Genomic DNA, 121,896 nt, shown 5'->3' with positions numbered 1-121,896 from the left:
ATACTTCCTCTGTGTACATCCGTATACTGCACAAGCTGGCATGTTTGAAAATATAAGTGAGATTAAATAAGAATGCTACCAACAAAGAACACAGCCTGGATGCAGCAGTTCATAGGTTTGTTTGCTTTGTTTTGAGTGTATGCAGAACGACGGCTGCGCGGGGATGGGGAAACAAAGATTAACGTAACTAGCTTCAACTTTTTTGACGGTATGCCGTTCGTGTACTCAATCAAACCTCCTTATCCTGCTACCGGCCACGCTCCCCTTCAGACCCCGGAAGTTGGTTTGCATCAGAGGGGGCGTGACCGGCAGAGCAATAGGCAGTAGCGGCGCGTGCAGGGGGAATGCTGCATGTTTTCACTTTGTTTTTACAGCTGATACCCCGCTGCTCTTCTCCTGCTGAAACTGAAATGCTATAAGAAGATGATTGGGAGAGAGGGGAGGAAAAGGGAGATCTGTGAAGGGAGTGGGCACAGCAGCAGGACAGGTAGGCGATGGTTTTTTTAATTCAAATCTGTTTGGGGGGGGGGGGGGGCAGTGGCTCCCCTTGCGCTTTTCCTAGCTACCCCGCCCCATGCTGCAGAGCAAACCACAGATGATGTGGCACAAGTGAAAACCCAGTTTTCCTGAGGTTATAATCACTACATGTTGTATGATTTCAGACATGCTTATTTCTGGTACAGCCTAAAAAGCCTTCAGTGAACTTATTTTAAAGTTGACTATTTTTGCATTGTGTTTGCACAGAACTTGAAGTCTTTGACGTGTAAAATATTCACTTATGTGGTTTGGGAATTATACTAGCGGTTTGAGTGGGTCTACTAGACCACTAGGGTCTATCTCCATAAGCTGAAGTGTGTGTTACTGTTTTGCAAATGTTTTTTTTTTTTTTTGTTGCTATTGCTGGTAACAAAGTTATTGGCTTGCATGAAAACGTGAATATGTATATTTTAATTTCTTTGTGTCAGTAATAGATTTTAAAATACAGAATAAATTTGTTTTCTGTGAAACTTGATTCTCCCCAAATTGTTTTTAAATGAAAAGCAGCGATTAAACTGTATTAAAGTACTATCAAGTGAAAAAAAAAAGATATGATTGTGCTATAGAAATGTTAAGTAGTAGTAGTGGTGCTTGCTGTAGGAACCAAGAGATTTTCTCATCATCACCTTCAAGCCTCCCACTGTTTCCCCGAAAATAAGACAGTGTCTTATATTAATTTTTGCTCCCAAAGATGCGCTAGGTCTTATTTTCAGGGGATGTCTTATTTTTTCATGAAGAAGAATTGCCAACGCCCCCATTACCGACCCGCCGCCACTTTTGACAACCTCCCGCCCTCTCGACCCCCCCCACCCCGCAAACCCTCCCCCGCCGTCGCCTACCTTCGGTTTTGCTGGTGGGGGACCCCAATCCCCGCCAGCCGACGTCCTCGTCGTCCTGCAGACAGTGAAAAAAGTCTTCGTTCTTCTGTTGCATGCTGACGTCCTGCACGTTGTACGTGCAGGACGTCAGACTCGGAGAACAGCGGGGGGGGGGGGGGGAGAGGGTCGTCGGGAGAGGGGTCCAGGAGTTAATCTACGGGGGCTGAAAGGTAATATGTCAGGGAGTTGAGGGCGGGCTCAGCCAGGGGGTGGGAGGCGGAAGATACAATTTGGATTTAGGTCTTACTTTCGGGGGAGGCCTTATATTTAGCAATTCAGCAAAACCTGTACTAGGTCTTATTTTCAGGGGATGTCTTATTTTCGGGGAAACGGTAATTAAAACAAATTTTTGAGCTGGTTCCTTTGAAGTGATTACATTGTTACTGTGTATGAACAGTCTGTATTCTCTTAGTAATTCTCTCATAAATGGTTCTGTTTGCCTAACAAACTCAGGTTTGTTTGTTTTAGTGGAATATTTAAAAAATATATATGTAGTTTCCATTTCAGTGCACTTCTGTGAAGTTGCTAGACTTCTCCAACCCTTCTCCCTCATCCTGCGTGTTTCAGCATCCCTGATAGGGAATCTGTGTTCCTTGGTTGCACAATTTTTTTCTCAGGAAGTGATTTTTCAGTTTGAAAGAGATATTTGAGTTGCATCATGTGGCATGAAGGAAAGGGGACTGAGAGAGTATGTTATAGTTCAAAGTTCTTTTTGTATTTCAAAACCACAACTGACCTATTTGTATTCACATTCCAGCTTTTCGGCATGTTTCTCTAGAGGTAGAGTGCCTGTTCCTGTCTGTAGGTTCATTTACAATTTAGTAGCACTGTTGTGCATTAGTATGTGTATATGGACGCATAGACTTTATCAATAGCAAGGCTTTCAGGGATTTGGGAGGAGAATGGGAATGTGCTGTGCCTCTACTCTTGCGCATCTGTGGCTGCCAGTATTTTTTTTTTTAAGGGGCTCACTGGCATGGAACATAAGCAGGTGTCAGCTTTGATGTCTGTGGTAATTTTCACACCAGGGTCATTCATTCCATGCTAAGTGGTCTAAGCCTTCCCACCATCATGTCTCCAATTTTGTTCAGATTTTATCTGTTGCGCGAGTCAGGTGTTAAACGAAGTTTCCCAATATTTGAGGTCTCTAACTGCAATAGTTGCAGATCTAGACCCCCTTTTCTGAAAGGTTGTCAGTCCATGAGCGCGCGACATTTACCAAAATGCCATTTTTGGGGTTTAATAAAATCCAAACACATTTATAAGAATGGCTAAAAAATTAAAATCCTGTACAGTTTTTGATGCTAATTCCGATGAAATACATTTTAACATTATGGATGCAAAATCCAGTCAAACAAGTTGACTCAAAGTGTGCATCAAAATTGGTCGCGACTCTTCGGAACATATTTGGACCAATATTCAGACCGCAACAACTTCCATGCAAACAAAGATACGGACTTGAAATTTTGAACAAGCATTATGCTTGTGCTGGACATAATAAGTAGGCATTTGAAAAAACGCTCACTGACGATGACTGAATATTAAGGGGGGGGGGGGCTTGTGCTTTGCAGGAGATTCAGGTTTCGTGTCTGGCACAGGGCTGGCCCAACCATTGGGCAAAACTAGGTGGTTGAGCAGGACAGCAGCTTCCAGAGAGCACCAAAGAGCAGCTGCAGTGAAAGCAAAATAATACATCCTGACAACCACACAAACTCAAAGAACCAACAGCAAGTGCTTTTACCCAAATTATTCTGGGAGATATAGTGATTTGTGATTATTGTGTTTGTGTGTGGGGGGGGGGGGGGGGGTGGGGAGGAGGCAGGGACCTAAAGGTCAGTTGGGGTTAGGGATGTAAAGCTGAATGTTTACCTATGGCACTTAACTGCTATATACTGCCTTTGTTGAATCTTTTATATAAAGGTGGTTAATAAATCCCCAAAAATAAAATCCTTGTACTGGCCCTGTCTGTCATGGAAGCTGCTGCTAGACTACCACTCAGCCTCATCCTCACTTCCTGTATTGCCATCTGACTGTTGGAAGGAGCAAGGGAAGCAGCTGCAACCTGCTCTTTCCATCACAAGGAGGTTCCTCAGTACTTGTACTTTTATATATGGGGTGATTGGGAGGTGTGACACTGACTCAACACTTCAGTAAGTTTTGCCTTTTGATTTTTACAGCTGCTTTGTTGGCAGAATCCCAATCTGTTCAGCGAAGGAAAGGCAAAGATGGTGCCAAGGTTCCAAAGAAGGAGGTTCTGAAACCCAGAATGGCAACCTGCAGCTGGATGAAGAGGATTTTTGGGTTTGAGTTGTCTGATTTTTCCAGCTGGAACAGATTTGTTTGCTTGTTGAACAGGCCCACTGATCCAGCATCCCTGGGTGTCTTTCGGTTCCTCTTTGGTAAGTATAGGTTGGAGGCTTCTGGGAAAAAACCCCCAAGAAATTAAGAGGTAGAGAAAGAAGCAAAATGGATGGTAATTATAAGTAATTTCCAGTTGCACTAGAGGAAGATTTTAGGAAAGTCATGTGAACCTTTTTTGAATACAGTAGGGAGGCAATTTTCACTAAAGATTTTGTTTTCCTTCAACCTGAGCCCCCAGTGCATAGGGAGTCTCTTCCTGACTTGATGTGGAATTGCTATGGAAGAAGAGATTCTAGAGTAATGACCACAGGCATTTCTGTGATTGTGACAGTGTCTCTTCCCTTGCTCAAAACCTGTCATCCTGTTGTGAGAAGGAATCTTGAATCCAGTTAACTAGCTGTAGGGTGTGTTTGTTTATTTCACAATACCATGTTTCAGAAGAGAGCCCGAAAAAAAAAAGCAGCCTTGTAGCTTCCCAGTTGGTGCTGTGGACTGCTCATGGATGGGCCCCTGCCCCTTTTGGAAGCCAAGGTTCAACGTGTGGTACAACTATGTGGACGCCTGATCATCTGGTACAGTAAGGAGGGTGGGAAATTTCGTTGTTGAACATATTGAAAATTGAATGTTTGTATCTGCTCACAGAGCAGTGTTGTAACCATCTAGATTCAGCAGGTTTGTTCTACTTATACACAAAAAAGGTACCATTTGTATGCCAAGGTTTATAGAATACGATCTGTGCAAGGTGGTGTTATATAAAATTGGCATGCAACAGCAAATGGGCTGTAGCAGTGGGTGGGGGTGGGGGGGGGTGTCCTGGCCGTGCACAGCTTATAGACGAGTATCAGATGTGCACATTGTTGACCTGGCTTAAGCTTTTGTGCCTGATTTTCATTTCTCCATAGTGGCTTTGCGTTACTATTGTATAACTGTTAAGATGCGCCTTAATGCCATTATAGAATTTGCACTAAGTGCACCGTTTTGCCACATCAATATTTGGGAGCCACTTGATAGAATTATTCCCTAAAAATTTATCTTTGAAAATGCAATAGACATTTAGGGTCTGGAATTTTTTTTCCCCCTGAATATTTCAACAGTTTAAAAAAAGATATAAGGAAGGTGGGAAGAGGGGGGAGGGGGGTAGTTTGGGGGTAGGTCTAGGGAGGCGGGTGGAGGGAATGGAGGTTATTGAGTAATAGTGAGAATAGGATTCTGTACAAAATCATTGTCGCAATGCAGCTTTACATAGATCTTGGTACCCTTAGTTTAAGGGACCATTCAATTTGCTGGAGAATGGACGATGTGGAGAAGGGGGGTACTCCAGACATGTGGAGGCAAGAGACTGGACACATGAATCCGTCTGATTTGTGAACCACCAACACGCCTCCGTAAATGCATAGAAGTATGGGGGAGGGAGGCGCTGGGAGGGGGGCTGGAGGGGTTGAGTGAGGTGACTACCAATAAAAGTTTGGCATCGCTCCAGAGCTTTGATGTTCAGATACTGTTGGTGTTTTATGATATGTAATATTGCATCTAACGAGTTGTATTAAAGTTTGTGATGTCAATAAAACAGTTGAAACATAAGAGGGTTGGGGAGGGTGGGTACTCGTGGAGGGGGGAACAAAAGAAAATGAACAAGTGATATAAAATCTGTTTGTAATATTTGATTGTTCAATAAAAAATGTTTAAAACTAAAAAAAGATATAAGGGCCGGGAGAGAGAGAATGAGTTCCCTGTATCTTTGCAAATTGACTTTTTTTTTTGTTTTTTTGGCCATTGTTTGGCCACATTCTCCATCTCCTTTCCCTCACTCCAACCTCCCTTTTTGTTCCCCTTGGGCCAGCAGACACCAGACACCACATTTTGGGCTCCATGGCGTCCTGGGACTTTTTGAATCTCAATATTTCAGGGTTTTTTTGTTTGTGTGTGGGTTTCCCCCCCCCCCCCCCCAAAGAGATACCGTCTAAGCATTTGAAAATTTAAAATTGAACCTTTTAAATAGCGTCCTAAGAGCAGCGGTGGTTGTAGCTCCAGGGAGCACTAACATTACACCAGGATGATGAAGAGCCATGTGGCGCCTTTCTTATAAAAGGAAGATTTGTGGAGCGTTAGGAAGTTCTGTGTCTTATCCTTAAAGTTGGTGTTAATACAGAAAAAAGGTGTAACTACAAATTGGACAATCTTGGGAAGTGCATTAGCTGCCCAATTTAAATTATGAATAATGTAGTATGGTTGCTATGTTAGTCTGCTTTATATAGAAACACAGAAAATGATGGCAGATAAAGACCATAAGGCCTATCCACTCTGCCCATTCATACCAACTAATTACACTTCTTTCCTATCCCTTAGAAAATTCTCTGCTTACTCCATGCTTTCTTAAATTCATATACAGTTCTTGTCTCCACCACTTCCACTGCGGTGCCATTCCATGCATCTACCACCTTTTTCTGTAAAGGAATATTTCCTTTGATTACTCTTTAGTATCCCCTTTCATTTTAATTCTATGCTTCTCTCTTTCAGAGCTAATTTCTGTTGGGTGAAGCCCGCTTCCTGGGTATTTATACCACAGATACGTTTAAATATCAATATTGTATCTCCTATCTCTTGTCTGTCTTCCAATTGAAATCTATAATTCTGTCCCTATATGCTTTTATTATGAAAACCCCTGACCATTTTAGTGGTCACCCTATGAACCAACTCTATTCTATTTATATCTTTTGGAAGGTTGGTCTCAGAATTCTAATGAGGTCTTGCAAGAGCCTCATACACATATCCTTTTTCCTGCTAGCCATTCCTCTCCCTGTGCACCCAAGCATCCTTGTGGCTTTTAGGTCTTGTTCTTCTTTCATGTATAGAATTACTTTATTGCGTCTACTGTACCATTCCTTTTTTTGTTTGTTTTTAAAGATTCATGCATAGAAATGAAACCAATAAAAAGAAAATAGTGACCTTTTTATTAGACTAACATAATAAATTTTTTGATTAGTTTTCGGAGGACAAAACCTCCTTCCTCTACCAAGTCTGTACTTACAGGCCCTCCAGTGGCCCTGCCCCCACTTGGCTTTCATAAAGGAGGCGGAACCATTGTGTGATGGGCCAGTCCCCATGCAACCTGCTGCTGACAGGCTCAGGCTTCTGGGCTACTTCAAGAAAGATAAAAGAGGTGGATGGGGTAGGAGGGAAGAGAGGTCTGGTTTAGGGGTTAAATAGGAAGGAAATGTATCCCATACAAACTATGTTCACGTGCTGTGTTGTGGCATGCATTTCCAATGTCATCATTCCCTGGGTTTAAATTATCTAATTTAAAATCTAAAATCCAAATTTTGGCATGCCTACTACTGCTATTCACTTCTGAAGTGCCACCAGGTATATGCAGCACTATATAGACACGTATAAGACAGTCCCTGCTTTACAAGATCTTGCAGTTTAACCACAGTTAAGGCATTGCTAAGTAAATGTCTCACTGCTGAATCAAAGGGCTACAATGATTACTGCTCACTTATCTCCTATATACCAAAGGAAATCCAGAGCTCTCTTCCTTACTAAGAGGCAGATGCACTAAAGCTAAATGAGCCTTTAATGACTCTCCAACGAGGAAAATTTGATCCGTTGCATGCATCAAAGGGCTTTTACCGAGGAAGCCAGCAGCTAACGGAATGGAGATGAGCAATTAGTGTGAAAACCCCATTGAAACGACATGCACTAACCTTTTCCGATTGCCTTTACGCAGGAAAAAGGCAGGAAAACTAACGAGAGGTCTGGACCACTTGTTAGGTCAGCTCTGTGGCAGGAAAGATCATTAAGAGAAAAAATAAACAAACTTTGAGCCAATCCCAGCGCATTAGCAGAGCTAAAAGCGCTGTGATTGGTCCAAAGGACGTCAGAAAAACAAAAATAAATAAAAATAAAAAAAGGATCGGGAGGGGGCAAGGGCGCTCATCAGGAGCGTCCTGTACGGACGGCCTTGCCCCCCCCCCCCCCCGCTGCTCGCCACTTTCCGCCGCTCCCCCCACCCCGAAAAAGCAAAATTCGAGCAGCCCCTGCCGCCCTCCCTTCCTCACTACTCTCTCACCTCAGCTCCGCCTCCCGACATCCTCCGTCCTGTGCCCCGCTCCCTTTTGGGGTCGTCGCCGCCATTCCCCTCTTCCATCGGGCCCCCCTCCCTCTTACCGGGCCCGTGCAGCGCCTCTCTCCTCTGTCCGAAGGCGCTGCACGGGCAAGAAGACAGCTGATGCCTGCCTTCGCACAGCTTCGATGGCGCGTCTTTCTCCTGCTGGGCCCGCCCCTGTCTGACGTCAGTAACCTACGTAGGTTACTGACGTCAGACAGGGGCGGGCCCAGCAGGAGAAAGACGCGCCATCGAAGCTGGGCGAAGGCAGGCATCAGCTGTCTTCTTGCCCGTGCAGCGCCTTCGGACAGAGGAGAGAGGCGCTGCACGGGCCCGGTAAGAGGGAGGGGGGCCCGATGGAAGAGGGGAATGGCGGCGACGACCCCAAAAGGGGGCGGGGCATAGGACGGAGGATGTCGGGAGGCGGAGCTGAGGTGAGAGAGTAGTGAGGAAGGGAGGGGGACCGGGGCAGCTAGCATTTTGCTTTTTCGGGGTGGGGGGGAGCGGCGGAAAGTGGTGAGCAGCGGGGGGGGGGGGGGCAAGGCCGTCCGTACAGGACGCTCCTGATGAGCGCCCTTGCCCCCTCCCGACCCTTTTTATTTTTGTTTTGATTTGATTTGGGAGCCATGTGCTTGTGATTTGACTGTGTTTTGACTGTTTGTGGCATGCGCAGAGCAGCTAACATAACGCTTGGCTGCTCTGCGCATGATTTGGGGGCCGATTAACGATGTGTATTGTGATTCTTTGGTACATTGTACGTTTCAATACCGATCTCAGCATGTGTGACTTTTTTTTTTGGTGCATTTTTCGTTATTTTAAAATCGTTAGGGACTTTAACGATTTAGATTTTTTTACGTTTGGTTGCTGCATCTGCCTCTAAGAGTTTTCTGTGTATTTTAAAGTTTCTTTGACGTTTTAATCTGCTCTGAATTTCTTAGGGCGCCTAGTTTCTCACAATGCCACAGCCAGGACCACAGAATCTGTCTCCTTTGACATAATTTGCTGATCTCTTGCATGGGAGACAGAATTGAGAACAGTCTGGTGGCTGTCTGAATGGGTACAGAGTCTTTGGGCCACAATCCCAGTACTTTACCAATACAGCAATGTTGTAATATTTACAAAGTTTCCAATAGATGAGACCTACCTTATTTTGCCTTTTTGTATATAAATTTTCTGCCATCAAAAGTTTGTTTCCTGCTGTTTCCTATAGAATCTACAGATGTATGTTTTTACCACTTTTTTTCTGTATTAGCACCGAACCATCTCATCTGTAATCTACTATCCTGGGCTGCAGCTATTAATCGCTCATCCTTAAATTTCAGCTCACTTCTCCTTAACCATTCATGTGTCCAGTTTTGATCAACGAATAGTTCTTGGAATAATATTTTGTATTTCTCACTGTGCTTTTTATGTGCCCCTTATTTTTCTTAATTTGTTGATCTACTTCTTTGAAGCGTTTCTTTCTCTTTTGCAAATTCTGTTACTTCCTTCCATATGTGTGGTGGATTCTCACTCTTCATCGGAATGTTTGTCAAAGTTTAGCAATGGAGATGGATTCTGGGCATTATTTTCTTCATATTTAAATACATTTTGCATTATTTGGATCTTATGATGCAGTTATGTAAGCCTGGAGGGCCTGTGCTTGTAGCTGTATAGATATAATCTATTTCTGTGAGGCTCATTCCTCCTTTGGCTAGGGGAATGTACAGTCTTGACATGCACTGGTTCTTATGAATGACCTTTTCAGCATAGAGGAATTTTTCTTGTTTGTAGATCCAGTTTTTCAAGATCTTTAATAGGCCTGTCTTCTAGTCTTCCACCTTTGATTTTTTTTCCTGCCTTTCTTCTTTCTCTTCAGTTGACATCTTAGCATTTGTCTCACTTTCTGTTCTAATTCTTGGGGTTCTTTTTACTTACCAAAAAAGAACACAATTCTTACAAACACAGAGTAGCAGACTACTTTAAAAAAAATAATTAAAAATAAAATTTACAACATTAAATGTGCTTCAGAATTGCCAGAGTATCATGTAAAAAAAGATCAATAAACAAAAAAAAAATAATAAAGCAATACCTTTTTTGTTGGACTAGTTTAACGGATTCCTTGTCTAACTTTAATTGAGTAATTTGTCCATGTAAATGATTGAAGGTTAAAGGTTAACAGGTGCCACCTAGTGCCATTGCCTCTAACACCACAACTATCGAGAGTCAAAGTGGGTGGAGGGTCAAAACTACAAGTAGGCCATGGTCTTTGTGAAGTCTCCTTGCCAAATGATAGAGAAGAGAGGAAGAGGCCTTTTGAACAAACACGGACAGCTTTTCCCCCACTATGACACAAGCAATGGTATAGGAATCTGTGGCCACAGGGTCATCCTTCCTCTGCACCCTTTAACACTTCTCTGGAAAGCTTGGTTAATAGCCAAGCTAAATGCCTAACTAGGACATATAGGGGCTCATTTTCAAAGCACTTAGACTTACAAAGTTCCATACTAACTTTGAAAATACGCTTCATAGTCACCATTGTAGGAGATTGTTCAAGGCAGAGATGTGAAAATGGAAGAACCTGATGGTAAGAGTGTAGTAGCAGAGAGACACTCGTATTGCATGAAACTTTTAAGAAGCACATTCTGTCCACACTTATCAGCTGTAATGCTGCTCTTTCCTGACCAGACCGGCAGAATGTAAACAGGAGAGGGGAGTAGTTTGTGAGAAGGTGAGGGAAATTCCACTTTGCCCATTAATGCTCCTCCTTGTGGCTTTTTACCGCAGCGGGTAAAAACCCCCCAGGCACACATGGAGGCATATTTTCAAAGCACTTAGCCTTCCAAAGTTCCATAGGTTTCTATGGAACTTTGGAAGGCTAAGTGCTTTGAAAATATGCCTCATGGCCATGTGGTAAGAGAATTTCCAGGGGTTTTCTTTTTCCCCCAGAAATGACATGCGCTTGGAGTGGGACCTCCACTGGCGGCAGCATTGGGCTGGCAGTAGTCCCGAAAGAGCGAGCAGTAAGCCCGCGTTGGGCTTACCACCACTGTTTAAAAGGGCGCCTGAGATTTTTTAACTGTGAAAATTTCGAAGAATTCAAGTTTATTTCTCTTTGGAGATGTTTAGAATGGTTGTTCTATCGCTGATTTTGTCATATATTGATTACTGTAATATTGTTTATATGGGTAGTACAACAGAAATGCTACTTAAAATGGAATCAGCTCAAAATATGGCATCTTAGTTGATTTATGGTATATCCCATATATGAGCGAGTTACACCAATTATGTTAAATTGCACTGGCTGCCAACTGAAGCCCGCTCTACTTATGAACTTTGTGTGTTAATGTATGGTATGTCACTAACTTACTTGCAAGGTATGTTTAATTTACCAGTACCTAACATTTCTGTTGTTGATGGGGATTTTTTGATACTGCATTATTCTTCTTGTAAGAAGATTGTTTGTAAGTCTGCATGCGGCTTGTTTTGCATGTTTAGCAACAAAATAGTGGAATTTGTTACCGGCAGAAATAAGGACTTGGAGAAGTTATGGCATTTTTCATAAAATGTTACAAACCTATGTGTTTAGAAAATATATGGTTAACTGATTTGATAGGCTATTGGGGCTTGTCGAGGGGCTGGATTTTTAAAAAAATTTTTTTTTTGTAAACCACACTGAAATTTTGAGGTATCTGTGGTATGTCAGCTCTTCATTTAGAGACTGCTGGCACCACCTTAAGCATTGATAACCTCAACTAAATGTTTTCTGGAATTTTGATCCATTCGTCATATTGCCCATGAGTAATTTTGGCTTCCTGAATAACTTGCTTCAGGTATTATCACAATATTTCAGTAGGGTTTAGGTCTGGACATTAACTTGACCACATCTAGAATATTATGTTCAATTTTGGTCACCACATCTAGAAAAAAAAAGATATAGTGGAATTAGAAAAGGTGCAGAGAAGAACAACTAGAATGATAAAGGGGATGGGATGGCCTCTTTAGCTTTTTCTCATAGGGTAGTGCTCTTCAGCTTGGAGAAGACAGCTGAGGGGAGATATGATAGAGGCCTATAAAATCCTGAGTAGTGTAGAACGGGTAGATGTGAATTACTTGTTTACTCATTCTAAAGATGCAAGGATCAGGAGTCACGCAATGAAGCTACTAAGTAATAAATTTAAAACAAATTGTAGAAAATATTTCTTCACAACGTGTATTTAAACTCTGGAATGTGGTAACTTGACCAAATCTTTATTAAACCTTGTTAAGTTCTTTTTTTTTTTTTTTAATTTATTGAAGCTTTAATTTTTACATCAAGCATATATCTTGAATACAGAAAAGATGTTTATAATAGTTCCTTTTACAATTATAAATGAAAAACAATACAGGCAAATACTATAAACTAAATTATCATCTTTAGTCCACAATACGGTGGGAGCCCCTACTAGTTTAAGGAAAAAGAAATTAATAAATCAGAAATACAATTTCTAATTAAGAACAAAGTGGCTGGTGAGAGCAATCAGGATTCCTAAATAAATCATGGGGTTGAAGTTGTCACAGTTATTGGAAGTGGTAACGAGGAATCTTGCAACTTAGCCTCTATGAAGGTATTTAATTGCTTTGCCTCAAAAAACACATACTTTATTGAATTCAATTTTATTACGCACTTGCATGGGAAATTCAGCCAAAAAAGTGCACCAAGCTGTAATACCTTCGGCCTTAATTTAAGAAATTCCTGTCTTTTTCTCTGTGTCGCCCTTGAGGCATCTGGGTACACTCTAATTTGGCAACCTAGGAAATCTTGATTTTTATTTCTTCACAACGTGTATTTAAACTCTGGAATGTGGTAACTTAACAAGGTTTAATAAAGATTTGGTCAAGTTCTTAAAAGTCAGTAAGTCATTATTAAGATGGACATGGGAAAATCAACTGCTTAAGCACCATAAAATCTGTTGTACTCTCTTGGGATCTTGCCCAGTATTTGTGACCTGGATTGGTTACTGTTGGAAGCAGTATACTGGGCTTGATGGACCTTCAGTCTGTTCCAGTATGGCAATGCATCTGTGCTTATGTAAAACACAGTATCTTAGCTATTCTGTGGTAAATTTACTTGAAAGTTTAGGCTTCTTGTCTTACAATGTGACAAATTTCAGCTCAGCTTTAACAGTATGAATGGATGGCCTGACATTTTCCTCTAGAATTTTCTGATAGCAGAATTCATGTTTAAAAAAAAAGTATTTATGCAATTTCAAACAAAAACACGCAAGTATCCACTTGTTACAGCAAAAGCAGGTGAATAATTAAAAAAAATTTTTTTAAGGAGGAAATACAATCTACTCCAAAAGAAAAGAATTTTAGTCTTCCTTAGACCACTAAAGAGCGGGAGAAGTGAGACCTAAAAATAGGAGGATATCCCCAAAATAGGAAACATTTACTAATGCAATAAGGCTTAACACCCTCTACAGCTTCTATATCATTAACCAGTCAGTATCTTAAATAACCATCTTAAGGTCCAGAAAAGCCTTCAGTTGTGGGGGAAAATGTATTTGGACCCCTCCCCCCCCCAGACCGTACCAAACATTTGCAGGGATATGCCAATTTAAAAGTTGCTCCAAGATTAAGCATTTCTTGTCTGAAGGCGAGAAAAGCCTTTCTACGCTCTTGTGTAGGTTTTGTTACATAAGGATACATCTATATTTTATGCCTATGAAATAGTCTGTGAATTACAGAAATAAAATCTCATCACATTATTTAAATCCTGTTCAAAGACAAATGAGACCACCAAAGTGGATCTGAGTTGACTCTGATAAGGATTTTTCCCCAAGATATCCAAGATATTATTCAGGTCCACCTGTTCTTGATTATGCTTGGATACTACCTGACCCTGGGAATTCCTTAAAGGGACATTAACATAAACACTTTATTTAATGGGGGAATAAGCTCAGAGGAAAAGTGTAAGACTTCTGTAAGGTATTTTTTAAAACACATCCACAGGCAGTATCCCAGTGATTCGAAGAAAATTCAAAACCCTAAGGTTTAGCCTCCAGTTAAAATTCTCCATTTGCTCAATTTTTTTTCTATGAAGAAATAGCTTATCATTGACAGCAACATTTTGAAAGTCTTATAGAGATTTAATATTGCCCTGGATTTGCTGGAAATGGCTAGAGGTGTCCCTCTTTATATCCCCTACCACTGTACCTAAACAATCAACTTTTGTTACCAAGGAAGTTACCTCTTCTGAAGACTTCTTAATGGTAGCAGTCAAATCTTGAATTACTTTCTATATGGACTCTAAGGACATCGATGTGGGTGCTAGAGAAACTTCTCGTTCACCTCTGCTGACAACTCCTTGGCGAGTTTCAGGTGGCTCATCACCCGAGGTCTGCCATTTCATATCCAACTGCACTTGCAACTCCTCTGGTGATGCTGCCACAGACGCCAGAAACGGCAGTTGACTGGGCTCCGAGGGAGATAGTAACCTCATATTCCTGTTGAGCAGTTTCTCCTTCAGTCCACCACAAAGTGGAGCAGTCAACCCCAGTTCTGGTGGCTGTAGCCACGGTTGCATAGCACTTCATTCTCTGTTGAACAGGAGAGGAAGTAAGCACTGGCGGGAGAATGGACCTTGCTACTTCCTCCCTCTTCATGTTCGGCATTGTAGAAATAAGGAAATAGTAGGAAATTGCCGTTATAGAAGAAACTTGAGGAACAGCAGAGAACAGCTTGCGTTGCTCACCAGGTACGTGTTGCCATGGTTTGACTAATGATGGCAAACTGATAAACGTCCTTTGCAGCAAAGCAGCTCCAAATAATGATACCACCATGCTTGGGAGTTGGGATTGGGTTCTTACTTAGAAAGGCAATGTTTGTTTTTGATCAAACAAATGGTTTTTATTTTGTGTCTGAAAATTTTAATTTTTGACTCATCTGTCTAGAGAACATTATTCTAGTAAGGTTGGGGGCCAGATGCTCTTCGGTGAACTTGAGGTAGGCAGCACTGTTCTTTATAGAGAACTGTGGATCCTGCTATTATCATAATTCACATTTTTCCCTAATGGCTGATGCACAAATCCTCGCTTCAGCTATAGTGAGAGAGGCCTACTTTACTCATGAGGACCAGTAATGCCTACTGTTGGGCTTAGTATTGGAACATTCTAGAGACAAACATCAGGTTTATCTGTTTGTGAGCAGAAGCTGAGTCAAAAGAGGGCCATGGAGCAAAATGATGACCTTCAACTTTCAAATTAATTTACTAGAGAATAGCTGAAGAAGGAAAGGGATTTGGATTTACCTCATTTATTTTCCAATAGCAGTTCAAAGCGAGTTATATTAGATTTTATGTTTTTGATTGGCCAAGTCAGTCAACTAAACTCTATTGAAATGTTGTGGCAAGACCTGAAATGAGCTGTTCGTGCAAGGAAATCCTCAGTGTCAGAGTAAAACAGGTCTACATGGAAGGACAGGACAAAATTCCTTAAGGGCTTAAAAAAAAATTGTAATTATGGTAAATTTATCTTATACTTAGATATACATATCTTTGTTCTGAATCTAAATTTATATTTACCAGTACTTTAAATCCAGAGCAAAAAATTTAGGGCCCCTTTTACGAAGCTGCAGCAAAAGTGTTTTTGACGCATGCTGAGGCCCCCTTTTAACGCAGTGGGTAAAACACAGGCAGCTCCTTGTGACTCTGGGCAAGTCACAACCCTCCATTGCCCCATGTAAGCCGCATTGAGCCTGCCATGAGTGGGAAAGCGCGGGGTACAAATGTAACAAAAAATAAAAAAACAACATGTCTTTCTTTTTTTCAGGACATGGTTGTGAAGCACGGCAGCACTGCCCGACTACCGCCGGGTACACACCAGCTCTACAAAAATAAAAATATTTTTGTAGCGCCGGATTTGACGCTGATAGATGTAATTACAAAGCTCCTGTGTCTTCACTAAGACTTTTTATTTTATGCCTGCCAGTCTGTCCTAACTGCTAGTCCATTCCATCATTGCAGCCCGCCACACATCCATTGCTATTAATTTTGGCAGCTATGGACACTTAACACATGCTGTGGAATTGTGCTTTCTATTCTATCCATGTTTAGCAATGAATGATCTGTTCCCCTCCTCGCCAAGCCAAATGTACAAAAGAACAAAGATCCACAGGTTGTGTAAACAGAGCGGGGGTGGGGGAGGAAACAGATTATACAACTTCAGGATTCAAGCACCTCACATTCTTTTTTTTTTTTTTTTTTTTTTAAATATTTTTATTGTAAGTATGAAAGGCATATAACAGAACATTGAAATCTTCATACATTGCAGCAAACATAACAGAACAGCAACTTCTCTCCATTAACACTAGAGCAAGGACAGCTCATTTATCCGGTATGATAAATAACTTCGAACTACATACAAATTCACAGCCTATGTATGCATGAAAACTGCAATTACCAATACACATAAACAAAGATCACATCAGCTATTATCACACATAACCTTCCACCTCGCACCTCACATTCTAATACAGTAGATGACAGCAGATAAAGACCAGTTGATCTATCTAGTCTGCCCAGTTTTTTTCATCTGCACAGCTAAGGATATATCTCAGCAGAGTCTTGACTGCTTGAAGAATAACATGCCTTATTTACACTGAGCAGGAAGGGGTATATCGAGCCTCGAGGAGCAATGTCAAATAGTTTTACCCAGGAAAGGTGATGGGAATATAGAATGCCCTACCAGAATAGACAAAGATTAAAACAGTAACAAAGTTTAAGACTGCATAAAGGATCATTCTCTTAAATACCTGCACCAGTCAGCACATGTGGGTGTTTTCTGGCTCAGAAATGTAGGCCAGAGCTGTCCCTTGAGTTGTTAAAGCACAGACTCTTCACCTCCTCCTCTTTGGCTGTAGCACAGGACTCTGTTTTTCTTTGAGTTTTCTCTCTCGTTTTCAGTGGGGAAGGATCATGCTATTACTTTCTTTTTTTTAAATTTTTATTGCTTTACTTATATTACACAAGTAATAACTTGTTACATGCAACACAGGGAAATAATACAAATTCAATATGTCTTCACATACAAAGAAAAAAGGAAAACAACTTTTTAACTTAATTTTTGTTTCGTATTTAACCCTTCCTTAGACCACAAAATTGGAGAATGGCCAAAACATTTAAGGAAATCAAAGTGGAATACAATAAACAAGGAAAGGCCCAGCCCACCCTACGTTAAATCATACAGCCTATTTAACAGTTGTTAATTCCCCAGGTCTATGAAAGCCCTAAGCTGTTCTGGTACAAAAAAAAACGTATTTGATTCCCAAATATTTAACTATGCATTTACAAGGGTAAGCTAAAAAGAAAGTAGCCCCCAACATTTTTGTTTCATCTCTTATATCTAAGAAACTTTTTTTTCTTTTGTCTTGAGTAGATCTAGTGACATCTGGGAATATCCTTAATTTTTGACCACAAAATTTTTGGTCAATATTCTTAAAGTATAACTTCAAAATGGCATTAAAGTCTTGTTCAAATACAAATGATACCAATAATGTGGCCCTTTTTGTTACTTCTGATAATGAGTCCTCCAAAATCAAGGAAATATTTCTTAAATCATCCAATTTCTCCTCTTCCCGGACCTGTTCAATTTCTTCATAAGAACCTACTTGTTTCTTCTTTTCCGAAAGAAAGAATATCTTATTTATAGGAGGAATATTTTAAGCTGAAATTTTCAAATTTTCAGTAAGGTATTTTTAAAATAGTTCTAAAGGAAGAATTCCAACAGGCCTTGAGAAGTTCAATATTCTCATAATTAGACGTCTGTTATCATTTTCAATTTGTTCTACTTTTTGCCGTATAAACGAATTATCTTTCATAACTGCTGAAACATTATCCTTAATAGTTACAACATCAGTTTGATATTTTAGTACCTGATCATTGAAGTGCTGCTTTAATTTATCCATCGATTTTGAAAGCTGCTCCACCGTTGAGACTAGTGTTGATGTTTCCTGGGTTGATTTTGTAACAGAAAAGTTCAGTTTCTCAATTGCCTGCCAGAGGGCATCAAGGGTTACCACCATGGAGAGGGTTCAATACACCCTTCTTATCCAAGGTCTCCACTTCAACTGCCAGCCGCCCTGATGGGGAGCCGCTACCACAGGACCCAATTCCAGCGCTTCCGCATTCTTGGGACCTGTCATCTCCACCCACGACTCGGCAGGACATGGTGGTATCTCTGCTTCCGGTGGGGATAATGTTTCATGGTCCAAGGGTGTCGAGGTTCCTCCCTTGGCACACACAGCGGAACTTCCCCCGGTTATAGTCCGTGGGCACCGGAGTGCGAAGCTGTTGAGGGTTTGCTGCGTTGGGAAAGACGCAAGGGCTGGAAGTGGTAAGGACCTTACAATCCCCTTTCTTTTAGTATGAGGCATAGCGGCAGCGGTAATCCAATTCAATTCAAAAATCTTCAGGAAGCCCTCCTAAACCACCACACTCCTCTCAGCGTGTTGACGCCATCTTGGTCATGCTATTACTCCATTAAAAATTTTTTTTTTCTTAGCCGACCTATTGGATCATGCAGAAGACCTTTGTAAAATTCTTCAGTCAGGTCTTCCAACTCCTGGGGATGTTGCAGAGGCAGCATTTACTAAGGGTTTGGAGCCGGACACAATGCAGGACAAATGTCTACTTTTATTTTGGTTAGGGCCCAGGAGCTCTGATGCATGGCCTTATTTTCTGAGGAATATCACTTCAATGACTGGTCTGAGAAGTTGGGAGAGGATATGAAATGTGGAGGTTGGGAAGGGGAAGGATCCTTGAATAGGTGTGAACGGAGGCTCATGGTGCCAAAATTTATCCCAGATCCCATGGCCATACTGAGGGCTGTGCAAGTGGTGAGGCTGCACAGGGCACAATGGAGGAGGGGATGCCAAAATGGTTCCTCGTCCAGTGAGTCACACAAGGAGCTACTCTGGGTTGGTATGGTCCTGCCTGATCCTGACTGAGCTGGAAGCCCCAAGCAGGAGAAAACTGTTAGGTCAGTTCCCATTCCCAAAACATGAGTTGCAATTGTTTTTTTCATGTATGCTGTTTCAAGATGGTGTTTCTGAGATCTCTAATTTAGTTGGTCTGCCAATGGCTATTTCTGATTTCTTTGAAAGTGAACATCTAAATTTCGGTGATACATACATAAAAAGCCAGCTCTATGACTGGCATAAGCTCTCATGCCTAACTTATGGGCACACAATTTTGCTTTTATGCTAGTATTCTAAAAAAAGAAAGCAGTCACATACTTACTTATAGGTGCTGTTCACGTTTTTTGTTGTTGCGAAGAATGATTAAGTGTTTCTGCGCATCTGTATAGGAGACCTGCACATGTAATATCAAACTCTCCCTTTTCATCTGCCCTGGTGTTTACAAAGGTCTTGGTTAGTCTGATAGCCTTTTGTGTAGAGAGTCTGACTGTCTATCTTCCTGTGCATTTATATATTGGAAGTAACATAATATGACAGTGTATATGGGTTGACATGGTCCATCCAGTATGCCCAGTAAGGTGATTGGGGTTGTAACTGCCACTCCTTGTATTTAAACGTCTCTGTTATTTCTCCTATCCTGCCTTTTTCCCAAATATACATATTTATTAGATGTTTAAGTCTTCTGTCGTATGCTTTACAATAAAGAATTTTAGTAGGCATCATCTAGATTGAATTCACTCAACCAGTTTTTATTCTAATGCCACTTTTGAGTCTGTACTAAAACGCTAAGTTTATTTTATAAGGCAAATATGTGGAAATGTGTCAAAAGTCTTGTTAGAATCAGATGTATAGTATTTGGATTTTATCTCCTGGTCCAATTCTCCGGTCACCTAGAGGCGTATTTTCAAAACACTTAGACTTACAAAGTTCCATAAGTTTCTATGGAACTTTGTAAGTCTAAGTGCTTTGAAAATGAGCCTCCTAGTCAAAGAAATTCTAGTGAAAACTGTGCTCCCTCAGATCCTGTAATTTATTGGGTTCCAGAAACTACATTATACTCTTGTTCTAGCAGCAGTTCCATTAATTTAGTTGCCACTATGGTCAGCTTAACTGACCTGTTGTTCCCAGCCTTCTTTTTAGTTTCATTTTTGTGAAGAAGAGCCACATCTGCCTGTCTGCAGCTCTCTGAGTCTTCTCCTGACTAAAGAAGCACTGACAAGGTAAGACATTGGAGCTACTGTAATTTCCCAAAGTTTTCTCAATAGCTTCAGGCTCCATTGCTATGTCTTTCATAGGAGCCAACTTTTCATAATGATTGGGAGTGTTAAATGCAATGGAGATTACCTCTCCCTGGAAACTGTCAAAGGATTTGTTCAACATTGGGGGTGCTCAAGCATCCACAGAGCTGGTTCCTGTGTCTTTGTTTGATTTAGCCACTGTAGCTGTTCATGAATAGTTTTAAATTCAAGTACCTATTGTTCATACGTATGTACATTTTCTGCAGTCTTACTTCTGGTCCTATCTCTGAACAGTGAACAGAAATATTTAAGCATGTGGTGGGCAATTCTATAAAGTACATGCTAACAGTTACATGCCAGTGACACACATAAATCATTAGAATAATGGCATATAGATGTGTATATGTGCACATATGTACCTAAATGCCAAAGTTCCCCCTGCTCTGCCGGCCACAGATCCTTCTTGCTGTTGCACCCTGTCCATCGGAAACAGGAAGTTGCTTCACAGGAGATGGGACGTGGCAGGAAGAAGGACCTGTAGACAGCAGAGTACGCTTTCATTCGCTGCTGCAGGAGGGGGGGAGCGGCAGCAGCAGGGCCCTGAAGATTGTTTGCTCTGGGCTTAGCTTTGTCTCTCAGCAGGCCCTAAGTGCAGGTGCCTAAATGCAGCAGGGACCTGGGTAACTTGCACTACTCTGCAAGTTACACATATAAATGGGAATCCTGCTCATGCTCCATCCCTGTGTATGACTTGCTTGCAAATATGTGCAACCTAAGCTAAGCAGGTATAGCAGAATAGCACTTAGGCATCCTTCCTAGAACTTATGCGGTGCATAAACCTGAAGGCTTCCTGATAAGTGCCTGACAGGAAAGAGCAAGGTACTGCTGTGTGTAGTATTCCCATATGGGACTCTAATAAGAAGAACCAAGGAGACAGATGATGTGGGTTTTTCTATAACGAGATCCTAGCAGGAAGGGGAGGGGCTGTCCTTGATGCTTCCCTGATGAGAACTGGATAAAGAGGTATAAGAAAAAAGGCTATGTATGACGACGGTTTTGAAGTGATAACTGAATGAGTGAGAGGAAGTAGAGAGGCTGTCCATGGTATTTTCCTGAAGAGACCTTGATGGGGGTGTAAGAAAGAGAAGGCAGGCAACAAAACTTCCCTTTTCCATATCATCAAGCTGATCAATCCATAGACTGGTGGGTTGTGTCCATCTACCAGCAGGTGGAGATAGAGAGCAAACTTTTGCCTCCCTATATGTGGTCATGTGCTGCCGGAAACTCCTCAGTATGTTCTCTATCTCAGCAGGTGGTGGTCACACACAGCAGCAGCTCTGGCTAGGCCTCCAAGCCTAATTTTTAGGTTTTGTTGAGTGCCTGGGGTTGAGGGCTCTTTTGAGCAAGTGCAAACCTGGTGGTGCCAGGTCCCTCCTTTTCTCCCCCCTCCCGCTGGCTCCGTTTAAAAAAAAAAAAAAAAAATTTTTAAACGTCCTTAAAGGCGTTTATTTCGACGTTTATTTAAACGTTCATTGCAGCTACTCACTGGGACACCAGTTCGTTACAGCTCGGAGCGGACAGCAGGTAATTTTTACCTTTTTATAGCGGGCAGGGGGTTCCCCGATTCTTCTCCTCGTGGCATATGGCGTCGGAGGGCGAGGGTGCAAAGGGTCGCTCCCCGGATCGCTTGAGCGCTTCTAGAGGGGATGCGGGGGTCTTACAGCCTGATTCGCCCTTGTTGGGTGACAGTTTTGTGACCGATGAATGTCCCGGTCCTTCCTCCGGCGTGGCGGTTTTTCCCGCCATAAACGCCCATCCCCCGCTCCTCGCCTCCGCCATCTTGGCCGGCCACGCGGCTCGGACGGCTTCTTCGTGGGCCGCCCTTGAGGTTGGAGACATTAATGCCATGAACGCCCTTAATTTGGGCGACGGCACAAAGCGGCTAAAGTTAAGCGCCGTTCTTCCCGCGCGGCTCCTTCGCTGAGTGTCGCGCCGGACGCCATTTTGGATGCGCAGCATGTCTCTCCCCCGCTCTTGCGAGCGCCGGTTGAGGGTGCGTCTAGGGCTGTTGCCCAGGCTGCGGAAGTGCACAGTCTGGGGGGTTTCTCCCCCGAGTTTGTTTTGCTGCTGCATCAGGCTTTCCTCATGCAAACGCTGCCCCTGCTCCCTCGTCTGGTAAAGAGGTTGAGGTTCCCAGAGGTAAACACCCTCGGGTTGAATCCCAGGCCTTGGAGGACTTTGTCTCCTCCGATGTAGATGAGGGCAGCGTGTCTGAGGTCTCCCAACGGTCCTTTGCGGATTCCTTGGAGGAGACGGATCCCCGCTCGGATGGAGCGGATGACCCCTCTGCAGCGGCTCTTTAGCTCAGAGGATTTGCCCAACCTGTTAGTGCAGGCCATGGGCATTTTGAAGATTTCCTCTCCGGAGGACGTCTCTCCCTCAGCCCCTGTTGGCTCCGCCATTATGCTGGGGACGAAGCGCCCGCCTAGAACCTTCCACATGCATGATGCCATGCACTCCTTAATTTCGGCTCAATGGGATGTCCCGGAAGCGAGCCTTAAAGTGGCTAGGGCTATGTCCCGCCGCTATCCTTTGCCTGAAGGTGAACGTGAGGCCTTTCTGTGGCCTACCGTGGATTCTTTAATCACTGCGGTGACTAAGAAAACGGCGTTACCAGTGGAAGGTGGCACGGCCCTAAAGGACGCCCAAGACAGAGGATTGGAGGCGGCCTTAAGGTCGTCCTTTGAGGCGGCTGCTTTAAGTTTGCAGGCCTCAGTTTGCGGCTCCTATGTGGCCAGGGCGTGCCTGACTATGGTGCAGCGGGCTTCCCCCTCGGATCATTCCTTGAGGGCTGTTTGGCCGGCCCTGGAATCGGGCTTAGCCTATTTGGCAGACTTGCTGTATGATGTCTTGAGAGCCTCAGCTAAAGGCATGGCTCAGACAATCTCTGCGCGGCGGTGGCTTTGGCTGAAACATTGGTCTGCTGACCATGCCTCTAAATCCCGCCTGGCTAGATTGCCTTTTAAAGGCAAGCTGCTCTTTGGGGTTGAGTTGGACAAAATCGTGACCGATCTCGGCACGTCTAAGGGCAAGAAGTTACCAGAGGTCAGGGCTCGGGCTAGTACTCGCCCTGGTACCTCCAGAGGACGGGCTCAGGAAGCCCGTCGGTACCGCCCGGGCAGGTCGGGCTCCTCTGCCCTCTCTTCCTTCAAGAGGAACTTCTCCCCCAAGCAGCATTCCTTTCGCAGAGACTGCCGTCCCGGAGGTGCTCCCTCCGGTCCTCCCCCAGGGTCTCGTACCCAATGACGGGGCCTTGGTCCACGCCTCAGTGCAGATTGGAGGACGGCTGTCCTCGTTTATGGGCGAGTGGACCACAATCACTTCAGACGCTTGAGTGCTGGAAGTCATCAGAGACGGCTACAAGCTAGAGTTCTGCCGACCCTTAAAAGACGGGTTTGTACTCTCTCCCTACAAGTCTCCGGTCAAAGCTGTGGCAGTGCAGCAGACCTTGGACAATCTGTTCCGCCTGGGGGCGGTCGTTCCGGTGCCAGAGAATCAGCCTGGCAAGGGACGTTACTCCTTTTTCTTTGTGATTCCAAAGAAAGGAGGTTCTGTACGGCCTATCCTCGACCTCAAGGGGTCCATTGGGCCTTGAAAGTTCGGCACTTTCGCATGGAGACCCTCCGCTCTGTTATAGCGGCAGTGAAGGCAGGAGAGTTCCTGGCATCCTTGGACTTCAAGGACGCGTACTTGCATATTCCCATCTGGCCTCCTCATCAACGCTTTTTGCGTTTTGCAGTACTGGCCGACACTTCCAGTTCAGAGCCCTCCCGTTCGGGTTGGCTACTGCTCCGCGGACCTTCTCCAAAGTAATGGTGGTCATCGCGGCCTTCCTGTGGAAGGAAGGAGTTCAAGTCCATTCTTATCTGGACGACTGGTTGATCCAAGCCCCTCTTATGCAGAGTGCGGCAAAGCTGTGAACCGGGTGGTTGCTCTTCGAGCTCCCTGAGGTGGATCATCAACTGGGAGAAAAGCCAGCTGCGCCCGACTCAGTCCCTGGAGCATCTGGGAGTTCGATTCGACACCCAAGTGGGCAGAGTGTTCCTGCCAGACAATTGGATTGTCAAGCTCAGGCTCAGGTGGACTAGTTCCTAGTAGCCTCTCCTATTCGGACTTGGGACTATGTGCAGCTGTTGGGCTCTATGTCGGCCACGATGGATGTAGTGCCCTGGGCCAGGGCTCATATGAGACCACTTCGACAATCTCTGCTGCTGCGCTGGACTCCGATGTCGGAGGATTATGCTGTGCGCCTTCCCTTGGACCCAGCAGTGCGCAAGGCGCTGAGCTGGTGGACGCAGACAGACAAGTTGTCTGCAGGAATGCCTCTGGTGACCCCGGAGTGGATTGTCGTCACGACGGACGCCTCTTTGTCGGGCTGGGGAGCCCACTTCTTGGGAAGGACAGCGCAGGGGCTCTGGTCTCCTGCAGAGGCAAAGTGGTCTATCAACCTCCTGGAACTCAGAGCCATTCGGTTGGCGTTTTTGGAGTTCATCCCGGTACTGGCGTTGAAGCCAGTACGGGCCCTGTTGGACAATGCCACGGCTGTGGTCTATGTCAACCGCCAGGGAGGTACCAAGAGCGCCCCTCTAGCCAAGGCAGCCATGAATCTATGCCAGTGGGCGGTAGCGAGCCTAGAGCAGCTGTCAGCAGCCCACATTGCCGGAGTCATGAATGTCAAGGCGGACTTCTCAGTCGCCATACCTTGGATCCCGGAGAGTGGCAGTTATCGGCTCAGGCGTTCTTGGATATCACGAAGCGCTGGGGCCAGCCGAGCCTAGATTTATTGGCGTCATCGGCCAGTTGCCAAGTGCCGCGCTTTTTCAACAGAGGACGGGACCCTCGATCTCTGGGAGTAGATGCTCTCCTCTAACAGTGGCCAACACAAGAGCTTCTCTATGTGTTCCCGCCCTGGCCCATGTTGGGCAGGGTGCTAGACCGATTGGCAAAGCATCCGGGCCGGATAATCCTGGTGGGGCTGCCAGTGGAGCAGGGTCTGTTACATCAGGGTCCCGTGGTGATGGAGGATCCCTCCCCCTTTGGGCTTACGGCCTGGCTATTGAGCGGCAGCGTCTGAGGAAGAAGGACTTCTCAGACAAGGTCATCGCCACTATGCTGAGAGCGAGGAAGCGCTCTACTTTTACTGCTTACGCCAGGGTTTGGCGTACCTTTGCAGCGTGGCGAAGCAGGCTCATTTTCTTCATTCACTGCTCCAATTTCTCCAGTGTTGGCATTCCTGCAAGAAGGTCTGGAGAAAGGCCTGTCGCTCAGTTCCCTTTAAGTCCAGGTAGTGGCCCTGGCTTGCTTCAGGGGCCGCCTGAAGGGTGCTTCCCTGGCTTCGTAGCCAGATGTGGTGCGTTTTCTCAAGGGAGGTAAGCACCTGCGCCCTCCTCTGCACTCAATGGTGCCTGCGTGGAATTTTAACCTGGTGCTCAGAGCATTACAGAAGCCGCCTTTTGAACCCTTGTTGAGGGCATCTCTGAAAGACCTGACGTTGAAAGCAGTCTTTTTGGTGGCTATCACTTCAGCCAGAAGAGTTTCCGAGCTCCAGGCACTCTCATGTCGAGAGTCTTTTCTGCAGTTCACTGAGGCAGGAGTGACTATTCGCACAGTGCCTTCCTTCCTGCCCAAGATTGTTTCTCGCTTCCATGTGAATCAGCAGCTCTGTCTCCCTTCCTTTCGTAGGGAGGACTACCCAGAGGAGTACTCTGCTCTTAAATATCTGGATGTGAGACGAGTCATCATCAGATACTTGGAAGTGACCAATGATTTCCGGAAATCGGATCATTTGTTTGTCCTGTTGGCAGGTCCTCGTAAGGGTCTGCAGGCTGCTAAGCCTCCAGTGGCAAGATGGGTCAAGGAAGTCATTGCCGCGGCTTATGTGGCCGCGGGGAAGGTGCCGCCTATCCAGCTGAAGGCTCACTCCACTAGAGCTCAGGCGGCCTCGATGGCAGAGGCCGGGTCCGTCTCCTTGGAAGAGATATGCAAGGCGGCAACTTGGGCATCGGCCCATACATTCTCCAAGCATTACCGCTTGACTGTGGCGGCACGGGCGGAGGCCCGGTGTGGAGCTTCAGTGTTGAGTTCAGGGATTTCTATGTCCCGCCCTGGGTGAGTACTGCTTCGGTACATCCCACCAGTCTATGGATTGATCAGCTTGATGATATGGAAGGTAAAATTATGTATAATCATACCTGATAATTTTCTTTCCATTAATCATAGCTGATCAATCCATAGCCCCGCCCAGATATCTGTATGGTTTCTATTCTGGTTGCATTTCAGGTTCAAGTTTAGTCTTCAGTTACTTCAGGAGGACTTCGGGTTCAAGTTTTTTCACTTGGATTCTTCAAGAGTTGAGACGAGTTTGTGTTACAGTGAGCTGCTGCATTCCTCTCCCCTCCGTTTTACGGGGCTGGATTGAGACATAAATTCTGCCGGCACTCCCTCCCGCTTCGTGCGGTTGTAGGGCAGTTTTGTACCCCTCCCGCTTCGGCGGTGCTAGGGTCAGTCAGCTCCTCCCGCGGTTGCGGTTGCAGGATAAGCCAGATCCCCCCGCATCGGCGGGTGTGGTGTCCCTCCCCCGCTCCACGGGGATGAGCTGGACGGATTCCCCTCCCCCACTTGTGTGGGGATGAGCTGGGTTAATTCCCCTCCCCCACTTGTGTGGGGATGAGCTGGGTTAATTCCCCTCCCCCGTTTCGGCGGTGGTGAGCTGGGCAGAGTGTCCCTTTGTGGGTGTAATTCTCTAAGTGCTGAGTCCTGCAGATGGAGCTTTGATATCGACATACTGAGGAGTTTCCGGCAGCACATGACCACATATAGGGAGGCAAAAGTTTGCTCTCTATCTCCACCTGCTGGTAGATGGACACAACCCACCAGTCTATGGATTGATCAGCTATGATTAATGGAAAGAAAATTATCAGGTATGATTATACATAATTTTACCTTCATAGGGCTCATATTGGGATGTTAACTCTTGGGGCTGAGGCACAAACCTATAGTATCCAGGGGACAGAAATGTTTGTTGTTCTGGCAGTAAGTGCTATTAGCATCCTCCTCAGTACAATGTCTTCTTTTTTTTTTTTTGCCCTTTGCAGGGCTGTTGATGGCCTTGGATATCCCACAAGAGCGGGGCCTCAGTTACCTGGACTATAAGTACTTGGATGGCCTGCAAGTGTGCCGCTTCCCATTGTTCAACTTCCTGGAGCCTCTCCCATTGGATTGGATGTACCTCGTTTATGTAACCATGCTGCTAGGTGAGAGGTCAAAGGTTTGGGGAGGATGTATGATGGCTGCTTGAGAGCCAGTTCCAAAACACATGCATGCATACCAGTGTTTTAAAATCTAGTGAATAATCATTTTGCTCTGCCTTGTTTCCTGCAGTTTTCTTGCTGTTTTGTGGATCCAATGTTTTTCTTCTGGATTCTTCTGATAGTATTCATGTAACAGAATATCTCAACTATCTCCTTCCTGCCTCTTCTATCCATAGTTCTAAATTCTCTAAAAGTACATCCCCACACATTTCTTGCCATCTTCTTCTAACACTGTGAGCTTATTTAAAAAGAGAACACCTACAAAATTTATATTGACAGTATGGGGACCTGTGTGTCTTAATAAAATAGGCTCCTACAAAGACCCCCAGTGGCACTCACATTCTCTTGTACAAATTTACATGTGCTCCAAAGAAGTTATAACTGTGTGCTTGCATATGTGTATTTTATGGCCAGACTATACCCCCTGGAAAGCCTACATCTCTTTTTAGCACATACTTATATTTCAACAATTTTATTGATGAATCAACATATCAAACAGAACCAGAGGGTTGAGTAAACAATAGAGTAAACTGTCCACTATACTCATTAAGAATTATAAAGCATCCTTCCATCATCAAAGTTTTACCCATTTTCTCCCTCCCCCCAGCGGCATACCAAGGTGGGGGCGGTCCGCCCCGGGTGCACGCCGCTGGAGGGGTGCAGAGAGCAGCCGCGAGCCTGTCGGCTCCGCTGGTTCCCTGCTCCCTCTGCCCCGGAACAGGGGGGGTGTCATTCTGCACCCGGGGGGGGGGGGGGGGGGTGCGCATCGGCGATCCGCCCTGGGTGTTAGCCGATCTAGGATCGTCACTGCCTCCCCCCATTATCATATTCCACCCTACCCACAACTAACATCTGTAGCAATACAAATATTACCCAAGCAACTACCCTTCAACATAATCTCTACCATAAACCAACTCCCCCTCCCCCCAATCTCAGAAACCCCCCCCCCCCTTCAGAAGCTATCGAACTTCACCACTCACCATCTCTGAGCGCAAATGACATAGCTCGATCATATCTCATAGAGTGTTGATCATATCTCATAGAGTGTTAAGCAGAAGACTGTGCCCCCGGGGGCTCAAAGTCTGGAGATATGGATTTCAGATCGCCAGGAAGGACTTGCGCCTCCTGGGGGATCCTCTTGCATCCCTAGCCTCCCAGGACGCCAATAAATTAATCTTGAGTCCTCCAATGCCAATATGCCGGAGTGTCAGATGATGTCCAATATTGTAAAATAACTTTTCTGGCTACAAGGGCCAATTTACGGCACAAGAGTACTACAAATTTATTCATATTAATAGGCCCTAGCAGCATCAAGTAAGAGTTGTTCCACCGAACCATCTATGTCTCGAGCCAACAGCCGACTTAAAAATCTTTTGATTTGCTCCCAAAAAGGTTTAACTTTCAGGCAGCCTCAGAAAGCGTGTGCAGTAGTGTGAGTGAACCGTTTACATTTGGAACAATTATACTCTCCCCTCGCCCCCACATGTTCCAGTTGTGCCTTAGTCATATATGCTCTAAGCACTACCCCGTACCCACATTCTCTTAGTCTTGCATCTTTAGTCAACAAGGGAATACTTCTGAGTGTGGCAGCAACATCCCAATTCCCTATGGTCACCCCTAGATCCTCCGCCCATTTGGATTTTAAGGAAGTAAAATCCCTATCTGGATCTCCCTTTAACAGGGCCTTACGCAGGTTCGATACTAATATCCTAACTCTGACACTTCCTGGAAAAAATTCCTGATCCGTGAACCCAAAGGGACCCACAAAGCTTGACCTATCAAGGGAAGCTATATAATGTCTGACCTGTGCAAAGGCAAAGCGATTGCCCCATGAAACACCCACCCTTTCTTGAAGCTGTTCAAAATGTATCACTTCTCCCTCATTCAATAATAAGTGCTCCAGTCTAACCATGCCCCATCGTTCCCAGATCTGAAAAGTAGGATTTTCTATCCCCGGTTGAAAAGTTACATTGCCCCTCAAAGACTGCTGGTTTGAAATATATGCGTTGCCCCCCAATTTATTCACTATCACCCTCCAGGCATCCTGCAATGAATTCAGCAATATATTCTCCTTCAGAGGACCAGGAGTTTGGGTTCTCCCAATGTACAGCAGTGAGTAAAAATCATAGGGAGCATAAAGTGCCCTTTCCAATTCTATCAGAGTATAAACTTGCGTCTGTCCAAACCAATCTCCCAGATGTCTCAATAGGTATGCCCAGTTATATTGTTTTAAATCCGCCTGGACTCCAAGAGCCTTGCAACATGTCCATTCTGAGTTGTGACTTTTTGCCTGCCCAGCAGAATTTGCTAAATAATCTATACACCCCTCTCAGATCTTTCTGCAGTAATCTTAATGGTTAACTTTGAAGTGCATATAACCATCGGGGAAATATGACCATTTGCACTAACCCCACTCTTCCCATGAAGGACACTGGGAGGTCTCCCCAATTAGTTAATTGTTTCCTCTTGGCCTCCATTAGGGCCGTTATATTTAATCTATACAAGGCTCTGATATCCATTGACAGATAGATCCCTAAGTATTTAAATGAACTAGCAGCCCACCATAGAGGAAACTCTGAACCCCATAAGGCCTTTACCTGTGGCGAAGACGGTAAGGCCTCTGATTTCTCCAAGTTAAACCGGAATCCCGCAAAATCCCCATACTCCCGTAAAAGAGTCTAGCAGAGCCTGTAAGGAAGTCCTCGGATTTCTTAGGTGGACCAACAAGTTGTTGGTGAAAGCTGCCACCTTAAAACAATGGGGACCAATCTGAACTCCCTGAACATCAGGGTTCTCCATTATATCTCTTATCAGAGGATCCAATGTTAACACAAAGAGAAGCGGGGAAAGGGGGCACCCCTGTTGCGTTCCCTGAAGTACTCTAAAGGCTCAGATTCCCACCCATTAACTGAGACGCGCCTGAGGATTAGCATATAATGCCTTAATAACTGAGCCAAAACAGCCCGTAAACCCATAAGCCTTCAATGCAGCGAAAAGAAACTCCCAATGCACCCGGTCAAAGGCTTTGTCAGCATCAAAGCTGATAAGAAGTGACGGGAAGTCCCTCCGGCATCTATCCTCCAAAGTGGACAGAATGGTATGCAAGTTCTTAGCTACCGTTCTTCCCCCCCCCCCCCCCCCCAAAACCCACTTGTGCCTCGTGTATCAGATTTTTTTTTTTTTTGTTACATTTGTACCCCGCGCCTTCCCACTCATGGCAGGCTCAATGTGGCTTACATGGGGCAATGGAGGGTTAAGTGACTTGCCCAAAGTCACAAGGAGCTGCCTGTGCCTGAAGTGGGAATCGAACTCAGTTCCTCAGTTCCCCAGGATCAAAGTCCACCACCCTAACCAATAGGCCACTCCTTAGCCAGGCGACTCGCCGTTATTTTAGCAAAAAGCTTAACCTCATAGTTCAAGAGCGATATCGGTCTGTAGGATTCCGGCCTTGTTGAGTCTGTACCCGGCTTAGGTAAAACTGTAAGCTGAGCCATAGTTAGCGAGGGAGGCAATAACTCCTCACCCACACATTTATTGAAAAGATTAGTAAGAGGGGGAATGATTTCAAATCCCATCAATTATAAAATTCTGCCCTAAAGCCATCCACTCCTGGTGCTTTCAATAATGGGCTCTGATTTATCATCACTGCCACTTCATCCTCTGAGAGTGGAGCATTCAAATGCTCCCTCTCCTTCTGACTAAGTGAGGGCAACTTTATGTTATCTAAGTATGTCTCCTGTAAGACCCCCCTCTGTAGGTTCCCTATAAAGTTTACCGTAATAATTATAAAAAGCTTCGCAGATGCCCTCATCTGTGTGGACAAATTGTCCTTTACTGTTCCAAATTGTGAGAATGTTCTGTACCCCTCCTCACGGACATACCAACCACGCCAACAGCCTACCTGCTTTATTACCATGTCTATAAAGCTGATACCGATAATATGTTTGTGATTTAATTGCTCGCTGATGTAAAAGTGAATTCAGTGCAGTTTGTATTTCTAGCAGTTTTTTGCGATCCGTCCCTCCATGGGAATGCCCATACCACTGTCGGGCCCTCCGTAGTAGAGCCCCCAGCCGTAATATTTCTTTATCCCGTGATGATCTTATATAGTGTGAATAGCTAGCTTATAATTTCCCCTCTTTATTGCCTTGGCAGCCTCCCAATATAGCACAGGGTTCTCTAAATGTTCTACATTTGTTAATTTATTCAGAAGTTGCTCCTTAAATGCTGGATCATTATACAACTCTAATGGAAATCTCCACATACCCATGTGTGCCTCAGAAGTCCCCAGAGACCAATCCATCCGTATCCATGTTTGATCTGAAATAGCATAGGGTCCTATTTCGGTTTTTCTCACCCTGCCAAACTCCTTCCTTGATGCCATCAGATAATCTATACGTGCCTGTGCAGCATGTGCCCTAGATAAGTGAGTATAATCCTTGTCTGAGGGATGTAACTCCCGCCATACGTCCACTAAATCCAAAAGATGACTCAAAGTAAACTCACATTCGCATTATATGATGAATTCTGCACCGGTACTGAACGATCTACACTGGGGTCCCATGCCGCATTAAAAGTCTCCACCCACCACTAAAGGGGAATACTCCTCTGAGATTAACAGATACAGGTTACAGGTTACAGATGTAAACTGTACGGTGGTTAATAACAGCTTGGACCAATATAAAATGACCCCCTGAATCCGCTTTTATTATCTGGGCTTTTTCCACCAACCCCTTTATAGACAGAATTGCCACCCCCCCTTCTCCCCTGGGATGCTGCTGCCAAGCACTCTCCTACCCACCAAGTTTTCAACTGCGCATGTTCTAAGGCATTAAGGTGTGCCTCCTGTAATAGGGCTATGTCAATTTTATGTCTCTGTAATTGTTGCAATATTTTTGATCGTTTAATTGGAGAATTTATCACACCCACATTCCATGTCACCGATTGCACCATATCCAAACTTCAGCCAATGCTATTGCCGTAACATGAACTACTGAACCCAATAAGGGGGGACGTCCCAGCCTCCATCCTCCCCCTACCAACGCATGAACCCACAAATCCCCTAAGTCCCCACTTGCACCACATAATAGCTTCTGAGCTCCTATCCCAATCTCTCTAGACCCACTCCCTGCCCCAAAACCTAATGCTCCTCCCAACGGAATGGTCACATTTAACGCCCCCCCCCCCCCCAACTTCCCCACAGATAACATTTTTTTTCAAACCTTTATAACTGCTTGATGAAATTCACAATCCACGTCCTTCCCCCTGTTAACCACTCATACCTCTCTTTCTGTCCCTGCCACCTCTCCTCCCTCCTTGCAACATAGGCCTTAAACCATAGTCCAGTCCTCACCTATCCCAGTGTCCAGCCTAGCCTTATACCTATCCCCTTACATCTCGTTCAAAAATTAAGGAGAAAAAAAATTGTTGGAGTAATTGTTTCACCCTCGTTGCTGTCCCGTTACCACCAGTCCACACGTCACTGTCCGTAGGGTGACCACTGCAAATCAAGAGAATATCGTTCCAAAAGGAGAGGAGGGGTGCCGCAAACTTTACTACTACTACCCTCTCCTATAAGGCACGGACCTTCCTCCATCAGTTTAGTCACAACCACCGCTTCTTTTAACTTAAGTCTCCCCCGGCTTCTCCATCGATGTCTCCAAGCGTTGAAGGAAAGTCCTTGCTCCCTGGACTGTGCCATTGTAAGTGATCCTGAGGGTCATCGGATACAGTAAAGCAAACTTTATTTTTAGAGCAAACAGTTTAGAGCAAATAGGGGAAAAAGCTCTGCATTGTGCTGCCACTCCCGCTGAGTAGTCTTGGAAATACATAATTTTCTGGTTATCATAATACAGCGTTTTTCCTCCCCATATTTCCTGTATTATGGCTTGTTTATGAACATAGTTCAAGATCCGTAAAATTATCACTCTTGGCTTGGACTGTGTTATTTGCTGCTGCTCCACCCTAAATGGGCCACTGCCAGCTTGTAACTGCACTTCTCTGGCTAGCCACTGTTCTAGAAAACTCACCAAGGATTTCTCAGTTAAAGACTCTGGAAAACCCACCAGCCGCAGGTTATTCCGGCGATCCTCTAGCATAGTTATCTTTTTGTGTAATGTGCTATGCGTTTCCTCCACAATTGTGACTCTGTCTTCTACCTCAGCAGTTCTGGTTTGAAATACCACACATTCCTTTGATAGTTCTTCCACCTGAGCCTGCATATGTCCCAGTTTAGAATCAATAGGGATTAATCACCTCTCTAATAGATCTTCCAAGACTGTCATTTCAGATGTAATCTCCGTTACCCACTCTGAGGAGACTGGTGGACCAGCTGTGCTCGAGGGCGCCACCATTTTGTCTTCCCTCGGGTCTTCGCTTTGTGGGCCACTCTTGCTGTCATGATTAGAAAAATAAGCAGCCCGAACTGTTGCAAGTATGTTCCGATGCCCGGTGGACCTCAAATATTGAATCCAAATGCCACTTGCAGTTTTTAAAACATCAGGGAATAGTCAGGAGGCTCAGAGGAACTCAGATCAGCATTGTCCCTTGAGCATCGTGTCACGTGACCTCTTACCACATACTTTTATGTATGCATACCTCTGTGCAGCTTTATAAGAGCCATTTCCCATGTGTAAAACATGCTTTACATGCAGAAAAAGCTTTTATTTTATGACTATATTTATTTAGGAGGTCATTCTGGAATTTGTAAATTGTAATGCTGGGTACTTCCTTGGTTTCTGGGCTCCCAGTTAGACCATCCAGTTGGATACTTACAGTTAGTTTGTTTCACCATCAGCAGTATAATATGAAAAATTAAAATACTATTATCTTTGAATATTGTTCGTTCCCTCCCTCTTTCTCTCACTCTGCACGAAGAATGCGTAGGAAGGCTTGACCCTTGCAGAATCCAGCTCTAAATATACAGCACTGTAAAAATGCATGCCTTTTTATTGTCCTTCCCCCAAGTTTATTTTCCCCTTCATACCATGTTGTCTTCCATTTTTGGCCTCTGGCCCTCCCTCCTCCAGACTTATTCCTGGAATATCTGTGAACTGCATGTAAATTACAGCAAGTGCAAAGTCCACACTGTATCCATACAGAGATTTCAAAACGAAATCTGCATGTGGTATCTGCTGCTGGCTTTGCAGCAGGAGTGGAGAAGTAGCCTAAAGGTTAATGCAGTGAGCTAAGAACATAAGAGTAGCCATACTGGGTCAGACCAATGGTCCATCTAGCCCAGTATCCTGTTTTCCAAATAGTGGCCAAGCCAGGTCACAAGTACCTGGCAGAAACCCAAATTGTGGCAACACTCCATACTACAAATCCCGGGGCAAGCAGTTTATTTCCATGTCTGCCTCAATAGCAGACTATAGACTTTTCCTCCAGGAATTTGTCCAACCCTTTTTTAAACCCAGATACACTAACCATTGTTACCACATCCTCCGGCAAAGAGTTCCAGAACCTGAGGATCTCTGTGTGATTCCTGCTGCAGCTCCTTGTGACTGGGCAAGTCGCTTAACCCTCCATTTCCCCAGTTACAAGATAAGTACATATATATAGTATGTAAATTGCTTTAATTGTAACCACAGAAAGACGGTATATCAAATCCCATCTCCTTTCCCTTTCACTCCCTCCACACTTATTTCTGTCCCTTTGTTATATGAGTACACTTACCTAAGCTTACCATGGGTTCTTATACCTGCATGGAGAGGAAACAGTTTTCTGTTCCTGATTTTTATCCAAGTATGAGGAAGTGAGTGATATAGCGGCATGTAGTAAATGAGGAGGGATAAAAAAACTGTTCACCACCGAGTAAGATCCCTGCTGCAGCAAACGAAAAAATGTATCTTCCTCCAACTTGGTATAAATAAAGAGTTAGGGAGTGAAGGGGTGGCAGTGGGGAAGGGCTCGGCACCATTGATTGTCACTCCAGCTCTAGAACTGCATTAATAGAAATAAAAGGAGCAGTGCCCATCTGAAAACAATCCCCTGCTAAGCTGACACAAAGTTAGCTGACTGAAAAGCACCAGGTAGGGCTACACAGACCATCCGCCCTCCGCTTGGAGACAGAAAAATACAGAACATTCTGTGGCTGCACTTTGCCCTTAAAGGAGACTAATCACACAGAACTACTTTCTGTTTTTGTCTCCATCCACTGGTTGACAACTAATCCCATTAGTCTGGACTGGTCTGGTTGGACGACAAAGAATGTCCTCTTGAGCATCTATCCAGCCCTTTTCTTCCTCTGATTCTGTGATTTCTGTGCAATAGGTGATGATTCTTTTCATCTAATGGCCTCTGAACCACCAGAAATCCAACAAAACCAGGCTTCCATATCTTATGGTGATGTTCCTCTCCTCTTCCATTGTGTTTCTCTTTCCTCTTCCATTTGCAGAATTATATGTGTATGTTTGCCTTTCTCCTCCTTATGTCCTTGCAGTGTTCTTCTTGTAGATGGTTAATTTGCAGTATATCAAATAAAATTATTATTACATATTCCTAAGTAACCACTTTTCCCTGTTCTTACAGGGGCCCTAGGGATCATGCTGGGCTGCCTTTATCGCCTCAGCTGCCTGATGTTTGTCCTTCCCTACTGGTATATCTTCTTTTTGGACAAGACAGCATGGAACAACCATTCCTACTTGTATGGGCTGATTGGCTTCCAGCTCTTCTTCATGAATGCCAACAGATATTGGTATGTGGACTTGGGGGGGGGGGGGGGTGAGGGCAGGTGCGCTGGCTGCTGTGGCACATTTGGCCTTTATTGACATGGGTGTAGGTGGGGGTTGGTATTAACATTGGATTTGTTTTTAATCTGTCTTGAGTGAGCAGTGGATGGTGATGCCAGAGCTCAGAATCATTCAAGGAGCTGTTATGGACAGGGGCAGAGTAGTCTGTTCACAGCAAAACATACTAACTAAAAGTGATAACATTCTCATAATGGTTCTTTCAGGGGTTCTCAATCCAGTCCTTGAGACACACCTAGCTAGTCAGGATTTCAGAACACCCATAATGAATATGGATGAGATAGATTTGCATACCAGGGATGTAGTGCATGAAAATTAGTCTTGTGCATACTCGTGGGTTTCCTGAAAATCTCACTGGCTAGGTGTGTCCCAAGGACTGGGTTGAGAACTCCTGGTTGTCCATGCCTATAAAGGTTACATAGTTCTAATCTGTACATAACTCAGTTGGATTTCTCTCTTCTTTGTACGGCAATTTTCTCCTGCTTCATTTGGTGTTCGGCTCAGTTGGAACTGACATCTGTTGGACTGTGGGAGGGAGGGAACCATGGCCTATGATCCCTGATAGAGGGCTGTCCCTGCAATGGATAGGAAAACTTGGAAGGAAACAGAGTATTAAAATTTGGTGGGGCACCATAGTGTCACGACCTTCATTCACATGGCATCTATTGGACTATGGTGTCATGAGCCGCCTTTCACATCCAGCTGGGATGTGAAAGATGCCCCGCTTATTTTAATATTTTCTTCCCTTCAAGTCTTCCCAGTCATTGTAGAGGCAGTCCTCAGCCAAGGGTCATAGGCCATGGCTCTTTCTCTCTCTCCACGCACCTAGGGTGGATTTTCAAAAGATTTAGGGCCCTGTTTATAAAGGCATGCTAGCATTCGTTTTTAGCACACGCTGTGTAGGTGCCCATAGGAATATTGTGGGCACCTATACAGTTAGCGTGCCTTTGTAAACCAGGCCTTTAATCATCTAACTTTAGGAGTTAGTTAAACCTAATTAGTTAAGTTTCACTCTCTGTCTAGTTAAATGTAATTGGCACTGTAACCGAAATTGAAATTCGGTTGACCTCTGTTTAAGTACTAGTTGGTTAAGTTTCTCAGTTTACTCTGAGCAGGAAAAATAGCAATCTGGATTTAGGATAATCTTCAACTGAAAATCTTAGAATTTGAAAATTTATATTTAGGTCAATAACCCACATCACCATAAAGTTATGCTTAGAGTGTTTTGCTGTGCAGGCATCCAGTACAGTCAGAAGACAAGTGAATGTAACAAACAAAGCATAAAAACAGTAAGAAAGATGAACCTATTTGAGAATATTTTAGCTGTTGCTATTGTGTGGTGGTTGAGACTATGCTTCTCAGGGGTAGTGAATGCTGCCTTCACAGTGCCGTTATACCCAGCACCAGCTGGTCCAGAGAGCAAAATGTTTTGGGATATGTACCTAGATCTGGCCCAGTACTTCTAGATTCTTGACATGAAAACTTCTGCTTAAGAAGAATATACTGTATGTTGTAATGCAGTGACAAATATTAGTAAGAAGTAATTTCCCTCTGGCAGGGCGGCTGCTTTGAACTCTGTGCATCTGGTCTGATATTGTTGGGTTGATAGGGGATGAGCGCTTTCACCTACAGCCCCTGGTGGGAGGAAGATTGTTGTCTGCCTATGAAACAGTTTGTGCTGAAGACATAGGCTGTATCCTGAGCCTACTGATAGGGTTGGTGAAGTGAGGTGGAAGCAAAGAGGAGACATGCCCAGAATTGTTGTGAATGAGCTCCCTGTCCTGCCCTGGAAACATATTCTCTACCCTATGATAAGGGAGAAGCATGGGGCAGGGATGGGGAAGGGCACTGAAAGTGGAATATGTGCCCACTACAAGACTACCCAGAAATCTGCATTCATTTTTGCAGCCCTTAAGCTCTGGAATGATCTACCCAAAATTCGTTTTGAGCTGTCTTTTGTCAGTTTAGGACTCTACTTAAGACTCATTTTTTTCCAATGCGCTTTCGGTGCATCTTTAGAGTTTTGATGGCCTTGAGCTGATAGACTCCTGTAACTCATGTTCCTAGTTGAACTGTTAATTTTATGGTTTATGGTGTTTGTTGTCTTCTTTTACTTTGCTTTTAATAATGTCGTTCCTTTTCATGTCTCTGTTAATATTTTTATAATTATTTGTGAACTGCTATGAACCTTTATTTGCAAAATCGCGGTATATCAAAATTTGTAATAAACAAAAACATGTAACTGCTATGGGCTTTTTTTTAATCTCATAGGTCAATTGATGGGCTGTGGAATGCCAAGAAGCGGAATGCTCATGTTCCATTGTGGAACTACACTGTGCTGCGAACACAGGTGAAGAAGGGAGGAGGAGTCTGCAGCATCTTGGGGGAGGGAGGGAGGGATGGGCATGCATATAGAGTAAGAAGAGATGGGTGGACATAGGGTAGTGAATGAAGTGTATGGCAGTCATTTCAAGGTGAAAGCAAAAAAAAAAAAGAAGATGAAACCTCTACAAATCAAGGCACAGAGCAAAAAGAGAAAGTAGGGGAGGACCAATTCAGTTCTAATTCAAGGGTAAAGGAATCACAAAAGAACATTTCCAGACAGGACATGTCTACTTGTTTGTCTGACATCGTTAGCACGTTACCTTAAGTTTAGAAGCACATTACATATCACAGAACAACGGCAGCTCATGTCCTTTCAGCTATCCTTATTATCTCTCCAGTAACTATTTACATTTTCATCCCTTTCTTTCCCTCCTCCCCAGTGGCGTAGCCACAGGTGGGCTTGGGTGGGCCGGGGCCCACCCATTTATGGCTCAGGCCCACCCAACAGTAGCCCATGTTTAGTGGTAACTGGTGGGAATCCCAAGCTCCGCCAGCTGAAGATTTCCCCCTGATGGTAATGAAAATGCTACTTTCCACAACACCGGCACCTGCGCATGCTTAGTTTTCAGTGCATTCCTGCTGCCAAGGTGGAAAGAAGCGTTTTCCCACCACCTGAGATTTTATTTGGGAGGGGGGGAGGGGGGACACTTGGTGCCCACCCAATTCTTGCCTAGGCCCGCCCAAAATCTGTTGTCTGGCTACGCCCCTGCTCCTCCCTCCTCCCCCTCCCTTTTCTCTCCCCCCTCCCGTTCTCTGTCACAGTCTCTTTTTGCAGACCTCACATTCTCGTTTCTCAAGGCAGTGTCTATCTCACTCCCCTTCCCCTCCTACAATACTCCACTAACCTAAATACTTCAGTCACTGTTGTAATTGAGCCCATCCACCCCTATGTCGCAATGCCCCCTCCCTACGGTAAGCCGTTAGTCTCTCCATTTGCATTAACTACCCCAAATTACACTTCCAGTCACTCAATGTCAGTATAGCTATTCTTATCTTCTTATGGTACTTTGTTCTTTTGGTGGCAGGGTCTGATGTGGGGTTTCAGCTCTCCTATCATATCTCGCACAAATATGTAAATAAATTTGATGTAGTATTCTCCAACCTGCGTTATGAAGCAATTTGCACTAGCAAAATCTACAACCTTGGTAATATTACTTGACCCTGATTCTGCATTTTGATTTGCAGATTTTCATTGTTTACTTTATTGCTGGGATCAAGAAGCTGGATGCTGATTGGGTGGAGGGATATTCAATGGGGTCTCTCTCACATCATCGGCTATTTGACCCCTTCAAGTAAGTGTCTTTCTTTGGGTGTCTCCTTCACTGGCAGGGCTACCGAGTTGATCAAAGTATTGGGCTGAAGTTTGGATTAAAAAAAAATAATAATTTCTTTGCCATTGCACTTTGGGATTTGAAATCCTAATTTCTTTCTGGAAAAAGTTGATGGTGGATCATTGCATATGATAGGAAAAGGAGACTTAAACAAACAAAAAAAAAAAAAAGCAAATTGAGAAATGTATGATCAGGGCAGGAACATAACAAATCCAGCGCGTGCCCTGTGTGACGTGCCCCCAAATGCTGCTGACGCACCCCGCCCACTTTGTAAGAGAAGCCAATGGAAGGGGCGTGATTTTTGTTTCCAAAGCATATCTAAATATTTAATTTAACTGTAAGTTTAGTATGAAATTGTCTATCCCATATAAAAAAAAACCCAAAAAAAATTGTATGGAACACATCAGTCCTAGATTTCTCACTTGCCAACAATAAAACAAATATATTCAAATTCTAGTGTCGCCTCAGTAACAGCAACACAATATCCCTCCACTGCCAGAAACTATGAAACAACACAAAAACTTGCAAATATGCTACTTAAACTATATAGGAAATACAGTCTATGGACAGCAGACCTGCAACATTTTCAGTTGGTGCTGGAGGCAGCAGTTATTATTGAGGGTAGTGGGGAAGCAGAAATAGGGACCAGTTAACAGGGATTTCAAGAACCTGACTTTCAAGAGTGCTGGTCTTCCCAGCTTGCAGACACTGATGGTTGTAAAGGAAACATAGGCTTGCTGTCAACACGAAATGTTTTGTGACAACCTGGTTGAGAACCACTGATTTAGGTGTATTGGTGCATGCATTTACACCAGCTCCATGGCTGGCATAAGTGCTTACGCCTAAATGCTGGAAATGCATGTGTAACATATAGTATTTTGTGTTGTGTGCATGTGAGCCTGCCCATACTGCAGCCATGTGTATGCCTACCTATGAAATACATGCCATTTTAAAAAAATATCTTTTTTTTATTAAAGATGTGCTGAAGAATCCAACAGATAACAATTGTACATTTTACAATAAACCCCCACCCCCAACTTCCACCTCACACCAACATCCCTATCTAATACTAATTTAACCCTATGGGTTAAATTTGAAAAGATTACCTGGCTCCTTCTAGATCTGATGTAGAGACAGTGAGCAGTGCAGTGAAACTGAGTAGTCTGTGTGCATGCGCTGAGTGTTCCGCATGCTGATGGAACTCTCAGGAGAGTGACAAACAGCTCAGACTGGCAGTTGGGAGGGAACTGTATTGGTGAGAACATTTTACTAGGAAAAGACTGGAAGAAAGTTGAACCTGGAGATCATCACCTGAAAGAAAAGGCGCCCACCGTTCAAGAGAGCCAGAGAGAGAAAACAAAGAGAGCAGCTAAGTGACTGGAACTATTTTAAAAAGAGCACATACTAGAAAATAGTAAAGGAAACCTGAACAATAAGTGAGAGATAACTAAAAGAAGAAAAAAAGAGTAGAGGAAAACTTACATGTTGGGATCCTTGGGGGGGTCTCCGGGGGTCTGAGGGACAGGAGAGGGGAGTCTTTGAAGAGTCTAGTGTGTTGCAAAATTGAATGTACTTAAATGATTTATGTAAGTAATATTTATACTTATCTGAAAATGCTCTCAATGTTTCTAGAGACTAAACTAATTTGTGTTGCAAACCTGTAATTGAAATACATATGTTAAATTTGCAAGTTGGTAAGATTTCATTAGCATTTAAATATAATTCAACTAATAAAAAAATATTTTCTTTTTATTGTTAAACTCCCTGGTTGGTGTTGAATCATTTTGGGAAAACACTGTTACATATTTGGTACCATCATTGTAATACCTTGCTCTGCCACCAGGGGGGTTACACTAAGTAATCCAGACATGGTGTAGTCTTAAATTACAAAAAATCAGGAAGATCAAATCCAACCAACCAAGTTAAACCTTAAACTCACTATAGTAAACTTGGGTTCAGAATAATTTATCTTTTTATATATATATATGTATGCACTTAAAAAAATGCTAAAGTGTTTTAAATTGTTTTAAATGTGCTCAGACCATATCCAGGTCTAGAATTCCAAGTTTACAGAATGAGTGCAGGTACTGTACAACAATTTAGGATCCAACTCCGCATTCTGTGCAACAGAACAGTCCAAAATGGTTCCCAAACATGTTGAAACTGCCTCCAGTGACCAGGGTGATCCCATTCCACCTTGGGATACTCCAAAATCATGAAAGCAAATACTAAATTCGACCATTTGGGTTCCATTTGATGGGTCTGCTTTCCACCATTGACGAAGTATGGCACGGTGGGTTAGCAAAAAGAGAGAATGCAACAAGGTATGCTTAGTTTTGTTGGGCTGAAAAGAAAGACCAGCATAATCATCAAATCAATAAACCTGAGGCTGCAAAAACAAACAAAATTTAAATATAGACTGCACCTTTGAACAACAGTCCAAAATTGTACAATAAGTCTGCAAGACCAGAACATGTGTCCAAGAGTGGCCTCTGATTCCAAACATTTAGGACATTGACTTTGGTGTACAATACCCATCCGAAAGGCTCGCTAGAATCCAGCATAGCATTGAATAAATACTGAAAGCATACCACGCTCCACGGTACTGTCTCATCTTTCACTTTGCCTGTTTTAGTTCTTCCTCATTTTTGTGCTTTTTCTGCATTGACTCTAGCTGAACAGTGCAGAGTTTGGATGGCTTCCAGGTTTGGATGGCTTTCTAAAGGAGAAGTCCATAGACCATTATTAAATTGGACTTGGGGAAAATCCACTATTTCTGGGATAAGCAGTATAAAATGTTTTGTACTTTTTTGGGATCTTGCCAGGTATTTGTGACCTGTATTGGCCACTGTTGGAAACAGGAAGCTGGGCTTGATGGACCTTTGGTCTGTCCCAGTATGGCAATACTTATATACTTATGTATTTCATTCAGCCAGAAAGGTATTCGGCAATGGCAGCTGTAACAATGATAAAACCCCAATATTTTGTACCCTTAAAGAACAAATAAATTAGCACCTAAAGAACTGAATTGAAGCTCTAATGATATGTTACTGCACTGTTTAGTTCCACTGTCTTGGTCACAACCATGTATCAAATCATTACTCCAGTGGGCATTCTGCGCAAACAAATTGAAAATTCTGCACACTTTTGTGTAGAATTTCCCTGTTATAAGGGCTGGCATCTCCCCCCAGGCATGAAATACCCCCACCACCACCACTTCAATTTCCCATGCAGTTACATATAGACCTCCACCCCATTCCCATGGCACACACGCACACTCCCCTCGTCCACTTTTTTTCTTCCAACTCCCCTCACTTCATATCACCTTTTTTCTAGTCCCCCTCCCTGCACCCACACTCATAAGTACATAAGTATTGCCATACTGGGAAAGACCAAAGGTCCATCAAGCCCAGCATCCTGTTTCCAACAGTGGCCAATCCAGGTCACAAATACCTGGCAAGATCCCAAAAAAGAACAAAACATTTTATACTGCTTATCCCAGAAATAGTGGATTTTCCCCAAGTCCATATAATAATGCTCTATGGACTTTTCCATCTACATTTTTCCAGACCCCCACCTCCCTGCACACTCACCGGTCCAGCGTGGTAGAAGGAAGAGCTGCAGAGCCGCACATCTGGCTGCTTTCTGCTCCTCTACCATCCTAGGCCCGACTCTTCCTTTGATCTGCTTAGGCCTCTGTACAGCTGTGTGGCTTAAAGGAATGGCCGTAGCAGAGGAGGCAGCAGCCCGACCTGCGGCCGCAGCAGAGGAGGCAGCAGCCCGACCTGCGGCTGTGTAGCTGCTCCTCCTATGCGCTGGACTGGTGAGTGTGTAGAGAGGGTGGGTGTTGCTTTCCAGCTGCCAGTATCTGTGCCTCTCTGCCTGCAAAGACAAAGACTGCACATAATTCTGCACGAGAGAGGCAGAATTCTGCACAGTCTGCAGATGTGGGGAATTCTATGCAAATGCTGCAGTAGTTCAGAATCCCCCAGGAGTAACATTAAGCAGCAGCAAAAGTAAAGGGTTGTGTGTTGGGGAGGGGGGAGGAGAGGGTAATTGCTCCACCTCCATAATACAATGCAGTGCTCAGTTCAGAGAACCTCCACAGATATAACCTAGTGGGGGAAAATAAGTTTTCCATTTTAGTTCCTTCCTTTCTTTTTTTTTTTTAGATTTTTTTGGGGTCCAGCCTCCCTCCCCATCTGCATGATGACTTTGAGGTCCTCTTGTCAGCCAAAAATTGGAAGGAAATTTTTCCATGAGGCTGATCCCCCCCCCCCCCCCCCCCCCCCACACTTCCCTCTTGGATTCTGTGGCCCTGCACCTCCTTCCTAGTCTTCAGGACACAGGCGCACTAGGATGTGGAGCCTGAAATTTACTCTGTCCAGCTAGAGTTCGGTTCAGGTCTTTTGTGCCCACAGCACTGTTGTCTTAAAGGGTAGATGCAGGGCTTTTTTTTTTGTTCCCTATTCATCCCGACCCCCCCCCCCCCCCCCCAATGTCCTGCCTCTCTCCTTTGGCCACAGCCCAACGGAGCAGCAGCAGCGGGCAAAGCACGGAGTAGTAGGTGTGGGGCTGCAGTTCTAGGACACTTGCTGTGGGCTCTGCTGATCCCCTGTCCTAGAACAGGAAGGTGTTGGAGCGGCAGGAAATTGGCAAAGCCAACAATGCATGTCTGAGCATTGTAGCCCTGCACATTTTACTCCTTGATTTGTCTGCTGCTGCGACTTGTTTGGACAAGCAGTAGTGGCCGCAGGAGAGATGATGGATGGGGAGAGCAGTGGGAGAGAGATGCTGGATGGGGAGAGGGGAGGGCAAGGGGGGAGAGAGATGCTGGATGGGGAGAGGGGAGGGCAAGGGGGGAGAGAGATGCTGGATGGAGAGAGGGGAGGGCAAGGGGGGAGAGAGATGCTGGATGGGGAGAGGGGAGGGCAAGGGGAGAGAGAGATGCTGGATGGGGAGAGAAGGGGAGGGGGGAGGGATGCTGGATGGAAGTGGGGAGGAGAGGGACAAGCTGTAGGTAGGCACAGTCAAAAGAGGGAGAAATGCTGGATGGAATTGGGGAGAGAGAGGCAAAAGCTGTAGGTAGACAGTCAAAAGAGGGAAATTGAAGATTGGATAGTAAAAAAGAACTAAATATGGCCAGACAGAAAATAAAATTGAAGAAAGCTGAAAGGAAAAGGAGGAGAGAAAAATGACAAACAGGAAATCCTGGTAGTAGAGCTAAAAGAAGACGAGGAAAGTAGAAACCAGAAACTGGAACCAACACAACTGATAAAAAAGTAAGTGGCCAGAAAACAAAGGTAGAAAAAAGAATTTTATTTTTAGTTTAAGATAAAGTAGTGTGGTAACCGTTAATTTTTTGGCCTAGTGGTTAGGGTGGTGGACTTTGGTCCTGGGGAACTGAGGAACTGAGTTCAATTCCCACTTCAGGCACAGGCAGCTCCTTGTGACTCTGGGCAAGTCACTTAACCCTCCATTGCCCCATGTAAGCCGCATTGAGCCTGCCATGAGTGGGAAAGCGCGGGGTACAAATTTAACAAAAATAAAATGTATAGTTATTAATATGTAATTTAGTGAATGGAAGATGTCAGTTTTTGAAATTTATGCCTGCTATCTTTACAGCAGTACGAGGGGAAAATATTTTTGTTTTTCTGGTGTTGTCCTGCAAGCCAGAGTCAGGGTTTTGGGGGTTTAAGCTGATTATTTTTGTCCAGATATTTTCATTCTTAGGGGTTCTTTTGTTGGACCTGGGGACTTGTGTACTATTTTCAATTATGCCTTTTTATAGGCTCAATGGTTGGTAAATGGGTGTGGCTGCTGTGGGGATGGAGCTTTAGATAGTGACCCCACCCTTAAGGTTGACCCTGTATGAGTACCAATATCTTTTTTTCCTACAAAAAAAAAAAAAGCACTGGGTGGTCATGTCTAAAACACTTATAGGCCTGTCACAAACCAATGGTTTCCAGATCTTAGATTTGAGGATCTGGCAGTGTGGAATCTGAGATGAGAGCTGAGTTTGTTCTAATGAAAGTGAAAATTTACTGAGGAGTGGATGGGGTTGCATAGGTTGTTGACATAACATAGAAGAATAGATTATGCAGGTTGTGATGATGTTACTGCGCTCTTGAGGCTGGCTGTACAACTGAATGACTGCTGCCACGTTCTTATGGCTGGTAGTACCAGTATTTGTGTAGATGCGGGTGGGTAACTGTGCTTTTTAAACTCTCGTCATGGGCTGGTTGTGAATGAACCTTGGTACACTCAATGGAGGCTCATTTTACGAGTGAATGACAATGATGCTGTTGTGCTCTGGTGGCAGGCTTTTCCTTTCGGAAGAGATGACAAACTTGCTAATTGTGCATGGAGGAGGACTGTTCCTGGACCTGACTGCAGGGTACCTGCTCTTCTTTGATGCCACTCGTCCACTTGCCCTTTGCTTTGTTTCCTACTTCCACTGCATGAACTCACAGCTCTTCAGCATTGGTAAGGTGTGAATAATGGAAGGGAAGGGTATCGGGAAGGAGGCTGCTAAATCTTCTGCTGTTTTGTACATATATTCTAGGGAGATGCCTAGAGTAGCCGGTGCATGTTTATTTCTCAGGATTTAGAAGGCTGTAGTTCAGTGCTTCCCATTGGGCTTCTTTCACTCCATGCATCTGCTCCAGGCTGCTCTCTGCCTGAGTGGGTTGAAAATATTGCTGTCCTAACTTTATTTTTTATTTTTTGCTGCACTGTAAATTGTCCAAACTCTGTGCCCAAGAATTCATGCATTGATCCACAATGTATATACTGTTTAGATGTATTGAGAAATGATGTTCCCTGGGGCATGCTTAGGTCAGAGAAGAAAAAGTACATATGTAGATGTTTTCAAACCTGCATGTAATCTTCCATCAAAATTTTCCCTGCACAAAAAGCAGGTATAAGTGCCCACAGCAATTTTGAAATAGAAAGTGCGTGCATTCTTCCACATTCAGAATTGATGCAAAACATGTGATTTTGAAGTAGGAGCTGTCTTTGATCTAGTGCGCATGGTTTTAAAATTTACCTCATTGAGGCTCTACGCTTAAATCTGTAATAAAGGCAATACCATGTGGAAAGATTTTCAAGGAAAAAAAAAGAAACGAAAGGCTAAGCATAGAAATTCAATGCAGGTGCAAAAAGTGATTGCAGAATACTAATAGTATGTGCAGACCTCTAAATAGAATTACAGTATATTTAACAAGTGTAATCACAGGGTTTTTCAATTCATGAAAACTTTTCATACATTGTAAACATTTTCAGTGTTTTTAGTTTTGCCATTTCATGTTTCTGTGCAATGAGACATAGCCCTTGGCTCTCAAGCGTTGGGGAGCCTGACCCTATGGCATCAGAGTTAAGCCCCAGTGCTAACATGAGATTAATAACATAGAAAAAAGGAGAAAATTCTCCGCAGAAGCACACAAACAGCGGAGGTGATCCAGGGAATCAATAGCAGCCGAGAGTTCACCCAAAAGAATTTTATTGGAAAAAGAACCCAACTCGGCCAAGTTTCAGCTTTGCCTTCATCAGGGGGTCACCAAGTTCTTCCAAGCTTAGTTAATGCTTCTTACACTGCATGGCTGCTTCGTATTCCAATAATCATTTGGGTGAGCTCTCGACTGCCATTAATTCCCTGGATCGCCTCCGCTTTCTGTGTACGTATTTGTATGTGTGTATTCATACAAATACGTACACAGAAACACATTTTTAATGATTTGCTGGTATAATTATAGTCCTTAAATGTTTCATTTATAACAATCTATGAGCAACAGAGTGAAGAGAGTACAGGTGAATCAAAAAATTAGATTTCTATTTTGTATCTAAAAAAAAAAAAAAAGGTTATATGCAAGCACACACACTCTTCCCTAAAGTCTTTAAATATTCCAGACATGGGCTGGGGTTCAACCCAACACAACTGAACTGAAGGAGGTATGTGGCACATCTGAATTCCCTGGTCAGAATTAAACCCATCACTGTGCTGGACAGTCACTGAAAATGAAACTAGACTGCACTAGACAAGACTAACCGAGGACTTCTTGATCTTTGAACATGCCAAAGCTTCCTTTGAAGATATCCAGCATGTTGTAGTGAACTACAGCCCATGGAAGAACATCTAGCAGACAATTTTCCAAACTATGTTTTGGTGCAAAACTTCCAAGGATTTTGCATCAGTTAAAAAAAAAAGCATAAGCACATTTTCTCTTTGAAAATCTCCCAAGGAGAAAAGTTTCTCTATCCAGAGATTTGTATCTGCTCTTTCTGTGGATTATTTTTCCAACCAAGACTACGCACATTGCCTCCTCAGCCTAACCCTGCACTGGGAACACCTCCACAGGTAGAAATCTGCACATTACCTACATTTCAGGTAAGAAAGGGGACAACTGTATAAAGCTTTTCCACATGTATCCAGTTTATTTGCAGAAAAGATGAATACACACATTAAAAAGTAGAAATATGCTTGCTTCACATGCATAAAACTATAAGAAAGCCCCTATGCTGTAATTCCTTGTCGAGGTCTGCATAATTGAGTAGGATATTACAGCCACTTTTTGTTACCTGCAGTGATCCAAGTTGAGTGCAGTGACTCTTCCATTGCTGCATGCCTCTCGTGTCCTATATTCTGCAGTCTGGAGGAAAGTGAGGGGGTCAGGGTAACCCTGTTTCTTCACATTCTTCCTCCACTGCCTTGGCTCCAACTGAGGAACTTCCTCTTGTCCCCTTGCTTCCTTTACAGGTATGTTCCCTTACACCATGCTGGCCACCAGCCCTCTTTTTTGCTACCCAGACTGGCCACGGCGGCTGCTGGCGAAATTCCCGCCTGTGCTCAGGAAGGTCCTGCCGCCGGTCAAGCCTCCACAACGCAGTGAGGAGTGTATCTACAAAGAGGGAAGTAGAACAGAGCAGATGCAAGGCCAGAGGAGGGCAGAGAAGAAGCTTGGGCTGAGGCAGAAACTGGGAGCTGTTTTCACAGTGGTTTACATTCTGGAGCAGTTCTTCCTGCCATATTCCCACTTCCTCACACAGGTAGGAGGAACAGTCTCCATCCCTCTCCCACAGCCTGTGCAGAGAGATTCCTGGATAAATCTGCAGATGTAAGCTAAGCTGGTTGTAGCAGGTTCAGGGCAGTGGGTGGGTTAAGGGAGTTGAAGAGAGAAAGGAAATGGTTAGCCATGGCCTTTGTGACTTGAAAAGTAATGTGAAAGTTCATTGGTCCACCTGCAGAACTTCATGTCGTATAAGAGCATCACTGCGTGCAACATTGGGCGAGAGGGGCAGTGAAACCAGGCTCAAGTCCATGCTGACCTTTCCAGCCTTCATCCCCTCTGCCCAATCCATATTCTATGTTTAAACGATTTTATTAATATTTCAGCATATTAATCATACAGTACATTTCACTAAACAAGATTCACAAACAAATTATGCTGTATAAATCCAGTACATTACTAAACAAGTTTCTAAAACTTTTTTTACATTTTCTTCCCCCTTCTACCCCTGCCCCCCCAACCTTATTATGATGATACAACTAAATAGTCAACAGACTCAATATACTCAGTTGTGAGATCACAGTAATAACCACATCATCAGCATTTTACTCATCCCTCCCCTTCTTATCCACTCTCAATACAACTACCGCTCCTACAGGTTTATCAAAGTTCCAACAATTATTATTAATGGCATACTGACTTCAACATATGCAATAAATAAATAAATATTGAGCTCTCTGCTACTACAGTAGCATTTATCTCTTAACATGTATCATCAAATCCTTACATCTTGGTCGTTATCAGACTTTATTTCCTCACTCCTCCCTAACTTCCCCCTCATCCAATACTCCCCCCATTAATACTGCTTAGTTGTAACAGAACATCACACTTATCACCCCCCCCCCCAATCCATATTCTAATAGTTGCCCTCCGTACCTCCTTGGACCTACTCTAGTCTTTCTTTTTTTTAAATTGCATTTCAAATAATACATCAAGGAACAGACACTTAAACAGTGGATTACATCCTATATAATAATTCTCACCACCAACGTTCTAATGTGTCTGCCTGTGTCCGTGGCTCCTTCGGCGTTGCTGAGCTAGGATCTGTAGCCAGGCAGACGTCACTCACTGCAGGACACCGCGCTCAATTACAGACTTCCTGGCGATGCCTCCACCATGCCGCTACCCTCCCCCCCTCCGAGTCTGGCCCCGCCGATCCCCCTCCGTGCACGTGGCCCCCCCCCCCCCCCCCAGATTCGAAGGCTGAATCCGACGGCTGCAAGGGGAGCTGAAGGAGAACAGCAGAACACCCACACAGAAGACCTGAGCATAGCTCGAGACGAACCACACCAGAGCCTCTGCATGGATTACGACCACGCTTCTCCCTGCTGGTTCGGGCCCTGGGCTCTTCGGGAGACTGCAGGGAGAGACTGGATCTGACTGAGCCAGCAGCTGAGAAGAGGCATCCAGGAGGAGCAAACCGATGAAACACCAACCGGTACGCGAGGGCTTGGCCAGGGAGAGACCAACGTCGCAGCACAACGCTGACTACGGAGGTCGTGGTAGGACCAACCTGGGAAAAAGCTGGAGCCCCATAGACAGGGTGTAGAAGTGGCCCAGCGCCGTGGAGCACATGTCGTGCTTCCGTCCGGGCACCTAATTCCTACTCGAGCAGCACTTACACTGACGAACTCCGGACCTATTCCACTTCTGCTGCCTCTATCTGCTGACTGAGGAGTTTCTCTCTCCCACACTCACACTCATACTCTCCCATGCTCACACTCTCTCTCTCACACTCTCACTCACTCTCACTCTGTCACACACACACACACTCTCTTTCACTCTCACACTCTCTCTCTCTCTCTCACACACTCTCTCTCTCACACTCCCCCCCCCTCCGAGTCTGGCCCCGCCGATCCCCCTCCGTGCATGTCGACCCACACCCCTCCAAAATCGCCACGCCCGCCCCTACCCCTCTGTCGCACACATGCACACAAACTTCTACACCCATACTGCTACCCTCCCCACCCCTGACTGGCCCCGCTGATCCCCCTCTGATTTGTACAGGAGCGTTATCACCTCCTCCCTTCTGCTGGTTGCCTCTGTGTATATACAGTCTAGCATCCTTCTGGCCTTGGCTACCTCCTTCTTATATTTGTTTTGCCACCTTGAGATCACCCCGAAGTCTTCCTGTTTGTGCGCATCAGCCCCCCCCCCCCCCCCATCGTATACAGCTCCATTGGATTAATGCACCCAAAATGCATCATTCCTGTATTTCTTTGCATTAAACCTTAACTGCCTTTTTAGCTCCCATTACTTCCCTCACCCGTAACTGTCTTGTCTGTCTACATTATTTAGATTGTAAGCTCTTTTGATCAGGGACTGTCTCTTTGTATCAGGTGTTCAGCGCTGCGTGTGTCTAGTAGCACTATACAAATGCTAATAATAATAATAGTAATATGCTTCTGATTTTTATAGATCATTTCTCATGTCTGCTCCCTCCAGGGTGTCCGCTCTGTTGCAACAGATTAATGTGGTTAAAACTTTGTTTTTAACTATATAACTGTATTAACCTTCCGTACTTATAATTTTAAATGTATGAAATGCTATTTTTAGTGGGTAGGGTAGGTTTTTGTTGTATTGGTAGTCTCATCTTATGCCCCCCCCCCCCCTTGAAATCTCCTCCCTGAAGTCACTATTGTTGCACGCTGGGCCTTCCTGACTTTTTTTCTTCCTGTCTAGGGTTACCATACGTCCGGATTTACCCAGACATGTCCTCTTTTTGAGGACATGTCCGGGCGTCTGGATGGGTTTTGCCAGTCCGCCTGTTTGTCTGGATTTCTGGACAAACGGGCGGGCGGCGGGCCTATCCTAGCCTCCCCTCCCCTTCCCTTACTTACTATCTACTGCCCTGGTGGTCTAGTGAGCTCTTCAGGGCAGGAATGAACCCCCTCTTTCCTGCCTGGAGCGCTGCCTTGCCCTGCATTCTGTTGCTGTGACGGTCTCGGGATTCAAAATGGCCGCCAAGAGTTGAAGCGGCCTCGCAAGACTCCAACTCTCGGCGGCCATTTTGAATCCCGAGACCGTCACAGCAACAGGATGCAGGGCAAGGACAGAGCTCCGGGCAGGAAAGAGGGGGCTCTTTCCTGCCCCGAAGAGGTCACTAGACCACCAGGGCAGTAGATAGTAAGTAAGGGGAGGGGAGGTGATGGGGGGGGGGGGCAGGGAGGGGAATATGTGATAGGGGGCATGGGCGGGACAGGGGGCGGGACAAGTGTCCTCTCTTTCAGAGGACAAAATATGGTAACCCTGTTCCTGTCTGAGCTAAAAGAGGTGTGACATGGTAGTTAGGATAAGTGTATGATGCTGGTATTTGTATGTTATTTCTGCCCTGTTGCTGTGTGATCTTATTTGTTCTAACTTGGGTTGACTTTTGCACTACTTCCTTTCTCGTTGTCCTTTTTTTAAAAATTTGACCTGGCAGTTCCTCCTGCTCTTTTGGGGCTTTCATTCTAAATCCAATCTCTCTGGTGCTACATTTGCATGAGCCTTAATTTAGAGCTACTAATTCTTCTTTTTTCTCCTGTTTTAGATCCACTCCAAAATCACTCAATTCATTCATGGCAGCAACAGTCCTTGTTAGGAGGACATGCACTAGATTGCCTTCTGAAACTGTGGTTATTGCCTCTGTGGTCATTAGGTGGTGCCATTGTGCAGTTTCTGGGATGATCTCCCTGTTGAATCCTTAACTCCTCCAGGACTATAAATGTGACCTCTGCAGCATGCCCAGCAGGACTCGATTTAGGTATAGCAACATAGGCAGCTGCCTCGGTACCAAATTTTGATAAGTGCTGGAATGTTGCTGCTGTTGCCATGCCTTGATTGAAATCTGGTATGGCTGGTACTTTATTTTCAGCATAGGGCCTTCCAGAATGCGATTATTGACAAGCCTTGTGGTGCCCCGCCCCTTGCACAGATTTCCATGGTGACAAGAAGCCCGTACCATGGGAAAGGAGTGGGACTTCCTGTCAGTATATATGTGCTAGAAGGCCCCATGCTGCAGAGAAGCATTGTTAGTTGCTGTGGTACAGCTGAAGAAGGCACCATAAAAAGTGGGATCCAGGCAAGGGCAAAGATTTTGGGAGGGGGTTGTTCCCTCCTTTTACCTAGGGAGGTCTACAACTTAAATCTATCCCTGTTCCCAGCTAACTTGGGGAGCAGAAGCCTGGACTGGCAATCATTATCTACCAGTCTGGTCTCTAGTTTTTACTGCTCCTTCCCCCCCCCCCCCCCCCCCCCCCGCTTTATTTTTTCAATATAAACTTGTTGCTCAGTAATCCTGTTCCTGTTGGATGATAAATAGCAAGATGAGCTGTGTTTGTAATTGAGGACACAGACGGGGATGACTTTCCTGTGTTATTAACGTTGGCATTGTAAAATTGATTGTAGTTTGATTAGCAGCCACATCTATTTCCGGAAAACCTGTGCTGGTAAAAGCAACAGGAACCATGTACCAGTCACGTGCTGCTTCACTGGGGGGGAAAAAAGGGAAGGATTTATTCTTTCTGAAAAGTGAAATTGAAAGGCTGTGTCAAGAAATGACCTTGTGGTTGTCTAAAACCCTGGTTTTAGTTCTTGTATGCCTTTTCTGCTTCTCTTCCTTTCATACAATTGCCTTCTCTCATCTTTTCTTACCAGGGCTACAATAACTGGACCAATGGGCTGTACGGATATTCATGGGACATGATGGTTCATTCCCGTACTCACCAGCATGTGAAAATCACCTACAAGGATGGCGTGACTGGGGAAATTGGGTATCTCAACCCAGGGGTAAGGACACAGACCTGTATAGAAAACACATTCTCTCCTCCCAAGTATGGTGCCAACTCACTCCCCTTTCACCTGGTAGGGCAAACAGTGCAGTTGGTATGTTGGCATTCTTTTGCTTCATAGGGTAAGGTGAGAGCCCAGTCTGTGTAGCACACCCCACCTATTTGCCACCCTCAAGGTCAGAGCTTTGTTTATATGAAATACCGCCTTTCCCCACCCAAGTAAAGTATGAGGTTAGTGTATATGGTACATCCCCCTCCCCTCCCCTCCCCCCAAAAGAATTATGTGACTTTTGGAGAACAGCGCTAGCTTTCTCTGAAATCTCTCTGTGGGTTATAGAGTATAGTTGCAGACATGGACCCTAAAACCTATCTGGTCTGTCTAAATTCCTTTCTGTTAGAATGTTTTTGATACCTAGATTTCCCCTCCTTTCCTGTCAGCTAAGGATCCTCTGTGCTTTCACCACTTTCTCCCATGTTTTGCCTCATTTTGTATACATTTACCTCCCTTTCCTTGCTGTATAGAAAAGGGGGAGGAGAGGGCTGGAAAAGGAGTGAACAGAAAGAGGTCTACTGAATTAGCCTTCAGATTGCCTGACAACTTTGTACTCAGGAATTCAAGGGAAGGTGGGACAACTTTGTAACCAGTTCTGCAACAGTGAATAAATATTCTGTCCACCCCCAAATATAGCAGCTAGCTAGAATTTATGGACTCAAATTCAGTTCCCTAGTGGAGAACTTCATAGAAGCAAGATCACTGTACCCACCAACGCCATTATCCTGTAAAAATATCTATTTACTTCTGAATTGATTTAGTGTTGTAACATTAACAGGTGAAATTAGAAAATATTTTGCCAGAGTAAGAAATTCTTTCTTGTGAAGGTGGTGAAATCCGTTGTCTTAGAGATTTGTCATTCTTTTGTTTCTTTTTTTGTTACATTTGTACCCCGCGCTTTCCCACTCATGGCTGGCTCAGTGCGGCTTACATGGGGCAGTCGAGGGTTAAGTGACTTGGCTAGAGTCACAAGGAGCTGCCTGTGCCTGAAGTGGGAATTGAACTCAGTTCTTCAGTTCCCCAGGACCAAAGTCCATCACCCTAACCACTAGGCAACTCCTCCACTTTGGTGAAAAGGTCACCTGTGAGATTCCTGTGCAGTCCTTTTGATATGTTTGTGAACTGTAATTATTTTCTTAAATGACCTCTTTCCAGTGTCAAAGAGCCCAGTTTGGACAATCCTTCAGCTATGTAACCCCCCCCCCCCCCCCAATGTCCCCTTTAGGGGTTTAATGGCCCTTCTTTATACTTGGAGATCCTTTTTGAAGATGGGTGCCAAAAACTGAACCTCGCACCTCCATATTCTAAATGTGGTCTGACAAATGCTTTATGCAGGAGTAGGCCATTATCCTCACTCCTTTCTTCTGTCTGTGGTTTAGTATTTGCCCAGCTTTGGCTGCTACTGCATGAGTTTTGTATACTCATTCTTGGTTTGTCATCAGGTGATATACCTGGCTCTTGTCCTATGTAGTGTAAATAAATACTATTCAAGTGAAATATATATCATCTGCTTTTTATGTGTTGTGTGCATAGGAAACCCGTTGGAGTGGGATTAGATTCCTCTTCAAAATGCCGAACCTATTGCTCTTCTTAGAGCGAGATGGGGACTCAGAGCCATAACTAGGCATTTTAATGCCTGGGCAATTAAGGATATTTGTGCTACTGCTTCTTTCTTATCCCCTCCACTTTGATCTCTCTGCCTCATTTCCCCTTTATCCCCACAACCTTTTTCTGAGTTTCTCTGCTTCTGACTCATGGCTGGATTTCATTGTTATTCTAAGCCTTGGCCGGTTGTATTTTGTCACCTCTCCTTAACAAGCCCATAGAGGATACTTCTCTCCCCTCCTCTGTCACACTGGTCATGGGAGAGTCTTCATGGCATACCATGATGCCACTAAGCTGCAAGGTCAGACTGTGTGACCTTATCCTAAGTAAAGACTGTATCAGCAGTGAGGCCTTTCTCTCTAACACCCTAAAACCCACCTATGTCGGTTGTCCTTTGATGTGGCAGGTGTGGCAAATGGCTGTTCCCTTGGTGTTAAAAGTAAGCAAATATGTGTGTGCACAGGTGTTCACACAGACCCGGCGCTGGAAGGACCATGGAGACATGCTGAAACAATATGCTACCTGCCTGAACCAACTTCTTCACAACTACAATGTCTCAGACCCTGAGATCTATTTCGATGTCTGGGTGTCCATCAATGATCGCTTCCAGCAGAGGTGAGGGGAGGGTGAAGGGGTGGTTCCTTACTTGGTCTGTTCTGCAAAACAAGGGGCATAGCCAGACTTTGGCGGGAGGGGGGTCCAGAGCCTGAGGTGAGGGGGCACATTTTAGCCCCCTACTGCCACCTTTGACCCCCCCCGGCGCCAACTCTTTCGACCCCCATCCTGCCGCCACCAACCCTCCCCTGTTGCCGTCGTCGTCAGGTACCTTTGCTGGCGGGGGTCCACAACCCCCGCCAGCCGAAGTCCTCTTCTCCGGCGTTGTCGTGTTGCTGATCTGCAAGGCTTCTGTTTCTGTGAGTCTGACGTCCAGATTGAAGCCCCCACCAGCAAAGGTACCCGACGGTGGCGGTGGGGAGGCAGGGCCAAATCTATGGGGGCCCATGCCCCTGTGGCCCCACGTAGCTACGCCCCTGCTGCAAAAGGTCTGGCTTCTCTTTTTTAAGTTGAGTAAACTGACATATTCATAGAAGCACTGGAGTAGATGCAGAAAGTATGAACAAAAATGTTCATCATACAGTACTTCATAAAACATTTTGCTACCTAGTCCTCCCCCTCCCCATCCTGTTCCCTATTGAGGGTCTCTCTGTAATCGGTGGCACTCATTATGTACTCCCTTTCCCCCAACCTACTATGGCAATCAAGTTCCTCGCCAGCTCCTGCCTGCCAGAGGCCCGTCCTTGGTAGATCAGGAAGAGTTGGACATAAAGGGTTAAAACATTGAAGGGTAGGTGTTCAGTGCTGTTTAACCTGGCAGGAGAGACCCCTATCTGGTTAAATAACACTGGCCAAGTGAGGACATAATACTCGGTGACTCACTGAAAACCTGGATACTCAATAGGTGATAGCCAGATACAGTCTGGCACTGAACATCTAAGTCTAATTCAGCCTGCAGTGGTCGGCGTTAAAAAAATAAAATATTCACCATGGGCTGAATATTGCCCTATAACTTACTGTTTCACCTTTAAAATAACTGTACAACTTGGCACCAAAATTGTAAGCTAACAGATAAAAAATTATGAAACACATCCTCTGTCTGCCTTTTTACTCCACCTAACCAGCTACAGGTATCTGTGTCAGGTCTGTATAAGGCATTTGGCACCATCGTGCTGAGGAAAAATTATGATCATCTATTGTTGACATGAAATTCGGAACTTAGGTGTCAGATTACAGGGGGGGCAGATATAGCCAGGGCTCTAAAATAAACCCCGCTTGTAGTACATAATGCAAGTTATAGGTGTAACCCCGCTTGGTAAGGTGGTCTAGGTGGTGGCCTATATTACGTTCAGGATAGGTGGACAACAGGGTGCATACTATTTGTTGGGACCAGGGCGGGACTATGATATACCTAGGAGGCCTAGGATATACCTAGGAGGCTCTGCATCAGACTTCACACTTCATACAATGATGGAGACCAAACCAGTTCTTTTGCTGAAAACCAGATCTTTTACGGTCCTTCAGTTGATGTGGGTACAGCTTCAACCGTTTCAACACAGATGGCCAACTATAATACAGTAGGTTTCTCCTCTCCTCCATAAGCACAAAAATGACAAAACGACTCCTCGTTTTCGTTTTACAAATCTACTCACAGGTGTGGTGGTGAGGGCTTGGTTTGCACAGTTCACTTGCTGTTACACTTAAGCAGATGTTAACTGTTATCAAAAGTCAATTAGTTAGTATTCACTTACAGGCTCCTTGGTATCTAGATGATAGACATTGTGGCTCTGCAACAAGACTGTTTCAGATGTTACAGGATGCCTGGATGTCAGAGCAGGTACCTTGAATGAATCTTTTCCCCTTCTTCCCTGGTCTGCACAGTGTTGGGAAGGTTCCCCATACCTCCCCACTGAAACAAGCCAGCAACCGGGTTTCGGGTCTGTTACTTGTCCCTTGGTCCTTTAGCAAGTGTCTATTAGTGCCAACTCTTGGGAGCTGATTCTGCATTCACGATTACTACATCAGGATGAACAGAAGGGATCTCCCTCTTGGCATGGGTCAAAGGTGGGAGATGGAACCCAAGACAAATTTGGTGGGAAGCAGGGAGCTTATAACGCATAAGGGGGGGGGGGGGATAACTGCTGCCACTAGACCCTCCCCCAAATTATCATAAACCCTCCTATTGTTCCATCAATTTCCAGAGGCTTCTACCTTCTCTGGAAACTTCTAGTGTGAACATGTGATTTCGTGACTGGTGCTGGAACAGGAAAAAACAGGTTCAAAGGCTATAACTGAAACTGGCTCCAAGCTATCTGTCTGCTGAGTGGATAGAAGCCAGCTCCAAGCTATCTGTCTGCTGAGTGGATAGAAGCCTAGAGATAAGAGCTGAAATAAAATATAAGCAGCTTCTTCCTGTTGGCTGTCAGGGCTGCCATAGGCCAGCAATGGAAGCACTAAATGGACTGATGAACTGTGTACATCATAGAGAATTTAAAACATATTGGAATATCATTTTCATACTATTACTAGATCCTATTTTTCACAGAAACGGGCTGCTTATGCTGGCTGTATATGCTCCTCTATTTGCAGTAAATGTGGTACACAAGATAACACAATACAGAGATTTTGGCATCAGTTATCTTATTTGGAGAAGCTACTTGACAAGTTCATCTTACCGTCTTCCTTAGGTATTTTATTTCTGAAATTGGTTGATTGTGGTCCCCTTCCTAGGGGTAGACGTTCTCTTTTATATAAAGCTTAAAAAATATATAGTAGGTAAAAAATGTATTTTGCCAAACTGGATTCAGGACCAACTACCTACTTTCTAGCAATAGTGCACGTCATAGATGTTGGAGGCTCGTGATACATGACACTGATAAAACGTAAAAAACAATCTTGGTCTATTTGGGAACCTTATGTGCAAGCCCTTCCCTCTCTTGCCCCATAAATTATTAAGAACCAATTTACTGTTCTGAACTATGGTTCTTGGGAATCATTTTTTTGGGGGGTGGGGGGAAGGGGGGTTGTGGAATGATTAAGGGAGTGTTCTCTAAATTGCATTTGGATCTGCTGTTATTATGAGAGTTTTATGTTCAAACAATTTTTGAGTTTAGGTAAAGTATAACAAAAGAAACAAAAACAAGCAGTCACGAATTATATAAAACTGGTCTCTCCCCCCATCTTAAACCCCTCCACTTCCAAACCCAAGATTACAGCACAGTGATTCATAGCAAGCAGAACGCTTTAGTTCTTATAGCTCCCGAATACTAATCCCTCCCCCCATCTGCACCTGATGAATTATCAGTTTTAAATGCTGATGGATGATGTTTATCTCTTTATGTTGTTCTATATGATTTATATACTTAAGTAAAAAGACTTGAATCTAACGATTATGAAACATATCCTCTAAATATCAGATGAATGTTAATAGACAAAATTGCAAATATCGTAGGAGTTGTAGACACTGAAAGGCTAATCGTTTAAAGCTAAGGCTGTCCTGTCGGGACATGAAGGAAAGTAAACTCTATGGCTTTGACTCTTGGTTCCACTTGTGTTCTCCTTGATGTAGGCCACGGTCCTCTGGCTGAAATATGTGTCACCATTACCCAGCCTTTAATTCCCTACTTCAGGTTTTATGAGTTTGTTTGTTTTTTTAATGTTCGTTCATAAATTTTAAAAATTACAATGAAAAGAGAAGCCATCGCTTAGTTTTTACTTGTGAGCCGCTCTCTATCGATTTGCTGTAGAAAGAGTTGGTTTAAAAAGCTGCTTTAAATGTATTTATTTATCACATTTGTACCCCACATTTTCCCACCTATTTGCAGGCTCAATGTGGCTTACATCAAACCGTAGAGGCAATCGCCAAACCGGTAAATATACAAATACAATATAGTGTAGTGATCAGGGAGCATCAAAAGAACAGGGTATACAGGGAAAAAGGAGGGAAGGTTAAGAGTGTCTAAAATGGTCCATTAATTTACTGTGTTGCAGGATGTAGGGACGTATGTTGAATCCTTGGGGTAGGCCTTTCCGAATAAGCTGGTCTTGAGTGATTTCATGGAATTAAGATGATTGTGAATATTTTTTACAGCTTTTGTCAGTGCATTCCATAGTTGAGTACTAATAAAGGAGAAGGTGGAAGCATAAGTGGATTTATATTTGAGGCCGTTGCAGCTAGGGTAATGAAGGTTTAAGTATGAACGGGATGATCTGGATGTATTCCTGGAAGGTAGGTTAATTAAGTTGGTCATGTATCCTGGGACTTCTCCGTAAAGAATTTTGTGGACTAGGGTACAGATTTTGAAGGTGATTCGCTCCTTAATTGGAAGCCAGTGCAGTTTCTCTCGAAGAGGTTTAGCACTATCGAATTTGGATTTACCATAAATTAATCTGTCTGCAGATTAATTAAATTAAATTGCTCAGCTAAGTTTCAAACAAGAGAATCGGAAATTAGGGCTGTACACCGAATATCCATATTTGATTTGATTCGACCCTGAATAGTGCCCCAAATACGTTATTTGTATTTGGCTGAATAGTGATTTAAATTCGAATACGAATAATCTGGGGTGCTACTGTTCTCAATCCTACTGAAAACAAACATTTGATCTCTGATTTCACATTGCTTCTTATTATTTGTTATGTTAAAGCTCAATGTGCATTATTTATATTTGGTTGAATAATATTTTTAATCATATTCGGCCGAATAGTAAAATATGCTAATTGGTACAGCTCTATCCGAAATGCAAGGCAAGAACAACAAAAACTTCAGGAAATCTAATTCAAAACGATTTATGCAGTTAAGTTCAGAGTTGCCTACATAAGTTATTAGCTTTTTGTTTGTTCTAAATTAGTGATTGTGTGGGAACAAGGCTGAAAGTTAACCATATAAAGCTGATACCTCAGTGGTATCTAGTTAACTTTGTGATCTTGCTTAAAAAGCTCGTCTAAAGTTAACAGAATAATTTAACTGGTAAATTTTAGGCCACATGTTCCGCAATCCTGGTTTACTGGATAAGTTTATTTTTATTTATTTATTTATTTTATTTGTTTCATTTGTATCCCACATTTTCCCACCTACTAGCAGGCGCAATGTAGCTTACATAGTACCGTAAAGGCGTTCGCCAATTCCGGTATGAACAAATACAGTAATGTTGTTGTAGAATAAGTTTCGTGTGTACAGACACATTAGGGAATCGTAGAGAGGAAGAGTTATTATATGTCCATTACGAGCTTTGGTTTTGTTGTGTTGCAGGGTACAGGCATTTAAGTTGGGTCGGTAAGGTATGCCATTTTGAACAGGTTAGTTTTTAATGATTTCCGGAAGTTTAGGTGATCATAAGTTATTTTTGTGGCTTTTGGTAATGCGTTCCATAGTTGTGTGCTTATGTAGGAAAAGCTGGATGCATACGTTGATTTGTATTTGAGTCCTTTGCAGCTTGGGTAGTGGAGATTTAGGTATGTTCGTGTTGATCCTGTTGTGTTTCTGGTTGGTAGGTCTATGAGGTCTGTCATGTATCCCGGGGCTTCGCCGTAGTTATGAACCAGGGTGCAGATTTTGAAAGCAATACATTCTTTGATTGTGAGCCAGTGCAGTTTTTCTCGGAGGGGTTTGGCGCTTTTGAATCACGTTTTTCCAAATATAAGCCTGGCTGCCGTGTTTTGAGCGGTCAAGTTTCTTTTTTTTTTTTTTAATTACATTTGTATCCCGCGCTTTCCCACTCATGGCAGGTTCAATGCAGCTTACATGGTGCAATGGAGGGTTAAGTGACTTACCCAGAGTCACAAGGAGCTGCCTGTGCCTGAAGTGGGAATCGAACTCAGTTCCTCAGTTCCCCAGGACCAAAGTCCACCACCCTAACCACTAGGCCACTCCTCCACTCTTTATAATTTGTTCTTTGCATCCCACATAAATTCCGTTGCAGTAGTCTACATGGCTTAGTACCATTGATTGTATCAAGTTGCGAAATGTTTCCCTCGGGAAGAATGGTTTCACGCGTTTGAGTTTCCACATTGAGTGGAACATTTTCTTTGTTGTAGATTTCACTTGGTTCTCTAGTGTGAGGTTAAGGTCGATTGTATCGCCGAGAATTTTCAGGCTGTCTGAGATAGAGAGAGTATAATCTGGGGTGTTTATGTTTGTGGGTTTGTTCGTATTGTATTGGGATGAGAGAATGAGACAGTGTGTTTTTTCTGTGTTGAGTTTTAGTTGACATGCCCATGAGTCCATGATATTCAAGCTGAGCTTGATTTTGTTGGTGATTTCTGTCAGATCACGTTTGGGTTTTTTTTTTTTTTTTTAAATAACTTAAATATTGTTTATTGGCACAACATCATACAATGCAAAATATCATAATCACAAAGAAAAACATTCCACAAAGAACTGGCAAAGAAGAGTGTCAGATCTGCACAAAGCAAGTGCCAATCATGGGGTTTTCATTTAGTTTCCCCCCCCCCCCCTCCAATCCTCTCCCCCCTCCCCTCCCTCCCTTAACAGTTCAGAATCCTGCTTTTTGCTGTGGGAGTTAGCGAGTCCCAGAACAGGGACCAGGTCTTACAAAAGTGATCTCCCCTTGCAGAGGCCAGGTCACGGACCCTCTGCTTCTCCACCGAGCAGCATTGCATCGTATATTGTGACATCGTCTGCATAGATGAAAGGGTTAAGGCTTTGGTTGGATAAGGATTTGGCTAGTGGGGTCATCATTAGGTTGAAAAGGATCGGTGATAGTGATGATCCTTGAGGTACTCTGCATTCTGCTTTCCACAGTGGTGATATGTTTGAGCTTGATTTCACTTGATATGTTCTAGTGGTTAGGAAACCCTTGATCCAACTAAGTATGTGTCCGTCAATCCCGAAGTAATCTAGGAGTCTTAGTAATATTTTATGGTTTACCATGTCGAACGGACTGGACATGTCGAATTGGAGGAGAAGTATGCTTTTGCCTGTTGCTATTTCCTGCTTGAATTTGGCTAGGAGGGTAATTAGTACTGTTTCAGTGCTATGGAGGGGGCGAAATCCTGATTGTGATTCATGTAATATTGTGAATTTGTTTATATAATCAGTAAGTTGTTTGGTTACCATGCCTGAAAATCCACTTAAAGATGAGTGGAAAGCAGCCTGCTGAATATTAGGTCCATAATATCAATGGGTAGACAATGGGCCTTTACCACAGGCCACTTTTTAGTGTGGCTTAGTAAGTTTTAGTGCTTGGCTTTCCTGCGCACCGACGCCAGTTTTAGCATGCTGATAAAATGGCTACATTTTTTCTTTTTTTCCATAATGGCCATTTGCTAATTTCCCAATTAGCGCAAGAGCCCTTACCGCCATCTGTTTTGTAGGTGCTAGGGGCTCCTGTGCTAAGCCAGCGCTAATGGTTGGCATGCGGCAGTGCCCCCACACTAACCGATTAGCACAGGGAATGCCTACTCTCTGGCCATAAATACGCTTTGTTGTTTTTTCTTGATTCCTATTTCTCGGGGGTTTGGGGGTTCTTACCTCTCCAAATTATAGACTACATAGTGTCATTTTTTTTGTTTTTTAATTTCCCTGGATGTTGTTATTGGATAATTCTTCTTTTCCTGTATTGACTCTTTATCTTAATTTATTTTGGATGTTATATGAAAATGTAAATTAAAAAAAAATGCCTCTGCTCTAAAAAATAAAACCTATTTTTTTTTAGTGCGGGATTGGCACGTGGGGATCGAACTACCATGGAACACTCAGCACGTCCCGCGGCAGTGCTTTTTGGTATGTGGTAGGCACACGCTAGTGCCTACCAGCGCTTAGTAAAAGGGCCTCAAAGTGTGCACTTTCCATTTATTTAAGTTTATTTTAAATTTATTTTAAATTATTTTAAATTTATTTTAAACCAGAGCATTAATACTGTAAGAGTGCTGGAACTAGCCTTGGTCAAGATCTTTCTCTTCCTAGGAGTAGCCTAAGTGTAGTGGACTGTGATCCTGGGGAACTGAGTTTGATTCCCACTTCAGCTCCTTGTGACCCTGGGCAAGTAACTTAACCCTCCATTGCCCCTGGTACAAAATAAGTACCTGAATATATGTAAACCGCTTTGAATGTAGTTGCAAAAACCTCAGATAGGTGGTATATCAAATCCCATTTCCCTTCCCCTTCCCCTATCCTGTTCATGTATTTTCTGAGTAAGTGAATTGATCAGAATCTCAACAGTGTTAAACTCGTTCAGACTTAATATTTTCATTTACATGGATTCTTTCAACACCACTTCCTGCTTCAAAGTCAGAACTTTTTCCTGAATTTTCCGAGCAATTTAGGAGAGACCTGGATATAACCTAACCTGAAAAATCTTTAAAATCCAGTTCTGGGGAGAGATTCTTCAGTATATAGATAAACTCTGGGGGTGCACATTGGTATTAGACCCATTACTGCTCTTTTTTAAATATAGTTACACAGTGTCTCCAACTGGGGGTTTTAAACGCTTTGGCAGTTGGCTATATTATTTGGAATCTCGACCATTCTGCATGGCTAGTTGTCGGACCAGATCCCCTCCCTGGTGCTGTGGAGAACGCAGCTGATTCAACAAATGAAATTGGAGAGATGTGGAGTTCGAGCCTTAGACACTGCCATGGGAGACAATTTTTGAGCGCAATGGGAACCTCTGTGGTTAACTTTGCCCTCTCGAGGGAGGAGTTATATTTTAAACATATGAGCAGCTCATGTGAGGGAGGAGGGGGGGAGGGAGAGAGGGAGGGGGTTTCATTGTAAGAGGTAGAGTGGGGAAATGTTTAACATCTTTAAATTTGTTGGAAAACACCATTGCTAGAATTGTCAAGTTATGCACTATGTATTGTTTTATGCAAGGTTAATAAAAATGATTGAACATAAAATCCAGTCTTTGGTGCAGCAGAATTAGTCTGTTACAGCAATTGTCAATGTAAGGGGAAAAAAGAAGGTTGAAAGAATGAGGTTGATTATTCAACTGGTGGCGCTCCGCATTTTGTTAACTACTGCTGGCATTTTCCCAGATGTTCAATGCCAGGCCCTGTCCAGGCTTCAGTATTGAATATCTGTTTGTGCATAGCTGGTTAAGTCCGACATTCAGCACTTAACCGGTTATGGATTCGTGCATAATGAGACTGTAGACCTGGCCGATTAAGTTCTGAATATCGGCTTTTAACCGGCCAAGTGCTGACTTGGCCCCTGGAACACCCCCAAAATAGCCAGTTTTCATGTAGTCGCTAAAGAAACTCTTTAATTATTTTGTTACTTTAAAACAGAAATAAGTCATGTTTCCTTCCCTGCACCTGGAAAGCTGCAAATATATTCCCTGTCAGGCTCCACTGTATACATAGTAACCTGACACAAATTCTTAAGGTGACAACTCAGCTTTGTGGTCTCTTACTCTAAATAAAAATGAATCGATTATTAAATAATTTTCTAAAATTGTAAATAAAGCACTAGCTGAAGGACATTCCAAAGTATAGCTTCCACAGATCCCACCAAAAATCAGAATCCCAGACAGACACACTTTCAGATGTGAATGCCCCAGTAACATTATCCAGACATTTATCACTCAAACTATTTAGTTAACTGGCCTATCCCAGTAAGGGATAACCAAAAAAACGTGTATTCTACTTTTATATTCTGCAGGTGGTGTATTTGATTTCCATAGGACTGTGATAACATTTTTATTCAGAATTAGAAATATTGGAGTTGAGTTAATCAACCAGACTGGTTAAGTTGCCTGTTTGGGGCTATTTGCTAATTTTTAGCAAACCTAACCAGTTATCGGTGCTGAAAATAAGCAGTTACATTAGCAAGTAGAGCTGTCGCAAATAGCGTATTATACCTTTCAGCCGAATACGAATAAAGGAAAATATTATTCAGCTGAATATGAATAATGAGCATTGAGCTTTAATGTAACAAATAATAAAAGAAACAACGTGAAATCAGAGAAGTGTTTATTTCACTAGGATTTAGCACAGTAGAGCCTGGCTTATTCATATCTGAAATTAAATCACTATTCAGCCAAATACGAATAATCTACTCGGGGCCGAATCAAATCGAATACGAATACAGCCCCAGTATCAAGTTTTACGTGTTAGAATTTCTCATATACTGGAGAAATAGTGGTTTGGTAGCTGGGCATTATGAGAACTATATCCTTTCAGCTCATCTTCAGATCTCTTCTGTACTTCTACATTTCAAATGTGTGAAATTTCTTTATTATCTTTTTACTATTAGTGTTTAGGGATGGGAGTTGCCATATGATAGGAATAATGCTTTGGGGAAAAAAATTTTTTTCAGATTATTTTAGGACAAGTAACTGGGGACTTTATGCCATTGTTCAAAGAGAAAGTATATGTGTGCTATCACTTGAAGCATGCTGCAGGTACAAAGTACCTGTAGAGATCTGCAGCTGCATTTTCTGCAGATAGATTGTATTTTCAAATCTTTGTATTTTATGTAGACAATTTGTTTGTTTTTATTTATTTTTCCCTTGGGAGTACCTCTGTCTAAATGCAGCTAAAAGGGCACATGCAATGGATTGAAGGAGGATCTTTTCAAACGGCTTGGTTACAATGGTTAATTACTATTTACTAATGTAAATGGGTTTGAAAGTTGCCTTTCCTATAACCCCTTAGTGTGGGAACAGCCAAATAGCCTGCACTATTTATCCAAAACAAAGGGCCTCTTTTACTAAACCCCGCTAGCAATTCCTCTCATTTGCTTTCGGGAATTGCTAGCGCGGTTTGATAAGAGGCCCAAAATGTATAAAGAGATAATTAGAAGGAAAGAGAAATTGTTTCAATCTTTTATTGATCCCCTTCAGGTTGTTTGATCCGAGGGTGGACATCGTGAAAGCAGTGTGGTCACCTTTCAAGAAGACTTCCTGGCTTAAGCCCCTGTTGGTTGACCTGTCACCCTGGAGGTTAAAGTTCCAGGAGGTGGAGAACTCATTGGATAACCAGACAGAAGTGGTTTTCATTGCAGATTTTCCAGGTATTTTGAATGCTGCCAGTGGGGAAACAGTCTCATTACAGGTCCAGCGGCTGGTTTTACTTTTAGGAGCGATTTTGCACAGCAGGCTTCAGAAATTGTCACTAACTTGGTGGGGGTGGGGGGGGGGGGAGTGGGGTGTGGTGAAAGTGGTGGAACAATCCATCTCACTCCCTAGATCTGATGCAGGAAATGTCTGTTTCCATTTATTAGTGAGACACAGAACAGGCCGCCTTGAGGCAGCTTCTCTCCAACCCTACCAGTTGTATGATTTAGATCATTTTGCATACCTCCCGTGCTACTCTCTGATTTAAACTCTGGTGCCCTTGTTTCCTGTTCTGTCGTCTGTCCTTTTATAGAGCTCTTAATAGTGTTTGTTTTTTCTCTGTGTTGACTTCTGGGGTTGTTTGTCCTTTTTTCCCCCTCTTCTCTTCACTTTCCTCTTTCTAGGCCTGTACCTGGAGAACTTTGTAAGTGAAGATTTGGGGAACACCAGCATTCATCTGTTGAAGGGAGAGGTTGCTGTAGAAATTGTAAAGGAAGAGAAGAACTACACCCTGAAAGAAGGGGAGAAAATGCAGGTGGGTGCAGAGCAGAGAATACACTTCATCAGTCCCCACCCTCCACTCTCATATCACCACCAAAGCAGTGTCAGGATCAATGTCTGTTCCTTAGGAGCATTTAGTGCATGCTGCCAGATGTTTTGGTTCTGTTTCCCTGTTGTACATTATAACAACAGTTGGGTAAGGGGTTATTCATGAAATGGAAGAAAAGCAGCCAGGAAAGTATGTTGGTTGGACATTTAACCTCTGCAATCTGTTTATATACTCCCCCACCACCACCTGTTTGACTTTTAGAGGATGAGAAGGAAGGAACAACCATCTTAGTCTGTGTCCATCTTTTTGGTGGCATGACAGTTTTGAGGTTAGATGTGGGAAGGGAAGAGTGATTGGCTGATCTTGTATGCTCATTGGTCCAAGATGGTTGAGTAATGAGAAGAAAGATGACCAAAAACTCTCCTGGAGAAGGAGAGATCTTTCAGGCAACTACATTGTACATTTGGCAGCTGGAGTATATCCTTGGCAATGTGGACAGGAATAATTAGGCAGACTGCATGTGTTGGTTATCTTTTTCTGACATCATCTACTATGTTACTGTGATTCAAAATGAGGGTGAATTAGCATAACTTGTGAGCAGTAGTACTACTCAAGGTTTCAACCCTGGCTACTGACCAGTTACCCTGACACAAAAGAAATGATCACAAATAAGCATACATCTTCATTCATATTATGCTTGGATTAGGAAGGTTTAGGTATTCTAACTGGGCAGTTAGAACTGTTGGTGGAAGAAGAGGTTTGCGTGAAAATAAATTGGCATTACTGATCATGAGTTTCAAACTTGTGATAAATGAACACATTTCTATCCAACATACGCACACGTGAAACAAGAAATTTAACGATTAAAAAAAAATCTGGGTGACAACTCCTTTCCAAACAGAAGGGAATAGATTGTTTATTTTAACAAGTAATCATGAAACAATGCTGGGAGAAACCTTAGTTGTTAAGGATTGTAGTGTGGTGTTAAATTGGGGATAGTCAATGTTCACCAGACAGGGAGTCATCCAGCTGGTTTTCCAGGGAGCTGCAAACAACTTTGAAAGCTGTGATGTATAGTAAAAAAGCATCTTATTACAACTGGTCTGAGGATTGTATGTGCCTTGCAGGCCACCAGTTGGCTATCACCATGTTCAGTAAAAAAAAAAAAAAATCATACCCCTCATCCTTATAAAAATAGCATGTGGGGATGGGGGAGGGAGCCTACACTTTATCAAAGTCAGAGCTGCAAAGGGGGCCTACATAAGCAGGAGATCTAGGGCTCGCCCCGCGGCACCCACGGTAGCTTTTCCTTTCAGCGGCAGCAGGAGAGGCCTTCCTAAAACGTCATTTCCTGTTACCGCAAGAGCAGTGGCAGCAGAAGATCACATTTTTAGGAAGGTCTCTTCTGTTGCTGCTAGGAGGCAGCTCAGTGGGAGATTCCAGATCCTTGGCGGGAGAGGACCTACTACTACAAATCATTTCTATAGCACTACCAGTCATACGCAGCGCTTCACAATTGAACATGAAGAAAAGACAGTCCCTGCTCAAAAGAGCTTACAATCTAAATCAGGACAGACAGGACAAATAAGGGATAAGGGTAGGACAGACAGATAAGACACATAGGGAAAAAGGGACTATTGAAGAGAGGAAGACAAGATAAAGGGTACGAGCAGGTGACAAGTTAGGAATTAAAAGCAGCATCAAACAAGTAGGCCTTTAGCCCGGATTTGAAGGCGGCCAGGGATGGATCTTGACATAATGGCTTAGGAAGCCTATTCCAGGTATAAGGTGCAGCGAGATAGAAGGAGTGGAGTCTGGAGTTAGCGATGGAGGAGAAGGGTGCAATTAGGAGAGATTTGCCTAGTGAACGGAGTTCTTGGGAAGGAGTGTAGGGAGAGATGAGGGTGGAGAGGTAGTGAGGGGCAGCAGAGTGAATGCACTTATAGGTTAATAAGAGGAGCTTGAACTGTATACGGAAAAGTGGGAGAGTTGGCAAGTGTGCAAGATGGCTGCCAGGGATCAAAACTTTCTTCACCCACTCTTAATATCTCAATCAAATGCCTTAGGAAGAGTGTTAATAAGACTACCGCATTGCAGTGCAGTGCTAGTATAGTGACTGGAACTAAGCAAAATAAAATTGAAACAATATTTGTAATGGTGGGATGTTGAAAACGTCCGAAGCAGATCTCCCAACTCTGGTTAAGATTGTGGTGCTTCATGAGGTCCAAGACTTTTATGAGCAAACTAAGCCCAATTGAAACAATGATTCAAGATAGCTCCCATAATGTCACTGTGCTACAGGAGGAAATGCCCAATTTGGCGACCCAGCTTAACAGGCCGTGCTGAAAGTATGATCCAGATAGAGACTTTTTATGAGTAAGCGAATTGATCAGAATCTCAACAGTGTTAAACTTGTTCAGACTTACTATTTTCATTTACATGGAATCTTCAGTACAACTGCCTTGCTTCAAATTTGGAACCTTTTCCTCAATTTTCTGAGCAGTTTGATAGAGACCTGGATATAACCAAACCTGAAAAATCTTTAAAGTCCAGTCTGTGGTGCAGCACAATTAGTATCTCCAACCTTGAAGACTAGGTCCAGATGTGATAAACTGAGAAAGGCAAGATTGTAGAGCTGCAGGGGGAGGTGGAGGAGGCCAACAATTGGAGTTGCAGAAACATTTGTATACTCAGGCTGCCAGAGGGAGCAGAAGGTATGCGGCCTATTGAATTTATAGAAGGTCTCCACCCTAAGATATTAAGACTTACTTTTAAGTATCCCCTTGAAGTGGAGAGCGCACACTGCATCCTGAGTCGCAAGCCAGGGGGCATGAGGAGAGCAAGGCCCTTTATCCTGAAGGTACTCTGACACAAGTAGACAATGGACACACTAGCAAAAGCATGACTGGTGCCATATTTGCAGTGGACTGGTGCTAGATTAAAAATTAATTTAAAAAAGCAGAACTTAAGAACTTAATAGCATCTACATCTCCTGATTTACAATCCCTTCTCCTTCTTCAGAGAGTCCCTTTGCTTGTTCATAAGTTCATGTAGTGTGATGCTCTCCTTAGAGTGATAAAGGACAGGTGTCTCACTCTGCTTGCTCTTACTAAGGAGCGATGTTTTCAATCACTGTCAGCCGTATGGGAATTTGAGGTGTATGGAGTGGCAGAGTTTGGGATCAGTAGTAATTTGGAGTTAAAGTAATAATGGAATAGATAGAGGGAGGAGGCTGCGGTACAAATATAGAGCGAGAGGGGGCTGAGTACTCTGGGATTGATGTATATTCCTCTCCATAATCCCTGTAAGCATGAAGACTGTGAGACTAGTATATGGGAACTAGAGGTTGTAGCTAAGTCTGTATAGAGGGCTAATGCCCACGTTCTCTACCCTCCATCACTACAGGGAGTGTGGGAGAGAGCCTGTAATTTTGAAAGTCGGTAGTGGTGGTTGGTAGTTTGTTGTTGTAGTTTAACCCTTGCTCCTTAACTACCCTGTGCCTTTCTCTGCCCTTCCTCCTCCATTACCCTCTCCATCCACCTTTCTGTTGGGTACTGCCAGTCACAGCAGAGTTTCAGCCACATTGTGTCTTGCAACACTGTATTATTTATCATATGATTAGGCTCAGTGAATTAATCCTGTTGTTTGTGACTCTTCCTCTCTTTCTGTTTCTTATCCTCTTTGACCTACCTGTCTCTCCCCTTTGACTCTTGTTTGATGCATATCCCCTTCTGTTGTTTTCTCTGCATTTCCTCTTGTCTCCCTCTTTATATACCATTTTTTCCACTTTCACAACCTCTTTCTGAATCTGCCGTCTCTGTTTCTTGCTTGTCTGTGATTCCTGTTTTCACCTTCAAGCTTCCAGCAGGAGAGTATCATAAGGTTTTCACAGTGTCCAAGGACCCCTCCTGCTACATGTACATCTATGTTAACACCACAGCTGTGTCACTAGAGAAGAATTTGACCAGGCTGCAGGAATTGAAAGAAAAGGTCCTGAATGGCACCGGTGAGTACTGGCTCCACCATAATTTATACATTCTGCCTCTGCCCCACCATAGCTAATCTGTCTCTGTTACATACCTACAACAGCTGCATGGAGTGGGCAGAGAGCACATCTAAAAAGTTTGAAAAACCTTGCAGTGGGGTATATGGGCATTTTAGACCAAAGAACTGTCCAGACTGATTTCAAAAACATTTCCTTATTGCCCTCATTAGACCAGTTCAGAACCTGTGGGTTTATATCCATCAACTAGCAGTTGGAGACAGAACAAATTACTGTGAGCCCTGCTCTATAAGGGTACATTGCATATTCAGCTCCTCTGTATTTAGTATTTGTCTGTCTCTAGCAAATAATGACAGATGGACCCTGTAGCTCCTAGAATGCTGTGGCGATGACTGCTCCTGCCCAATTAGGGAACTGGTAGCCAGTTTTGCAAGGGGTAGCAGGACTTTTGGAGTCTGTTTTCCTTGATGGGAATACTCTGAGGTTTTTGAGTTCCTCTTCCCCTCCATCCTTGGCTGGGAAGCTTCTTTTTTTTTTTTTGGTCCTCTAGTGCTGCTTATTAAAAATTGGGGTGGGGGGAAAGGAAAAGGAATATTGTTACAGTGGAGCACATCATTTTCAGAAGAAGCAGCAGTAGCAAGGCAGGCTAAAGTGAGCTGGATTTACTCACACCCAGGAGGGAGGAAGGATTGGCTGCCTCCTGTCATTTTAGCTTTACAGAGGGTGGAGCAGTGTGGCCTGTACTTAACACTGGGAGTGGCATAACAGCAGTCTCGGCTGATGTCAAGGGAAGCTGTTTTCACTAAACACTATATGGGGGCTCCAGCAGAGCACATCAAGTGCTACTCCCTCTGCAGTGGCCATCGCAACGCTTTGTGGCAGTGTGAGATGTGTTGAGACCGGTCTCTCATGATCCTGGATTGAGGTGGCAACCCGGTGGGATTGACTCAGGAGGTGCTCAGTGCAGGTGCATCTGTGCAGGAAAGCGATCCCCGCATGGAAGAAGTGGGAAAAAACCATTTGGTCTCCATATTCTCCAACAGCTTCTTTTAGCAGGGCCTTCAGCATCTGATGAGGTGCACCATAGTAGATAGTTAGGAACTCTAACAGGACCTTGAGCCCTGCTAGTAGATTTGCAAATTTTCCAGGAGCAGGGGAATCATTTCCCAAAGTTCATTCTGCTTTTATGTAAAGCATTTTTAGTTTTAATTAAAGAAGACTTAGAGGCTCCAGGACAGTACAGAGGGCTCTTCAGCTTCTAGACTTACTGCAGACATCAGTTCAGTGAATAGACTGTGCTCGGAGCCTTGAGAGGATCGGAACTCCCAATAATTGCTCTTGGTAGCTCAATCAGACCACACTGGGTCCTTTGGCGCCAAGACTGCTACACTGTTAGATCCATTGGAGAAAGGAGAGCTCCCAGTTGCAGAAGATGATCCTTCTGTACTGCAGCTGTCAGCTATCATTGCAAAAACATTAGAAGCGTTAAAATATTGCAGATTTGCCAGTCCAGGAAGTGTCTTCACAAGGGAACCCTATTCTGGAAGACATTAGGAAACTCCTTTGGTGCACCAAGCTTTTCAAGCCCTTATCTTGGTGGAGTGGGACACTCCTGAGGTTAGAGTGTGCCAAGCTACAGGTAAGCTCTATCCCTTAATCCCAGAAGAAAAGGAAAAGTTCAATCAGCCCAAGGTGAATGCTCTGGTAACAGTGGTTACCAAGAAGAATACTCTCCCAGTAGAAGAGAGTTCTGCACGCAAAGATTTCTAGGACCACAAGTTGGAGTACTTGCTGAAGCAGGCATTCGAGGCCTCTGCTTTAGGGCTTCGGGCAGCTGTATGCAATGCCTATGTTTCAAGAGCCTTGTGTTCACTTGGATCCAGCAGGGCCAAGGAGAGTCTGCAGATGATGGCGAGTCTGCGGCTGAGCAGGAACACCTGGAAGTATGGATGGTTAATATAGCAGAGGCCTTGTATGATATAATTAGGGCATTGGCCAGAAATTTGGCCATGACTTTCTGCAAGACATATTTTATAGCTCAGGAACTGGGTGGTGGACATGAGCTGCAAAATGCATTTCAGAAGTTCCCTTTTCAGGGGAAGTTGTTTTTCCAGAGGATCTTGAAAGGTTGGTAAAAGACTTGGGCGATACAAGCCTCAAAGTTTGCCTGAAGACAAGCCTAAGTCTTCCAAGCAACAGCTGGCAGAGTTAGATTGCAGGATATGACATTCTGTTGACCAGTATGCTCTGGGAACTTTCAGCGTTCCCATTTTCAGTTTCTCCAATTCTTTCAAAGTGACAAGAAGGAAGATAGGGAACCAGAATATCAGAAGCATCTAAACAATCCCAGTGAGGACCTCTGGGTGCAGTCCTTGGCATTTTGGATAGATAGCCATCTCTCCACACTCTACAAGAAATGGACTCTTGGTAGGTGCTAGAGATTGTCAGTCAAGGTTAGATGCTGGAGTTTTTCCACCCCCTTGCAGATTTCTTTATTGTCACCTTGTCATGACCTGACCAAAGAAGCAGAAGTGCAGACCAGCTGTTTAGGAGGAGTAGTTTCGGTAAGGACTAGGAAGTAAGAAAAAAAAGGAAGGTGTCTTTCAGCCCATCCTGGATCTCAACAAGGTGAATCGAGCATTCAGGGCTCTTCATTTTAGGATGGAAATCTTGCATCAGTGAGGTATGAAAGGAGGAGTTCTTAATTTTCATGGATCTCGGAGACCTATCTGCACACCCCCATTTTGGTCTCCTCACCAGCATTTCTTAAGGGTTGCAATTCTGGGACAGCACTTCCAGTTTCAGGCAATACCATTTGGCTTGGCTATGGCTCCTAGGACTTGATCCAAGCTGATGGTAGTCATAGTAAAAGTCATCTTTTATTTGAATGACTGATTCAAGCCAGCACGCAGGCAACATTGCAAGTGTACAGTTGCTGCAGTCCCTGGATTGGGTAATTAACACTGACAACAACCACTGTGTACCAATCTAATTCTTCAAATACTTGGGGACACAATTCTACACTGTGGAAGGTAAAAGCTTTCCTGCTGGAGCAGAGGATATGAAAACTTCAAGGTCAAGTTCATTATGTCCTGGGCCTAGTAGTTTCTCAGGCTTGGGAGTACATGCAAGTGTTGAGGAGTATGGCAATGTCCATAAAGCTATTTCCCTGGGCTGGAGAACATATGCACCCTCTGCAAAAATGTCTGCTCAGTCATTGGTCAGCTCAGTCATAGGATTATGAATACCAGCTGTCTTGGACAGCAGACACAAAAAGGAGCATGTGCTGTTAGCTTCTGTCACGCAACCTGCTCAAGGGAGTGTCCTTTGAAGCTCCAGATTTGTTAGTAGTGATGACAGATGCCAGCCTTTATGTTTGGGAAGCCCACTGCCAGGATCAGGTAACCCAAGGGAAATGGATGGCATCCAGAGTATCCTGGTCCATCAATCAGCTGGAAGTGAGGGCAGTTTAGAAAGCATTGATCCCTTTCACTATCCTAGTGATAGGCATGTTGGTAAGTGTTTTCCAACAATGTGACAGCAGTATCTTACATCAACAGACAAGGAAGCATGAGAAGTGCAACAATAGCCCTTTTGTTTTGCAGGTCAGAGAAACATCTTCGCAGTCTCTTGGTGGCCCTATTACTAGATATGTTGAGGCACATTTTTTGAGCAGGCATTCCCTGGATCCAGGGGAATGGGAGTTCATCGATCCAGTCTTTGGTCTCATAAGGAATTGATAGGACTATTTGTTTTTAGACCTGATGGCATCGAGAGCCACCACAAAAATGCCTTGCTGTTATTGAGTGTGAAGGTGCAGCATGATGGTTCGGACCTCTACCCTGATGAAGGAATTGAAACTTGGTCATGTCGGCAGAGAGTCCGATTTCAGCAGCTCTGGAAAGCTAAGTACTCTTAATGAGTTTTATTTAGATTTACTCAATAAATAAGTTTTTCTGTTTTGAGATCTTTTTCAAAAGTTGTATGTCTTCCCACTACTTCCAGTGTTGGGCCATGGGCTTCGAAAGATTGCCACTTATCCCAGGCAAGTGGTCATAGTAGCACCAGACTGGCCCAGGATCCTTTGATATGCAATCTTATTTGACTCAAGGTCACATTACCCCGTCAGGTCCCTCGGAGGAAGGGACTTCTGATTCAGGGACCTGTCCGAGGCAGGTGGCCATGGTAGCACCAGACTGGCCCAGGATCCTTTGGTATGCAATCTTATTTGACTCAAGGCCACATTAGCCCTTCAGGTCCCTTGGAGGAAGGGTCTTCTGATTCAGGAAGCTGTGGTAATGAAAGATCCAGCTCAGCTCTTGAACTGTTGTGCTTAAGGCAGTGAGAGTTACTCTGATGCAGTTATTTTTACTTTGTTCCAGGCCAGAAAATGTTCCACCTTGTTAACTTTTATGAGGGTTTGGTGAGTGTAACAGAGTTGTACATTGTTTTCAAGCTTTTATTGCTCACGTTTTGCCATTGCATCAGGAAGATAAGTGCTTAGCAGAAGGATCCTTATATGATCAAGTGGCAGCTGTTGCATCTTTACCAGGCAAGTTGGCAAGGTGTTCTTTGTCAGCCCATCCTGACATAGTCCATTTCTTAGAGTGATGTGGATCAGGCCTCCACTTGTCCCACGTGGAGTAAATTTGGTTATCAATGCCGTGGGAAAACTAAGCCCTTAAAAAGAGTAACTTTTAAGGACCTTAAGACAGCATTCCTCCTAGCCATTTCTCCAGTTCACAGGGTATTGGCGTTACAGGCGTTATCCTCTATTTTACAGAATCAGGAGTCGTGATCCAAATGGTGTTGCCCTTTCTCCTGAAGGGGGTTTCTCAGTCTTCATCCCTTTTAAGAGAGAGGATTGTAGAGCTGACTTAAAGCATTGCATCTTTTAGATGTTTCCTTCGTCTGCAGGCATTCCTTAGAGGCTACAAATGAGTTCTTTGCTGATTGAACAGATTGTCTTTTTTGAGGGTATTTGGAAAGATCAGGTAGCTACAGAGGCCAACGTTGTTTGATACTCCTAGGTGATTTCTTCTGTCTATATCCTTGTGGGGAAACAGCTTTCTAGAGGTCTATTGGCATGTTCCAGAAGGAGCATAGTGACCTCTTGAACTGAGTTACAGTGACTTGATCTTCATTTCATATATTTCCAAAGCACTATACCTTCGATGTTGCTACAAGGGCAGGTTCTTCTTTTGGAACCTTTGTGAGTACTGTTCTGCTGCATCCCATAGGTTTTGGACTGGTTTAGTGAGGATAAAAAGGAAGGAGAGATTAGATCTTATCTGCTAATTTTCTTTACTTGAGTCCCCACCATCCCAGTCTAACTTCCCTCCCTGTGTCCTACTTCTTTGGAATTTTTTTTTTTTACGTATTTTTTGTTGAAAACAAAAACAGCAAGACAATATTAATCTTAAAGTGTGAGTATAGGAGCGAAGAGAGATTTCGTAAAGAGAGGGGGCACAGATACTATTGATATCTAAATACTGAGAAGCTGAGTATGCAGGTTACCCTTATAGGGCAGAACAATGATTTGTTTCTTCATCTGGTGGATGGCAGACGTTGCGTACAGGTTCTGGACTGGATTTGAGGAACTCAAGGAAAGAAAATTTGCAGGTAAGACCTTATATCTCCTTTTGCAATGGAAAGGTTGTCCCAGTCTGAACAGTGTGTTGGTGGAGGGGATGCAGTGAGATTGGTCTGGGGTTTGCCTCAGACAGGCTGGCACTTATACTGGGCCAGAAAAACAGGGGTTACTTCTAAAAGAAATGTAGGTATAAATAATCCTTTGCCTATATGTGGTTGGTATGATGGAGAATTGCTGACAGCCCTGTATTCAATACCAGTGTTTATTCATGAAGGCGTGTAACTTGCATGGAGTGACAAGTGTGCCTCTGAACCCCTTATTGGGCAAACTGGATGGAACATGCAGGTCTTTGTCCGCCATCATTTTACTATGTTAAACCCCATGAGTAGTTTCTATCTGTGGGGCTTGCTGCTGTAATCAAGCAAAACCATGGGGGTAGTTTTCTATTGATTACTGTCCAAGGAACAGCACCTACACAAATTTTGTACCTGATTTTATTTTTCCAATATTTTAGTTACAACATTTTTTATTGACACTTCAATAAAATACATACTTGACCATATGCATACAGCCTCACTGGTACAGATGTTCATAAAGAAACTTTTTTTTTTTTTTGTTGAGCTAGTACAGAGTGCCAAACAATTATCACATTTTATCCCCTTCCCCTTCTTTAACAGGAAAGATGTCCCCATGTTATGTACACTTTGCTTTAGTATTAACTATATATAGAGTTCTCCTACAGATGTTAGGTCTGAACCTCAGGTAAATATTTAACATGTTTTCCGTGCAGTCAATACAAGAGGTTCCGTATAATCAACTATTATGTGGCTGTTATCCTTATCTGCTCGCTGTATGGACAGTATATAATCCATATACCCTAACAACTACGAAACTGTGTCTTATATAGTCTTTAAACTGTTATTTAGTAAGTCTATTGCGAATCTATAATTAAACAACAGGTTTTCTAATAGCCAGTTGTTCTTCAATCTGTGCATAGTGTTGTTTCCACCTGTATGCCATCAATTTACATGTAGTTGGAGTATGCATCAACCTTTGGCCTCATTGGATGTTGCAACAGTGATTGTCAACCTTAATGAACATGGTATGCTGCGAGCAGCTTAATGTTCTCATCATCCAACTAAACCAACACTCAAAGGAACTTTATTGACCAATTAACAAGTGAACATTCCTTGTAATGCTCATATCCCCTCCCCCCATCCCTTTATCCTCCCCCTTACCCCCTTCCTCCTAAAATCTCATCGAATGTGTGTTTCTAAGAATAAGGTCATACATATGTATTCTCGACTGCTTCTCGGTTATAATGTGTTAAGTATAAGACTCCGTCCTCTTTGAGTTAATATGTCTAATAATGGCCCCCAAAGTTTTAGAAAACGCGCCTTGCGGCGGCATGAACCTTTAGCCTCCCTTGCTTCCCATGTCATTAGTTGATGTGTCTGGTTTCGCCAGTGCCAATAGTCTGGAGGCTTATCTGACGTCCAAGATTGTAATATGCATTTTTTTGCTACCAGACATAACTTTCGACATAGAAGTGTCTCGTCTGCTGTTAAACCCTGGAATGCTCCTGGGTAGTCCAAAACCAATTGCAGAGGAGTACCCACTATTCTACGTGATGTCAGTGAAATCATAAAGTGTACTATCTTCCGCCAATAGCTCTGAATCTTTAAACATTCCCAGAATGCGTGGTAAAAAGTGTTCTCTACAAGATTACATTTCAAGCATCTTGGTGTAAGGATTCCTCCCATTCGGGACAATTGAGCTTGTGTGATGTAGGCTCTATGTAATACCCTGAATGCACATTCCCTATAATTAGCTCCACTGACTAGCCGGGGAATACTTTTTATGTAGGCGTCAACATCCCAATTAGATAAATCTTCTCCTATATCTGCCTCCCACCGCTGACGGAGCTGAGTCAACCCCACTCGCGGCGTCAGGGTCCACAATGTCCTCTGAAGCTGTGAGACTGATGGGGCTTCATCAGAGATATCATCAAAAAATTTTTGGATTTTCTCCCCTAAATGAAATTGTACCGCCTCCTTATCCAAGGATTGAATATAATGCTTCATCTGATTATAGCTAAAAGTGAACCTCCAATTTCCCTCTAATGTGAGTTGTCTTGGGGATTTCAATTTCCCTTCTCCATCTAATATTGTTTCTAATCGTTTAAGGCCTTTTTCCTCCCATTGTATAAAGACCGGATTTTCCAGCCCTGGTGGGAACATCGGGTTTCCCCTTATAGACAGCAATTCAGATATATTCGGGTTACCCCCCAGCTTCTTTGCCAAGCCTCTCCACGCTGCTTGTAGAGGCACTAAAAGTATGCAGTGTTTTATCCTTTGTGGCAGTAAAGTGTTTTTTATATGTAATAAGGTGGTCAAGTCGTATGGGCTAAAATAAGCTTTCTCCATCTCCAGGGGTGTAAGTGTGTGTGAAGAGAAAACCCAATCTCTCACCACCCGCATCAAACTAGCAAAGTTGTAATATTGCAAGTTAGGAAGGCCCAGTCCTCCGTGCCGCCAGGCTCCCAGCAAAAAATGCATCTTGAGTTTAGCTTTCTTTCTTGCCCAACAGAACCGCCCCACTAATTGATAGAATTGTTTGATATCTTTTTGAAATAATTTCAGCGGCAGAACCTGCAGAACATATAACCACCTGGGTAAAATTACCATTCGAATAAGGCTAATCCGACCTATCAATGGCAAAGGTAGGGCCCTCCAGGTGTCTAGCTGCTGCGCAGTATGATTAAGCAACCGAGTGACATTCAGCTTGTATATATCCTCTATCCGCTCTGTCAGAAGAACTCCCAGGTACCGAAATGAGCCCTCTGCCCATCTCAAAGGAAAATTGTCTCTCCAGAAAAGTCGGGTAGTCATAGGGATAGCCAGAGCTTCCGATTTCTCTAGATTAAGCTTAAAACCGGAGTAATCTCCAAATTCTGCAAAAACTTCTAAAAGATCCGCAAGAGACTTTTGAGGACTAGTAAGAGTCATTAATAAATCATCGGCGAATGCCGCGATTTTAAATTCCGCCTGTCCTATCGTTACTCCTCTTATAGTCCTATTCGAAATTACATCCCGGATTAAGGGATCCAGATAAAGAGCGAAAAGCAATGGTGACAGTGGGCACCCTTGTCTAGTTCCACGACTTATCTCAAAATTCTCTGACCATGTTCCATTTATCAGGACCCGTGCTTTTTCCAATATTTTATTAAAGATTTTTATGTAGAATATTTTTATTACTGGTTGTATGCTTAATCTTCACTTCCCCAACTGTAAAGGTTTAAAATACAAACTAACGCATGCGTCAACCTTTTCATACCTGAGTACACAACTCTGGAATGCGCTGCCGCGCAACTTAAAAACGATTTATGAACTAACTAACTTCCACAAACTACTGAAGACCCATCTCTTTAACAAGGTATACCACAAAGATCAACAAATGTGAACTCCTCCACATACATCCAGAATTGTCTTATAATATCTGCTTGTTATACTATTATCATGTTTATCATTATAATATTAACCAAGATCCTTCTGTAATACTAAATGTCTATTTTCTCATATATTTCCACCATTCATGATGTATTGTAAGCCACATTGAGCCTGCAAAGAGGTGGGAAAATGTGGGATACAAATGCAATAAAAAAATAAATACATAAAACGTAACAAACCAACCATTGCAGTATCAAGACAAATTATACAGCAGATTCAAAGAAAACAATCAGTTATTATCTATTCAACCCCCTCCCCCCTCTGTTCCCAAGACAACAGATAGACTCGAAGTCACAACAGGGCCTAGTTCAGTCTTAGGACAAAAAATAAAAAAGAGAGAAGCAAACATTACTTAACTAGTTTTCATAGTGTATAACCCTTTTCCCCCTAGTTTTAAACTGAAACTTTCTCTAGAGGTAGAAATTTTACAGCCAAAAGTATTAAAAAGGATAGTAGCAAGGCTCAGACTTGGTCCTAAAAGAAATTTGTCTCTTCTTTGCCTGCTGGAGAGGTAGCACTGCTGCTGACCTGAATTAGGGATAATTAAGGTGTGGGGAAGTAGAATATTTGCAAACGTTACTAAGGGCAATTTGATTACTGGGTTAGCTTCAAAGGGTTTGTTTGAAGCAGTCCACTTAGAATCCAAATTATATAGAGAGGAAAGGCCCCACTTAACTTTCTTTCTGAGAAGTTCTGAGAGAAGAGGACGTTTTTCTAAGTGATATTATTTTGCTCTCTGCTTGGTAACTTAAAGATTGGGTTTAAAAGAGGAATTGTGGGTTATTGATAAACACTGTTAGAATTTTTAAAAAATGAAAATGAAAAAGATGCAAGCTTTATTAACTAGACTCCATATCATTTTCCCCAGTTTTAAAATTTGAATTTTCTGCCACGGCATTAACAGACTCTAGAAGGCACAGCAAGGCCTAGTTCAGTCTTCATACCTACCCCCTCCCTAGCTCCTACATACCCCTAGCTCAGCTCTTTATTTATAGTCAATTATTCTAATTAGGACAACAAGAGGAGAGTTTTCATTAGAGTTTTAATTACATTTAATTAGTTTCTGAGAAGCAGACACTAAATAAATGACATACTGAGTGGAAGAGTGGCCTAGTGGTTAGAGTGGTGGACTTTGGTCCTGGGGAACTGGGTTCGATTCCCACTGCAGGCACAGGCAGCTCCTTGTGACTCTGGGCAAGTCACTTAACCTTCCATTGCCCCAGGTACAAATAAGTACCTAAGCCGCATTGAGCCTGCCATGAGTGGGAAAGCGTGGGGTACAAATAAAAAAAATATAAAAAATATATATATAATTTTAAGCCTCTATATTCATCTGATATCCCTTGTACCTTAAGTTTTAATTAAACAACTCTATAATACTAAGATGCAGACAGCAGTCCAGTAGCAAGAAGGGTGCTATCCAGTCTTTTGCATTGAGTGTCACATGTATGATTATCTTCCAGTTGGTGAGAGGTTATATGTGTGTGCTCGATGCAAAGATCTCCTAGCTCTCAGTGAACAAGTCTGTTCTCTTGAGGCTAGAGTAGCAGACTTGGAGGAGCTGAGGGAGACTGACAGGTACATAGAGGAGGCCTACAGGGACGTTGTAGAGAAGTCCCACCTTCACTCTGGCAGCCTTGGAGGAGGGAGGTCTTCTAAAAGGAGAGCATCACCCTGGTGAAGCTAGAAGTACTCCTGTAGCCAGGACCAGCCCACCAGGGGATGCAACATCCTCTCGCACCGAGGATATGTCTCCAGGAGCTTCTGCCCAGGAGGGAAGGGTTAGGATGGCTGTTTATAGTTGGTGATTCGATTATTAGGCATTTAGATAGCTGGGTGGCTGGTGGATGTGAGGATCGCCTAGTCACTTGCCTGCCTGGTGTAGTGGCGGACCTCATGCTGTCACCTAGATAGGATTTTAGATAGTGCTGGGGAGAAGCTGGCTGTCTTGGTATATGTGGGTACCAGTGACATAGGAAAATGTGGGAGGGAGGTTCTAGAAGCCAAATTTAGGCTCTAGGTAGTGGAGTGTGGTAGCCGTGTTAATATGTCCAATAAAAAAGGTATCATCTTATTTTCTTTTCCATATTTTATTTTGTTTGATTTCTATTGATGGCTCTTAGGTAGAAAACTCAAATCCAGAACCTCTAGCTTAGCATTTTCAGAAGTGTTCCACACGCTGAGCACAAGAGACAGGCAGAGCTCCAGAGTCTTAATTCGTGGATAAGGTGATGGTGCAGGGAGGAGGGTGTTAGATTTGTAAGGAAGTGGGCAACGTTCTGGGGGAGGGGAAGCCTATTTTGGAATGATGGGCTCCACCTTAACCAGGGTGGGACCAGGTTCCTGGCATCGGCATTTAAAAAGGAGAGAAAGAGCAGTTTTTAAACTAGAACCTGGGGGAAGGTTGACAGTCATTCAAAAGCGCATGGTTTGGAACAAGGAATGTTTCAAAGATATCTCCAAAACAGGGAAGACGTGGTATCCCGATAGGTTACAAAAGAGACCATAGTAGACCAGGAGGCATATTTTCAAAGCACTTAGCCTTCCAAAGTTCCATAGAAACCTATTGTGGAACACAATAATAACGAGGTGATTTCAATTACCCCGATATTGACTGGGTAAATATAACATCACACATCAGTACCCACTATAGACATAAATCACAGTTCTTTATTATGTCAACCAACTCACATTACCTCTATACATACATATACTCATACCTATTGCCCGCAGAACTCACTCATACAAACCTTTCAAATCACCCCCCTCATTCATCCACTTATCCTAATATTACATATACATTATGTTCACATATATCAACAAAACTGTATGCATCATTGTCCAAATCCTTTTAAACGAGCAATGCGTCTGTTAACTCAGTTTTTAAATGTAGGCTCAGTATTGGCTTGCTGTGCACCAAAACCTAGTTTTGTTGAGATGGAAGTTAGTGCAGCTGAAGGAAAATGTGAACCGTGTGAGTAAAACATAATGGCGCAGCAAACACACCCCTCCACCCCCTTCTGTCGTTCCAGGACCACCATTACCCCACTATGTCGTTTCAGGAACCCCCTCCCACTCCACCTGTCTCTGGCCCTCCCCTTCGTAACAGCCATCTGTGCCAAGCTGGAACCCGCAGCCGCTGCAAAGGGTGGTGGCATTACAGCACTGTAATTCTGCTGTGTGTGCAGCAGCACACGGTTTGCTGGCGTCGCAAAGTGGGAAAGTACCATTATATCGCCATGTGTTCCGCATGAAAAGATTGGTCCCTTGCTGTGCTCAGACCTTGCTCAGGTGAGAAAAATTTTGACTTTGATCCTCCCTGCTTTCTCTCGCTGCCTCTGCATCACCGGAGCGACAAATCGTGGTTGTGTGTGTTCAGTGACGGTGAGCGCTGACGCTGCCTTCTCCAGAAGCATTGAAAGGGAACAGTGAGTGCTTGCCCCGCTCTGCGAGGAACATAAATCCGTCTGTCACCTTAGCGCACCACAGCAAAATCAAGAACGGGGAAAAGGAGAAGAGAAAGGGACATGGAGAGGGGGATGGAAAGAAGTGGCAGGGGGGGTCCTGGAACTCAGATGGGAAGAAGTGGGAGGGGTTTCTGGAACTCAAAAAGGGCTGGAAGGGGAGAGGGGGGTGGAAAGGAGGAAGGGGGAAGGGGAGAGGGGGGAAGGGGAGAGCAGGGGGGTAGGGGAAGGGGGTTCTGCAAACTCTCGGTCTAATACACTCGGTCTCACAAACAGTCTGTGTATCACACACATACTCTCACACTCGCTCTCTCTCACACACACACACACTATATCTGTGTGAAACACACTCTCTCTCTCACACTCACTGTGTCTCACATATGCACTCGCACACACTCATTCTGACACACACACACTCTCTCACAGACACACTCGCACCCAGTCTCACTCTCTGACACACACATACACTCGCACAGTCACTCTTCTCTCACACAGCCACTCTCACACACACACTCTCTCAAACATACACACTACGAGGAAAACCTTGCTAGCGCCTGTTTCATTTGAGTCAGAAACAGGCCTTTTTTTACTAGTAATAGATAAATGCTGAAGGGGTACTTCCATTTGGATAAGTCCTTCCTGATCCTAGACAGGCCCATTTAGAATCCATTTGACACTCTGCATTTTATTTTCTGGCTCCCACACTCTGGATTTCCCTACCTTCATACATTCGTTCTGAGCCATCCTTTCCACGCTTCAGGTCCCTTCTTAAAACACATTTTTCTTTGGTCCTTAAGCATAGCCCCCAGTGAGACTTTTGTCAGGTGGGGATGCCCTAGTTGGCCTTCATTTATGTTTGGTCTGATTGAGTCTATCTGAATGTTTGTTCTCCTATTTATGATGACATTCTTTTCTACTATTTTACTTTATTTTATTTCATTGTATTTTAAGTTGTAAACTACTTTGATCCACCTGTTTGGAATATGCGGTATAGCAAGCTTTTAAAAAATTGTAAAAAGAGAGATTCTACCCCATAAGGAGAGTGGTAAATACTACCAATGAGTACACAATGATTTGATTAGGAACATTAGAGTTATAAAGATGTGAGAGATGCCAAGATATATATAGGCCCAAATATTACAATTTGTCATGTGCCTAATGAAGGGGAAAGGTACCGTGCCATCATTGCTCTAAGCTCTCTGTCAGATATAATACTTCCGATTTATCAGCATTGATCCATAGCCCCGAACTTTGCCCATATTCCATCAGTAAATCCAAGGCTTTCTGCAGGGGGGCTCACAGAGCAGTAAATGCTATAAGGAGATATCTGCGAACAGAGCAAGTTTAAACTCTTATGTCCTCACAGGATTACCCTGGATCCCACCTTTGCCCAGTATCTTCAAAGCTGAAAACTCTATACAAATGAAAAAAAAAAGTATGGGGGACAAAGGGCAGACCTGGCACGTACCTCTCTGGATATCAAAGGCGGGAGGAAGCACACCATTTACCAACACGCCCGGGGATCTTTTTATGAAGTATACAAATCACATTAAGAATTGGGCCATGAGAGGACTTGAACGTCATCCAGCTAATGGCAGCCTAGCTGACAAGCAACTCTAAACCCTGAGCAATAAGCTGTCTTTAGCAACTGCTCAGCAGTTTCCTCGGCCAGTTTGGAGCAGTTGTGATTATCCGTGGATGTCTGCAAGTGGTATGTCAAGTCGCGAAGCAAGGACAAATTTGAAAGTTTTTGCCTATCGAGCACAAAGAGCATTGGAGTGAGGGGCAGCCAAGATGGCACAGGCTTCAACTTCGGCGATCTCACCACGAAAATCACCTGCGACTGCAGTGCTGGAGGAAGATCAGCCGCTTTAACTACAGACTGCAGTGGGTCAGACAGACCTCCAAGCCTGAATGACGGATTTAGTCTACCATGGTGATCCTCAAGCATGAACTTCTGGCAGATGCTGTGAGCCTGCATGAAAAGATTGATGATGTGGCCCAGCATCTGAATGCTTTTCAAGAGCATGTTATCTCGCATGACCTGGATGTGGGAGGTTTGACCAAGCGAGCGGACATGCTGGACGAGTATAAGTATCTTCTGACCCACATAGAGGATGGCGAGAACAGGGTTCACAGAAATAATTTTTGGGCATGGGGAGTCCCAGAGGAGCTACAGGAACAGGACCCAGCTACTCTTATGTTACAAGTGTGCCATCAGTTTCTCTGGGCAGTGGATCAGTCTGTGGAACAGCCTTCCATAGATTTTAAAGAGTGCATCGTGCACTCGGACCTAAGCAGGCTGGCAGACCACATGATCTCATTGCTTGTTTTCTGTATTTTCCTATCAAAGAACATGTTCTTCAGGCAGCTCGTAAGGTGGGCCCATATCATCTTGAATTTTGCTAAAATGGAACTGTTTGCGAATATATCAGCCATTACCTTGTGCAGAAGGCATGCGTTTAGGCAAATCACAAGATGCCTCACTGATAATAACATCAAATATTGTTGGCTTTACCCCTTCAGTTTATCCTTTGTCCTCCACAACAGATCAAGGTTTGTAAACCTTCAAAAACCTTAACACTCTTTAAGGAAGCCAAGCTGTAGTGGGAAGACACCTTGGCATCTACTGCAGATGGATTGGAGCTCCCTTTAACCAGCCAGTGGTGGTGGAGGAATGACCAGCAGAGTTGTCTGCATCGCAGCCCTACTACCTCAACCCAGCCTGCTTGATCGACCTCTCTAGTACTAGACGTGTTATTATTGAGTGAGCTTTCCCTGTTTGATAGGGAGCAGTTTAGTTTTTGCAGTGGAGTCTATCGCTGTGTAGAGGGCTAGTTTGGGGTGCCCCTGTACCATGCTCATTGTGAGAACTACCAATGTGTTGCCAAACTGCTTGATGCCATACTTGTTTGATATTCTCAATTCCTTCACTGTTTACTGGTGATTGCTCTTTTAGAAGGAGTAAAAACACAGATAGAACCTCCCTGCCCAACTACCCCCCCCCCCCCAAAAACAAATACCCTTCCCCCACCCCCAACAATAACATTTAACATGGTTTATCAAAAACAAACCAAGCCCCATAGTAATAAGTTAATGCAGTAATCCTCTAAATATAAGACTACAGCAAGATTGAAAGTATAATGAAGAACATTGACATACAGAAAAACGTGCTCAAAGATATTGAGAGCAGCACCGGTTTTTACAGTATAATGCACATAGGATCAAAGAATGCTAGGATACTTGAAGGTCCAGTGCAAAGTATTAAGCAGAGGATCCCTTGGCTCCCCCATTTTCAATAGACTGATGTTTGAGATGATTACTCTGCTCCTGGACATGCTGCCAGCGAGAGGCTGGTGGAGAAGGAGTAGAGGGTGCAGGTATCTCAGGCTCCAGGTTCTTCCAGAGGTCCATCTTGTGCAGGATAGTGCAGGCCTTTAAAGTGGTTTTGACTCTGTATGTCTTCCTACTGATAGAAACGGAGAGGGCAAAAGGAAAGAGACATTTATATTGAATACTTTCTCTCCTAAATAGAAAGGTAATATCTTTGAATTGTACCAGGATCTTTCGACTGCAACTTTATAAAAGTGCTGAGATTTCAGTCCCGTGTTCCTTGACATTTTACATTCACATAAGATCACCAGTTCCTTCACTGCATATGAGTGGAAACATGCAGTTATGTCCCAGGGTCTATTATTGCTCGGGGGGCTCAGTGCCCGGTGAACTCTATCCAGGCGAATATCTTCTGCTGGGACAGAAGTTAAGGAATCCGCTTTTAATGTCTGATGGCAAATATGCCAGATGATTAGTTCATAGTCCTCATTGCCCTCAGATTCTGGTGTACCCTGGAACCGAAGATTTTGGCATCATGCATGATTCTCCAAATTATCAGTTAGAGCTAACTTGATACTATCATTTTTATCAGCATATTCTTCCAGTTGCTGCTTAGTATCATCTACACGAGTTCCAAAGTCTTCTAGGCCTCTGCGTGCAAGTCCTGGATCAAGGCTTTTAGTTTACTTATACGTGCTGTTGAGTCTTTTTGCAATGCATGCTGAAGGTCTTGTTTCATGAGTGGTGCTGCTGGATCTATCGATTCCTGATCTTCCAAGTCTGCATAGACATTTACATCGCCCTCATCAGATTGCACTATCTCCATATGTGCTGCACCACTTGCTCCATTCGATTTGCTGCAGCTGGTGGAACAAAAATATTTTATTTCACTGGGCCACGTTTTAGAATTAGGATCGGCCAGGGGTGCATGCTATACTGCGTTTAAAATGCTTCATATTCCAAAAAACCCATGAGAATAATCGCTGTAATTACACCTTAATACACAGGGCTTGCTTGGAGTCTCAAGTCTAAGCTGGTCACTGGAACCCTTTTATTAAAGATTATTATATATAAACATCATAAAGCATAAAAACAGAAGAAGAAACGTTACAGGAAAGGACACTTATCTTGGGATTATTTATTTGGATTTGCTCACACCTTTCAGTAGCAAGCAACAGGGCTCTCTATATATTGTTTCAGCACATTCTATTTCTTTGACCAGTTAAAAAGATAAATATTTCTTTGTTCAGCAGCAAACTTCTTATACCCATACCTGATTTTTATTAGGCCCCCCCCCTTTTTAAAGGGAAAAATGGGCATGTGATTCCTTTTCATGACCTAACTGGGTGCTAGAAATGCCTCCTAAATCTAACTGGTGGAACAATATGAATACCTTTACCTGTCTTCAAGGTGCGCACTAATTATAAATCCCATTTTCAAAGATAAAACTATTCTTCCCACAGGTAAAGCTTTCATTATTGCTCTCTAAAGATTACAATTAACTTTCTCCAAGTCTTTTCTTTCATCATTTCTCCCTGATCTTTTTTCTTCTCTTCCCCACCCCACCCCACCCCTTGGTCTTCTCTGTCCTCAGAATTTTTCTCTCTATTTTGATGTGTCCTTCCTCTCAGAGCTTAGCTCTGTGTTTGAGTAGTGTTCATTGTATAGGCTCACCAACGTGCTGTAGCAATCAACTCATAGTAATGTTATGAAGCTAACAGCTAATATGCTTCTATGGGCCTCTAAAAAGGAGCATATCTTGGCGGTCAGGGAAGCGAAGTATGGTTCATTTCCAGAAGACTTACCTAGGGTGACTGCAAAGATGCATTGCCTATGAAAGAGCATAGATATCCAAAAACCAGTGATAATGCTGACAGGTCACACCAAAGGCTCATCCAAGTATCATAGGGTGTTTCTCTGGATGCTCTGTCCTCTGCTTCTCAGTCTCTCAGCTGAATCTTTTAAACATAAGAGCAATATCCAAAAGCATTTTACTCATGGAAATAGGGCTTTGAATATTGCCCTACTTGTATGTCGATAAAAGTAAGGTGTGGTTCAATAGCTGGTGTCTTTTGATGAGCAGACCGTGAAGGCATTCCTGGGGGCAGAGACAGGGAGGAGAAAGCAGCAATGCTCATAGATTTGGTGATTCAATACTGTGCAATTCTTTTTTATGATGAAAAATCTGGAGAGAAAGTCGGTACCAGAGTTCTTCGGGCAATAATGAAAGCAAAAGTACCTGTACGGTTTTGCTTTCATTATTGTTCCAGATTTCACAGGCTAAAGTTACTCATGAGGTTTACAAGATGACTGAATGACTGAATGCTACCATTAAGCTTCCTTTTCCCTTGTGTGTTTCCAATTTGAATATCTCCTACTAGTCTCTCTGAATGATCATATTGCTTGAAGGCATGCTGATCCTCTCCTGTTTCTGTTTTCCCCACCTCAGAGTCTGAGCCCCTTGCAGTTGAGCTGCAGCCCATTCTGGCTAGGCCAGGAGAGGATGTAAATGTGACAGATCCTGTTGTCCAGGCCTTCCTACGCCGGCAACGGAAGGTGGAGGAGATGGAGAGGAAGCGTAATGCTACAATTGTGGATAGGTTCCTTCACTTCACCAACAAGAAGTATTATATCTTCCGACGCAGGTAGGAGGTCTTGTTGGGGAGATGGCAGGTTGAGGGCTTTATCCAAGACCATCTCACTAAAACACCAGCTGGAGTACAGATTCCAGAATGCTGTGCTATAGAAGCTGAAACTGGACCAAAGCAACATGACCGGATTGACCTGAACTCTTTTTGGGCAGGCTTCTGTAACATACCCTGGGAGTTTGGATTTCTGGCACTGAGATCCTGTAGCAAACTTTACCCTGATTAGGTTTCCTGAGTCTGTGCCACAGAGCTGAACTCAGCTGCCCTACCCAAGGGTGTTTACCAGAGTATTTATTCTGTGATGATAAGTATCACCCTATCAGCAATTGTTAAATTTCATTCTTTCTGCAATGAAAAAGGTTTTGTCCTGAGTTGACCTGGCCCTACTCCTTAGCAGCTCTGATGAAGAGGTCTTTGGTTAAGTACTGTAGATACAGCAAGTCTCTGTTGTCTAGCATCTCACTGTGGCCGAGGTACTGATTTTCAGCCTTTGATTATTTTTGCCTTTCTTGTTCGTTGATATAGTAAAACAGGTCCTTGCATATTATGGCCAACCAAATATTCTGGGTCCTGATGGGGATTATCCTCCTTAACAAGAATCATTTTATAAGGGGGTGCCTAGTTTAAGAGGGCAGTAAATACCTACATAGGTGTTGTTTTATAAGGACACATGGAGGGGCATAATCGAATGGGGCGCCCAAGTTTTCCTGAGGGCATCCTCGCGAAGGGGCGGGGAAACCCTTATTATCGAAACAAGATGGGTCTCTATCTTTCATTTTGATAATATGGTCAGGGACGCCCAAATCTCAACATTTAGGTCGACCTTAGAAATGGTCGTCCTTAGAGATGTTCGTCCCCGGTTTTCAGTGATAATGGAAACCGAGGACGCCCATCTCAGAAATGACCAAATCCAAGCTATTTGGTCGTGGGAGGTGCCAGCATTCGTAGTGCACTGGTCCCCGTCACATGCCAGGACACCAGCTGGGCACCCTAGGGGGCACTGCAGTGGACTTCACAAATTGCTCCCAGGTGCATAGCTCCCTTGGGTGCTGAGCCCCCCAAAACCCACTCCCCACAACTGTACAACACTACCATAGCCCTAAGGGGTGAAGGGGGGCACCTACACATGGGTAAAGTGGGTTTTTGGTGGGTTTTGAAGGGCTCGCATTTACCACCACAAGTGTAACAGGTAGGGGGGGATGGGCCTGGGTCTGCCTGCCTGAAGTGCACTACACCCGCTAAAACTGCTCCAGGGACCTACATACTGCTGTCAGGGAGCTGGGTATGACATTAGAGGCTGGCAAAAAATATTTAAAATTTTGTTTGAGGGTGGGAGGGGGTTAGTGACCACTGGGGGAGTAAGGGGAGGTTATCCCCGATTCCCTCCGGTGGTCATCTGGTCAGTTCTTGTGACCAAGCCTCAAAAAGGTGCCCGAAAAAATGGACCAAGTAAAGTCGACCAAGTGCTCGTCAGGGACGCCCTTCTTTTTTCCATTATCGGCTGAGGAGGCCCATGTGTTAAGCACGCCCCAGTCCTGCCTTCACTATGCTTCTGACACGCCCCCGTGAACTTTGGTTGTCCCTGCGACGGAAAGCAGTTGAGGACGCCCAAAATCGACTTTCCATTATGCCGATTTGGGCGACCCTGGGAGAAGGACGCCCATCTTGCGATTTATGTCGAAAGATGGGCGCCCTTCTCTTTCGAAAATAAACCTGATAGGCACCTACATATCTTAAGCTATTAACTTGCAAGCATGAACATTTGCACATTCTAGAGCAAGTGTAAACATCAAGCCTAGATTAAGTATGCATGTAAATTAGCATACTTTGTAATCTACATGTGTACTTGTGAATTCCACCCATGCTCTGCCCCTGTATGCATCATCATGTCAGGTTCATACTTCCTCATTATTTTTCCATACTCCCATACTGACTTGTGACATCATCCTATAAGTATCCTATGCAGCCCGTTCCAGCCATTATTTCTCGCCTACCATCCAGCAGATGTGTAGCTTGGACTGATCTGGTAGTCCTTCTGAGCCCTCAGTAGGCTAGGACTGGGGAGTTGATCTCTTCTAATTGAAAAAAGAAAAAAAAGACTTGTACATTAGATCCTGTGCAAGGTGAAGGCTAGGGCAGGTTCGGCCATTCCATGAGCCTAGGGATGCTACACCTGGGAGTATGAGGCTCTATCCTCTGCCTGTTGCAAGTCCTTGTGAGGTGTTGTCTACCTGTACCTCAGTCTTCCTCCTCTGCTATTTGGGAGGGGGGCTTTCGAGTGCCTGATTCCAGGGAACAGTAAAGCATTTTATGTAATAGAAAAAAAAAAAAAAAAGAGAGATAAACAAGAGCAGAGCGTTCGGAGGTCTGGTCTGTCTGGCAGAGCTCCTGCTTCAGCCATAGGAAGTAAAGCTCCAATTGGAGTGGAAGGGGGCTAGAATTGTTGGATCAGATGATTAGGCAGGTACAGGCTGGAGTGTGTAGAGGCTGCACAGTCAGTAGCAGTCAGAGCCGGTTGCACAGTCACATACTGCATTGGAGCATGGCTGTGCATGGGAAGAGAAGTTGATGCTGCCTGCTATGTGGCAGCCACAAGACAGTCGGCTCAATCAGCGACCTGGGCTGTAGGTGCAAGGAGGAGGTGCATTCCAGGGCAGTTCCAGTGGCTGCAACATCAGGTGGTGAGGGGACCCAAAGTAGTGCTATGGCACGTAGGGCCAGAGAGAGGAAATGGCACACTCTGGATGTGGATTTTAAGGTGTGGAAGTCGATGATAAGGCTCTGTCTGATCCTGGTGATAGAGGTGAATGTGCTGGTATGACCAAGAAGATAATTCCTAAGAAATGGGGTGTAGCTTTGAACAGTTTATAAGATCACTGAATGGAGTCTCTATTGAAGCAGGCCTTTGAAGTGGCAACCCTGGAACTGCAGGCAATGGTCTATAGCACCTATGTAGCCCAAGTATTTTATTGCTGGGCAGAGCAGATTTCCAGTGGCTCTCTGGGGCACACCATGGTGGACTTCCCCCAGGTGGACTCCTTGGAGATGGGTACAGCCTTTATGGTGGATTCCTTCTATGACCTCATAAGGGCATTGGCCAAGGGGTTGATGCTGTTGTTTGCAGTACATGATTATCTGTGACTTAGGAGCTGGTCCACAGGAACTTCCAAGGCTTGGCTCAGATAACTGCCTTTTACTGCTTGGTTGCTTTTTGATGAAGATCTGGAGAAGTTGGTTAAGAGTTATGTGGGGGGATTCTAAGGTTCCTAGGCTCCCAGAGGACCATCACAGAGTAAACAATCATGGGATATCCAATAGAGGTTGCTTCTGGGAAGCCAGAAGGTATGGGCCAGGAAGAATGAGTGGCACTCAGCAGAACTGTTTTCTGTGAGTTCAGTTCTTTGAGAGTGATCTCAAGAGTGGACAGGAGTCAATGCCTGGGACTTCGTGGATCACCCAAGGATTGCCATGAAATTTTGGGGAACCACTCTCCTGTCCCTCCAGGAGGAGAAAGGTTAAAGCTGTTTTACTGGAGGTGGGTCCAAATAATCTCAGATCAATGGGTCCTTCAGGTCATCGATGAAAGTTTCATCCTAGTTTGCCTAGCATATCCCTAGCACTGCCTTGGTCTCTTTCTGCTGGTCTCACTTTGAGGGTCAGGTCAACGGCTCCAGGTGATCATTCCAGTTCCTCTAGGCAAGAAGGGCATGAGATGATAGCTATATGGGCTATCATCTCATGCCCTTCTTGCCTAGAGGAACTGCAAAGTGCCCAGAAAGGAAGGGTTGTTTCATCCCATTGTAGACCTCATGCGTGAACTGAGATTCAGGATGGAAACTGTAACTGTGGTGGTGATGACAGGGGGAGTTTTGCCCTGGATCTGACAGAAGCTTAATTCCACATCCCTATTCAGGTGGAGCACTAGCGTTTTCTCTGTTTTGCAGTCTTGAGACAGCATTTCCAGGTTTGTGCCCTCCCATTTGGGTTGGTAGTGGTACCAAGGATGTTTTTCAAGGTCATGATGGTTGTAGTGACTGATCTGTGAAAAGGAGGGGGTGTTGGTTAATCCCTATTTGAATGACTTGCTAATCTGAGCAAAGCCATGCAGGGAAAACAAAGCCAGAGGCTGAGTAGTTCAGGTCCTGCCAGAGTTGGGATAGGTCATCAACCCATCCAAGTGCAGGCTGACCCCAGTGCAGACACTGGAATATTTGGGAATGTTTTTCGATCCCTGGCAAAGGAAAATGTTCTTGATTAAGGAGAGGGCACAGAAGATGTGGCTCCCAAGTCAAAGCTTTTCTGCATAGTGAGGCCAAGAATATTCAGGTTTTGGGATCTGTGGCATCAGCGCTGGAACTGGTGCTGTGGGCCACGGCACACATGCACCCACTACAGAGCTCAGTTGTCCCAGTGGTTGCCCTAGTTGCAGGATCTGAAGATGTTACCACTCCCATTGTGTATGAAGAGCAGTCCAGGTGGTAGCTGAGGTCCACTGTCCTCAGCCAAGGAGTGAGTCAGGAGCCACCAGATTGGATTGCAGTAAAGATGGATGCCAGTGTCTACAGCTGAGGAGCTTGTCAGGCCTCTGGTCGAAGCACCATGGCTGATCAACTGATTAAAAGTGAGAGCCATTCATTTGATATTACAGGAGTGTTTGCCTGCTGCTGGTCCAAAACAAGGTGGTACATATGATGTTGGACAACACAACAGTGATGACATATATGAATTATCAGGGAGGAACCAAACAGCAGGTGGCAGAAAAAGTGAGACTACTCATGAGTTGGACAGAAATGCATCTGCTGGACTTGGCTGTGATGTATGTGGATGGAGTGGGAAAACATCCAGGTGGACTTCCTCTGCAAAAAAGCGCTGGATCCAGTAGACATCAACCGAAACTGGTGGTTTTGGTTCCGGCTGAAACTGAATCCGCAGCCAAAACTGAAATAGTCATGCTTGTCTCCCCCAGGCCTCCCCCCCCTCCCTGAGCATTGGTGGGCCCTACCTTAAGAAGCCCTGGTGGTCTAGTGGCCTCTTCGAGGGCAGGAAAAAACACCCATTCTTTCCTGCCCGGTGCTGCTACTGCTTTAAAATGGCTGCGGGAGGTCCTGACAGACATATTGAGATTGGCACTGGCATAAGTAAGAGCAATCTCAAAATAGCTGCTGCTGTGGGAAGTCTCAGCAGCCATTCTAAACAGCAGAGGCACTGGGCACAGCAGTGTCGCACCGGGGAGGAAAGATTTTGGGTTCTTTCCTGCCCCTAAAGAGGCAACTAGACCACCATGGTTTGTTAAGGTAGACCTAGGAAGGGCCTACTGATGGTTGGGGGGGCGGGTTGGAGGGAGGACTCGTTGGGGGGGGGGGGGGGAGTTGGTCAGTCAGCGCAGGGAGGCGGAGAGTTTGTTTGAGCTGAAAACGCACCAGCATTTTCAGCTGAAACTGAAACCTAGATTTCAGTCCAGTTCCAGTGCTGAAACCGAAATTTGGTTAACCTCTAGGATCCAGGAGAGTAGAGCCTGGTAGAGGTGGTCTTCAAACATACTATGCAGCATTGGAGAATGCCGATTATGGTTCTCATGATGACAGCCAAGAACATGAAAGTTCCCAGGTTCTTCATTTGCAGGCAGGAACAACATTCAGTGGGATAGATGTTCATGTTTAGCAATGGTCACAGAACAGTTTGCTGTATGTCTTTCTGCCATGGCCACTGCTAAACAGAGTCATTGAGAAGATAATTGGGGCCTACTAGTTTTAGTGGCCCCAAGTTGGCCATGCAAGCTGTGGTACAGAGTTCTAATGAGACTGAAAGTGGAGGAACCTCTAGTCTTGCCCATCATAGACAGTTTGTTAGTTCAGGGTACAGTGCAGATGCAGGATACATCTTTATTATCTCATGGCAATGCTCTTGAAAGGGTGAGGTTTCAGAAGAGATGATACTCCATTCGAGTCATAGATACCTGTGACAGAACAGTGTTTTTTAAGCCTGTAAAATTGCCTTTATTAAATCTTTGAAGTGCCTCTAGTTTGGCCAGTAGTTGGTGCATGTTATGTTTTAAGCTGTTACAAAGAACTGACCTTTCTTGCCTTAGTTAACACAGATAAGGAAATGCCTAGCCAGCTTTTTTCAAATGTTGTTGTTGACGGGGCTGTGGCCTGGAGCTTTATTTTTTTTGCTCCATTTCAATTGTACTGGCTTTTGTTTCAGTTTCAGCCCGGGAGAAGAGAGAGAGAGAGCTCTTTGCTGAAGCCCTGTAAAAAAACAGTTATATTTGTTAACTGGTGAACAGCTATATATGGCCTGATCTCCCCAGGTATTTAGGAAGTAACCAAATGTTTAGTTAGTGTTATAGTTGACCCGCATTTCAGTTACCTGTTATTGTTTGCTGATTGCACATTGTTTTTTGTTCAATTTTAAGACAATAAACAAATTTGTTTGTTGACTCTGAGGTCTGGACTGATAAAGAATCCTGGTGGTTTGTGTATTGGGTCTGTGAGTGCTTTCTGGGAACTGTGGGACCACTGGGAGTGAGGCCTCAGTAACTTAGAAATCACTGGAGATAATTTGAAAGCAGGAGACTCGCCCAGAGGCGGTTGTGACCCAGTTGGTGGGAGGCGGGTGCTAGTTAGAGCATGAGTGGCAGGTGCAGGCAGACCTGAGCTGTGCTGGGGATAGACCCTCTAAGTGGCTGTGGGGTAACCCCAGGCGGGTGGCTAGGTGTTTCGTGACAGTACCCTTTTGCATTCCACAAAGAAATCAATGTAGTGTAGATGTGTGTTGTCCTGTGAATTTGAGGCCTGGTGCCTAGAGCGTCAGTTTGTTCCATTGAGTTCTTCTGTCTTGGAGACTTTGGATTATCTGCAGGATTAGCAGAAGAAGGGGTTTTGTTTTAGCCTTCTTGAAAATGCAGGTGGTGGCTCTGTCTACAGAGGCCTAGTGAACAATAATCTGTGGAATCACATCTGGATGTAGTGTGTTTTTTAGGCAGGTTGAAGCTGTTGAGACTCCCAAGACATCCAGTAGTGCCTCCATAGAATCTGTAGTAGGCGCCTTTTGAGCCTCTTAAGAAAGCCTCCTTGAAAGATGTTACCTTGAAGACAGTGTTCCTAGTGGCCAATTTGTTCGGCAAGCAAATTTCATAATTGCAGACCTTATCTTGTCAAGAACCCTTTCTCGACATTTCAAGGGAGAAGGTGGTTCCTTCCTTTTCCCCCAAGTTAGTTTCATATTAATCGCACCATCTCTGTCCTAGTGTTTCAAGAGACAGAAGGTAGTGAAGATGCCAGACATCTTCATAGGTTGGGTATGGGAAGAGCATTATATTGGTATCTGAAGGAGACAAAAGAGGTGGTCTGACTGGCTGTTCTGTTTGGAGGAGCCAAGAAGGAAGAAATGTGCTGATTTTGGTAAAATGGGGGAATACCTAAAGGAAGAGCTGATGGAATGGGTACGTATAGGTGAAGTGGAAGTGTAATGATCCAAGCTGAAAGCTGCTATATGTATGGTAACTGATCTTTACACAAGGAAAGTAAACAAAAACAAGAGAAACAAAAAGCCTATATGGTTCTCCAAACAGGTGGCTGAAAAAATAAAGGCAAAAGAGGCTTCATTCTAGAAATACAGAAGAACACAACAGGAGGATCAGAGAAGAGATTATCGGCTTAAACTCAAAGAATCCAAGAGGGAAATACGGTTAGCGAAAAGTTCAGGTGGAAGAAAAAAAATAGCTAAAGATGTTAAAAGAGGTGACAAGACCTTTTTCAGATATATTGGGGAAAGGAGAAAAGATAGGAATGGAATTGTAAGACTGAAAGAGTGACTTTGTGGAGAGTGATGAGGATAAAGCAAACGTGCTGAGCAAATACTTCACTTCTGTGTTCACAGAGGAGAACCCCGGAGAAGGACTATGATTGGCTGCTGAAGGTATATCTGGGAGTGGATATTGCACCATTCACGGAAGAAAGCTTTTATAAGGAGCTTGAAAATCTGGCAGTGGACAAAGCTATGGGGCTGGATGGGATATACATCCCAGGATACTGAGGGAGCTTGGAGATGTCCTGGCGGGACCTCCTTAAAGATTTACTTAATAGATCTTTAGAGATGGGAGAAGTTCTTCTGGACTGGAGACGAGCTGATGTCCCTTTTCACAAAAGCGGGGACAGGGAAAAAGAAACTACAGGCCGGTAAGCCTCACATCGGTGGTAGGAAAAAAATGGAGTTGCAGCTGAAGGAAAGGATAGTTAACTTTCTAGAAGCCAATGGTTTGCAGGATCTGAGGTAACATGACTTTACCAAAGGAAAGTCCTGCCAAATGAATCTGATTTTCTTTGGGTGGCCAAAGAACTCGATAAAGGACATGCACTAGATGTAATCTGCTTGGATTTCAGCAAAGCCTTTGATATGATCCCTCACAGAAGAATCATGAATAAGCTGAGAGGGCTGAACTTAATTGGAAACTGGTTGACCGACGGGTGACAGAGGGTGGTGGTAAATGGAATCCGCTCAGAAAAAAAGAAAGTGAGCAGTGGAGTGCCTCAGGGGTAGGTGCTGGGGCTGGTTCTGTTTAATATATTTGTGAGAAACATTGCTGGTGGGTCAGAAGGAAAACTTTGCCTTTTTGTGGGTGATACAAAAATAGCCAATAGAGTGGATACACTGGAGGGTGTAGAAACCATGAGAAGGGATCTCCAAACATTAGAAGAATGGTCAGGGGTCTGGCAGTTAACATTTAATGGTAAGAAGTGCAGAGTGATGCACTTGGGGTGCAAAAATCCAAAAGTAATGTACCAGATAGGAGGGGAGTGATTGGTAATCTTGGCTCAGGAGAGGGACCTTGAGGTTGATGGTGTCTGAAGATCTCAAGGTGGCAAAACAGTGCGACAAGGTGGTGGCCACAGCCTGAAGGATGCTAGGCTGCATAGACAGGGTAACCAGTAGAAGAAAGGAGGTATTGATGCCCCTGTACAAATCGTTGGTGAGACCTCATGTGGAGTGTTGTGTTCAGATGTAAAAAGGCTGGAAACAGTTCAAGGAAAAGCAACGAAAATGGTATGCGGTTTGCGTAGCAAGACATACGAGAAGAGACTTGATGACGTGAACATACCTGGAGGAAAGGAGAACCAGGGGGGTGGTATGATACAGGCCTTCAAATATTTGAAAGGTATTAATCTGCAAATAATCCTCTTCTAGAAACGGGAAGGTGGTAGAACTAGAGGACATGAATTCAGGTTGAAGAGGGGCCGACTCAGGAATAACGTCAGCAAGTATTTTTTTCACCGAAAGGGTGGTGGATACTTGGAATGCTCTCCCAAAGCAGGTTGTGGAGATGAAAGCCATAACGGAATTCAAAAATACGTGAGATAAACACACAGGAATCCTGTTTACAAGGAATCGATCGAAAGAAGCTGAGCGGAAGCTAGGTGGCAACACTGGTAACTGTGAAGCAAAGCCAGTGCTAGGCAGACTTCTACAGTCTGTGCCCTGATCGTAACCTGGATAGATATGAATGGACTGGACTGGAGCTTTTCAAGGGCTTTGATGACATCTTCAGAAGTTTTAGAACAAGGACAGTGCCAGGCAGACCTGAAAATAGTTTGAACAAATCAAGATCAGGTATACATATGTTGCATCACCTCATACCTTTATGTAATGAGTTTACCTACTCTGGCAGACTAGATGAACCGTACAGGTTTTTATCTGCCATCTTCTACTATGTTATCGGCAGCCAGGCTTCATGATAAGCAGAGCATTGGTTAATTCCACTTCAGGAGATTTGTAGGGTAGCTTCCTGGTCTTCTTTGCTTTCCTTTGTACAACATTATTGAATGGACATTTAGGCTAATCAAGCTGCAATCTTTTGGAGTAGGCTTGTCTGCTTCCCTCCCTCGGTAGGTACTGCTTTAGTACATCCCATACATCTTGACTGGTCTGGAGGGACAATGAGGAAGAAAAATTAGATCTTACCTGCTAATTGTCTTTCCTCAAGTCCTGCAGCCTAGCTTGATGTGAGGGAGTCAGAAAAACGAGTTTAGGGGTGGTTGTATTAGCAGGAGGTGAGCTCCCTCATTTCAGTCTACTCCTTCCCACATTATGTCTGCACATGATTCTACTTATGATTTGTTCATTGGTTTAGAGGGGGGAAATTCAATTGTTACTGCTTTGATAAGTAAATACTAGCTGGCAGAGAGTTACACAGGATACGTATAAGATGATGTTACAAATCAGGAGTCTATGCACATGCGTCTGGATCTGGTCTGGAGGGATTTATGAAAAGAAAATGATTTGTAGCAGGTAAGATCTAATTTCTCCTTTAATGCACAGAAATGATTTTATAAAATTACTCCTTAGATGTCCTTGTAATGTCAGTCATGAAAGTTATTAGGTGACATGGTCCCTATAGTATCTGTTAAACCACTTTGGATTACAGTATCTAGGTTCATCATTACTACCTGGAATTTGGGTGTTTCTGGTAAAACCAGTCCTCTTCCTGCCAGTTTCTGATCCATGACTCTTCTCTTATTTTTGTTTTAACTGCCCAGTGCCCTGATGACTGCCATCTCACTGCGGAACTTGGTATTCGGGCGTCCCCCACTAGAGCAGTTGGCACAGGAGGTGACCTATGCCAACATGAAAAACAGTGAGACTGCAGGAACTGAAACGAGAAGAAATGAAGATATGCGGCGAGAGGCGGAGCGCTCTGAGTTGTGAGAACAGATGTTGGGGACAACCAGAGCACTGGGGTGAGCAGGAAGTCATTGATCATGACAGTCTGTGTCATATATTGGAAATGGGCTTTAGTGCTGGTGTGGACTTCCTGGATAGTAATCGGACATCCTGGTTTTTAACAGTGGTATAACTGATGGCATTAGCATGTCTCTTCTGTTTTTCAAGAATGTGGTGACAGTTAATGAGTATTTCTGGCTTAGCAATTGCTGGCCATTTGACTCTGGCAGTGGTGGGTTTTTTTTTTCTTTAATTGTCTTTTCTTCAGAAATCCCTATGGACAAAGGGAAAAATGCAGTAACAGAACTAAAGATGCTGAACAGTGACCAAAGCGGTTCCCCCTGTAATTGCTGTGAACCCCTGGGAGTGGCCATATTAAATATAGTGTTGAGGACTAATTAATACTCGCTGAATCCGTTTGGTCCATTGTGTCTGTGATATCGCATGTCTTCTGCATGCATCTTGAACCTGGCAGAGAAGGTGAGCGCTGTGGCTCGCTCTGTGCATGTTGGAAGTGTTGCACAGTTTGCAACTGTCATGCACTCACTGAGACTTGTGAGAGAGTATGTGATGCACTGAGAAGCAGCCAGATGTTCAAACCACTGCTTCTGCCCTCGTACCCGACCAATTGTGATTATAATATGAGCCTGAATGCTGATGAATATGATCAGCTAGTGATAGCCATATGATCAGTGACATCATTGATGTAATATTAACCTAGAAAATCAATACAACCTGATTCCTAGGTATAAGGAGCAACCCCGAGGAAGAAATTCTGTGACATGGGTTGTTGAAGATCTATAGTACATATTCACATATAGAGTAATTTTCAAAGGGAAGTGTGGGGTGAACAAGTGCATACTCGTGGAAAAGCAACTTAAAAAAAATTTCCTGGACACTAGAGAAAGGGATGGAAATGCGCCAGCAGAAGTTTGCCTGTGTTGGTCTGCTTTTTCTGGTATACTTTGCACCTGCAAACCATGCAAGCAAAAGCTGCCTCACAGCACTGGTTGCCCAGTGAATTTTTTAAATGGAATCCTGTTGCAAATCTGTTTGCAGCCACTGCAGTCATCAAGTATCCATGGACCTGCAAGCTAAGCAGAAAGGCTGACAAGAGCCCTCTGTTATATTCTTAAAAACCAAACCAGCTTATCAAGTTCTACTAATATATTTGTTTAACCTTTATTTTTGCATTTTCATAATGTATAAAACTGACATATCTATATGCAGAATATCTAATAAGAAAGTTTAACTGTTTCTATAATTAACAATACTTCAAATCACAGTATACTCACCCCCCTCCTCTCCACTATCCCTCCATCAATAAACCACAACATTGGTAGAGGTCACCTGCTAGTCTTCCCAGCGACCTCTCACTATAGTACCAATTCTGTTCCTCCCCTTTTGGCAGAATCTCGAACCAGCTCCCTTCACACCCCAGGTCAGCATATCCAGCAACTAGGATCTACAGTTACATATTTGATAGAGCACTTAGAGCTTTATGAGCAAGGGCCTCCCATACATAATGCCAAGTCTGTTGAAAAGTCCTCTAGAGTTTTGGCGAGTGCTTCGTAGCATCTCGTCTCTCAAGTTTCAATAGATGATACATGTCGTTCTTCCATTCCATCATTGGTGGCACTTGAGCTGTCTCCAGTTTCTTAAACTACATTTACGGGCCAAAAGAAACGCCTTTTTAACAGACTGCTTGCTCCTTTCCTCAATCCCAGAGAGACAAAATTGGAAAACAATTGTACATCCGCCCGCATTGGGATTCATCTATGCAACAAAATATATAGATATGCCAAAATATTCTTCCAGAATTACAGGACCAAAACATGTGTTAAAGTAGCTGGAGCACAGCGGCATTGGGGACGTTCCAGTTTACACTATCAAATGCTTTATGTGCATTTAAACTTACTAAAAGGGCTGGTATTGTATGAGTTGCACTGTGCCCCATGGTGGCCATCACCCTGCAAACGTTCCACACTACCTGCCTCCCCTGCACAAACCCAACCTGGTCTGTAGTAATTGTAGCTATACAGTGGGCAGCTCTAGTTAGTGGTATGAGCAACAGTGTAATTCATGGCAGCTCAGGATATGACAAGCTCTACCATTTGTTGATTGCAGACCATTCAGGAAATCTTAGTCTTGCACTGGGCTTTTTGAATTTGAGTGCCCTCCAGCTCTTCCTAATATCAGATATAATAAGCCAGTGTGTTGATAATTCATTGTTGCTGTGCAGTAACTGTGTTAAATGCTCTGTTTGCTCCCATGGTAACAAACAAAAGGCTGCATTTTAATTTTCTATGTTCATTCCCATGTTTATAAATAAAACTAAGACATCAATAATATATATACTGTTTTTTATAGGAAAAATGAAGAGGGAAAAGAATATGAATAAATTGTGTACTTTTACATATGTGTATCATTTTTGTATATTTCTGCTTACAATGAGGAAGTTTGGTGTAGCTTTTCTGCCCATCTCTAAGCCTAAACTGAAAGGTGTTTGAATTACTGGTTAAAGCGCGCCTAGACAATGCAGTCCCAGAGCTGAGGTGGTGCTGGATGAAACTCAAGACGGACTGAATGTGTTTGCTCACCTAGTTAATTTGCATAAAGGTGTCAAAACTTTCTCAACTTTTGGCCTTAATTTCTTCAAGTTATGCTTCCAGACCTCAATTATATTACAAGTTCCAGCATCACCACCACACTCTAGAGTTGAGTTCCATCACGTCCACTCACATTTTCCAACAGGAGACTTATGCAACCACCACATTTTTAGGACAAGTCAGGGGAAGAGGAGGATTCTGACAATCTTTTTAATTCACATTTTCCATAAATATATGGGTTGTGAAAGGGCTTTTTTTTTTTTTAAAGAGGGAATTACAATTACATCACCAAATAGCTTTTTGCAAATTAGATCACCTGCCTGGGGTTGACCATCCTGTTGCGTAGGAAGACCTCAGCTTGTCAGGAGTTGAATACTGTTCCCATGAATTCTTACTGTAGCATTGGAATGGGATGTGATGTCTAGTACCTTTTGTTTCTATTTATGCATGTTTGACACATCATCAAAACACTTGAAAAGAAACATTGAGAATTACAAGGAAATGTTTACAAAAGTAATACTTTCTAATAAAATAAAAAAAAATCTAAGATACTCCAATTAAAGTCCACTATTAAGGGAATGTTACATCATTAAGGAGAAAGTAAAAGAAAAATGAAAATAGAAAATGTAAGGCAGAATCACTATCTGCAAAGCTAACCAGGCATTTTACGCAGTTGAATCAACTAGGAGCTTTTCTTCAGATGGTAACACTATGGGATCCTTCTATTAAGCTGTGGTAACCACTGTTGCATGCTTACCACCGCTTAAAAGGACTTCAGTACATGCTGAGGCGTCCTGCAGTGAAGGGGGTCTTTTACAAAGGCGCACTAGTGTTTTTAGACAGTTCAAAATGATAGAAACGCCCATAGGAATATATGGGTATCTCTAGGGTTTAGCGCGCATTAAAAATGCCAACGCCTTTGTAAAAGGGGCCCTAAGTTCCTAATCTGTGCACACTACCCGTGTGCTAAAAATGTATTATTTTTTCATGAAGGGGCGTGTCAAAGTGTAGAGCAGGTATTTCCACACTAATCAGCGCATCTACATTGCTGCACACTTAACATTCCTGCTTATCTTGCCTCTCTAATAATACCATATACTCATTCACGCACTCTTTGTTCTTTCAGTGATAATAGATTGGTGATCCCTATCCTTCTAAAGCAAGGTGGGAATCTACGAGGACCAGTGCCTTCTACTTTCTTTCGCCTGCAATATGGAACTCTTCTGCAATGTCTCCAGTTAGAAACCTCTTATTTGCCGTTTTGTGCCATCAGTTTCTTTTGTTTAGCATTCGGTACATGATTGCAGGCTGTTCCTGCAATGGAAAGAGTTGGCCCTTTAGAGTGATGTGTATATGTGTCTCTAGCTGATATGAATCTATTAATTTTATAGTGTTAATGTATTTTGTTATGTGTGTATTTTGAATGTCTGATCTTTCCTGTCCACGATTGGAGTCCCTTTCTTTCTTTTAATTATTTTTATTTTATTTTATTTTATTGTAAACTGCTGTAGCACTGTGTAGAAGGCTGAGATTTTAGGGGATATACTCACTTGCCTACTCCGTTCCTCTCGGTCAGCGCTTCTTCACCTGCTTCCTCTTCGTATGCACATAGACACAACTCAAGAAACTGCATTTACCTGTGCTACACCCAAAATCTAGAGTACTGTAGAGTAAGGGACCCAGGCTCATATCATCCCACTCTAACTGGTAAACCTGTGGTGGAACATGTGAGCCCTCAAAAAAAACACTAGATACCTATTGTGTACCTACCTACAGGTGAAACCTGCAGGCATAAGGGCTATTGTAGTAGTAGAGTACAGTAGGTTTTTGGGTTTTGAAGAGCTCAGCATACAATATAAGGGGTGAACGGTGAGATGCATACCTGGGACCTTTTTTTGTGAAGTTTACTGCAGTTCCCCACTTGGGTGCCCCACTGCTCTGCTCTGATGTCTGTGTGACCAGTCTACTAAGAATGCTTCCTCCCACCCCGTACATCCCAATGGCTTGTTTTTATGTTTTTTCCCCTTGGATACTTTTTTTTTTTTTTTTTCAAAAATGGTCCTAAAAGACCAAAAATGTCTAGCAAATGGCCATTTTGAAAACAAAAAGACTTTTTTTTCTGCTTTGAAAATGGCCATGTTTGCTACTGGGAAAAACATTGATGTCGTGTTGAAAATACCCCTCTACATCTCTTAAGGTCAAGTAACACTCTATTGTACTTTTTAAAACGCATTCTCTTTTTTTTTTCCTTTATTGGGATTTATTAACCACCTTTATGAAGAAATTTACCGTTTAACATAAAATGTACAGTTTTCTTAACAGCATAGCAATAGTAAAATGACCAAATATAAACATAAATACAATAAATGAGGTAAACTTGGAAATGTCAAATTTAAACTTAATAGTACTAACATGAACCAGTATCAGAAATATACACATTTAACAGCACTACAGAACAATCATATAACAGAAATATGGTAAATGTCAGTACAATACCATAATAGACAGCATGGAAGAACATTCCCAAATAACATAGATATTTATTTATTTATTTTATTTTATTTATTTATTTATTTATTTGTAGCATTTATACCCCGCTCTTTCCCGCTTGATAGCAGGTTCTGTGCGGCTTACAATGTATGGGTACAAAGTGTCATAAAGATAACATATTGTATGGGTACAAGTATCATAGAGGTAATACAATGTATGGGTAAAAAGTATCACAAAGATAATACAATTGTATAGCGAAGGACAAGATGAAGAGAGGTGGGGGGAGGGTTGAGGCATGTTTAATGTTAGAGGTGTGGATTTTGATCGTGAATTAGGTTGGGTCATTTGGATAGGCTTGTTTAAAGAGGTATGTTTTCAGCAGCTTTCTGAAGCGTAGATGTTCATTAGTTGTTCGGATGAATCTTGGTATGGCGTTCCAAAGTTGACTGCCTATAATGGAGAAGTTGGATGCATAGTAGGTTTTGTATTTGAGACCTTTGCAATTAGGCAGGTAAAGATTGAGATAAGTTCAAGAGGATTTGGACCCGTTCCTGGCTGGAAGGTCGATTAGATTGGTCATGTAACTTGGAGATTCTCCGTGGAGGATCTTGTGGATCAGTGTGTGGGCTTTGAAGTTTTTTTTTTTTTTTTAATTTTTACTTTATTAACAATCTATAATTACAAGCACAAATACTTGAATAGGCAATACAGGCTATCCAATTAATTATTACATTAATTCACATAATAATATGAAACATTTGAAGAAAAAATATTAGCCTTCTTTAGACTACTAATAATGGGGAGAGAGTCACGCTATCAGAAGATATATAGAAAAATAATAAGTAATAATGAATATAGCTTAGCACACTATAAGCCTGAACAAACATTGTATTGGCAATCAAACTTAAAAAAGATATCAAGCCTTTCCCAACTTTTTAAGATCAACAAAAGCTTTTAAATGTTCTGGTTGAAAGAAAATATATTTAAGCCCTAAGTACTTAATCACACATTTGCAAGGATAGTTTAGGTAAAAGTGAGCTCCTATTGCTAGTGTTTCTCTCCTTAGGGTCAAGAACACTTTTCTTCTTTCTTGAGTTTGCCTGGTCACATCTGGATACATCCATATCTGTTTCCCATAGAATGAAGTCTTTGATTTTCGAAAGAAAAGCCTTTTTATAGCTTCTACATCTTGTTCAAAAACAAGTGAAACTATTAAAGTCTTCCTTTCAGAATTTTCAGAGATGGATAAGTCAAGAATCTCTGACAGATTTAAATTTAGATCTCTTTCATCAAGTTGTTGAAGTTGTTGAGGATTTTTATCCAAGTCTGCTTCTGGGATCTTTTTTGTAGGCGCATAAAAAATGCGATTAATTGGCGGTATATGTTCGGGGGAATAGCCCAATATTTCTATGAGATATTTTTTTAAAACATCTAATGGTGCAATTCCAAACGTATAAGGAAAATTCAAGAAGCGTAAATTTAATCTGCGATTAAAGTTTTCTATTTGCTCAATTCTTCTATCAATCACATTTTTATCCTTAATAGTCATAGTAGAAACATCTTGAAGTTTTTTCACCTCTACATTTATAGCTTTCATTTGATTAGTAGAGTCTATTTTGAAAGTCTCAAAAGATTTAGAAAGAGTTTCAATAGTACTCACAAAAGTCGTTATTTCCGCCATAGAGTTGGTCAGCTTGGTATCTAACTTTTGGAGAGCTTCCCATATGCTCTCCAAACTAACTGACTCCGGTCTTATTAAAGATTTTCCTTCAGCCCTTAGGCCCAAAGGCCTCGGACCTCCGTCAGCTTGATTTTTCTCCGAGCCTCTCATCCAGGAACATGTATCGCCGACTTGCGGTGCAATTATTCCTGGCGAAGAAAAAAAGCCTTCGGGCAGGGGCGGTGGATTGCGCTCCGGGGGAGATAAGGTGGTATCTGGGCTTTGAAGTTTATTCATTCCTTGATGGGGAGCCAGTGGAGTTTTTCACGAAGTGGTGTTGCACTTTCGAACCGTGATTTTCCAAAGATAAGTCTGGCTGCCATGTTTTGGGCGGTTTGGAGGTTTTTTTAGGATTTGGGCTTTGCAGCCCATGAAGATACTGTTGCAGTAGTCCGCGTGGGTAAGTACTGTGGATTGTACTAGATTACGGAACGTTTTTAGGGGGAGGAATGGTTTTACTCTTTTCAATACCCACATCATGTTGAACATCATCTTCGTCATGGCTTTTGCGTGAGTTTCTAGAGTTAGATGGTTGTCCAACGTTATAATACAATGTCAGCATAATACCAATGAAACATATAATAAGCAGAGAGAACATTCAAAGAACAGATAAGATATTAGTTCTGTTGCACTACTTGCCTATATTTTCATGTGTGGATGACAAATGTACATGGATTTTGCTGTGCAGTTCAGTTGGACAGTCAAAATGGTACCAGATAGTTCATTTATTCAGTTTATTCTCTGAGCAAGTGAGCTTATATTGAGCAAAACATACATTCTTAGTTTTGTTTGCTTTCCAACAATCTTTTACCTGGTAAAATATGTTACAGCAACAGAGATCAGTGTTGGGTGGTGAGGAATGAGGAAAACCTTCACTATAAAATTTTTGCCAGTTTCAGAGTTGCTTTTTCAACCCTGCCCCCCCCCCCCCCCAAAGCATTCCTTTATTCTGTGACCCTGATTAACCTCTTCTGTCAGGATGCACTCTAGGCTTGTTGTCAACTGTCATTGGAAGTTCTAGGAATCTATATTGCATATATGGGGAGGAAAGCAGTTTCCTCCTACAGTCCTCTTTTTTTTTAACTTTAAATTTTGAAAATAAGTACAATAGGATTCAAAATACATTACAATTGAAATGTACCATCATTATCGGTTTTTGATACAGTCCTTTATATCAGTGGTCCAGACAAGCTAGATCTAGGAAGTACTGTTATAAGTACTTGGGGGGAGGAAAGTAGTAATATTGACATTCTTTAAAATAAATCCACATCTATAACTGGTCAATGTGAATTACTCATTTATTTTAGAATTGCATAAAGTAGCCTGTTAAAAGGGAGGAACATCCAGCTGGGACCTTTTAGTCCCTGCTAGATTATCCTAACTGAAGTACAAAGTGATTCCATTGTTATAGCATAAACCAAAGATGATGTAATGTATTCATTCCATTCAGGAATACAAAGATAGGGTTACACAGAATACAGATGGTCCATCTCTGGATCATAAATCTATCACCCTGGTGCCTAATAGGGAAAGAGTAAACATTCCTATAGACAGCTTATCACTTAGCTATTGCCTGTAGTGCCTGGACAAATCAGAGGTTAATAGGCGAAGGCTGAGAGAACAAGTCAGTCTCAGCATTTTTCTACCATCAAATGTAGAATATTTTCCTTAAGTATTGTAGACTAACATTAACCATTTATTTACCAGATTCCACAGAAATCTGCTCATTGATAGAGCCAAAAGATTTATTAACCACCTTTATTTTATTTATTTATTTTTGGTGCATTTATATTTTCCCACATTATGAAGAGATTGGTGCAGTAATACATTTTTAGTCTTCAGCTACTACTTGGAAGCAGGTTCATGCAGTTAAGTTTCAGGTTGGCTCCTGACCTCGTTAAAATTTCCTTGTAAAAGGTAGAGGCTGCATTCTGTGCTTGGCTCAGAATGCTCATTTGAATAGTAATTAGTTATCTTACGGCTGCCTTTGTGCATCAGGGCCCTGGTCCTGGAGGTACCCCAGCCAGTCAGATTTTCAGGATATTCACAATGAATATTCAAGAGAGAGATTTGCATGTAGTAGAGGCAGTGCATGTAAATCTCTCATGAATATTCATTGTGAATATCCTGAAAACCTGACTGACTGGGGTTCCTCCATCATCAGGTTTGGGAACCACTGGCTTATAATGTGGTGGCTCACACTTATTTCCATATAATCCAAGTGGAGTAATATTTATTTTGGGGGGGTTTATTAACCGCCTTTATGAAAGAGATTCACCCAAGACTGCTATCACAATTCTCTGCTCTGGGAAGAATAAAAGTGGAATGTTTAATACAGTGTAGTGGAGATGTTCTCTGATGGGAATTCTATGCATAGGAACTGGCACCTCTCCTCCATTTCCCTTTCCCCTCACAGAATGAAGAGGAGGAGGTGCACAGTGTATATTGGGCTGCATCATCCTCTGTCATCCTAGGCCTGACTGCTTATCTGAATTGCATGGGGTGCTGTACAGTTGTGTAGTTCATTTGAGCAGTCAGGCATAAGAAGATAGATGAGTAGGATGCAGCCTAATACTACTCTTACTGCACAGTCATGGCAAGAAGGGAAGATGGACCAGGCTGGGTGTGGTGGGGGGTGCTTAAGGATGGAGAGCATAAAAAGCTTGGGTCTATGAGGAGTTGGGTGAGGATGTTTTCAGAGCAAGCTTTTATGTGTGGGGGGGCACAGCAAGGCTGATGGTGTGCATTGGAGAGGAGGAATGGGGGAACATAGGGTAAAGTGGGGTATGTTCCTGGGAAAGAAGAAATAGGTGGGAGGCAGGGAGAGAGAGAAGGCAGGATGGGAGTATATGCCAGGTGCAGTAAGAGAGGGGTGGGTATATGTGTGGGTGGGAGAAACAAGGAGAGGGACTGGAAGACCTTGGTGGTCAGAATTAAGAGTCTTGCTGGAAGTTAGAGGAAGAGAGGAGCAAGGAAAGTTGGGAGGTGAAGAAAAAGAACTGCAGTTGGAGCAAGGGAGAGAACTGGAGAGGGTGGGAGTAGGGGATTTCAGGCTTGGGGAGGAGCCAGTCTTTATGGTGTGGGAGGGAATTCTCTGAGGAAAAAACCCTAGAAATAATTTTGCAGAATTTTTAAAATATTGTGTGCAGAATGGGGAAATTAGATTTTTACCTGATAACTTTCTTTCCATGAGTCTCCCCAGACCAGTCCAGATATATGAGTACATGTTCTCCTTATATTTTAATTCTAGGCATTTGGAAACTGCTTGCTCTGATAAGAGCAGCTTCCAAATGTCAAGTTGCAATTCCAGCAGGAGCTGCTCCATAGTGATTTCTTGGCTTTGAGGGTGGAATGAGAATCACCTTGATGCAAGATTTCTAAAGGCATCAGAGAAAGGGTCTTCAGTTTGAGAAGAAATTTAGGATAGGATGAGTCATCCTGCTGGTCGTGGGTTTATGTTTATGGGAGGAAGGGGCAGAGGGTTGTCGAGGAGCATGGGGAACCTCTATACATGGATGTGAGCGGTCCAATATAAGGATGATGTTTATCAGGGTCTCTGAATGTAGCCATGAGTTTGGTGAGGAGCAACCATTTCCCTCAGAGGGAGCAGAGAGGCATATTTTAAGGATAGGAGAGCTGTGAAATCTCCCTCAGGTGAAGTGTGAGGTATTTGGTTGCTGTGCTAAAGTGCTGCCGATTGTGTCAGGACCTGAGGCTAAAAGTGAAGCTGAGTCCTCCTTTAAGATCTTTGGACGAGAGACAGTATGGCTGAACTGTTGCCTTCTTGAACCTGAGCAGCAGGCTGCACCTGGGGTGAAATTAGACATGGCAGTGAGAGCACAGGAGGCAGTTCTGAAGCAATAGACTTGTGCTGTGAAGAGACAGTCTGAAAAACTTCTAGGCTTTTAGCAGACCACAAGGGAGCAGTAGCAAAAGGCAAGGTTATACTTAGTTTTAGTAGAATGTTTACATCCAGAACTGCTCACTGTAGAACAGTGTTTCCCCAAGTCCGGTCCTGAAGTACCCCTTGCCAGTCAGGGTTTCAGGATATCCACAATGGATATGCATGAACTTGATGTGCATACACTGCCTTCGTTATATTCAAATGTCTTTCATGCATATTCATTGTGGATATCCTGAAACCCTGACTGGCAAGGGGTACTCGAGGACCGGACTTGGGAAACACTGCTCTGCAACTTTAAGTAACTTGTGTTTCTTTTTTGCAGCTTTATCTTCTGGCAGAGGGATAGTTAGCCAAAGTGGGGAAGGTGTGATCTCTAATGCTTGAGCTGTAAGTTCCCTAAACCTTTGTAGTTGTCTGAAGCTACTCCAAATAACTAGGCAGTTTTTGCTTTTTCTTTTCCACTCCTCTGGAAGTTCTGTTTGCTGAAGAGGAAAGTGTGTCCTTGTCAGAACACTGAGATAGCCCCTTGGTGAATGTAAAGATGGTCTGGAGCTGACATGAGTGCAGAAGTGAGGGAGTTAAAGCTCACCGGTAATGGGTGTTCACCATACACAGCAGGGGAATGCAGCTACACACCAAGGTGCCACCCAATGGAGCCTGTGTGCCAGAGTTCTACTTCAACTCATAGAAATTTCTCTTGGGCATGTGTGCTGGTTCCCATGCTACCTTGGTCTCTCCCCCTCACCAGTTGTTATCTCATCTGAAGTGCAATGTCAGAAAGTAAAGAGCTAGGAGTGCGCTGGTTCCCATACTGCCTTGGTCTCTCCCCTCACCAGTCGATATCTCATCTGAAGTGCAGAGTCAGAAAGTAATGAGCTAGGTATCTTGATTTTCCTTTTGTCGTCTCTTTTTTGAGATGGAAGGAGGAGGATGAATGTGGCTTTATTCACCTATTGTCTACGGGGAATCTCTGTTCCAGGTAAGCAAATCTGCCTTTTCCCCTCTGCCTGAAAGGAGACTCTTCCAGAGAGCCTCTCCTTCTCCTCTTTTATATGGGAAATGGCTCAGGCCATTCCATTCCCTGTAGATGTGGAAGATGAGCCCAGGGCTGAGATGCTCGAGGTCCTGGATTATACCTCTCCACCTAAAGAGGCAGTAACAGCCCCTTTGCATAAGGTACTCAGGGAAGTCCTTATGCGGAACTGGGCTTTCCCTCTGTCTGGTCCCGTGATCCTCAAGAAGACAAACTCCCAGAATCGGATCCACGGTGAACCTGGGTTGATGAGGTCTCAGTTACCTCATAACTCCATGGTGGTGGACTCCACTCTCAAAAGGGCCAAGAGTACTAGAGACTATGCTTCGGCACCCCCAGGCAGAGAAGCTAGGACCTTGGACTCTTTTGGAAAGAAGATGTATCAGGCTGCTATGCTCGCTGCCCGTATCCAGTCACACCAGCTGTTCACGAGCATCCACTTGTGGAACTCGGTGCGACAACTGTCTAGTTTAGTCGATGCCCTCCCTCCGGAGCAGGCCGACCCTTTTCACCAGGTGGTCAGGCAGCAGAAGGCGTGTCATAAATTCCTGGCCAGGTGCGCATATGACACTTTTGGTGTAGCATCCAGGATCTCTGCCCAAGGTATAGCGATGCGCAGACTCTCATGGCTGCGTGTCTCTGACCTAGACCATTCAGTCCAGCAGAGAATTGCGGATGTACCTTGCCGGGGGGATAACCTTTTCAGAGAGAAGGTGGAAGATCTGGTTGACCAGATCAAGAAGCATACTGATGCTATGGTCTCTCTCTCCTGCCGGACGCCTTCTGCTACCACCTACTCATCTAGGAGGTATTTTGGTGGGTCGCAGAGTGCTCCCTATTCCTACTCTAGGCGTAGGTACACTCCCATATCTCGACAGCCTACTCAGGCTCAGCCCCAGCCCCAGCATGCTCATTCCCGTCGACAGCGTGCGCCCAATGCCCCTGCCTGGGACGGGCTTTTGACTGGCTCCAAGAAAGCATAGCCACAATACAGGTGTCCGTACCAGATGACTTGGCAGGTTGGAGGGAGGTTAAAGTTTTTTCACCGAAGGTGGCCTCTTATAACCTCCAACTGGTGGGTTCTTCAGATAGTCTGGTCAGGATACACCCTCAATCTGGAATCCAAACCTCCAAATTGCCCACCGGGAGCTCATTCGTACAGCTCCTGGCACAGGCAGGTACTTGCAGAGGAAATCTCCACCCTTATAAAGGCCCATGCAGTCGAGCCCGTTCCACCAGGGGAAGAAGGTCTGGGATTCTATTCCAGGTATTTCCTTGTGCAAAAGAAAACGGGGGGATGCGTCCCATCCTAGACCTAAGCGCCCTGAACAAATTCCTAGTCCGAGAAAAGTTCAGGGTGGTTTCCCTGGGCACCCTTTTCCCCAAAACGATTGGCTATGCTCTCTGGACCTAAAGGATGCTTACACACACATCCCGATACTTCCAGCTCACAGGAAGTATCTTCGATTTCGGCTGGGAATGCAACACTTTCAGTACTGCGTACTGCCATTTGGCCTAGTGTCAGCTTCCAGAGTATTCACCAAATGCATTACAGTAGTTGCAGCATCGCTACGCAGAATGGGAGTGCATGTGTTCCCTTATCTCAACGTTTGGCTAGTGAAGAGCACCTCGGAGGATGGTGCTCGAGAGTTCATGTGGATGATTATTTAGGTACTGAAACTACCAGGGTTTGTAATAAATTACCCCAAGTCCCATCTCACTCCTGTTCAAAACCTGCAATTCATTGGAGCACTGCTGAACACAAGAACGGTTTGGGCCTATCTCCCCAAGACACGGGCAGACAATCTTCTGTCCCTGGTGTCCACGGTTCAGGCATCTCAGCAAGTCACAGCTCGGCAGATGTTGAGACTATTGGGTCACATTGCCTCCACAGTTTATGCTACTCCCATGGCACGTCTACACATAAGATCTGCTCAGTGGACTCTAGCTTCTCAGTGGTATCAAGCTGCAGGGAATCTAGAAGATGTCATTCAGCTGTCCACCTGCTTTCAGAACTCTCTTCAGTGGTGGACAATTCGATCCAATTTGACCATGGGATGACCATTCCAAATTCCTAAGCCACAGAAAGTGCTGACGACAGATGCATCTCTCCTGGGGTGGGGGGCTCATGTAGATGGGCTTCACACTCAGGGAGCCTGGTCCCCCCAGGAAACAGGTCTTCAGATCAACATCCTGGAGCTCCGAGCGATCTGGAACATTCTAAAGGCTTTCAGAGATCGGCTGTCCAACCAAATTATCTTAATTCAAACATCTCGCCCTCTGTGTCAGTAAGCCGTCCAGATGTGGCTTTGGGCGCGCCATCACGGCATGTTTTACAAGCCACTTATCTGGCAGGCGTAAACAACAGTATTGCCGACAGGCTGAGCAGGGTAATGCAACCTCACGAGTGGTTGCTGAATATGGGCGTTGCGCGCAATATCTTCTGAGTGTGGGGCACCCTCTTGGTGGATTTTTTTTGCCTCTCAAATCAACCACAAGGTTCCTCAGTTCTGTTCCAGGCTTCAGGCCCATGACAGACCAGCATCGGATGCCTTTCTTCTACATTGGGGAACAGGCCTTCTGTATGCATATTCTCCCATACCTCTGGTAGGAAAGACTTTGCTGAAACTCAAGCAAGACCGCAGAACCATGATCATGATTGTGCCCTACTGGCCGCATCAGACCTGGTTCCCACTTCTTCTGGAATTGTTCTACGAAGAACAGTGGAGATTGGAGTGTTTTCCAACCCTCATCACTCAGAACGAGGGGTCGCTTCTACATCCCAACCTCCAGTCTCTGGCTCTCATGGCCTGGATGTTGGGAGCCTAGAATTTGCTTCCTTAGGTCTGTCGGAGGGTGTCTCCCGGGTCTTGCTTGCTTCCAGGAAAGATTCCACTAAGAGGCGTTACTCATTCAAATGGAGGAGGTTTGCCATTTGGTGTGATGGCTAGGCCGTAGATCCTGTTTCTTGTCCTACACAGACCCTGCTTGAATACCTCCTACACTTATCAGAGACTGGTCTGAAGACCCACTCAGTAAGGGTTCGCTTCATGAGAGGTTTGCTTTTGTTAAAGCCCCCGGTCAAACCTCCGCCAGTGTCATGGGATCTCACGTCATTTTCACCCAGTTGATGAAAGCTCCTTTTGAGCCACTGAATTCCTGCCATCTGAAGTACTTGACCTGGAAGGTCATTTTCTTGGTGGCTGTTACTTCAGCTCATAGGGTCAGTGAGCTTCAGGCCCTAGTAGTGGATGCACCTTATACCAAGTTTCATCACAACAGAGATGTCCTCCGCATACACCCTAAGTTCCTGCCGAAGGTGGTGTCGGAGTTCCATCTGAACCAGTCAATTGTCTTGCCAACATTTTTTAACCGTCCTCATGCCTACTCTGGCGAAAGCAGTTTGCGCACCTTGGACTGCAACAGAGCACTGGCCTTTTACATGGAGCGGACGAAGCCCTTCAGACAGTTCGTCCAGTTTGTGCATTTTCCGATGGCGACTCTCCTCCCATTGGGATCAAAAACAACAATCTCCTGTTGGCTAGCAGATTGCATCTCCTTCGCATATGCCCAAGCTGGGCTGACTCTAGAGGGCCATGTCATTGCTCATAATGTTAGAGCCATGGCTGCGTCAGTGGCTCACTTAGCCTCCATTGAAGAGATTTGCAAAGGTGCAATGTGGTCTTCAGTCCACACATTCACATCACACTACTGCCTTGAGCAGGATACCCGATGCAACAGTAGGTTTTGCAGAATCTGGGGTTTAGAATCCAACTCCACCCACCTAGGCCCGTTTTATTCTGTTCCAGGCTGCACTCTCAGTTAGCTTGTATATAGTTTCAGTTAATCTATGTATGTCCTCGCCATTGCGAGGCCCAGTTGACCAATGTTTGTTGTTTTGGTTGAGCCTGGATGCTAGGGATACCCCATCTGTGAGAATAATTCAGCCTGCTTGGCCTCTGAGAAAGTGAAGATACTTACCTGTAGCAGGTATTCTTCAAGGACAGCAGACTGATTATTCTCACAATCTCGCCCACCTCCCCTTGGAGTTATTTTTTTATACTTTTGGACTTAACCGAGGAGCGCGACAGGCGGGAAGACAGTCCGCACATACGCAGTGTGGCACTGCACGTACGCCAGAAGGCTCTAGCAAAATTTTTTCTTTTTTTGCTATGCGTTACACCGGCTCCCGGGCCGATGCAGATCATCAACCCATCTGTGAGAATAAGCAGCCTGCTGTCCTCGGAGAATACCTGCTACAGGTAAGTATCTTCGCTTTCTCCTCTTATTGCATGTCCTAGTGAATGGTTTATGATCTCCAGACAAAGGGAACCTGAACAACCACATAAGTTTCAAAAATTATAACTTCATTTATTTAAAAAACTAAATTGTCCAACATGCAAGTGAAAAAAAACTACTCCCCCCCCCCCCCTTAGTTACTTGATTCACCAATTAACTAGTTTTAATTGATAAAGGCAGCTGATTGAACATAGCTGGGCTTAACTGCAGCCAGTTGAGTTACATCTAAACCTCATTAGATATTGATGCTTATCAAGAGAGTGAAGTAGTCATCACAAAGGTTGTTCAAGAATACTTTGCCACAAGCAAAGAAAATTCCCATGTGATGAGAAAAAACATTTGCTGGCTTTGTAACCATTTCCCGACTAATACATTTAGGAAAAGCAAAGATACTTGAGACCGGTGCAGACTCTGACTAGCGAGTAGTGTAGACGCTTCTAGCAGTGTCCTACATGCGAGCACGAGGGCCTTCCTGCCTGATGCAAGAATGGGTAACCCAGTCAGATGAAAAAGCAAAAAGAGTAGAACTAAATTCATATCCTAGGGAGGTGGGAGGGTATGTGACAATAATTGGTCTGCTGTACTTGAAGAGCACCTGCTACAGGTAAGTATCTTTGCTGTTTTCAGTGAGCCTGGTAGCTAGGGAGTCCCATATGTGAGAATATGAAGGCCTGCTTATCCTCTGAGAAAGCAAAGTTAGGATAAACAAGTCTTGAAACACTGAGACTAAAGCTCCAATGAACTTGAAACTATATACATAGTAGCTGTGTAGGTGCAGCCTGGAACAGAATAAACCAGGGCCTAGAAGGATTGAGTTGGATTCTAGACACCGGACAAATTCTAAAGGACTGCCTGCCCAAACCGGCTGTCGTGTCGGGTATCCTGATCCAAACAGTAGTGGGATGTGAATGTGTAGACTGAAGATCATGTTGCAGCCTTGCAGATCTCTTCTATGGAGGCTGATCTCAAGCGAGCTACTGACATAGCCATGGCTCTGACATTATAAGCTGTGACATGGCTCACAAGAGAGAGCTCAGCCTAGGCATAAGTAAAGGAGATACAATCTGCTATCCAACTTGAAACTGTGTGTTTGCCGATGGCCATCCCATCCTGTTTGGTTCAAAAGAAACAAAAAGTTGGGTGGACTGTCTATGGGCTTTAGTCCGCTCCAGATAGAAGACTAAGGCTCACCTGCAGACAAAGGTATGCCGTACACTTTCACCAGGATGTGGTTTTGGGAAAAATGTTGGCAGAACAATTGACTGCTTAAGATGGAACTTCAACACCACCTTAGGAAGGAACTTAGGGTGCATGTGGAGAACTACTGTGTCGTGATGAAATTTAGTATATGGTGGATGAGCTACCAGGGCCTGGAGCTCACTGACTCTGCGAGCTGATGTGACTGCCACCAGAAACACAACTTTCCAGGTCAAATTCTTCAGATGAGAGGAATCCAAAGGCTTAAGAGGAGCTTTCATCAGCTGGTTGAGAACCATGTTGAGATCCCATGACACAGTGGGAGATTTGGTAGGGGGCTTTGTTAACAACAAACCTCTCATGAAGTGAACTGAAGGCTATACAGAGATGGACTTGCCTCCTACATGGTGATAAGCGCCAGTTGCACTGAGGTGAACCCTTACAGATTTGGTTTTCAAACCAGACTCAGGTGTAGGGGGTACTCAAGCAATTTTTGGGGGGCAAAAGAGAGGATCTAGGGCCTGGCCCTCACACCAGACGGCAAACCTTCTCCACTTAAGAGTAACACCTCTTAGTGGACTCTTTCCTAAAAGCCAAGAAGATACGGGAGATGCCCTTGGGCAGGTCCAGGTGTTTGAGTTCTTTGCTCTCAACATCTAAGCCATGAGAGCCAGGGATTGAAGGTTGGGATGCAAAAGGCAACCCTTGCTCTGCGTGATGAGGGTCAGAAAACAGTCCAATCTCCACAGATTGGAGGACAACTCTAGATGAAAAAGAAAGGGAACCAGATCTGCTGCAGCCAGTAAGAGGCAATCAAGATCATGGTCCCCTGATCCTGCCTGAGTTTCAGCAAAGTCTTCTCTATGAGAGTTATCAGAGGATACGCATACAGAAATCCTTTTCCCCAATGCAGAAGAAAAGCATCTGACACTAGCCTGCCATGTGACCTGAGCCTGGAGCAGAACTGAGGGACCTTATTGTTCAGGTGAGTGGCAAAAACTCTACTGAGGGAGTGCCCCACTCTTGGAAGATCTTGTGGGCTAAGCCTGTGTTGAGAGACCACGTGTTGTTGAAATATCCTGCTCAGTCTGTCCGCCAGGCAGCAGTTCTTGTAGGGTAGGTACGTGGCACAGAGGTCCATCTTGTAAAGCAGAGCCCACTACCATATGCAAACCACTTCCTGACACAAGGAGTAGGAACAAGTACCCCTCTGCTTGTTGACATATAACATCGCACCATGGTTGTTCATTTAAATCATTACAATTTTGTTCTGCATCTCTGAAAGCCTTTAGAGAATTCCAAATGCCTGAAGCTCAAGGAAGTTGATGTGGAATTGCACCTCCTGGGCAGATCACATCCCTTGAGTGTGAAGCCCATCTATATGAGTTCCCCAACCCAAATTTGATGTATCTATTGGAATTGGAAGTCCCAGGGTCAAATTGGACCTGATTGGCCATCAGCTAAGGGTGTGAGCCAACTCCGAGGGAATGCAAATAATATCCATTAGGTTCCGTGTCGCTTGAGATGACTGGGAAGCTAAGATCCACTGGGCTGCTCTCAAGTGGAGACATTCCATGGGAGTAACATACACTGTGGAGGCCATGTGGCCTATTAATCTCAACACGTGCCAAGCTGAAACCTGCTTGCTGCTGCAGACCTGAGAGGCATCACTAAGATATCTATCCTCGCCTAGGGAAGGAAGGCCTGAGCCTGCAGTGTGTCTAGCAGGGCTTCTGTATACTCCAATTGGCGAACTGGTTAGAGGTGGGACTTCTCTGGTGCTCCGTTCAGAGATGTGCTCTTAACCCAATCATCTAGATAGGGAAACACACACACCCCAGTCTACATAGATACGCTGCTATTACCGATAGACACTTAATAAATACTCTGGGAGTGGATGCTAGGCCAAATGGCAGAACACAATACTGGTAGTGGTGTTTCCCTACTCAGAATCTGAGATACCTTCTGTAACTGGGAAGTATAGAAATGAGGGTATAGGCCTCTTAAGTCCAGAGAGCATAGTCAGTCATTTCCTGAATTAGAGGGAGAAGGGTGCCCAGGGAAAATCATCTTGAACTTTTCTCTGACCAGGAATTTGTTCAGGGCCCTAACTAACTACAGACCAGTTGCATCCATACCACTAATAACTAAAATAACAGAAGGAGTGGTAACCAAGCAACTCACAAGTTATCTCGACAAGTTCTCAATACTGCATGATGCCCAATCAGGATTCCGCTCGAATCACAGCACAGAGACAGTACTAACTACCCTACTGACCAAATTTAAGCAACGGATAGCAACTGGCTCCAATATACTCCTCCTACAATTTGACATGTCAAGTGCCTTCGACATGGTTGACCACGGAATCCTATTACACATTCTTGAATATTTCGGCATCGGAGGCAATGTCCTAAATTGGTTCAAGGGATTCTTAACTTCACGCTCATACCAAGTCACATCAAATTCAACCACATCTGCTGCATGGACACCTGAGTGCGGAGTACCGCAGGGATCTCCCCTCTCACCAACAATTTTCAACCTATTGATGACCCCACTAGCAAAACTTCTATCAAACCACAACCTTAACCCTTACATATATGCCGATGATGTAACGATATCTATCCCTTTTAAACAAAACATCAGCGAAATCTCTAATGAAATCAACCAAAGTCTACACATTATGAACACCTGGGCAGATGCATTCTGACTGAAATTGAACGCAGAAAAAACTCAATGCCTCATACTAACCTCCCAATACAATACAACAAAATTTACTACTATCAACACACCTATACTAAACTTGCCAATTTCAGAAAATTTAAAAATCCTCGGAGTAACAATCGACCGCCACCTTACACTTGAAACTCACGCGAACAACACAGTAAAAAAGATGTTCTTCTCCATGTGGAAGCTGAAAAGAATAAAACCATTCTTTCCAAGATTTGTCTTCCGCAACTTGGTACAATCACTCGTATTAAGCCATCTGGATTACTGCAACTCATTATACGCAGGCTGCAAAGAACAAATAATGAGAAAACTTCAAACAGCTCAGAATACAGCGGCCAGACTCATCTTCGGAAAACCAAAATACGAAAGTGCAGCACCACTACGCAAGAAACTACACTGGCTCCCACTTAAGGAACGTGTCACCTTTAAAATATGCACATTAGTGCATAAAATCATTCACGGTGAAGCCCCAGCATACATGTCCGACTTGGTAGACCTGCCACCCAGAAACGCCAAAAAATCATCCAGAACTTTCCTCAACCTCCACTTCCCTAAGTGCAAAGGCATAAAGTATAAAGGACTACACGCTTCAACCTTCTCCTACAAGAGCACGCAACTCTGGAACGCACTACCACGCGGCCTGAGAGCGGTCTACGAGTTGACAGACTTCCGCAAACGATTGAAGACCCATCTCTTTGATAAAACATACCGCAAGGAGCAAAACATATAAATCCCATATACATCATAACAATGCCTCAAGATATTACCCCACGTACTCCACGTCCCCGTACTCTCCCATTCAATATCTACCCACAGATAAAAACTGTCTACCCCATCGCTCACTTGTTATTATTCGATCAGCGTAGTAACTCCCCCACACCACATCCTTTAGTTTCCACGCCCCTAAGGTGACTGATCTGATCTTGTCATCCTTAATCTGCTCACAATGTAACCCATAATCGAAATGTAATGTAAGAAACTGTATTCCCATCATTTACAATGTATTGTAAGCCACACTGAGCCCGCAAATAGGTGGGAAAATGTGGGATACAAATGCAACTAAATAAAATAAATAAATAAATAGGTCTAGGATGGGATAGAATCCTTCCATTTTCTTGGGCAGAAGGAAGTACCTGGAATAGAA

At 43.8% G+C, this 121,896-nt stretch overlaps 1 protein-coding gene across 2 annotated transcripts; it reads left to right on the top strand.

Moving 5' to 3' along the window:
• The first annotated feature begins 308 nt into the window (after positions 1 to 308).
• GGCX (gamma-glutamyl carboxylase) lies at positions 309 to 103,410 on the top strand. 2 transcript variants are annotated; one of them, XR_003941974.1, is made up of 16 exons: positions 309 to 487; positions 3,593 to 3,814; positions 27,209 to 27,367; positions 35,954 to 36,119; positions 38,443 to 38,521; positions 39,742 to 39,848; positions 46,210 to 46,373; positions 48,643 to 48,932; positions 53,591 to 53,722; positions 55,845 to 55,996; positions 66,742 to 66,911; positions 67,359 to 67,489; positions 71,363 to 71,510; positions 89,856 to 90,051; positions 100,590 to 101,559; positions 101,597 to 103,410. XR_003941974.1 is itself a non-coding variant. In XM_030201680.1 (15 exons), exons 1-15 carry the CDS (start codon positions 424 to 426, stop codon positions 100,756 to 100,758), a joined length of 2,349 nt encoding a protein of 782 aa, XP_030057540.1. In that variant the 5' UTR covers positions 309 to 423; the 3' UTR covers positions 100,759 to 103,410. The 2 variants fall into 2 exon arrangements, 1 of the variants encoding a protein (XP_030057540.1); XM_030201680.1 differs by having other exon boundaries at positions 100,590 to 103,410.
• Positions 103,411 to 121,896: the final 18,486 nt, after the last annotated feature.

This window comes from Microcaecilia unicolor, chromosome 4, assembly GCF_901765095.1.
Source record: "Microcaecilia unicolor chromosome 4, aMicUni1.1, whole genome shotgun sequence".
NCBI classification, from domain to species: domain Eukaryota; kingdom Metazoa; phylum Chordata; class Amphibia; order Gymnophiona; family Siphonopidae; genus Microcaecilia; species Microcaecilia unicolor.
This window is presented reverse-complemented; position numbering and strand designations above follow the sequence as displayed.

What these genes read in the sequence shown, in the direction of transcription:
- GGCX (XM_030201680.1), top strand. Translation starts at nt 424, where the DNA reads ATGATTGGGAGAGAGGGGAGGAAAAGGGAGATCTGTGAAGGGAGTGGG. An exon ending in TTATGTAACCATGCTGCTAG is followed by an intron (nt 27,368 to 35,953) that starts GTGAGAGGTCAA and finishes CTGTTCTTACAG; the next exon opens with GGGCCCTAGGGATCATGCTG. An exon ending in ACACTGTGCTGCGAACACAG is followed by an intron (nt 38,522 to 39,741) that starts GTGAAGAAGGGA and finishes TTTGATTTGCAG; the next exon opens with ATTTTCATTGTTTACTTTAT.